Source organism: Martes martes, assembly GCF_963455335.1.
Source record: "Martes martes genome assembly, chromosome: 4".
NCBI classification, from domain to species: domain Eukaryota; kingdom Metazoa; phylum Chordata; class Mammalia; order Carnivora; family Mustelidae; genus Martes; species Martes martes.
Window position 1 is genome coordinate 92,704,807 of NC_137891.1, and position 144,179 is coordinate 92,848,985.

The following is a 144,179-nucleotide window of genomic DNA, read 5'->3' on the forward strand; positions in this document are numbered from 1 at the left end:
TATTTGTTCAAGACAAAGAAAATGAAAGAAAGGAAGGAAGGAAGAGAGAAAGAGAGAGAGGAAGAGACAGGGGGAGTGGGGGAGGAAAAGGAAGGAAGAGTAACCAAATAAGGCAGCATGTGTTGAATCCCCAATTTATGGCTCAAACAAGGAATATCCTAAGAGTTAATAGGCTGGAGGGGCTGCTGTAGGCAGGGAGCAGCCATAGGTCATTCAGAAAACACTGGTTTTAAGTAGGTCCTTGGGGATCTGGTATGAATCAAATAGGCAGAGGAAGGAGGGGAGGAAATTCCAGTAGGGAGAAATGAAATGTACAAAGATACAGAAGCACGAGGTGTAGGTTATATTCAGGGAACAAGTAAAGGGTAGTTTACCTTGAATGGGCATTTCACACTACCTCTACAGGCTGCTGACTATAGTATCAGTGGGACCTAAGGTATGGTAATTGGTCCATCGTTTCAGTTGAAGAAATCATGGGTCATCCCCAGGCACCGAAATTTTAGGCAAATACACTGAATCATTTAGTTATTGCTGTAACAATACACATTATTTTTGTTCTTGAGCCTGTGGGTCACCTGTCCTGGACCAGCCTTGGCTGGCATCCCTCTTCCATCCCTCCAATACGCTAGCCTGAGCAGGTTTTCACAGTGATGTCAGGGGTCCAAAAGGACTCGTGGAAATACAACAGCACTTTTTAAAGCTTCTCCTTTTATCATGGCTGCTAACACCTCATAGATCAAAGAGAGTCACCTGGCCAAGTCCAAATGCAAAAGTCGGGTTAACAGCTGCATCTTTTTAGTGAGGGGAACAGCAAAGCGACAGGACAAAAGGAGAGATAGAGAACTAGAACGAAGAACGCAGTCAGTGCGCTACATGCACCGAAAAGAGAATTCTTCTAGAAGTGAGCATTGACCACAGAGATGGTCATTGTCAATAATACGTCGTATCAGTATTCCTGAAATACATGCAACCAAATAAATGCTAGACAACTTCTCATTTCTAGCTTTGCCCCCCCACAAAAAGAAATTTTTTTTTCCTCTTTCCATTTTAAATGACTCCATTTCTGCCAAAATTAACATTGACAGAGTGATGTCGCTTCTTTTCTGGGAAAACAAACAAACAAACAAAAAAAAACCCCAAGCAGTTTTCTATTGTCAAAGGGGAAAAAAGAAGAAAGAAAAAATAAAGCCAGAGAGAGAGTGTTATTCTATTACCTTGGCAATCACTGCATTGTAATTGTATCAGCTGAAAAGAATGTAAAAACGCACTTCCTGAGTCAGAGGGAGGGAGAAAGCCAGGAATGGACAAAACAACACAGGAATGTACTAAAGTAAAAAATTCTGTCCCAGTTCCTGGAAGATTAAGAAAAAAGAAATGTATTTTCTTTTCCTTCAGATTTGACATGCACAAGTATTCCACAGAAATCCCAGGTATTTTAGCCTCCTCTCTGAAGCATGCAGGCCCAAAACTTATTTTGACAGGGAGCTTTTCACATAGGCAATTTTATAGAAGAGCTCACATCACCATGTGATGGGTATTACAAATCCCATTTTACAGATGAAGAAACTGAGGCTCAGAGGAATCAACTGGCCAGGACTGTAAGGATAGGAAATGGCTGCCTTCTGGCTCTTGGCTCAGTGCTTTCATTTTTTTTTAAATTAATTCCAATATAATAAATATACAGTGTTATATTAGTTTCAGGTGTAGAAATAAAGTGATTCAACAATTTCACACATCACCCAGTGCTTACCATTTTAAGTATACTTCTTAATCCCCATCCCGTTTCACCCATCCCCCGCCCACCATCCCTCCGGTGACCATCAGTGTGTTCTCTAGAGTTCAGAGTCTGTGTTTCAGTTTGTCTCTTTTTTCCTTTTTTCTTAAATTCCACATGAGCGAGATCTTATGGTATTTGTTTTTCTCCGACTTATTTCACTTAGCATTATACCCTCTAGAACTATCCATGCTGTTGTAAATGGCAAGATTTCTTTCTTTTTTATGGCTGAGTGATATTCCATGGTGCATACATACCACGTCTTCTTTATCCATTCATCTACCGATGGATGCTTGGGCTACTTCCATAATTTGGCTATTGTAAGTAACGCAATAAAGATAGGAAGGTATAAATCTTTTTCAATTCGTGTTTTCATATTCTTTGGGTTAACACCCAGTAGTGGAAATTACTAGATCACAAGGCAATTCTATTTTTAACTTTTGAAGAACGTCTATACTGTTTTTGGTAGTGGCAGCACCAGTTTGCGTTCCCGCCAACACTGCAAGAGGGTTCCCCTTTCTCCACATCCTCGGCAACACTTGTTTCTTGTGTTGTTGATTTTAACCATTCTGACAGGTGAAGTGATAGCGCTCTTCCCATTGTACCTTCTAGCTTGCCATTCATGATTTCAGAAGGCAGACTGTGTGGGATACAATGTGACTGGAGGTTGGCAAAGAAAACCCCCAAGGGGTCAGCAGGAAGCTGGGCATGATTCCCCCTGCTTGAGCTCTTACAATTCAGGGTAAATTGAGAGTCACTCCACAAGTGCTGAACTTGCCAAGGGACTGAGTCCACATTCATGGAACATCAAGCAGTGACCCCACAGGAAGGGATCCCGGTGACCTCAGTCAACGCCCTTGTGGAACAGAGGAAGAAACAGGCCTTCAGCGGGCCCAGCTGTGAGCTGGCCCTGGGCTGTGATCTTGCCCCGGAGCTGTGACCTTGCCTCCATAATGGGAGAATGACACCTAGGTCTCTTCCCACTTGCCCAGCTCCACCAAGAGTTAACAACTAGTTAACCTAGACTGAAGAGGTTTTCGAGGTGTGTGGCAAGCCCTCCTATCTGTGGGGGAAAAGCCTGAACTGGACTTCTGTGGGCAGAAGCAAAAGCCAGGGTGATGGGTGGGGGTGGAGTTTGGGGGTATAAGACGGGGAATAGGGGAACTTAGCAGAAGAGAAAGAGCAACAGATGGGATTCCTCGGCCATTGGCTGTTTCCAGATATTCCCTTGGTAAGGGCTATTCCTTCAATTTCCTACCAGGATTTAAGTGACAGCCAACCCTGATTTTTGAAAAAGAGAGTGCGGGTGGGGGGCACCTGGTTGACTCAGTTGGTAGAACATGCGACTCTTGATCTCAGGGTTGTGAGCTCCAGCCCCATGCTGGGGGTAGAGTTTACTTTAGAAAAACACAGAGTGAGGCTCACAATAGGTCCCAAAGAGAGGAGAAAGGGAGAGGAGACAGGAAGCTGGCTTTGCCTGGGCTCTGGGTCCCTCCTACACCCTCAGATACAGATGCCCATAAAGTAGCTCAGGTGTCTCCTACCCTATTCAATAGCCACATTCTCTCCCTAGCTTCGTACTACCTCGTCTTTCCCCTCCTCTTCAAACTTCTGACGGTTTCCCAGTGTCCTGTTCTCTGTTTGATTTCCTAACTCACCGCCACTTCGGCCCACTGCAATCCAGGGCGGTTCACACAAACATCCACGGTCACAACAGTGGACACGGCTCGGTTCTCCCCTACGCTCCGTCTTTGGGGGCACCAGGTATGTGCCCCCACTGGCAAACCTGCTTGCAATTCTTTCCATCCTCCTCTGATGGCACTCTCTCCAGGATCCTTCCTCAGCCCCGTTGGGCCCCTTCTCACTGGATCCCCCTCCCAGCCCACCCCAACACTGTGGTCTTCTCCTGGGCTCTCAGCAGCCCTTTGCTCTGCACGCTGCTCTCATTCCCCATCTGTCTGCTGACAACCACAGATACACATCCAACCCTGTCTTCTCCCTTCAGTGCCGGACCAGCCACCTAACTGGTGTGGAACATCTCCATTCGAAGGTCCCCCAGGAATCTCAAACTGGAGTCTGACCCTGAAAGCCTTGTCTTCTCTCATTGGTGGTGTCCATCATGGTTGGATGAACCAATATCCTCCCAGATCCACGCTTGGCCTCCACACTCCACATCCACTTCTTCCTCAAATCTTTTATGAACTCATCCTACCTGTTGCTGTCACAACCAAGGGTCTCAATTTTTCTGCTGGATTAACACAGTTCAATTCATCTTTTGGCCTTGCTTGCACACTCTAGCCCCTACTACCAGAACAATCAAACATGTCAACATTGCCACGCATTCTCCTGATTAAGGTGTTCCAGTGGCTCCCCAGATACTTCTAGAAGATTGAGTCCAAACTCCTTGACTTGACCTTTACAAGCTGGCCCTTACAAACTCTCCCACCACCTTGCCCTTCAGACACAGAACCACTTGCACTCCTCCCAACCTGTGCAAAAGCTATCCCCACTGCTTCGAACCTTGCCCCCTTCTTACCTGAGAAATGCCTGTTCTTTCAAGAAACTTAAAAATCTAGGTTTTGTAGATTGTATAATTGTTATATGATAATAACATAATTATTTCGTGCCTCCTTCTCCTACAAGACCATCAATTTCATAATGACAGGGTCCAGTGCTTACTCATCTTTCTATCTGTTCAACAAATACTTGCTGAGAGCTTAAAATACTCAGGCACTGCCACTGGTGTACTGATTTAGAATACGTACAGTCATCCCCCCTGCCTTGTCCACAGCTTCACTTAGTGCAGTCAACCGCGGCCTTCTGGAAGCAGATGATCCTCCTTCTGTCATGTCATCAAGAGGTCAGGAACAGCCTAACGCTACGCCCCAATGTTTACATCATTCACCTCACTTCACGTCATCACACAGGCCTGGTACCATCTCACGTCATCACAAGAAGGGTGAGTACAGGACAATAAGACATTGTGAGAGACAGAAAAACCACGTTTGCTAGTTCTATTATTGTATATTGTTGTAACTGTTCTATTTTATTAGTAGTTATTATTGTTAACTTCTTACCCTGCCTAATTTATAAGTTAAACTGTATCTAGGTACTTACAGGAGAAAAACATAGTAAATAGTAAATACAGGGTTTGGTCCTATCTGGGTTTTCGGGCATCCACTGGGGGTCCTGGAATGTGTCCTCTGCAAGTAAGGGGGGGGCACTAGTGTGCAGACTTTGGAGTCAGAAAGGTCCGCGTTCAAATCTTACTTCATTTGAGCAAATTAATGTCTGTCTTAATCTCCTTATCTCTGAGAATGGGAACTGTAACAGTAGGAACTCCATTATCTGAGGTAATTAGAGCTGTTAATCAATTAACAGAAAATGTCAGGTGAAGCTGAGAACTGTAGGAAGATTCCTGTGTATCTGACACAGGTATTCTCACCTCAACCAACACACTCATTCACCAATCTCTGGGCATAGGCCTAGGTCTTTCCTTTGGGTAGGGGTCTGCTGTCCCATCCCTGCGTAAACCAAACCTATCGTGTCTTGTCCAAAATGTTCCGCTTTGGGCACCTGGGTGGCTCAGTCTTTAAGTGTGTGCCTTCAGCTCAGGTCATGGTCCCAAGGCCCTGGGATAGAGTCCCTCATCAGGCTCCCTACTCAGCGGGGAGCCTGCTTCTCCCTTCTCCCTCTCCCCCTCTGCTACCCCCCCCCAACTTGTGCTGTCAAATAAATAAAAGCTTAAAAAAAAAAAAAAAAGAAAAGGCAATTTGCCTCTGTTGAGTCTTTCCAGAGAATTCTTCTCACATTTACCAACACCTGGTTAGGAAGTGGAGCTGGTGTGCTGAATCAAGAATACGTAGGGTGTGACCTGCTGCAAGAGGGGGCACAAGCCACGCACACGGGGTCAGCAGGGAGCTTCCTCAGCACCTATGCTCCCTAGGGCCGTTCTGATGGAAGGCGTAGTTTCAGTGCGCTCACACAGAGGAAGTCAAGTCACAGGATTTGTTGCTTACACATCCCAGCAACAGGGCCAGGGGCAACAAGCTGGGGTAAGGGTAGCCTCCCATGCCAGGTCATGAGGGAGCAGGAGACAGAGAGCAGGGTGGCAAGCACCTATTATTTTTAAGGAGCGTGGGGGAGAGGTCACTGACTTCTCGAGGGCCTGAACCTAAGTGGTTATTTTATTTTTATTTTTATTTTTTAAAGACTTTATTTATTTATTTGAGAGAGAGAGAGTGAGAGAGAGAATGAGCATGAGAAGTGGGAGGGTCAGAGGGAGAAGCAGACTCCCTGCCGAGCAGGGAGCCTGATATGGGACTCGATTCCGGGACTCCAGGATCATGACCCGAGCCAAAGGCAGTCGCTTAACCAACTGAGCCACCCAGGCGTCCCTAAGTGGTTATTTTAAAAGGCACCTGGGGAAAAGCAAAGTGGGAACTCATAGCAGGATCCCTAAGCAAGTCCTTAGCTAAATGTCCAGATTCTGGGCATGGGTGGCGGTGTCCCCCGTAAAATGCCCAGGCATCTCCTCACAACACCTGTTTGGCACTCACATCCCACTGGAGCACGTGCTACGGAGTGGGTCTGTGTAAATCACAGTCAGCAGGGCCTCTGGCGAATCCACAGAACAGAGAGGACTCAGGCGAACACCAGCTCCACGGGTGGAGCTCAGGTGTGCCCGAGCAGCCGACAAGCCTCGGGGTGGTGAGTGCATCAATCATGTCATTCTGTACTGTTTTTTGAGGCTTTGATATCGTTGATCCTGGGGACTGCCTGTCACGGAGCTAACCAGTTCCTAGAGAGAGAAACTGACTCACCGTGAGCACACCTTTCACGCCACTGATCCAGAGCCCACAGTTCTGCTACCTTCTCCATCAGGGCTCCCACTCAGGACCACTGTCCCCCGCCCTGCTCACCTCAGGACCAGGTTACCAGAAAACTAAGGACAACCCCTGCACCCCAGAACCCACTGAAATGATCCAGATGGATCATCCCTAAGCCTGAGGACCCTGACTCACCTGTCCTTCCCGTGAAAAGCACAATAAAGGCTGCTGCCCATCCCTACCCCCCCTCTGCCTCCTTATGGCCGCTGGCCCTTCCTGTGTGGTCTCCCGGACTGTGGCACGGTATGCTCCCACCTCTTGGGATCTATGAGGAGAACACACTATCTTTGTTCTGCTATCCCTGAGTTACCTAATAAGAACAAAACCTGTATTTTAAAAAACAGGGTGCCACACGCCGTGGGCTGTGGGTCCGAGGAACGGAGCAGCTTCTCTCTGAAGATCCAGCTGCACGGAGAGCGGCGCATGGATAGGCCGTGTGTACCTTCTACGTGTCCGGAACTGCCAATCTCTCAGCCAGGTTAGAAACCAGGACACAGCCCCAGCCCCTGCAGACCTCACCATGAGAGATGCTCCCTGCCCAGGACACATACGGGGCCCACAGGGGAGGGGGGCAGCCAGGAGGGAATCGGGGTTCTCAGTGTTCTCTCTTGTCTGGGCTCTGGAAGCTGGTGGCCCGGGAATGAACACTGTCCTTACATCACAGGGGCTGGCACCTTCTGGACCAGTCTGGCTCCAGACTGGGTCATGAGTCAGAAGAGCCGTTGTGCTCCAGTCATGATACGGTCACAGAACCTTGGGTGTCTGTTTCCTCAGCCACAGACAGGAACAACATCTAACTTCCCGCTTTCATGATGAAAGACCCGTAAGGTCATGAGAATTCACCGAAGAACGAGGAAACTGTGCTAGGTAACAGGACCCTGGCCCACAGCTTTCTCCTCGGCAGGGATCCAGCGCGGCTCCTGTTAAATCCACTCAGGGAGAACCTCCAGCGTGATGCCTGCATTCAGAGAGCCTGGAAGGTGCTGGAGATGTCCCCTGGAATTCAGCCATGGTCCCTCACGCAGAGGAGAAGAAAGGGCAAGGAGACCAAGATCAAGTTCCTCACACAACTTCAATTTAAATTAAACTTCCTTTAATGAAATAAAAAACAGATGGTGCATTGCATAATATTTGTGGTCACAGTATAAAACAATACAATTAGTTCATATAACATCGGATATGGACAAAAATACACAAGACCCTTTCTTTGTCTACACGAAATCCGGCAGATCCTTATGTGCCACGCTAAGAAAGACAGAAAGTCACCCTTTTTTTATTTTTATCTTAGTGATCTGCACACAATATTTATCACTGAGAATTTGCTCCAACAGCAGAGGAGAACTTACCCAAATCCTAGTTCCCTTCTTCCTCTGTTGTCCTCGGTGAAGCTAAAAAAAGAAAAAGTTTTCTGAAAGTAGCAAGTTGTGTAGTATTGCTTATTATTCCTGCCAAAAAGGCTCAGTCTTTGGCTCACAGATGTCAGTGACAAAATCATGGCTGCAGACGGTCTGCAAAGCAAGAAGCAAGAGCCACGGGGGAAAACAGACAAGGGTCTGGGTGGCAGGGGCGTCCTTTGCCAGGATCTTAGGGGAAAAGCCACGTGGGTGGGGAGGGGAAAAAATACACAAATAAATAAATTTCTAAATTAAGATTTAAATCCAGTTGGTGAGTCAGAGTTCCACCGTCCCATGAAAAAAATCTGAAAAGTTGTTAAAAAGTCAGAGTTTGCTTTTTTTGCTTTTTTTTTTTTTAAAGCGAAAAGTGTATGTAAACATTACAAAGTAAACAATTTAAAGTAATTTCAAGGCTTCTATCTGAACATAGCTTAGGCTCTTTCTGGGGGTATTTTTGTGATTAGAAAAAAAAACACCAAACTTTTTAAAAAGTTTCTTTTTGTTAAGAAGTGCAATCTCATCCACGTGAATTGTGGCTAGGTTCTTCTTCCATTCCTATGAGTGCTTCTGGCAGGAACAACTTCCAGAAGAGCACTTTGTGGGGAGCCCTATTTGGTACAGTGACAGAGTGTATCTAACACTTTTAAAAGGACACACATTCCAGGCCCTGGGATCTCTTCCTCCTCTGGACCAGCCCCTCTAAGTGACTTGCTGTTGGGCCCGATGATCAGAGGACAGGGTTGGGGTCCATGCCTGAACAATCCCAGCCTTGAGCTACAAGGGCAGTTTGAAAGGAGAAGGTACAGTGCATGAGCACAGGTTACTTCTCCTCCTGCCAAGTGTCTGCTGTGACCCATCAATGGTCTCACATCGACCTGGGGCCACCTGGTCACATGCAGGGCTAGGTACCCTTTCCTCTACCAACGAGGACTTGCACTACAATAATCCTGAATCTTCTTATAGGACTGATAACTGTGTGGGCTCAAAGGGCACTGGTGTCACTAACATAGCACCTGTGAATAAGTGTTCTCTCTTTAATTCCCATATATACAATCACCTGTGACCCACCTCCCCTGACATCGCATAAGCAAGAAACGACAGGTGGAAAAGACCCGAACCTAGCGCTGTCACGGCCTCCCCCTCTTCCTCTGGTTGTCTGTGCTCTGGTGGGGCAGATGCTGGGCCTGGAGTGCATCTGTGCCATTACTCTTAGCACAGTGTCCACCATGAGGGGTCCCCTAGGTGGGCAGAACCAAAAGGGGAAGCTGGGTGGTGATCTGCACCTCCCCCCTTCCTGGGGTGAGGGGAGGGGAGACTTGGTGACAAGGGCAGAATGGATTGTGGGCAGCACAGTGAGGGAAGTGGAGGGGACGATGGTGAGCTGGGGTGGGGGGAGTGTGGCTCGTCCGGCCCATTGTGACAAAGAGCCACACATGAATGGCCATCATTTTGTATGACTTTATTGCTCAAAACAAACGAATCTTTTTTCCCTTGGGAAGACAGAGCAGTGTTAGACCCGTCAGAGCCGGGATAAAAGCAGAGAGGATTGCAATGTGGGCCATGAGTCACCAGTGGGCCTCAGAAAACCCCACTGGGATGCTTCTGAGAGGCCAGTGCTGTGCAGGGGCAGATGCCTTGGGGAGCGGAGGATCTCTTTTGGTCTGTGTCCTACTCCTGGTACGAGCAATCGGGCAAAACGGATTGCTCTCAGATCTACTTTGTAGGCTGTTCACACAGCAGTAAATTGCTGGTTTCCTCCGTGCTCCTAACAGGAAAGCAAACCTATCACAAAGCATACCCTTCCTCACTAACCCCCTGCAGGGGATCTTACAAAGACTTGAAGGACTGAAAAGGTCATGGAAAATGCATGGTTTTCTTCCAGGTAATTTCTGATTCTGTGAAGGCAGACAGTCTTGCAAACAGCAACACGCCTTCACGTGAAGGAGCCCAAGCAGCCCGTGAAGGACATGGGGCATCTGTGGGGGCCACAGGCGGTCCCTGGGTGGCCAAGGCCTCTGCCGCCCACAAAGGGCAGGAAGGGGGGACGGGGACGGCTCCCTCTCTCCGGACATAGCCCCGGCACCACCACCCCGTCCGGCACGAGCTGCGGACATCTAACTCCCAGGACCCTCTTCCGCTCTCCCTGGGGCCCCCTGAGGCACAGTGGCCTCGGAACCACTGCAGTGAGTGCCTCCTTCCCTTGTCCCCAACCTCCCCCTCCTTGAGGACCTCCTTACTGCCCTGGACAGAGGTGGCTGTGTATTTTTCTTCATATTCATACTCATTCTTAAGGCTAAGGTGGCAAGATAAGGTGCTTGGTGGAGAGCCAAATTCTAGATTCCAGGGCCATGTCAGGGCCATGTCAGCACGCTCGCATAAAAGCAAATACCAAAGAAATGGAAAGGGGGCAGAGAAGCATTAAAAATTTTAAAAAATTAAAAAAGAAAGAAACAAAGGAAAGCATTTGGGCTCAGTAAGAAGTTACATACTGCAAGTTTAGATTTCAAATGTCGTCTAAACCCCTGAAAATCCGGGGTGGGTAGGGTGGTAAAAGCCACCAGTTAGCCTTCGGCACAGGCCTGTGTGGGGCAGAGGGCGGCGTTGGCAGCGCTCCTAACACAGGGCCCCCATGTGGAAGCAGGCTCCGGGCAGGCGACTCAGTCCTCCCCCCCGCCCCAAGACCAAGAACTCTGAGAGCCATCATCCTTCCTCCCCGCAACCCCTCGAAACCAAACAGACGAACACACACAGGTCAGAGATCTATAAACCGGCAGGAGAAAAAAATTAGACAAAAGGGGTAACCATTAAAAAGCCGCAGCTGGGAAAACACACACGCGATTGTTCTACCAGAAAGTGCCGTGGGGAGAAGAGCCGTGTGCTGGTAAACGTGTCCGCGCTCAGGACTGGACATGCAGAGAAGAGAGCGCGCCAGGTCCCACCTGAGATTAGAGAGGACTGGGTTTGAGTGTCACACACTGCACGTGAAAAGCTTGCTGTCCTCTTCCTGCCCCGAGGGCTCCGATGCCGGGCCGGTGGCCGCTCCCTGGCCGGGCCCTAGTCCATCTCCATGGACATGAGCCGGCGGCGCTCACGCCTCGTCTCCTGGACCTCCTTCTTGCAGCACCAGTGCGAGCTGCAGTACCCGATGAGGCAGGACAGGAGCCCGATGACGGTGGACAGGCCCACGCCGATCAGCAGCGGGTACTTGAAGGCATTCAGCACTGGGAGGGACAGAGCAAGGGGATGCAGGGTCAGTGGTGCTGGATACAGACACCAGAAGCCCACTGCCTGCCCCCCTCCCTCCCCACAGGTCAGGTAACCACCCCCCAAATACCCACCCCCCAGGGGACTCGAGCTCTATCCAGCACCTAGCACTGTGCTCTTGGAGACAGGATCACCCTTATCTATGCACAAAGTGAACAGATCACACCCCACCCAGCTCTGGGAGGGAGAAACAAAAAAACAGAAAAAAGAATTCATTTGATGTCTTTGAATGTCAACTTGCTTTTTAGGGTTTTGGCAGGAGATGGATTTTTAAAAGTCAGGATAAGGGCATCGCACATACAGCAGCAGATGAAGCCTTAAAAAAACGTTCATAAATCAATTCTCTGCATCAAATAACTGAAGTGTACTCGGGGAGCTATTTTAAGTAACACTATAGTAAATTATCTAGCAAAGTGAATAATCGCTCCCTTGTTTGGGAATCTGGGTTTTCATATGGAGCTACTCCATGTGAGGAATTTCTAAGATGCAAATAGGGTCTAAGTGATGAAGTTTCAGGAAGGCACAAACACCATACAGATCGCATGCACTCAAATCCCAAGTCTCTTCTCCCAGACGCACCAGCCCTCCTTGGGCGGATGCTGGCACACCGAGGGCTGCCTGACATTTCACGCGGCTCACCTTTCGGAACAGCCCGACGCAAGATAGTTACCCCATTGTACGAGAGAGGAAACAAAGGACCACAAAAGTGAAGTCATCTGTGGACAAGCTGGGGTTTCGATTTCAGTCTCCCCCAAACTGACAGCCCATCAGGGAAACACACTCCAAGGCCCCTCCCAACCCTCAGAGGCGCTGGTGCTTTAACGCTCTCCATGGAATTTCCCCATTAACATTTGACTCTGAAGCTTTTCGCAGAGAAGACCGGTTTCTCACTAGCCAAGGAACAACGGGCCTCACTCTGGGATGTTTGGGGAACAGAGGGGTGGGAAGGGGGCCCTCTGACAACCGAGTTAGAATGAGTGTGGTGGCAAAGCCCCCTTCCCATCTCAGGGTTCTGGAGAGAACCCTACCTATGCTAATGACAATAGGCAAAGCCTCCCTTATCCAAGAAGCAAAACCAGGAGGAGGACAGGAGGGGCAGGAAACCTTCACTGCCTCCGCTGTGGACCTGAACCCACTCTCTCGATGACGTTCTCTGCCTCTGCCGGCAGAATCCAGGCCAACCCTCTGACAAGGAAAGTGGGTTTGCACAGAATTTAGAGAAAGCATCAGAAATCTCTCCGGGAAGTCTTAAAATCATTTCCCAGTAGTGCCTCCTGTGGGCAATACCACAGCTGGGGAAACAGCACAGCCTGTGTGTGCTCCCTTGGGGTCCAGGCCCAGGCCGGGTCTGGAGCAAGCAGGCCGTGTGGTGGCACGGTCTCAGACGGTGGCCACCTGATCCCATCAGCTGCGGCCCAGCCCAGAGACTTCGCTGCTGCGTATCATTCTTACCATCCATCTTCACAGTTACAAAGATGGGCTTGGAGTAGATCTCAGCCTCCTTCTGCCAGGAACCCGTCGGGGACTTGACCCACGGAGTCACAGAGCAGTAGTAGTTGCCAAAGTCCTGGTCCTCAGAGCCATGAACTTGCAGCAAGAATTCCAGCACGCTCACACGCTCTAGGCTGAGCTCGCTCTTCCCGTCTCTCTCTGCCATGGTCACGATCCCCTTCCGATCGAGAGAAGACAGGAGGACGGGAGCCTTGTCCAGACCGAAGGAGTGCACCGCAAACCAGGACACATCAAAGGCCATGTCGTCTGTGGATGACAGACCGAGCCGGAACCCTGGGTCAGTGCAACCGGCAGAAATCGCGCGTGTGGCTAACACACACGTCATATCACCGGGGGCCAGCATGGCTCAGCATGCCTTAGGCCAGGCCAGCCCCACGATGAAGGTACTGTCACACTCCCCACCATGGTGGGGCCCAACACCTCGTTCCAGGTCACAGAGCCAGGAGCAGCACAACATGCAGCTTCACCCAGGGACTGGAGCTCCAGAGTCCTCCCTCTTAACCACGCCGCCACCACCACCCAACCTAAGACGCACCCAAAACCATCTCCTGCAAGGAACACAGGACATAAAGGGGCTAGGTGGTGGCTATCCCAAAGCAGGGTCCTCTGACATGTCAGGCAGAAGAGCCCAAGACTGGAGGACACTAATGTAGTCAAGAATGAAAGGTACATAAAGTGAACCAGACAAAATTTAGAGTCATAGCAGTTTAGGGGTTTCTTATTTGTTTTGGGGTCTTGGGCTTTTTTTTTGTTTTTTAGATTTTATTTATCTACTTATCGGAGAGAGAGAGAGAATGAGTGTGCACAAGCAGGGGGAGCAGCAGAGGGAGAGGGAGAAGCAGGCTTCCCGCTGAGCAGGGAGCCCGATACGGGGTTTGATCCCAGGAACCCTGGGATCACGACCTGAGCCAAAGGCAGATGCTTAACTGACTGAGCCACAGGTGCCCCAACAGTTTAGGTTTTATTGTTCACTGTGTTTTTTTCCCCTGCAGATGTGCTTAAGTTCAAAGCAAGAGGAAAACACGTCCAGCTGAGAAAGTGGAACACCAGTAACAGTCCCAGGAAGGAGGCTGCTGAATCTCAAAGGACTCTGCAAAGTTAAGGTTCTAGCAGCTTCAAACAAATGAACACGGGCACAGGAGAAGGAAGACTCTGGCATGTGAAGACGGAGGACACACCGTAAGCCCCTGACCTCTTCTCTTAGCCATTCCCTAATGACATCTGCCATGTTGGGCCTGGGGCGCGTTCAGCAGGCAAGGAAGGACTACAAGGCCACACACACTTTCTATCTTAAATTCACCTGATAAGGCTTTTTATATAAATGTTAAATGACACCATTTTTGTACACAAAAAGTAATATTTATTCAGTTTGTGAAAATACACTAACAACCTCAAAATCACTATATGCCCTCACACCCTCAGGGTGTGCTGCCTTCACCGGCAGGGGCTGCGTGGATCCAGAAGGCAAGAAGTCACAACTGTGTCGCCGATACTCAGGCGCAGAGTCTAGCCCCAGTCCCGCCAGGTGTCATGGAGCTGTGGCCAGCTTGCAGGGCCAGGCTAGCGCGCTAGACTCCTGGCACCAGCCCCTGCTGGCCATGTGGCCTGGACGAGTTACTTAATGCTCTGTGACGTAGTTTCCTCAGCTGGAAGAGGAATACTAACACCTTCGCCCATGGTGAAGTGAGTCATCTCTGCAAAATGCTTAGAACCACACATGCCTGGCACACAGCGCTCACTGCTTGCCCACCATGAGCATCCTTATCTCCACACTACAACATACCCAGTCCACAACGCTGCTGACAGGGAGGGCCTTCCCGCCAGCAGCAGAGGCTCTTGGTGCCTCGAACATTCTCACACCCCTACCCTCTTCCAGAGGACTGGCTTCCACGGATGGGAGCCACTTCCTGGAGATGAAGAAACACCCCTGCTCCCCAACCATCTGGACTGTGTGCAGCGACTGGGGAATGGTGGGGACCTAAAACCCCAGTACCTTACCTCACAAAGGCTGTCCTCTGTGGTACCACCGACGCTCCAGAGCTCCCCGGGGGAGTCAGGCTTGCTCTGAATTCACATCTTTGCCTGGCTTCTTTCCCTGCTCTGTCTCGACTCCCTCGCTCCCTGGGAGCACATCATCAATTAACCACCTGCACGCTTGTTTCAGGCTTTGCTTCTGGAGAACCTGACCTAAGACACGGCCTCTAAAGGGCAGTGATCTGCCCTGTCCGTCCCCTCTCAGCACAGGAGTGCCCTTGTGCTCGGCCCACTTGCACAGTATACCCTTTCCAAAAGAGAATTCCTTCACAGCTCAGCAGGTGCGTGAGGAAAAACTAAATTACAGCGTGTGCTTCATTATTCAGAATCTTCTACCCACATAGTCCAAGAGGGCAAAGTTCTGGAGAACTGTGACCTGCATGATAGCAGCCACCTATAGCTTCTGTAATCACCCGGGAGGAAGACTTTTATATTAAGGCCAAAACCGAGAAAGAACATTTAAATGATTTATTTTTGTATATATCATCCATGAGCTTCGAGGGTAAACATGGTTCCAATTTCTGAATGCGATCCCCTCCCCCATTTCCTGGCAGCCTCTTCTACTCTCACTTTCGTTTTCTCTTCCTAACCCCACTCTGTGTCCCCGATCCTCCACACCCCAGCATCCTCAAGACCTGAGCTGCCCACCCTTTGCCCTTGAGAACACAGCTCACCAACGGGTGGCTTGGGTGGATGGATTCCTTCTCCTTTCCTTCCACCTTCTTTTCCCTACTGCTGCAGCTCAGCCTGTTTGGGTTCCCTGAGAGAGCCAGTCTGGGACCCACGAGCTCGTGCAGGGCTCAGCAGCCTACAGCCCGCAGGCCGAATCCAGCCCACCAGCTGTGTGTGTCAATAAATCTTCATGGGAACACAGTCAAGCCCATTTGCTTACATCCCGTCTATGGCTGCTTTCACACCAACAGCCACAAAGCCAAGTAGTTGCTGCGGAGACCATCTGGCCCATGAGGCCAAGACTTCCTACTGGAGTAGCTGCTGACCCAGAACTAGTTACCACCTGCACCTCTGACCCGAGGTCCTGAAGAAGCTGGATCTTGGCTGGTGGCCACCCGGACCTTTGTTCCTTGACGCCAGCTCTGCCCAGTCCCCTGCTCATGCTGTCCACTCTGGTTTCACTGCGGGCCGTCCTCACTTTGCTTACAACCTGCCCTTGCTACAGAATGAACACCAGCTTCTGCTTTCCACCCCAGGGCCACAGGCCCAGTGGTCTCTGCACAGAACGCTGAGAGCCTCGTACACTTTGGCCTTTGCAAGGTGCCAATCGGTGAGAGGCTCGGGCTCTGCCTGTGCTGGGGTGGGCAGTACGAAGACACCCAAGGACAAAGCGTACGGGAGAGAGTGCAGGTCCCACGCAGCGGATCAGGTTCTCCACCGTCTCATTAGGAGAAGGCAGCAGTGGGTACTGTCCTGCTCGGCAACAGACACCTTATGTGCCTTTAATGTTCTTTCAAACCCCAAGGGTCTACAAGCAAGGTGGGGACACCAACTGGTCACTGAAGAAAAGGTGTAAGATTGACAGCTGAGAGCTCTTAGGCATCCCATGGGCAATGCTAACATTTTTTGCAAAGAAAAGGTCTATGAAGATTTCCCAAGAATTTAAACTACCAAAGTACCATCTGGTCACTTGCTGCTCGTTTACTCTGCTCCATCCTTCACCAGAGAGTCAACACCATCTGATAGTATATCATATGAGGATTGCTTTCTTGTTTACCTCCTTAACCAGGCTGCAAGCTCCACGATATGGGGCGTCTGGCCCCTCCTCTAGAACAGTGCCTGTTACCAGAGCAGCTCAATAAATATCTGAATGAATCAAGGCTTAAAAGACAAACTAACGGAGCTGGACCCTGCTGACAGGTTTCAAACCAGCCTGAACTTGAACCTGCCCTGGAAGAGGCCTTGGACAACTCTGATTCCAACATCTGGATGGGTTTCTAAATCATCTAACAGACAGAGGCATCCATCAGCAAGGATTTACTCAACACCTACTGGGTACCAGGTACGGAGCGGGGCAGTTCGGGGATTCGCACAGTCTAATCCGTGACCTCGGCGTCCAGGTCACACAGTGGGGATGACACGACAGGCATTTACAGAAAGTGACATGGGCAAGGGGAGAAGACAGAGCGAAATACCTGGATCCAGGGCCGCTCCTTCAACAGTGATGATACAAAAGAGTTTGATCAGATCTCCCCGGATGACCGACGGTGTGTCTGAGTGCACGGAGGCATTAAATACAGGCCCTGGAAGAGAGTGAGAGCCCCTCATTATTTCCGCTCACGCTTCTGTTTCAATTCCACTCCTGGCGCTCTCATGAGCATCTGTGGGCGGCCCCCCTTCCTTGGACCTGGGCGAGATGGTGTTCTCAGGCTGCTTTTCTTCAGAGAGACAAGTGTGTCAAGCACAGCCAAATGAGCAATCACCTGAATTACACCCACAACAGAACTCTTTGTTTCTGGCTTTTCCTTTACCCCTTCTCTGATGACAACCACGGACCCCTTGGAAGGCCACCCCTACCTGCTGCCTGGGTGCCGCTTCTGGTTCTGTGTGGTTCACTTCCAGACCGAGGTGGCAGGAGAGCAAAAGGCACGGGACTGAACCAGTGACACTTCTGGCCCCGACGGAGTGAGAGGCCTCACTGTGCTGGGGACATGGGCTCTGCCATTGGGAGGCTGAAATGCAGTCAGGTGACAGACGTGCCAACCATGACAACATTCTGTAGGGGACAGTGGGAGCACCAGAGGCCCAGCTCCAATCTGTCAGGGGAAATTGAGGCAGCACGGGTTTTGCTTCAAAACACTACCCAGACTCTCACACCTGCCCGAGAACATCCCCTTGATATTCAGTTGGCTTTAAAAAAGACTCTTTTGGGGCACCTGGGTGGCTCAGTGGGTTAAGCCTCTGCCTTCGGCTCAGGTCATGATCTCAGGGTCCTGGGACTAAGCCCCGCATCGGGCTCTCTGCTCAGTGGGGAGCCTGCTTCCCCCCGCTCTCTGCCTGCCTCTGCCTACTTGTGATCTCTGTCTGTCAAATAAATAAATAAATGAGATTTTTTAAAAAATAAAAATAAAAAATAAAAAAAGGCTCTTTCCTTCTTCCAGAGGCCAAAAGATGTGTCTACCCAAACTAAGCTAACTGTGCAAGGCAGAGATGCTCCCACTGTTTTGAATTGTGGGCACAAAAATGAGCAACAAAATAGGAAGTATAAAGATTGAACACATAGAGAGAATTTAGTGCCAGAATTTAATAATATTTACCATAGAGTCTGCTGGATGCATTTGACTGTGGGTACAATTATTGTTATGCTATTTGATGACGAGGCATAAGTAAGTGAATTTATTAAATTAAAAAAAAAGTATGCCTTGGATGGAAGGAATCTGGCTCCTATCCCCTTCTTAGAGAGAGGGGCTACGTACTACCTTCCCTTTTTTTTCTTAAAAAACCTTTTACTCCTCAGTTTCAGGCAACAGCATTGCATAGCTTTAAGTCAACCTGATCCTAAGAGCCCGAAATTTACCTTATCCTAACAAGAACAGGCAAACCTGTAGAAGGTTCCAGAATACCAGTGCCGTGGGATGCTCCTTGGGTTCCCTGGGAAGCAAAAAGAGATGGCCCTGGACACTGATTCTGAAAATCATTAGATGCTAACAACACAAGTATTACTACCTTTTAAATCAGATCACCAAAAAGGAAAAATAAGTGGACTTTAACATACACAAAAATGACTGGGAAAGTGTGTAAAAGGTCATGCAAACCAATGAGGCAAAGAGCTAGAAAGGCTGTGTTTTTACTTCACTGTGAGCAGTAAGATGAACTCATCGGACTCTTTCCTCAAACCAAGAGTGGGAGCAGTTGGTGTTCTGCTGGGAGAAAGGCGAAGGGTGGGTGGAGGAGATGGCAACCTAGGGAGGTGGGGCAGCCCTGAGCAGGTTGTGGTGAGAGTTCAGACTAACCAGAGAGCAGCAGAAGGGCATCAACTCCGGGCGCAGGGGAGAACATAACAGGACGGTGGTCACGGAGCAAGGGGAAAGGAAGGAAAACAGAGGAGACAAGGAAACCTGACCTACTTGTGGGTAGCCTGCCCTTCAATAGACCCCTCTCCCAGCCACAGTTCCCACAGGTCCTGACCACCCTGGATTTGCTCTGCTTATTGGAGTGAGGTGGGACAGGATTAAGCCAATGGCTCTGACTTGGCCCAGTGTTCATGACTGCGGAGCACTTCATACCACATCGGGCCATCTGGGAGCACAGGCCAGTAGCGACCCAGGTGAGCAACAAGGACCGTTTTTTTTTCTCTGACTAGAAATTTTGCAGTCATAAACAGAGCTACACCAACGGGTTTCTTCCAAGTGGTCGAGGTCCCTTCTAAGACCCCACAAAATGATAAAACATAAGGACCCTTATAATGGATTTAGGTTCCTAAATTTGAAACAGCACACAAAGACTTACCAATTTGGACACATTTCACTTTCTTTTCTTTATATTTCCAAAGAAAACCCCAAATGCCTTCTACGTCACAAGTTATGGTTCTCATTTCCCCTAGTAGCTGTGGCTGTAGGAACAAGAGAGCATCTATGCTGTGGCTTGCCATGCGGACACGGGTCTGGGAAAAGGCCTTCGCTGTAAAATATTCACAGCAGTGGATTTCCTTCTAATGAAATCAACAACTCACTGTTAATGTGGGTCATTATCCCAGGCTTGGAAATATTTTTAATATGGTCAGTTTCTGTGGTAATGCTGTTTTTGCGAGGGAATCTGTCCGCTTAACTTCACGGATGACAGACTATGGCACGGAGAATTTAAGTGAACCAGAGTCACTAGATGTCCCCCGATTCCTAGCCTCCGGAGAGTAGGTGGACCACACTCAGCTTTCTAAATACAAACGTTGACAGAACATATTCTAACTCCAACCCCTAAAAAGGGCTGTAAATAGCAGTCCTCTTGTGAGAGCCGAAATTGCAGACCATCTGCATGACCATCAATAGGGTTAAATGACTGACTAAATTCTGGGGGGTGGAGTCATTAAAATTATTTACGTAGAATTCGTTTTAACATGAAAACTACTGATCTTAGAAGGTCAAAGGGGGGGAAAGCAGATCACAAAATTGTATAGACAGCCTGATCTCACAGCCATGAAGAAAACATGCAAGGGAAGATTTCTAGGAACACAATCAACACAAATGAACAGTGTCCAGTAGGTTATGGCTGATTCTTTTCCTTCTTTCTGCTCTACCCTATTTTCAAGCTTTTTTCTATTAAGGAGAAAAACTTTGTTCTCATTCTTCTTTAAAGGCCAACACCCTGAACACCATAACATTTTATTTGTATTTTCCCCCTGACACTTTGGGTCAGTGAAATTCGTAACTCAGCTGCGCCCCTTTGGAAACACGGTCTGCATACCAAGAGGCAAGCACCCCAATACTGGGGGAAAGAGAGGCAGACACCAGGAAGGACCTCTCTGTTATGGGTATCTTATGGTGTTGTTGCTGATTTTTAGGACATGAAGACTTTTCAGTATCAAGTCAGTATTTGCTGGGAGCCATTCAGGGCGAGGGCGCAGTGCTGGGTGGATCGGACAGCCACTGCTCCTAATGAAACTGTGAACTGGCCATGACAACCCCGTGGACTAAAGAAAATTTAAAAACTCAGCCAGTCTGTTCAACCTGGAAGCTCCAGTCATTTTATCTGTTATGCAGAGATGTAAAGAATTGAGAAATAGACTCAATGCCCATTCCTCACCCAGAAATACAAAAGATTTTATGTCTCCCCTGTTTCCCGTAACAGTTCTAGCGAAACATCAAATAACAAATGTAAAACAAGATGGAATAAACTCCTACAGAGAATAAAACAGCGACACAAATAAAAGACAAAAATCCCATAATCATCTGACTCTCAAAAGACACAGACAAAGCATTTAACAACATCCAACATCTCTTCATGGTGAAAACACTCAACAAACCAGTAAGGAAGGGAAACTTCCCCAGCTCAATAAAGGGCATCTATGGAAAAAACCAAAAAACCAAAAAAACAGTTACAATGATTTTTAATGGGAAAAGGTGGAAAACCCTCCCCGTAAGATCAGGAACAAGACAAGGATGTCCACTTATGCCACCACTATTCTACATTCTACTAGAGGCTCCAGCCAGGGCAATTAGGTGAGAAAAAGAATTAGAAGGTATTCACTCTAGAAAGGAAAAAGTAAAATTGTCTTTATTCACAGATGCCATTTTATTATATTTAAAACACCCTAAGGAATCAACCAAAAAACAATTAAAACTAATAGTAAGTCCAGCAAGGTTGCAGAATCCAACACCAATATATAAAAATCAGCTGTGCTTCTATATATTTGCAAAGAACAAACGGAATAGGAGATTGAGAACAATTCCATTTACAGCAGCAACAAAAAATAAAATACTCAGGAGAAATTTAATGAAAGAAGTTCAAGATTTGTGCACGGACAACTACCAAATACCACTCACAGAAATTAAAGAAGACCCAACTGAACAGAAAGATGTTCCATGTTGACACATTAGAAGGCAATACTGTGAAACGGCAATACTCTCCGAACTGATCTACAGATTCACACAATTCCTAGCAAAGCTCCAGCAGTCATCTTTGCAGAAATTAATGGGTGATCCTAAAATTCATATAGAAATGCAAGGGACCCAGCATAGCCAAGACATCTCGAAAAAGAACAAAGTTGGAACGCTCATACTTCCTGATTTCAAAATTTACTACAAAGCTACAGTAATCAATCAAATGTGGTCCTGGTATAGGAAAAGACATACAGAGCAACGTAACAGAACTGTGAGTCTATAAAACTCCTTACATTCATGGTTAAAGGATTCTTGACAAGTGTGCCAAGACAAGTCAAGGGGGAAGGAAGAGGCTGGTCCACAAATGGTTGACTAGAAGAACCAATGGGTGCTCACATGCAAAAGAACAAAGCTGAATTCCCATCCTCTGCTACACACAAAAATCAGGGCACCTGGGTTGCTCAGTGGGTTAAGCGTCTGCCTTCAGTTCAGGTCATGATCCCAGAGTCCTGGAATAGAGCCTCATGTCAGGCTCCCTGCTCAGCGGGGAGATCTCCCTCGGCCCTTCCCCACCCTCTCCCCGTGTTCACGCACTCTTCTCTCTCTATCTCAAATACATAAAATCTTAAAAAAAAAAAATTAACTAGAATGGGTCATAGCACTAAAAGTAAGAGCTGAAAACTGTAAAGTTCCTTAGAAGAAAACAGAGGCATAAATCTTCACAACCTGTGATCAGGCAATGGTTTCTTTAGCTAAGACACCAAAAACACAAGCAACAAAAAGAAAAATAAACTGGACTTCATCAAAATTACAAGCTTGAGTGTGCTTCACGGGACACCATGAGCAAAGTGAAAAAACTACCCACAGAGTGGGAGAAGATATTTTTAAACCATGTGTCTGTTAATGGGCTTGTATCCAGACTCTCTGAAAAACTTGACTACTCAACAATGAAAAAGATGAATAACACAATTTAAAAATGGGCCAACAATCTGTATAGACATTTCTCCACAGAAGATACACATACGACCAACAGCTACATGAAAAGATGCTCAACATCAATAGTCATTAGGAAAATGCATATTAAAACCACAATAAAACACAGCTTCACACCCACCAGGTCGCCTACGATAAAAAAGATGGAGAATAACAGGGTTAGTGAGGATGTGGCACACTTAGAAGCCTCACACATTGCTGGTGGGAATATAAAAGGGGTAGCTGCTTTCGAACACAGTTTGGCAGTTCCTCAGAGTTAAACAGAGCTCATATGACCCAGTGTCACTCCTGGGTGAGAAATGAACTCTGATGTCCACCCACAAGACTTGTACGCTAATGTTTACGTCAGCATTATTCGCCATAGCCACGAGGGTGCAAACAACCTCATGTCTGTCAGCAGATGAATGGATAAACAAAATGTGGTCCATCCACACCACAGATATTGCTCAGCCATAAAAAAGCAGAGTACTGACGCGTGCCATCACGTGGATGGACCTAGAAAATGGTACATCAGATAGAAGAAGCCAGTCAGAAAGTCCACATATATGGTTCAATTTATGTGAAACATCCAGAAGAGACAAATCTCCAGCGACAGAAAGATTAGTGGTTGCCAGGGGCTGGGGATGGGAAGGGAGTACTAATGGGTACAGAGTTTCTTTCTGGAGTGGTTAAAAACTCTGGGATAAGATCGTGGCAATGGCTACACAACTGTGTGAATATACTAAAAAATACTCAACTGTACACTTGATATGGGTGAATTTTATATGTTAACTATAATTCAATGAAGCCGTTATTAAAAAACAAATAAGCGGATACACAATAAAAGAAACCTGTGCTTTCTCTGCTCTTTCCAAATCTAAGGGTTTGTTGTTTTTTTTTTTTAAGATTTTATTTATTTATTTGACAGACAGAGGTCACAAGTAGGCAGAGAGGCAGGCAGAGAGAGGGGGGGAAGCAGGCTCCCCTCTGAGCAGAGAGCCCAATGCGGGGTTTGATCTCTGGACCCTGGGATCATGACCTGAGCCAAAAGCAGAGGCTTAACCCACTGAGCCACCCAGGCACCCCAAATCTAAGGGTTCAAATCAGTATTTTCTCCTTATTCAGCTAAATGTTAACAGACTTAGAGCATGGTAGAAGATATTGAAGTTTATATTAATACAAAATAATACTAATAAAAACTTTAATGGAAAAAATACACTTTAAGGTCTAGCTTACCTGCACTCTAAAAAGTAACCATGTAATTCAACAAATATCTTGTATTCATTATGCCGATTCAATTAATACCTGAATTTTTACAGGTGAGTATAAATTTACAGTCAGAAACTTCTAATTGGAATCCATGGCAGATTTAGTGAAACCATTCAATATTAAACTCATAAATGATGATCCTTCACCTTGATATCCTAAATAAAATTGGGGGATCAAAAACTTTTAAATATCTACCTGCTGAAACACACACACACACAGATTATTTCAGAGGAGTTTAATGAATTACACGGACAAATAAGAAATATTTCTATTTAAGAATATGTATCCATACCATTAAAAAAAGTTGACCTTTCTGTCTTATGGCATAAAAATGTTTTACTTAGCCAAAAACAAAATCAATTAAGAATAGACATAAAAATACCCATTTTAATTAACCTTGCCATACATGACCACTGCCAGGAACTAGTCTTAACAAGCTGGTTGACAGATATATTCAACCATACCAGCACAGCTCTGGCAACTCAACTAATTGACGGGAAATCTTTTTCCAGTCCTAAAGCAAGATGAGGCACAAGGGTGGGATACTCATCCCCTGTGTGGAAATACCGCTCTATAAGTCGGGCCAAAAGTAGTGCCCATCACCTTCAGTCCTAGGGACCCCTGATGAACTTGGCTCTGAACCTTGCACATGCAGCAAGTCACGTAACCCCTGTGGAGGTGCAGTGCCCTTTTCTCTTTATTTATACTCCACGGTGTTCTCTAAAGAAGCTAAAATTGCTGAGTTTTGGTTCATCTATTAAAAAAAGGTAATGAGGGTAGTATGTGCACACAAAACTTTGTACAGAAGTGCTCCTAATGGTCCAAGAAGTGGAAACACCCAAATGGCCACTGGCCGATAAACGGATAAACAAAATGTAGTGTCCCCACACTGTGGAGCACTATTCTGTCATAGAAAGGAATGAAGTACTGATACATGCTATAACACAGACGATCCTCGAAAACACTGTACAACAATTAAGAATAAAGACCAAGAAAGAAAGAAAGAAAGAAAATGCTACGTTACAGTGATAGAAGACAGACGTGAGGACCACGTATTATATTCCATGAATGCAACGTAAAACATCCAGCACAGGCACGCTGACAGAGACAGAGAGTAGATGAGTGGTTGCTGGAGGGCTGGGAATTGAAGGGTGTCAGCTAAAGGAGACAGGATTTCTTTGGGGAATAACGAAAATGTTCTACAAATCAAATGTGATGATGGCTGCACAACTCTGTGAAGCCACTGAATGACACCCTTTAAATGAGTAAGCTGTATGGCTTGTGAATTACATCTCACAAAGAAAGCTGTTTAAGAGAAATGAAGCCACTGGCTCAAAATCCTAGGGTCACGTTCTAGTTCAGTCTGTGTTCAACAGGGTCCCCGCTCACCTGCGGTTTGGAAGTCAATCTCAATAGGATTGGAGAGACTGGTGGCTGCTTCCCGCCACAGGCTGCCCCTGACAGGAGACCAGGCTGTCACCATGCAGCGGTACAGCCCTGCATCGGAGACCTGCGTCTGGTACATTCGGTAGCGAAATTCATCTTCCTGCACTTTCTCCAACACAACGCCATCCACCCGCGACGCATCTGTCCAATTCTCCAGCTTCACCACAGAATCCTGGTCCAGGGAGATGATGTACTTGGTTTCGTTGGGACTGGAGAGGTCCCCCACAGGCTTCTCCGCGGTGATGAGAACAGAGTAGCGTGGTGATTTAATATTCTTGGAAGACACTTTGCAAGTCATCTCAAATGTATTTCCTGCGGCAAAGAAAGGCTTCGGCTGCCTTGCCTTCACCACGAGCACAGAATCTGGAAGGAAGTACCAGAAAGAGGTGATTCCCAACAGGACTAGCGAAAATGGATATGCATCTGAAAGCACAATGACACGGAAATTGGAATTTATTTGCAAATTGCTGCACAATAGCACTTAAGAAAATCTGGAGACTCGGAAAGAAAATCACGTGTATCTGTAAGCAGGCTACAAACCACCCCGCTGGATGAAGCAGAACAGTCTGAAATGATTTAATGGGTGTGAGAGAATCTGGCAGACCGCTGGGATCCTTAAGGATGCGAGGCAGGGCTCACGGTTCATGAACAGGAGGAGATGCGCTGGAACCTAACTCCTAAGTCCGGCCCTAGACCATGCCAAGACCTCTCCCTGAGGTTCTGCTGGGGAAAGTGCAGGTAAAGTCTGCTTGGAAGATCAGGGCAAGGGCGATATGGGTTCTTTCCGTTAAATCTATATGACAGTCACAATACACAACAGATTGTGGGTCGGGAATGGAACACACACCTGTCCGTCAAGTGATTTCCACAGAGAGGACATTTTAACATTTTGAGCAAGTGTCCATGGCTACGTTAACTTTAGGTTTAAGTATGTTACTCCCTGCTTCTCTGTGAAAAAAGAAATCCCTAAGCATATACACATTAGAAGCCATCTATATTCTAATGGCTCACTGTCAGGCACCTGGAAGGTACTTAAATATTTGTTGAATGGATGAATAAATGAATTAAACACAGGCTTTTTATCCTTTAATAAGATTATTAATTCTATAATCTGTCTCGTTATAAAACGAAATTTTAACGTTGGGTTTGGTGGGAATAGCTGTTCCGTCAAACCTATTAAGCAGAACATGTATGTCAGAGAGTCTCTCCACGCTCACGGATGCCTGAGGTTCCACTGAGCCCCCTGCATTCTTTCCTGATTCTCCTGTGAGTTTGGTAATCCATCCATTCATGGAACAAGTACTTAGTGAGAGTCTCCCGTATTCCAGGCACTGGGAATGCCACAGTAAACAAAGCACACAGAAGTCCCTCCCTTTATACGCTAGTGAAGGAAGATGAACACAATAAAGAACATAAATGGCATGGTTAGATGGTGATATGTTTGAGAGAATAAAGCAGGGGAAGGGGAGAAAAAGAATGTGTGTGTGTGGGCAGGGAGAGACAACATAATTTTACACAGAGTGGCCAGGGATGGCATCCCTCGTGAGGCATCCAGGAGCTGCGAAGGTGAAGGAACGAGCCGTGTACCCGTGTGGGGAACAACAATCCAGGCAGAGGGAAGAACGGGCAGAAAGCCGAAAGGCAGAGGTATGCCCAGCCTGCTGGAGGCACCATGGGAAAGGCGGAGGGGCCGAAGAGGAGTGAGCACTGGGGAGAGTTACACGTGAGGTCAGAAGATAAGGGGAGCTAGATGCCATAGGGCATGCAAGGCTACCAAGAAGACCCTGGGTTCTGCTTTGAGGGAGATGCGAAGTCTTTGAAAGTTAGGGCAGAGGAGTTTCATAATCTGACATTTTAAGAGGCTGCCCCAGCTGCCATGGGCATGGGCGGGAGCAAGGAGAACAGTCAGGAGGGCAGTGATGTAATCCAGGCAGCAGGTGGTGGTGGCTGGCTACCAGGGAAGCGTGGCAGGGGCAAGACTGAGTCCCCGGGAAGAATGAGGAATTGAGGATGAAGGTTTTGGACTGAACAAGTACAATGAAGGTGCCAGAGAAGGCCAAAAGGAGACCAGAAGCGCCATTCTGAACAGGAGTTGGAGATGTCAACACGGCAACAGAGTGTTGAATCTGGCATTCTGGGAAGGAGTCTGGGTTAGAAATATACATTTAGGAGTTCCTGGTGTGTAAGCAGTGTTTCAATTCACGAGGTTACAAGACATCACCAAGAGAGGGAAGTCAACTAGAGAAGAAGTCCAACAACTATGTCTTGAGGCAGTCTCATGTCTCAGGCTCAGGAAATGAAAGATCCAGCAAAGAACGTGGAGAAGGAGTTGCTGTGAGGTGGGAGGAAAGCCCGGGCAAGGGGCACCCCACAGCTAAGGTATTCCTGGGAGGAGGGAACGACCACCTGCATTAAATCCCGCTAAGTAAGATAATGAATGGGATTTTGCAGGATGTCAGTCACTGCTGATCTTAACACGGGGACCAGGGGCAGAAGTCTGATCAGAAGCAGGTGCCAGAGAGAAAAGGAAGAGAGAAAGTGGAGACGCTAAGTATAGACAAATCAAACTCTTTGGCTATAAAAGGAAAGAAAGAGCAATGGCTGGGGGCAAAGGGCTCTGGGGAAGGGGAAGACAGAGGGAGAAGTAAAGTCAAAATTACTTTACAAAATACCAAAACAGGAACAGGTGTTTAGAGGCCAACAGGAAAGATCCAGAGAAGACAGGAATATTGATGACATAAGAGAGACAGGCCTCGTGCCCGACCAGTGAGAGGGCCTGGCCTTTGCTAGGACACAGGCTGTGGGCAACCCTGTAGAAATTCTCTTTGGGAGAGAGAACCCAGGACCAACAGCTGAGGGTAAGGCTGGGAGAGAAGGTTTTCAGTCAGGGAAGGTGGTATCCAATAATCGTTTTGGAGAGCAGGGAAGGAAACAGATTATGGAAATGCAGAATGACTGCCAGGAAGCGACGAGAACCCATTGACAGAAACAATCACAGACTTAAAGTGAAGCCAGTCAACACGTTTAAATGTATTCATCCAACTACAAATGTAGGTAGGGAGGTAACAGAAGGTTGGCTTTGGACCGCCTTGTGGTCTGGCCAGAGCATAATGCAAAATTAAGTGGGGCAAGGGAGATTGGGGTGCAGGGGTTGTTATGGCCAGGAAGCTAAGTGGCATGACTGCCTGTCTTACCCTCTCTTCCACCCCTGGACATAATCTAAGAATGGAAGAGGGTGCTATTAGAAATGACACGGAGAAGGGCACCTGGGTGGCTCAGTCATTAACCGTCTGCCTTCGGCTGAGGTCATGATTCCAGGGTCCAGAGATTGAGCCCTGCATCAGGATCCCTGCTTGGTGGGAAGCCTGCTTCTCTCTCTCCCACTCCCCCTGCTTGTGTTCCCTCTCTCACTGTGTCTCCCTCTGTCAAATAAATAAATAAAATAAATCTTTAAGAAAGAAAAGAAATGACACGGGGCAGCAGGCGCAGACTGGACTGCCCTGGACAGCTGGTCCAGCTACATGAGAGAGAAACGGAGGTCAACACAAGGCGGTAGGGTTCATGGGGGGTCAATCTGGTGGGCTGCAGGGGTGATGCTGGAGGCGTACAGGGAGTGATCTAGAAAAACAGAAGGTATGTTTAGAGAACAGGATGCATGGAATTGAGAGCATGGAGGGCTTTCAGTTGTTACAACTGAAATAGTCTACTGCAGGGTGTGAGTACAGGAGAAAATGACCAAACCAGAGAGAAGACAAGATGACTCAAGAGGAGGATGGGGGACCGAGGAGGAAACGTTGATCTTCACCACGGTTCCCAACCCTGGCTGCTCAGGAGAACTGGCTTAAAAATTCCAAAGCCCAGGGGCGTCTGGATGGCTCAGTCAGGTAAGCATCCAACTTTTAGTTTCTGCTCAGGTCATGATCTCAGGATCATGGGATAGAGCCCCGCACAGAGATCCGCACTTGGCTGGAGTCTGCTGGAGATTCTCTCTCTCCCCCTCTGTCCCTCTCCCCATTTGTGTGTACACGCTCACTCATTCACAGACATACACACATACGTATATACATAAAATGTTAAAAAGAAAAAATCCCAATGCCCAAGGTTGTATACACCCTCAGACCAACTAAGATAGGCCCTCTGGTGGGACTCAAGCTTCAGTGTTTTTTTTAAAGCTCCTCAGATAATCATGAGGTGAGGTCCAAATGTGGGCCAGCATTGTGTGTGGAGAGAAGATACGAGTCAGTGAGAGTACCAGAGAGCATGGCTGTGACACAGAAGTTAACCACTTCCCCGAGGGAATGAGGAGAACCCAGGAGTCCAGTGAGTGGAGAGGGGCACGAGCTGACCAACAGGTCCTGCTGTATGAGGAGAGTGGGAAGGAAACACCTCTGCTCAGGAGACCCCAGGGCCAACAGTGGCCTCAGCGGGGGAGAGAGGTTGGTCATGTTCATTGTGGGAAAGAGCAAGGAAGGTTCCAAGCTGAGTGTCAGGCAACAGGAGATTCTGCTGAGTCCCAGAGAGCCCTATTTGGGGTTGGGGACAAGGAGAGGGTGGCAATCAGTCAACTGAGGCATGTCGAGGGGCATGCGGTACTTCACATCCAGGGGCACAAGGGGGACCTAGGAGGCCTGGGCTTCCTGTCGTGCTGGACTTAACAAGTCTGATGTCCCAACACAGTGCTCCGAGGATCAAGAGGAGATATAGCAAAGAAACCATTTCCCTTGAGTTATCACCCCTCCCCAGAAACAATTTTTCTGAAGGGGTGACCGGCACCTCAGGGGTATGTGCAATAGTCTGGGCCCCCCAACCTTACCCTCTACCCCCTGTTTGTGGCATAGCAGCCAGCAGGAACTCCCAGACATGAACACATCCCCAAGGCCCAAGAGCAGCCGGCAGAGCAACAGTGACAAGGGTTGTGGGCACCGTCGAGACGATCGTCTACCAGCCACCAAGCACCAGCTCTCTCCCTGGGACTGAGCCTTCACTGGCGTCAGCATCTCAAAGGGGTTCATGCTGTTTTTAGAGCAGTAGTCACCTGAGCTCGCATTTTCTTGGATTCCTAGCAGGGAGACCCAGCATATAAAACCACGCGGTGGGACGACGTGAGCCACAACAAAAACCCCAAACCTCAGTGAACAAGAATAAAAGCGCCCACCTTCGGATGCCCAAAATATGGTGACGGGTTTGGAGAAGACATCCTTGCTCTTCACCCAACTGTCGTTACGCTGTCTGGTCCATGCGGACACAACACAGTAATAATTGCCTCTGTCTTCCTCTGTAGTCCTTTGGATTCGGAAACTGAACGTGTCCGTGTGCTCCTTAGAAAAAATGAAGTCTCCGTCCTGGGCGCGCTGCTTGCTCCGGTCCCCATACTTGAGTGTCCAGTCCCCGTTCATGACCGCCAGGAGCTCGCTGGCCACCACGTCGTCGCTGCGCCGGTTCACCCTGTAGTACCAGGACACGGTGAAGCGGACGCTGGCCTCCGAGCTCTTCACGTCCACTATCCGGCACTCCAGCTCCGTGAGGTCGTCTGAAAACTCAGGGACTTTCGAAGCATTCAGGTACACTTGGTAGTCTGGTTCTGAACGAGAGAGGTGCCACGATGAAAACAAAACAAAAAAACAAAAAATCAGACAGCAGCACACTAAGAATGAGCAGAACAAGGCAAGCACTACTCTTGTCCAGACAATCCAATGCCTGTCCTACTAACTACAGTGATGGAAACGGAAGTCTTCGCCCTGGATAGGAAGGATCCAGGAAGAGTCTGTTACGGAAAAACTCGTGCAACACCGTGCCACCGTGGTCCCCAGGACACCTTCCAAGGCCAAAGCCAAATATCTGCAATCCGAGTCTGGTCCTTTCCATAGGGTTGGGAGCTGCCGTCAGTGACCCTGGGGGTCAGTCCTCGGAGAAGGATCTAAGATGCTCAGTGTTCATACTCCACCAAGGTTTTGCGTGGAATGCCAAGCAGAGCCCACAGACCTTCAAAGCCCCCTGCTCGGGCAGCATAGGAAAACCCCATCCCAGAGTACATGCCAGCACTTGAGGCCAGTCCCCACCTGGGCCTGGGCTCCCGCCATCCCTGGCCAGGCTCCAAAGGCAAGGCCCTCGGGTCATCATTCCCCCAGCCGATTCTCATTCTCACCTTCCTGGTCCTCTGACTTTTTCGGCTCAATCAACTTTTTCGGCTCAGTGGTCAATAAACAGCCATCCTCACACTCCTGAGATACCATTCTCTTCGCGGCCACATGTAACCCTCTCACACAATTCTACCAACCCTGAAGCTGGCTCCCGTGGATGCCAGCTCCAATAAAGCCTGCTCCCTTAGGACCACCGACTCCCCTGTCCAGGACAAATTCTGGCAGGGGTGCAAGGAAAGCCAGCCCTCTCCTGGCGTGCCCTGCCACCGTCGCAGTCCTCTTCTCTTCACTTGTGTGGAAACCCCTTCTTCCTCTGACATTCCCTGACCCGTTTCATCCGGTTTGGGGACTCTACATTTCTGTCTTCGCTGACCCCTAGGCCTTCCTCCACGCTTGCCAAGAACTGGTATTGGAACCTCTCTGTCGCCTTCCTCCCTCTGTCCCCACCCCCTCCCCAGGTCATTCCCAGTGACCTGAAGAACTCCAACCCCCATACCGTGTCACACCACTGTGGTCGCCTACCAGCAGTGACCTTCTCCTCTTGACCACCCTGCAAACTTCCACTCGCTCGTCAATGTAACCTCCTCTGGGGTCCCCTCCTGGGTCACCAGAGCATGGCCCCCTTTCTCCATGCTCCCACAAGCCGTGGAGGAACACTTGGTCAGCAGCAGCCCCTCCCTGTTATTGCGCCTTGCTAAAGGTCGGGTCCCCAAGCTCCAAATACACAGCCTTGTATGCAGTAAGCACTCAGTCAATGTGTGCTGCCTGGCTTTTAGGGAAAGCTACATTTTTCTTTTGCGGCACATGGCCTACTAGAACATGATTTCTCCCTGAACAGAACTTTCCATCTGCCGCCACTATCTTTATTCCCAACACCTCAAACAGTTTTGTTTTATTTAACATTGCTTTTATTTATGACTCATTTGGATTATAAACTGCTGAGGTCAAGGAACGGTTCTTTTGTGATTTACGCTTCTAATAAAATGTGTAACATCATGACTTCTCTAAGAATGATTCAGTGGCCGGGATATGGAGAGAACTCAAAATCCCAACTCCTTCAAATGTCATCCTCACGAGCATTTAAGTGCCCCAAGGGTGGTCTCCGTGGCATATGTAATAGTTAAACCAGCAGGCCCTGGCCGCCACCAGGAGCCCGCAGTGTCATGAGGTGGACACTATGCAGGGACACCACACACTGCTCGAATGTCACCCTGCCTTCTCCCCCAGCAGGCGAGCCTGCCAAGGTTGTACAGCTCGGGGGTGTCCTGCCTCCTGGCCAGAGGGCTAGCACCCCACGCTGCTTCTGAGGTGACACCGTCTACAGGATAAATACCACCGAAATGCCTTGACGCCATCACGTGTAGAAGACAAGGTGCTCCCCATGACCCTGCGTCTCAGGCTTTAGACCCTTCTCTCCCGGAGAGCAACCCAGGGGCAGGCAGGACACACAGGTTCCTCCCACATGGCAGGGACAGCCCCGCAGGCTGTCTGTGTGCGGGGCACAATGGCACCCCTCCATCAGGGCTGGCCGGGGACGCCGCGCCATCACAGATGTTCAGGACACAGCAGTGGCTGCCGCTGTCACTCACGGAGCCCGCCTCCCGTGCGGAGCATCATACGGAGACCCTTCCCGTGCTCCCCTGTTACCCTGAATGACAACCGGAGGCCGTGAAGAGCAACGGTGAAGAGCCAGGGACCTGGAGCCAGACTGTTGGGATCTGGCTCAGCCAACCACTTGCTGTGTACTCAGGCACATTCCCTCACCTCTCTGGTGCGTCACTTGTAAAAACAGAGGGAGTAACAGTAACCAGCTCACAATGCAACTGTGAGGATTAGGAGTCAAAACACACAGGGGTGCCCAGCCGGCTCAGTCAGGAGACGATGTGTTTCTTAATCTCCGGGTTGTAAGTTTGAGCCCCATGCTGGGAGTAGAGATTACTCAAAAAGAAAGTACTTCTACATGAAAGTGCTTACACTAGTGCCTGGTACCTGTCTGTATGTATATATTCACACACGTATATACACACATACGTACTATCTGTGAACTGCTGTTCACCATCCGAAGCTTCGGAGAGTCAGTCACATGCCCATACAGCTCAAAAGTGGCAAATCTGAACCTGGTGCCATGTGCCTCCTATCACCTTTCAAGCATAGCTGCACCTCACAGATGGGCCAAGCTCCCTGTCTTCTGAATTCCTTATTTTCTCCTCACCACTGACTGGCCCACAACCTGGAGCAACACAGAATGCCATGACTGGCAATGACAGGGCTGTGGTCTGCCACCAGGGATTGGACCCAGGAAGACCACACCCCAGAGGCCATCCTCTCGGCCTGGATGACCAGTACCATCCAAACGGTCAGGAGGCAACCTATGAGATTTCCCTTCTGTCTCATCAGTCACCAGCTCTTAGGAAGAAACCCCTCGGTCCTTCAGGGTTTACTTCCTTCCCCTGAGCATAGTCCTCTAAAGTGGCACTTTGAAAATAAAGGCTGTCCAAGTTAGCACAAAAGATGGTAGAGAAGCGGTGACCTCAGTGGTCAGACCATGGGACACACTGAAGAGGCGGGCAAACTAGCTCCCGTACCATCCACCTGAGCAGCCCTCTCCCTCTCCTCCTATACCCTGGCCTGGAAACACCCAGGGTGCACTCCCTGGACCAGAACCCAGATGCTCCCCTGGGTTCTTCCTTAGGCTCAGACCCTACCACGGGCACAGAATGGGCTTCTAGGCATCTCGGTTTCATGCTTCCTTGGCATCACCAGCATAGCACAACTGTACCCTAATCCCCTCACTCCCCACCTGCCTCTGCTAATGCACATGTGCATGCGCACATGTGTGCAAGTATACAAATATATGCACACATTCACACACTCACACATGCATGCACACACGTGTGCAGGTATACACACGAGCATTCACACATGCATGCGTGCACGCACGCACGTGTGCATATGCACACGTGCACACACTCACACTCGTACATGCATGCATGCGTGCACATGTGTGCAAGTACACGTGCGCACACATCCACTCACACTCATAATGCATGCACAGGTGTGTGCAAGTATAAACATGAGTGTGCATTCACTCGTGCATGCACGCACACACATGTGCAAGTATACATACATGAGCACACATTCACATACTCATACATGCATGTATGCACACACAAGCACACATTCCTACACAGGCACACTGGTTCATACACGCACACACATAAGCACACATCCATACATGTGCACACAGCTGACTCCCACTCCAAACAGACATGGCCTACTCCTCCTCCTAACTCCTCAACTACACCCACCATTCACTCTGGCGGTCACTTCTGCTAGAAATGTGTGCCATCCCCGACTCTCCACTCTGAGGGTCCCTAGCTCTCACATGGCTCCCATTCCGGGACTTGTGCACAGTAGATGATTTATAAATAATCAGTGAACAGAAGTGGGAACTTCATGAACACCATCCTCATCTGGGCTCTTTGCCTCCAGTCAAGACGATGATAACCGCCCAACACAAATCGAGGCAGACACAGTTATCAGGTCACCTGCACAATAAACCTCCCATGGCTTTTCTTCCCAACTCCTGAGTAAGAATACACTCCCCAGTCTGGCCCACAAAGTGCTCATCAGTGTGAGTCTAACCCATTTGCCCAGCCTCACTGCCTTCTGATACATATTCTATTCCCCACTGAGACCACAGCTCTCACCATTCCCTAACCACTCCCTATGGATCCCCGTTTTCTGCCTCCTTTTCCGCTGTTCCCTCTGCCTCAGCACCTGGGACACCTGCCTAGTTCGTTGCTCAACAGAAGACTGAACAGACTCTCCCATTCTACTTCAGTCTCCACCTCCAAGTGAGTCCGTTTAAACCCTACGGTTCCAAATACAGAGAAAGGTGAGCGCAGCGGGATCATGGTGTATGCGCATCTAGTGATAGGAACCACAGCTTGGCAGGAGAGGAGAAGCCCTTCGCTGATTGATGGTCTTATTTTCTGTTCAGTCAGTACAGAATAAATCCCAGGCCCCCCAAAGGGAGGACCTTAATGCAAAGGCAAACAAAAATCAGTGGGTTCTTGGCTTTGGAACTCATAACGCACAGGTTCCAGGGATTTAAAGGATGTTCAAAGGTCATCCGGACCACCCACCAGCCTTCCAGGTCGACTTTAGACTTGTTCTCCTGGAGAAGCTGTGGCTCCACTATGTCCCAATGGCAGGAGTACAGGTGGGTTCTTCTTTGGTTTTTGTTTTAGTGCACGTGTAGACATTTTCCCTTATTGTTGTTTTACAATTTTAAACATTCTGTGTGGAAACTGCCTATTCCTTGAAATTCATCAAGCACGGACGTCTCTATAGGGTATAGTGTTTCCTACTTAACGGAGAATGCCTACTTCGAATTTACCTGTCATACCTCTACTTTGTGCTCAACAAATCTTCACCCTACCACCCACCAGGCTTCCTGCTCTCTAAGGATTTTATCTGAACGCTACCTTGAACTTTGATGATTATTGTATGTATGTCTTATGGACCTTCTATAGGACTCTGCCTGGGGTTAGGGACCCCCTACTTAAGTCATCTGTATGTGCTATGCCTGCAGTGCCTTGTACGTAAAAGACATTAACACGCTTGCTGAATTGGAGTAAATTTAATATTTTGCATAAAAATGCTCATTTTTGGCATAAGCATTTCATCACTACTGATTACCGCTATATCCTGCTTGATCTCATCAAGAAATCAGCTAAGAAAGCAATGGTGGTTAGATTCAAAAAATGCTTATCAGTTAAGGATGCATACTAAAGCACTTAATGTCAAAATGACATGTGTCTGGGATACACTTTAAATTCTTCCAGAAGAAGAAAAAAAGAAAATGTGTTGTGTGTGTGTGTGTGTGTGTCTGCAGGAGGGAGGAGAGATGAAATAAGATTCACAGAACGCTGGTAATTATTGAAGCTGGTGCTTCTTTCTACTTCTGTGTTAGTTTTTTTTTTTTTTAATTTATATTCCAAAAAGTAAAAAACAAAACAAAACAAAAACAAAAACAAAAACTCAAACAACCCACTCACATTGTAAGCCCTTTCACAGAATACTGAGACCAGTCTAACCATGACATCATCATTTCTACTCTTAGAAATAAGGATCTACTCCCTAATCTGGCTCCGGGATGCTGTCTGCTCATCTACATACCACCTCCTGAAGCTACGACCTCCAACACTACAACCCTCTCCCCACCCCCTGCCCAAAGAAAGACTTGGTTTTTCTAATATGGGTCATTAAATTCCCTTGTTACAACTTTCAAAAACCGTGAAAAGCTGTCAGAATCCTTGGCTAATTTAGTAAAGCAGATACTTTGTGCCTACTGTGTGCAGGGACCTGCACTGAAGGTTTTCACATAGATTGCTTCCTTTTTCTCTCACAATAATTCCGCAAGGATGGTATTAGCATCATCCCTGTCTGACAATGACAATCACAGCAGCTGGCATTGACTTGGGGGCTTCCTACATGCCAGGGGCCGTGCTGTACACTTCCCTTGCTTCTCGCTTAACCACCATTTGACAGGAGCACCTGGGTGGCTCAGTCAGTTAAGCGTCTGGATTTGGCTCAGGTCACGATCCCAGTTTCCTGGGATCGAGTCCCACATCCGGCTCCTTGCTCAGCAGGGAGCCTGCTTCTCCCTTTGCCTGCTGCTCCCCCTGCTTGTGCTCATTCTCTCTCTGACAAATAAATAAAATCTTAAAAACAAACAAAACAACAACAACAACAAAAAAACCAACCTTATGACATGGGTACGATTTTCATGTACATTTCTTAAAGGGGGGGGAAAAAAAACAAAGCAAAACAAAACCCAAAGCCCAGAGGAGTCAGGTCAGAAGCCTAGCATCTTGTACAGCGCATGTGAGCAGAATGATGGCCTCGGTCCCACCAGCACCAAACTGCACAACCCCCTTACACACCCAGTTATTAATGCTTTCTCGAAGCCGACTCCATCCCAGAAGGCGAGAGTGGTAATCATAGCCGAGGCACTAATCCTGAACTATGTACAACAGGACCCTGTTCTAAAACCCGCTTTGAAGCTTCGTTAACTTGGGAGAGCTCATCAGAGGAGCAGGCTGCGTGCCCAATTTAGAGGAAACCAGGAGAAGGCGGGCCCTTGTCTCTCTCTGCTGATCCCGGTTCTATTTTCTTGAACCGGGCAGGTACGCTGGGGGCAGCCGAGCAAGTGGATTCGCTGTCAGAGTTGCTACTCTCCTCATTTGTAGAAAAATCAAGTGTTCTCTCCAGCTTAAGCAGACAAGGCGATAAAAGCCTGTTGTTTGGGGGAGACACTTTACCCCACCTGAGTTGAGCCTTTCTTATGAGGTTGTTTTCAGCATTCACCATTTTGGAGGAAACAGCAGTATCATTTGGACAACCCTAGTGCAGTTCTTCTCTCTGCATCCTCACTCAGTGCTCCCAAAGGAGGAGGAGTGAATTCCGAGGTCTGGGAGCAGGGGCAAGAAGGGGGCTGGGTGTGGTCAGCCCAGCCCCTTCTCCTTGGGAGCAGCTGGTTCCAGAACACACATCCCTAGTCCCTCCATGCCTTGAGACAGACCTGCATGTCTTAGGTAGTAAGAACTTGGTGCAGAAGGATATGCTACATACTGACCCTGCCTTCCCCCAAACGCCAATGTCATTATCACCATCCTGCGAAAATACAGAGACCTCAGGTGCCAGACACTGTGCTAAGCACTTCATATGCATTCTCCCACGGAACCAAGGAAACCAAAGCAACACACCCAAGCTAACATGCCCAGAAAGTGGTAGGCCAGGACCCCAGGACTTGCGCACTGCTACTCTGCCTTCCGAGATAACTGTGGACAGAGTTGAAAAAAGCTGCCCATAAGAGCTGCCCGTAAGGTTCTGCAGATCTGAACCTTATCTCCTGTGCATGGCACAGGACTCTGAAGTCCCTACCAAGTACCGAGCAGATTAGCAGCTCCTTTTAAAGAAAAATAATTACCTTCCTCACTGGCACACTGCTGGAAGAGGGGACAGTCCTCTAGTGGGGAAGAATGCAAATCAGGTTCTTAAGACTAAAAAGCCCAACTCAGCTCTGCCTCCTCCTGCTCCTGTAGCTGAAACCCCGGAACGCCCTCCAATTAACACCACAGAAGCCTGGTACTTTGGGCAGAGAGCTCAACCATAAACTGATTAGTATCCAACTCGTGCCAAAGACTCATTTGAGACATCTGATTGCAGAGAGAGATGGCCTACTATGCAGATTAGGTAGCCCTGCTTCCTTATATTCTCTAGTTTTAGCCCTAGACTAAATTGGATCGACACAATGCAACGTTTGTCCTCCATGGTAACTCAGCTTCTTACAGAAACTCCTTCACACACTCAAGATTTACGCCCTCAGCTTTTATAGAGAGTGGATATGAGAAACATCCATTTAAACAATCACTCAGAGCCTTTCATAAAAGAACAGTTGAAAGCACTGTCCATTATGTTACCCAATGCCCTTACATTAAAAAAGCGCATGATAAATTCGGTGCCAACACAAAGTTTGGCTCTCCCGGTTTCCTTCATCAGAGGTGAACCGTGCAACCATGTTTCTCTTTGCCCCGACTCTCCAGAACTTCAGAGGCAAATTCAGCGCTCCAGTGTGGCTAACTAAACGCACCCCAACCACCTTGCAATATCTCCTCTTTGATTTGGTTTTACCACCTTTGATCTTGATTTTATTTTTATGTCTGTTACTTTAAATTGGGCTTCGTTTTGCAAGCCAACTGAATTTTTTTTTCCTCCTACAAAAGTAGGGCATAAATCCTAGTAAAAGAAGCTTTTTCTTACCCTCTACAAAACCGACACCATCATCCCAGCTGCTGCAAGTGCTCCTGGACTCGCTGGAACCGTGCGTATCGCTGCCCTGATCTCTGTCTGGTTAACACGATGGAACGTATGAGAAGACCCCAATTAGCTTCAGCTCCCTCGTCTGTTCTCTGCACCAAACCCAAGCAAATAAGGACAAGAAAGCCGCCTCTGGGGCTTTGAGGACTCTACGCTCTAGCGTTTCAGGAATAAAGCTGATTCCCAAAGCCAAAATGTTTCCACAAAAGAGGACAACACTTGGGACAGACTTGACTTTGGGGCATCATTTTCTAAGTCACTGTAAACATTTCTTAAGAAATAAAAGAAATAAGCATTCACTATTTGGTATATTCTATTTTCCAAAGACATCTGCAGTTGTTTCCAATCCCGCATGCCCTTTTGCAGTGTAACCTTGCCGCTCTCTCATTAAGAGATGGGATGGGGTCTCCCTCTGCCTCCCTGAACTTGGGCAGACACCATGATGGCTCTGACCTGTAGAAAACAGCCAAAGTAACACTGTGCCATACCCCGGGACAGCTTTCAGCTGGCTGGGCACTTCCACTTCCTGCCTCTTGGAAGCCAGTCACCACCTAAGAAGTGTGACTGTTCCGAGTATAGCATGCTGGGAGAAGCCCAAACCATGTGGAAAGGGCCCAAATGACATGCCGCGTGGAGGTGGAGAGGGCTGGGGACATGGCGTCATGCGCATGAGAAACCCATCCGGAAGAGGATCCCCAGCCGTTCCTGTGTGCCTGAGAGAGGAACCCTGTTGAGTCCTTCCCTAAATCCTGACTGTCAAAATCATAAGCAAAATAAAAATCAGTGGTTTTCAGATGGGAATAGTGGTTTTCAGATGGGAGTACCTCACTCACAAGGTTATGCTGGGGATCAGATATTTAACGCATGTGCAGCCCTTAGTCCAGGGCCCAGTGTACAGCAAGTGTTTGATAAGCAGTAATTATGATTTCTAATCTATCAAGCAGCAAGACTGAAAGTTCTGGATAACACCTACACAGGAAACCAACTTTCTCCAGAACTCTTTTGTGCCAACATCCCATAATCACACCAGGTAAGATGACCAAATAAGTAGAGTCCTTGGTCGGTCACCTGTCTTCCTGTCTCTTTTGGAAACTTCTCAGTCACCTCCAACAGGCCCCAAGACGCAGGTGGTAAGGTACCCACATGCATGTGTATCTGGAGACAATCGTGTGGCATCAGGCCAGGCCCACCCATCTCGGCACAGAATCCAGACCGGAGGTCCTGGAGAAAGGTCAGCTGCTGGACTCACGCCCAACTTGCCTCCTGAACAAGTGTCCGAGCAGCTGTAACGGTGTGAGGCACAGGAACGGAGGAGGAGATTTAAGAGGAAGAAAGAAGAACGCGGGCGGTTTCTCTACCACGCCCAGGAGGCTTACCCAGGTGCAAACATCTCTGCACAGTCTGTAAGTTGAATGTGACTGCTTTCTTTGCAGTTCTCATCTTCCTATGCGCACACTTGCACACTATCCAGGTTTATCTACCATTCAGCCAACGTTTACCGAGGGCTCATCACATGCAAAACAGCCGTGCAAGGTGCGGGTTCTGTGCCCCTTCCAGCGGTCAAGGTAAAGCCCGCTGCGGACTTTCGCGACAGGGGTGCTGGCACTCCGCAGGAAAACGAGCAACTGGGTCCTTAGGATCATAATGGAGCCTTTCCCCACAATTTAGTCCCTTTATGTCTTCTCACTCTCTGAAGAACAGAGCCACCAACAAATTCTTTCCGGTGAAAAGAGCCCCACTCCCTCCCGGAACAACCCTCTCGCTTTCTGACAGTCCCCGCGTCTCCCCGAGGCGACGCCGGGATCAGTGCACCAGCACTTCAAAGAGGCCCTCACCCTGGAGTGCAGGCAGCGCTTTCTAAAAAAAAAAAAAAATCCACTGGAGCTGTGATTCTACGTTGGGGGCTGGGGGGCGGGGAGTGGGTACCGGGAGTCGGCGCTGGGATTTGACGGCACCGCACAATGCACCGAGCATCAGAGCCAAGAGACAAATTCAGCTCCAGAGATGAAAAATCTTCTTTCGGTGCTGACAACATCTGTTTTATTTTGAAGGTTGCTAAGGAGAGTTCTAGCTGGGCCAGCATTGTTCCAGTTCAGTACTCCATAGCGAGACTCTCGCACAGGGTTCAGACGGCGGGAATAAAAGCTCGCCAGATAAATCCTGCTCCCTTTACTGTGCAGAGAGCAAAAAATCATTTTGCTACCAGGGATGATTAACACCCTGCCTGGGCTCACTCGGAATTGGCCATACCTTCTGCTCACTCTTATTCCTCCTCTTCTCCCTGCCCCCTCTGTCCCCACACTTGCCAACTCCCCCTCTCTGCCAAATAAAGGCTCATTAGGAAGAAAGAGACAGCGAAAGGGCCACTAACCTGGAAGTTTGTGAGGCAGGGATGAGGAAGAGTGACCTGGGAGATGGGGCGGTGGAGGGGGGGTCACGGTGGGAGGACACTCAGCACCAGATGATGGAGGAAATGATTTCCTGGCCTTTAAAGGTCTGGGTTACCTACTAACGTCAGAGCTCTGCCAAATACCCACATCAGGGCTCAGAACAGCCACAGGACAGCAGAGAGATCGAGCTCAAAACAGAGGAGTCTGGAAGGCTCATCTCCACCTTTGTAATGGCAGATGTGGGAGGTGAAGCACCCCATCCTCCACTCACCCCATCCTGCCTATTAAGTTTACCAGCAAGTCATTGTAAGACAGTAACAGAAATTATGGGTGCCTGGGTGGCTCAGTGGGTTAAGCCTCTGCCTTCGGCTCAGGTCATGATCTCAGGGTCCTGGGATCAAGTCCCGCATCGGGCTCTCTGCTCAGCAGGGAGCCTGCTTCCTCCTCTCTCTCTCTCTCTCTGCCTGCCTCTCTGCCTACTTGTGATCTCTCTCAGTCAAATAAATAAATAAAATCTTAAAAAAAAAAAAAAAGACAGTAACAGAAATTATTATAAAGTCGGGTCTGAAGGGCAAGCACTTAGGAAAACAAGGGCCAGGGAAGATGAGAATGAAAGAAAGGCATGATAGTTTCACATATAGGCCAAGTTGTTCTAAAGTGAGGGCCACAGTAGCCAACAGCTGAGAGTCGCTCTGCTCCCCCACTGGGGACTCGCAGATGACTGAAGGAGCCCACCAGGACAGCCTGGGGTGGCAGGAAGGCCCTTCCATTTAACTGGTATCTGCCAATAAAATCATTTTGGGATTCCAGGGCCCTCAGGGAAAAAAAGGAAAAAAACAACAAACCACCAAAAACACCACAGTCTGTTAACTGAAGGAATTCTCTTTTCTGTTCTGGGCTTTAGGAAAGCACCAGCTCCTGCCAGAGAGCACCTCAGAGTCTAGGAAAAGGAAAGGAAGAATGGAAGTGTTCTCACTCCAACAAAGATCCATTTCAAAGAACCATTCAGCAGGGCCCACCCCACAAATCTTGACAACAAAAGGAAACTATATCCTCTCAAATGAGGGCATAGAGACAACTGAGTCCACATTATCTAAACATTTCCCTTGCCTGCCAGATTCTATTTCAGCCTGCTTTGCTTTCTGCCCCCCACCCCCCCAAGCTTGGGATCTCTCCAGGCTAAAGCATGCTTGTCCTGATGTAAAGAAGGCCAAGATGATGCAAAAAGGCACAGTGCCCAGAGGAGGGAGGAAAGCCCCAGAGGCTAAGGGCCATCTTCCCAGCCACTCACCTAGCCAGGTCACATCCACACTGGCCGGGGCAGACCTGGCCTCTGCCACCTTGTGCCAGCTCCTGTTGTGTCCAGGTGCCCAGAGCGCCACGTGGCAGAAATAGTAGCCGGAGTTTTCTTTGCTAACATCTCGGACCAGTAAATGGTAGGAGCGTGTATCCGCATGGCTCAAAGCAACGTGGGGAGAGCTGTGCACCAGGGAATCCCGGTCCAGCCGCGCCAACACGGGTGAGCCAGGCAAGATGCTGTCAGGGGACCTGCTGAAGTACCACGTGACCTCGGGTCGGACATCATCTGCTCGGTCCGTTGTGATGTTGCAGGTCAGATCCAGCTCCTTCCCCTCGGCCACAGACACACTCCTGGCCACGGTCGCTCGCAGAACTTGAAGAAAAAAAATATACATCTAGAGCATCTGGGTTACGTTTGCCCCTCCCCTCCTTTAGATCATCTCCTTCTATGTTCTTATTTATGGCATTAGAGTTAGAAGGCTTTGTGCAATTCTAAGTGCTTGAGAAATATTTACTGAATAAATTAAGGAAATTATAACATTTCTTTTCATTCCATGGAAATACTAACAGCAGCAAATGCTTACATACACTTACTAAATGCCAGGCACTGCTCTAGAGTGCCTTGGAAATGTTAACCTTCAAAACAACCCTAGGAGTTAAGTACGATTATTATTTTCATGTTACTGATAAGGAAACTGAAGCACAGAGAAGTTAAGTAACTTGCCAAGGTCACACAGTAACTTGCCCAAGGTCACACAGGTAATACATGGCAGAGTGGGGATTCAAACATAGGCTCTCTGCCTCCAGGGACTCAGCTCAGAACTGTTAACATTTGTTTGAAAAGAAGTTGGAACATCACAAATTAGCATTATATTTTCTCCATGTCCACAGTTAAGACTCGGGTGATTTTATGGAGAAAGGACAGCTCAGTGCTGACTAGCATGTAATACTGGCTGGGGACCGGGGGCTGGGGGTTGGAGGCTGAACTGCAGGAGGTGAGGGTGAAACCATCTTCTGGGTAAAGAGGAGAAAATTCTAAACAGAAGGACCAGGAGGATGAAACCAGACAATATGCTTTATGAGTCAAGCCTTCAAAATGCAATGTAATGGCATAAATGCGAAGCATCATTTATTCCATTAGACATACCCACCTTAAAGCCAAACATCAAGCCGATATTCTAAAACCAAACCACAATGACTTTCGGGTTATCCACGCCCCCGCCTTCTCGCAGGAGTGTGGATAATTAAAAGTAGACTATATTTAGAGGAAGCATTGAAGTATTTGGTGTCACGGTCTCAAGGCAGATCTGGTTTCAGCATTCCCCTGTCAAAGCTTTTTACATGGAAACATTTTACTTTATTCGAGTGTTTTTTTTGTTTGTTTTTTTTTTTCTTAAAAGAAGTTGAACATCTGTAATCAGAGTAGAAAAACATTCAATTCGTGGTAATGCTCTGGGAACCACTGCTTAGATGAGGAATAGCTAACACCTCCCAGGGGATTCGAGTGGAAGCACAGCCCTGGTCTTCCAAGACTGGCTCAGCAACAAGGCTGGTGCCTGGCTCAGAAAAGGCCCAACCCCAAAGCCCATGCCCTTTGGAGCAGGTTGCTTTCATAGGAGTATTTCCAACAAGCATTTCAGGCCAAGGTCAAGATGCACCTTGACGAAGACAGAAAATGAGGTGGGTACAGTAATATAAAAGGGAATTTAAAAGTCTGATTTCTCACCTATACCCACCCTCCAAATTCTTCCTCCTCCTTCACCCCTTAAAAGGGCCCAAAAGGAACTTGAGGGCCTCTTGCAAGAGTAGTCAGTATGGAAACTGGTGCTCTGAGCCTGCCCTGGGTTTCGAACTGCCCCACGAGCATTGCTTGTGATCAGAGACTCTGGAATCCTGCTGGAGTCTCTCTGTGCCGGCTAGAGGTAAAAGAAGGCTCAGGAGGGAAGCAGGTTGAGTGAAGAAGGGGTAAAGACACAGCTGTGGACTGCACATACGGAGAAAATGAATTCTTAGCTTGAGGAGTATCGGCAGAAATGTCTCTGCAACTGAACAGTTCACTTTGTAATCGTCTCTCTGCAAGTTGCTAAAAAGCTTGCCACAGCACTAACCATTGCTCCCATATGTTCTGGATTGGGGGGCAATTCACAGCTGGGAGAGAGGATAGAGCAGGTAGAAGGGGGATAAAAAGAATAATTTCTAAGGACTCGTAATACAAGGGGAGACCGTGGACAAAGCCTGTGGTGGGGAAGCTTTCTCTGGTTGGGTAGAACTGAAGCCATAAATTAGACACCAAGATCTGCATGAAACAGACCACTCCTAACATGAGGGGAGAGGGTTACTGCTACGTCCACCACACAGCCCCACTGTTTAAGTAGCTTTGGGCTGTTCATCATAACAAGACAGTAAGAGTATTTAAGAAGCTAGCTATGGATAGTGCAGGTGTTGACAAAAAAAGAGAGACCAGCAATCCAGTGTGGTGGTTCTTAACCTGGGGTCCAAGAAGATAATTTAGTAAGTCTTTGACTTGGGTGAGAAAAAAAAAGAAATCTAATCTTTGTTTTTACTAATCTCTACCTGAAACACAGCATCTCCTCTCATGATGAAACTAAGCAACAAATCACTATAGTATTATCTGTCCCTGGGACTTTGGCCCAATAGAAGTCAGGGATATTTTCAAATTTCATTGCAAGTAATTGCAGTTATCTTCAAATATCATTTGCACTCATTGCTACTTGGAAATTACAGTGGTTTGTTAAGCCTGCCAGCCTATATTATTTAATGCATTAATAAAGCACAATATTACTATGTAACAAATTTGTCTTAAAATACTTCAGTAACTATTTTGATAGAATCGTTTTCCTTTGTCATCTTATGTACATTTTTAATGAATTAAAACACGTTAATTCCGAGAAGGGTTCTGCGGGCTTCAAAGCTGTCAAAGAGGTCCATGGCAACAAAATGGTTATGAAGCCCAGGCTCAGGAGAGAGCCAGATGTTATTACATGCCTAACAGGTTCAGTTTCCGACTCTTACACTTGGTATTACGGGTTTTGTGGCTTGTCTGAAATAAAAAATACCTTTACAATTAAAACTCTGCATAAAAAGATAACTTGTTGCAAATTTGAACCTCTTAATCATTCTGTCCCCAGGGAACAGTTGTATGATGCAAACTGAATACCCCGGTTTCTTAGGACAGATTGCAGGCAGATACATCCTTAAAGGAAGGTGACCTGAGTCCACTTAGAAAGTGATTTCTGGGGCTTCTGGGTGGCTCAGTGGGTTAAGCCTCTGCCTTCAGCTCAGGTCATGATCTCAGGGTCCTGGGATTGAGCCCCGCATTGGGCTCTCTGCTCAGCGGGGAGCCTGCATCCCCCCCCCCCGCCACTGCCCCCACTTGCCTCTCTGCCTGCTTGTGATTTCTCTCTCTGTCAAATAAATAAAATCTTAAAAAAAAAAAAAAAACAAGAAAAGAAAAGAAGGAAAGTGATTTCTGCAGCCACTGGAAGACTGACCAAGATGGGAAGCTCCTTTCCTGGGCAAGAGCACCTCCCACCTCACTGATGGCCACAGTGGCTCAGGAACCTTAGTCATGCTTTTTACCAAACCCAACTCCTGTGCGTGATATAAATGCAGCATAAAGTGCCTGGGACCACGCAGCCTACAAGGGAAAAATACTCCCTGTGAGGACTGTCTCCTGCTTTCCTTCCCATCCAACCAGCAGAGCAGCCACACATTCACATTTACACTCAGGAAATGAGTCTGCCCAAGGTCCTCCCAGTTTACAAAGCAGGAGGTGGCAGCGACAGATCTGAAGATGTTAGCCTCCCAGAAAACCCAGGACAGCCATCCATCTACAGCAATGACCTCATCCTGAGATAGTCTCTTTACACTGTTTCTGCCAAAGCCCAAGGCTCTATGGGGCCCGGGATTGTTCCTCAAGCACCTCTGACCCCAGGGCCCAGACGGAGCTGATTATCCAGCAGGTTCTTTACCAATGCTTGTTGGACACTGAATCAGTAATAGCTTACTTTTGATGGGTTTTTTAAAATGTATCTTGTATTTTCTTACTTTCTAGGAGGAGTAGGAAAAAGTACATTATGTGTTTTTTTTTTTCAAAAACAAAGGCGGGTTCCAGGTGAGAGGACAGAGAACTTCTCACAGGGAGATCCCAGGGCTGGAGGCACACTCCTGGGGAATGTGTCATACGCAGCGCGAGAAGAGGCCGGGGACCTAGAGAAGTCTCACCTAGCTGGGACCGCACAGCTAGAGGATCTACGGTAGACCAGATGTCGGGTGGTGAGCCAGATGAACTTCAACAGTTGTGCAAAGAGCCAAGCCAGAAATTCAGGAAACACCCAAATAAGATAAAACCAAAACAAAATAAAGGGAGCAGAGTGGGGGCAGCTCAGCCCCAAAGTCCCCCAAACACCAGACCAGACCTCATTCTGGCACTTGAAGGGACTTAATCTTGCTGTCAACAACTGTCTTAGTATTCTATGCAACCTGCAGCGTCCCAGGAGTACGAATCCAGAGAAGCCGCTGTAAAGCAATGTAGGCACCCGGCACGAAACACATACACCTTTCTCAACTCACCACTCCCCCACTCCCCTGGGCCCTCAACGGGAGGCCTCAGGTGGCCAGCACCAACAACCCTGTCAGCAGAGGACCGGGCTCCCACCTGGTTCTTAACCCCGTCCCGGCTGGAAGCGAGCTCAGAATATAAGCCAGACACGTTCCAGAAGCTCACCTGTGGGCTGGATCAGCACGGTGGCCACTTCCACGGCTTTCTCTTGAATCTCTTGCCAGCTGCCCTGCTCTCCGATCCACTCGCTGACCACGCACCGGTAGGAGCCCTGGTCCGAGGCCAGGGCGCGGGCCACCGACAAGCGGTAGCCGTCGCCGCCCACGGTGTCCAGGCGCACGTCGCCGGCGCGGTAGCGCTGCTCGTAGCCGGGCCCCGGGCGGAAGCGGCCCTCGTGGGTCAGGGCCAGCACGCTCCGCCGGGCCGCACCGCGCTGCAGCTCCCACAGCAGCGCCAGGTGCGTGTGCAGCGGCGACGCGGTGGAGGCCGCGCAGCGCAGCTCGAATGGCTCCCCCAGGCGCAGGCTCAGCCCAGAGGCGGGCGGCGGGGCGGCGGCCACGTGCAGGGCATCTGCCAGCACTGCGGGAGGAAGCACAGCCGTCAGCGCGCTGCGCCACGCCCCCGCACCCGCCAGCCCCCGCCCCTTCTGGGGGGCTCTCTGCGGGGTTGTGTGGGGTGGTGCCCTTGCCCTGTTCTAATGCCCACGCGGGAACGCTCTCCGTTTTAATTCATGTGTAATCCCAACTGACTTTCTGACCCGGAAAAGAAAAGAAAAGAAAAGGGAAAAAAGAAAGGGGGGGGGCAAGAAAAAGAAAAAAAAGAAAAAAGAAGAGGCGCTAAAGACCACCCTCCCATCCCCAGCCCCAACCCCCAGTCTAGAACTGAGTGGAGAACACTCCCTAACTCTCTTTCGGGAGCTGTGCCTTGGGGATGGGTTTCTGCCCCCCCCACCCCTCCCGAGCAAGTTACTTCACTCCTCTGAGCCTCAGTTTCCTCATCTCTAAAAAGGGATGACAACTGGACCCATCTCAGGGAGCGGACAGAGTTGAAGGAATGATAAGCCAAGGTGATTGGTGCTCAGCAATAGGGGTAAAATTCCTGTTAAGGCACCAGGCTCCAGAATCTAATAATACCAGTTAAAGCAGCATGATCCAAGGAGGGCAGAAGCTGGTATGAGCTGCCTGTGCCCCGAGACCTGGGAAATGCTTACAAACAACAAGGGAGAGTAGAATGTACAGGCAGAAAAGAAACTGGTCAAGGAAAACTGAACCCTCAGCTATGTACCCTATTAGGGCCACTTGGGAAAAGGTGGGCTCTTTACAAAGTCCAGAATGGGGGGGCCAGGAAGCCAGAAAGTATCCGTGAGTGCTAATTGGGAAGGGAAGTGATAAACAAAATAATCAGAGAAAAGGCCTTTACGAAGTGGCATGGACAATCTCTGAGGCTTGTCTACAAAGCTGGATAAAAGAACCCTCCAACGCTACTATTCATGACGTCTTTCGTTTTTCTCGAAATGCTACACTTGGAAACGAATTCAGTGTCCTTGAGAAAAAAAAAATGCTCAGTCCTCAGAAAGACCTAACCCAAAGACCCATCTCTACAGCAAAATGAATATAATGACCTTCTAGTATATCCATCAGTCTGGGAGTCCAGTTAACAGGACTCGGTTCTCGTGGCCAGATACCTGTCAGCACATGGCTGAACAGTTTCAAGACCTACAAAGCTGAAGGCCAGACAGACCCCAGACCCCACCAGATGCCCCACCTGGGCAGCCAGCCAGTCTCATTCATGGCCATCTATCTGCTTTTCTCACCCAAGAAAAGCCTCTCCTTGCTCCTTCCTTCCAAAGACTGGAGAAGAAACAGGAGGACACTGGGGGACAGGGTGGGCAGAATTCTCCAGCTGCCCCCTAGCCCTCAAGATGAGAATTACAGGGGAGGTAAGTGTAAACCTAACCTAATGGAGGTACAGCATGGGTGTGATAACTAAAAGCAACACATTATGTCTTGCGGGACTTTTTTCTAAAAGACATCTTTAGGGGGCACCTGGGTGGCTTGGTGGTTAAGTGTCTGCCTTCGGCTCAGGTCATGGTCCCAGAATCCTGGGATGGAGCCCAGCATTGGGCTCCCTGCTCGGCGGGAAGCCTGCTTCTCCCTCTCCCGCTTCCCCTGCTTGTGTTCCCTCTCTCTGTGTCTCACACTGTCGAATAAATATATAAAATCTTTAAAAAAAAAAAAAAAGACATCTTTAGGATTTCCTACAAAGAAGAGGTAGATTTGATGTTTTGATACCTCCTGAGTTGAATGGAGGGAACAGCCCCTAAGACATACCGGGGTTCTGTACAACATTACAGAGGGGGATAAACACCAGGATCATCCCCTTCTTTTTATTTTTCCTTTTTTTTTTTTCGTAATATATAATGTATTATTTGTGTCAGGGGTACAGGTCTGTGAATCATCAGTCTTACAAAATCCAGTGTTCACCATAGCACATATCTCCTCAATGTCCACCACCCAGCCACCTTATCCTCCCCACCCCCCTCCACTCCAGCAACCTCAGTTTGTTTCCCGAGATTAAGAGTCTCTTATGGTTTGTCTCCCTCTCTGGTTTCATCTTGTTTCATTTTTCCCTCCCTTCCCCTATAATCCTCTGTCTTATTTCTCAAATTCTTCCTGTCACTGAGATCATATGATAATTGTCTTTCACTTACCATAATACCCTCTAGTTCCAGTCACATGGCTGCAAATAGCACGATTTCATTTTTTGATGGCTGCATAGTATTCCATTGTATATCTATACCACCTTTTCTTTACCCATTCATCTGTTGATGGACATCTGGGCTCTTCCCATAGTTTGGCTACTGTGCACATTGCTGCTATAAACATTCGGGTGCACATGCCCCTTCGGATCACGACATTTGTATCTTTGGGTAAATATCCAGTAGTGCGATTGCTGAGTCATAGGGTAGCTCTATTTTCAAATTTTTGAGTAGCCTCCCTACTGTTTTCCAGAGTGGCTGCACCAGCTTGCATTCCCACCAACAGTGTAGGAGCGTCCCTTACCAACATCTGTCATTTCCTGACTTGTTAATTTTAGCCATTCTGACTGGTGTGAGGTGGTATCCCATTGAGGTTTTAATTTGTATTTCCCTGATGCTGAGTGATGTTGAGCACTTCTTCATGTGTCTGGTGATCAGCCCCTTCTTTTTAGATCATCATGTACATCTTCTACTATCCCGATCTTTACCTACACTCCCTATTCTGATATAAATGCTTTTTGGAATAAGGCAGGATACAAAGAAATGCATAATTAAGTAATAATAACAACAATCAGCCTTCTATTTTACTGACTCCAAATTACTTTGTTCTTGCTCATTTACCAATTAGCTATATGATTTTTGGCCAAGTAATTAAACCTATGCTCTTTCATTTTCTCATTTGTAAATCAGGGAAATAGTCTGCCTGATCTTCTTCATTGGGTTAGAGAACTGAATGTGGGAATAAATGTAATAGGACTTAGAAAATGGGAAAAAAACAAAAAACAAAAACCAAAAAACCCCACAAAACCCCAAACCTTCTATATATATAAGGCGTGATTCTCTGCAGAATCAGGCCAATAGGCTAGTAGGGTTCCATCATAAGCTAGCAGTGACCACATCGTTCTTTCTCTATATATAACCCCCCACCAATTCCAGAATAAACCGCCCTTTGGGAAGGGCACAAAGACAGACATGCGCTTCGAAGCATCTGATATCCCCATAAAAGCAAACATTGTCATGACCATCACCTTCTGAGTGCAAAATACGAATGCTTACCATGGAACTGCTCTGAGGCCTGACACACGCTAACTCACCTTGTCCTCATAACCTTTAAGGGAAGCCCTGTTTCACAGAGGAGGAAGCTGAGGCACGTAACATGCCCGCGGCCACTTGGGGACAAGCGGTAGAGCCAGCAATCAGACTGAGTGCAGGCAACCTGGCTAGAGCTGGGCTCCGCCACCCACGCCAGCCACGGTTGGTTCAGAATCACAGGCAAGAGAAAGGGCCCTCAGAGGGGACCTGGCCTATCCTCTCCTTTCAATCAAGTAAGACACTTCTGTCCACTGGACAGAGGAGGGGGGCAGAGACCCAGAGGATTAGTAAGTTTCTTGACAAAGCAGAGTGGCCGAGAAAAGTCTGGCCCCTATGCGATGACCCCTCCATGAGGATGTACCTTTGACCTGCACTGTATCCTCATAGTTGCCCTGCACGGTGGCATCTGTGCTGGGGGTCGAACATTTGTAGTGGCCCTCGTCTGAGGTCTGGACGTTCTTGATGTGGAGCTCCACAGCATCGTTGGCAGTCCTCCTCAGGACGATCTCGCCCCGCTGCAGGCGTTCACGGTACAGCTGGGCTGCAAAGCCCGCCTCCCAGGTGCTGGCAAGCTCCACGAAGTTGCTCCCCGAAGACGAGAAGCTCCAGTCAAAGTTCTGCTCGCTGGGGCCGTCATAATCACTGACGTTGCAGGGGATGACCAGCTCAGTGCCCACCACCCGCACCAGGCTCCCTGTGGGGACTCTCACCACGCGTCCTCGGCAAAGAGCTGCAATGACAAGAGATAAGAGGTGGGACCTGAGTCATGGAAGGTCATCCTGTTACCAATGTGTCAAACCTGCGGGTGTTCCTGCTCACAGGCTCGTAGCAAAAAAAAAAAAAAAAAAAAAGGGACATCTGGCCAGCTGGGGACAAAAGGGTGTGCTGTCTGGGGCTCAGCAGAAAGAGGGTAAGCCCCTCCCTAGAACCGTGAGCCAGGAATACAACCCTGAAATGAGTGCCTCTCGCGCAACAGTTTCCTAGGATTGGCAGGGAAGAAGACAAGTATTAAAAGTAGGCTAACCATGAACCTGAATAGCTTCTTCCCTCCCGTTACTATTTAACATACCATTGTCACTCAGTGTGATACAGAAGTATTTTAGGGTTGGTGTGAAAGAAAAGGACACAGCTAATCAAGTATTTACATTTTTGCCCACCCTAGATCAACCCTCATCCCTAGAGACCATTCCCCAGGGCTCCTGAGACCTGATTTACAATGATGGATGCCAATTTTTAAACCCTAGAGCAGCCCGCTGATAAAAAGATTTAACTCTGGTTATCTGACATTGCCTATAAATTAATATTAAAATATGACGACTCCACCAAGTATTAATTTTCTATTTTCTGGCTCATTTCCTTCTCTCTACTCTTCACCCTGATCTAAATTCAGAACGAGGATAGGGAAGCACAAAGGGAGACAGTGCCTTGTCTGGCTGGTTGCTGGGCGTTGTTAGGAATGCGGCAGCTTGTGGGGATGATGAGTTCAGGGGACAAAGCCAGTTTACTGGCACTCCCTGCCCCAAGAGCACATACCTCCCAGGCCTCTGATAGGGCCCTAGGGACCCTCACCTGTGCGTCCTTTAAGGGGTCATCTTTGCCATGAACTTCAGTGAGATTTTGTAGTACATTTATTACCTGTGCATAGCATTTCAATTTGGACCAAATGAGCTTGTCTGGCTCCTGCGTGATGTTCTATGAAGAGGTACCGCACGAAGGCAAACAAGGGAAAGCATGGGTTCTGAAATCCAGGAGACTCAAGTTGGTTTTACTTTCTTAAGTCAAAAAGTTCTTTTATTTTGTATTTGAGTAACATAACACAAAATGGAATACCCACATTCCACACATATTCCTTGTACTGGGATGAGGGTCCATTCACTAAGTTTCTCTAAATTAATGTCTTCAATATTAACATCAGGCATAAGCTATGTCAAAAGAAGTATCACTCAGGGAGCCTGAGTGGCTCAGTTGGTTGAGCATCTGACTCTGGAGTTCAGCTCAGATTCTGGTCTCAGGGTTGTGAGATCCAGCTGACATCAGGCTCTGCACTCAGCGCAGAGTCAGCTTGAGTTTTCTCTCTTCCTCTTCCCGTGCCCCTCTCCTGCGCCTGTGTGCTCTCTCTCCCTCTCTCTCAAGATAAATAAATTTAAAAAAAAATTTTTTTTAAGATTTTAAAAAAATTTATCCAAAAGATGGGGCGCCTGGGTGGCTCAGTGGGTTAAAGCCTCTGCCTTCGGCTCAGGTCATGATCTGGGGGTCCTGGGATCGAGCCCCACGTTGGGCTCTCTGCTCAGCAGGGAGCCTGCTTCCCCCACTCTCTCTGCCCGCCTCTCTGCCTACTTGTGATCTCTCTCTCTCTCTGTCAAATAAATAAATATAATCTTTAAAAAAATTTTTTTTTTATCTGAAAGAGACAGAGAGGGAGCACAAGCAGGAGGGAGGGGCAGAGGGAGAAGCAGACTCCACACTGACCAGGAAGCCCAACATGGGGCTCAATCCCAGGACTCTGGGATCGTGACTTGAGCTAAAGGCAGATGTTTAACCGACTGAGCCACCCAGGCACCCCTAAAAGTAAATAAATAAATCTTTAAAAAAATTTTCAAGGGGCATCTGGGTGGCTCAGTTGGTTGAGCATCTGACTCTTGGTTTTAGCTCAGGTCACGATCTCAGAGTCCTAAGATGGAGCCCTGCCTTGACTCTACACACAGCACAGAGTCTGCTTGAGATTCTCTCTCTGCCCCTCCCATTGCCCGAGCACACCCATGCTCTCTCTCTCGAATAAAATCTTAAAAAAAAAAAAAAATCACTCAAAAATTATAGGAATTTTGAAAAATACTCACTGTTTACAAAAACTGAACAAAATCAACACTATGCTAACAATTATAACGGAAGGAAAAGAAAGCATGAAGTCATTAGAAGGACTGGGAAGCGCTCACTCCTGATATGAAGAGGTTATATTTTTATAAGGGAATCAGTTAAGTTTTATACAGGAATCACACACAAAATCGAGTCATTTGCCCAAAAAGTTTAGTTGCAAGAGCAACTATCATGTCAGATTTACCCTCAAGGATACCCTCTGAAGGAGACCAAAGTTTAAATCGGGGAGACTGACCTCTCTCAGCTTTGGCTTCCTCAACTATCCTATGGGGCAAGGAAGATTTACTGAGTTCATGAAAGAAAATGCCTGGCTGAGAGTCTGCCATGTCGTAAGAGCTCAATAAGTTGGGAACTTCTATTATGTCTTTTCAATTTTGTATTTTTATCATTTGTTATGGGTTGAGTTCTGCTCCCCCCGCCAAAACAAAACTCATATGGAGAACTCCTAGCCCCTAGTACCTCAACATGTGACCTGACTGGGGAACGGGGTCCCTGCAGATGTTATCAGTGGTTATTAGACACCATTGGGTCAGGTTATACGAGAAGAGGGTGGGACCCTAATCCAATGACTGGTATCCTTAAAAGGGGGGAAGCCTGCACACAGACAAGCATGCAGGGAGAACACCATGTGAAGATGAAGGCAGGAATGGGGGTGAAGTCTCTACAAGCTAAGGAACATCAAAGACGGCTCACAAACGACCAGGAGCTAGCAGGGAGGCCTGCAATGGATTCCACCCCCCCCCCCGGCCAAGGAAGCCACCCCGCCGACAAGTGGACTGCTCGTCCTTGGAGCTCTGAGAGAGCGCATTTCTGCTGCTGAGGACACCCAGTCAGTGGGTCTTTGTTACAGCAGCCCGAGCAAACGAATATACCATTGTTGCTTGTTTTTCAATGATTTAATTCATTTCTTTTTCAAAGTCTGAGCTGCCATTTGGTGGTTGTGAAATGAATTTATAGCCGTTGTGACCAGCATGTGTGTGTGTGTTAATACAATGAAACAGAAGAGGAAATATTAGAGCCCACCGCATTTAGTAAGGAGTAAATACTCTTTCATTAAATCTTAAGTACATAAAGGTGTGTGTGTACCAGAATATGATGAAAACATTTATCATAATTTGGGTTGGCATAGAAAAGAAAAAGGAAGGTGAACACTTTTTAAAAGCCATCTCTTGTTTCCTCCACCTGTTATCACTTCCCTTGAAAAGGGAAAGCATCCACAGGAGAGAAAGGGTAATAAGCCCAGCATGTGCTCTGAGCATGGGGCTATGGGCCAGCCTGGCCAGGGGCAGTACGAAGAAAAGATGCTGCACCTGGGGTGCCTGGATGGCTCAGTGGGTTAAGCCTCTGCCTTCAGTGCAGGTCATGAACTCGTGTCATGGGATGGAGCCCCGCCTCGGTCTCTCTGCTCAGCGGGGAGCCTGCTTCCCCCTTTCTCTCTCTGCCTGCCTCTCTGCCTACTTGTGATCTCTGTCTGTCAAATAAGTAAATAAAAAATCTTTAAAACAAAACAAAAGATGCTGCACCTGAAAGCACTCTCCTTAAAAACAGAGTGACAACTCAGGCCTGGGGTCATATCTCTTCCTGCAGACAACAGAACCAACCCCAAATACTCTTGCAGAGTAGGGCTGAAACATGCTGCTTCTTTCTTCCTAAGGCAGCTCGGTGCCAACAGGAAAATGCCCATGACCTCACACCTACTACTTCTGACAAACATGCGGCATATGCGTTCCTCAACCGCTCCTCAGCTGGGGCTGACCCTGAATGCCCCAGCCCCAGGGATGGACATGGTCACTCAGGGTCCTCTGGGCTCATTTTTGCTGAAGCTACTGAGAAATTTTCAATTCCTCCCAAATCAGGGTACTATAAAGGTGATTTGCAAAAAAAGAGTCCAAGATGGTTATGTAGGAAAGTACTGAACTCCCCTCCTGCCAAGGACACATGAAATCAACAGCTACATACAGATCATTTCCCTCTGGAAAAAAGATTTGAAAACTAGATGAACTGCTCCCCACAACAAAAGATAAAAAGGACTGCACTGAGATGGATGGGAGAGGCAGGGACAAGGTCCTGCCAACCCCCCCCCCACCCCCAACTGCAGTGACCCACCAGAAGGAAGGATCTCACTGGACAGACACTTCTCCTGGAGGAGTGAGGGGTCACAGTGCCCCATATCAGGCCCTCCAGCCCTTGGGATCTGCATCAGAGAGACGAGCTCCCAAAAACATGTGGCTTAGAAACCCAACAGAGTTGACATCCAAGGAACCCAAGTGCCATAGGAAACTGAGATCCTCCTTTTAAAGGGATCACCTGCAGTCTCACTTTCTGCAGAACCTAGCAAAAAAGCACCAATTTCAAAAGCACCTGGACTGTACGTAAAGGAGATTCATCTGCCGGTCTGGGGGCATTTGCTGGAGGGGTAGGGGACAGTCTGTGCTCTCTCCAGAGCTGGAGGCGCTGGGGGACACCATCTGTAGCTCTCCACCTACCCTGCTAGTGCAGACCAGGTGCTTGGGCACAAGCACCCTCCCACTGCCTCACCAGGTCCAGCAGGGGTGAATGGTTATGGCACCATCCTGCCGCCTTGCTGAGGCTGCATATCTTGGGAGGCTGCAGCAATTCCTGGCTTCCTGGCAGGGGCAAGCGAGCATGAACAATCACAGCATGCTCTCCCTAGCCTTATTACTCCAGTCCGAGAGTGTAGGTGGCAGTTATGACACCCCCTCACCCTCTGGCTGGGGCTGGTGAGCACTCATGGTCATGGCATTCCCCCATCCCCAACTTGGGCCAAAGCAGGCATGCAGACAGGGCCCACTCCTGCTGCACTGCTAAACCCCAGGCACAGTGAGGGCATTTTCCCACTGCCTTTCTGGGGTTGGTGAGTGTGCCCCACCCCTACAAGTCCAGTTGCCCTGCTAAAGTCAGCAGACACGCAGAAACCACACAGCCCCTGGCCCTGGTGGCCAAGGGGGCTGGCGTTCCTGAGCTCCAAGGGACTGTAAGAATCAGAAAAACAGTTCTTAGCAGGCCAACACCTGCAGGGCACTGTACAGACAGCAGACTGAAACACAAGTACCATCTTCCTATGAAAAAGGCCTATTTACTTATCCAGAAGCTTCAGCCTGAAGGACAACCCTCTGGTTTCCAACACATCTAGAGGCTATGAAGGTACTCCCTGGGAATTACCTGTGTATCTCCCAAAGAGATACCATCCCTGTGTACCCCACTGGCCTCACTACAGCCTGATGTGATTATAAGCTACTTTAGAGTCCCAATTTTTGCAACTGTTGCCCAGAGAACACCTGCAAATCTCCTGGTCTGGAGGCCAGCAGGGTCTACAACTGCAGTCCCACAGGACTGTATATATTTACATACTTTAAAAACTGCTGCCTACGGGTCTGGCTTCTAATCAACCTAAAACTAGGTGATAAATGAGATTCGTCCCCTTGGAACACTGACAGGTCTTGGCACACCCTCAACAACAGGGACATATCAAGAATAAATCAGGCTACTCAGACAATCACAAAGGTTCCAGAGACAACCAAGAGCTGGGACAAGGTTGAACAAGAAGGATCATTATCTACAAAGCCACTCCTTCAAGACTGAGAGAGGTAGCCATTTCACCTAATACACAGAAACAGAAAATCAAGCAAAATAAAGAAACAGAGAAATATGTTCCAAACACACACACACACACACACACACACACACACACACACACACATATCCCCAAAAAACCTTGGAAAGAGACCTTAATGATATGGAGACAGTCATCTACCTGATAAAGTATTCAAAGTAATGGTCATAAAGCTGCTTGCCAAACTTGGGAGAAGAATGTATGAACCCAGTGAGAAGTTCAACAAAGATAAGAGTTAAGAAAGTACCAAGCAAGTTGCCTGGGTAAGTTGGTTAAGTATGGAACTCTTGATCTCAGCTCAGGTCTTGATCTCAGGGTCATGAGTTCAAGCCCCATGTTGGCCCAGTGTGGAACCTACTTAAAAAATAAGAAAAAGAAAAGAAAAGAAAACAAGCAAAAGTCACAGAGCTGAAGAATACATTAACTGAACTGAAATATACACTATATGGGCTTAAGAGCAGACTGGATGACACAGAAGAATCAATCAATGAACTGGAAGACAAAGCACTGGAAATCACCCAGACAGAGTGGCAAAAAGAAAAAAATAAAACTAAAAAAATTTTTTAAATGAAGATAAGAGATCTATAGGACACTATCAAGTGGAATAACAATCACATCTTAGGGGTTCCAGAAGGAGGAGAGGCAGAAAAGGGGGCAGAAAACTTACTTTAAGAAATAATGGCTGAAAACTTCCCTAACCTGGAGACAGAAACAGACATTCAGGTCCAGAAAGTCCAGAGAATTTCAAATAAAATAAACCCAAAGAGAGCCACTCCAAGACATATTATAATTAAGATGTCAAAAGTTAAAGATAAAGAGAGAACCTTAAAAGCAGTAAGAGAAAAGCAACTTATCACGTAAAAGGGAAACCTCATAAAGCTATCAGAAGATTTTTCAGCAGAAATTTTGCAGGCCAGAAGAGAGTAGGGGGACATATTCAAAATGCTGAAAAAACTTCCAACCAAGAATATTCTCCTTGGCATGGTTATTGTTCAGAACTGAAGGAGAAGTAGAGTTTCCCAGATAAGCAAAAGCTAAAGGAGTTTATCACATAAACGAGCTTCACACAAAATGTTAAAGGGACTTCTTTAAACTGAAAAGATATGTCACTAATTAACAACAAGAAAACATACAAAAGTAAAAAATCTCACTAGAAAAGGTAAATGTATAATAAAAGTAGTGGATTAACCACTTATAAAGCTACCACAAAAGTTGAAAGACAGAAGTAGTAAAATTAAAATTATGATAATTAGTTAATTAATGCATAAAATAAAAAGAGGTAAAATGTGACATCAAAACCAAAATGTGGGGGGCACCTGGGTAGCTCAGTGGGTTAAGCCTCTGCCTTCGGCTCAGGTCGTGATCCCAGGGTCCTGGGATCGAGCCCCACATCGGGCTCTCTGCTCAGCGGGGAGCCTGCTTCTCCCTCTCTCTCTTTGCCTACCTCTCTGCCTACTTGTGTTCTCTGTCTGTCAAATAAATAAATAAATAATCTTAAAAAAAAAAATGTGGGCCCTGGGGGTAGTAAAAGTGTAGAGTTTTGGAATGTGTTCATATTTAAGTTGCTGTCAATCCAAATAGACTGTTATATACATAGGACAGGAAATATGTACCTCACAGTAACTACAAAGCAGAAACTTATAGTAAACACACAAAAGAAAATGAGAAAGGAATGTAACACTAAAGAAAAAAAATCATACCACAAGGGAAGAGAAAAACAGAAGAGAGGAACTACAAAAACAGCCAGAAAACAATGAACAAAATGGGAAGAAGTACTTGCCTCTCTATAAATGTAAATGTAAATGGACTAAATTCTCCAATCAAAAGGCACAGAGTGGTTGAGTGAATTTTAAGAAACAGGTCTCATCTATACACTGCCTACAAGAGACCCACTTTAGGGCACGCACAGACTAAAGGTAAAGGGATGGGAAAAGATATTCTGTGCAAATGGAAATGAAAAGAAAGCTGGTATAGCTATACTCACATCACACAAAATAAACTTTAAAACAATGACTGTAATAAACAAAAGGGCCACCACATAATGATAAATGGTTCAAGCAAACAAGAAGATGTAACATTTATATATTTTTATGCAATGAACATAGGAGCACCAAAATATTTAAAGCAAATATTAGCAGATGTAAAGAGGGAAACTGACAGCAATACAATCAGAGGAGAGGACTCTAACACCCCACTTACATCAGTAGATAGATCACCTAGACTGATAATCGATAAGGAACATCAGCTTTAAACAACACATTATTGGGCCAGTTGGACTTAACAGATATATAGAACATTCCACCCAAAAGCAGTAAAATACACATTCTTCTCTTGTGCAAATGGAATATTCTCCAGGACAGCTCACATGTTAGGCCATGCAATAAGTCTCAATAAATTCAGAAAGACTGAAATAAATCATATCGAGCACCTTTCCCAACCACAATGCTATGAAACTAGAAATTAATTACAAAAAGAAATCTAAAAAAAAAACAACCACAAATACATGGAGATTAAACAACATGCTACTGAACATCACTGGATCAACAAAGATATCAAAAGAAGAAAAAAATACCTAGAAAAAAACGAACAGAAATGGTATACCAAAATCAATGGGATACAACAAAGTGGTTCTAAGAGGTAAATTCATAGCAATGCAGGCCTACCTCAAGAAATAGGAGAAATATCAAATAAGCAATCTAACTTTATGCCTAAAGTAACTAGAAAAAGGAGAACAAAAGAAGCCCAAAGTTAGTAGATGAAAGGAAATAATAAAGATCATAAGTGGAAATAAATGGAATAAAGACTAAAAAGAGAAAAAAAATCAATGAAGCTAAGAACTTTGAGAAGATAAACAAAATTCTTTAATAAACAAAGCTGACAAGTCTTCAGCTGGACTCACCAAGAAAAAAAGAGGAATCAAATAAATAGAAATGAAAGAGAAGTTACAACTGATACCACAGAACAAAGGATAATGAGGCTATTGTGAGCAAATATATGCCAACAAATTGGACAACCTAGAAGAAATGGATCAAGTCCTAGAAACATTCAATCTTCTAAGACTGAATCAGGAGGAAATAGAAAATCTGAAAGGACTGATTACTAGTAAGGAGATTGAATCAGTAATCAAAAACTTCCTAACAAATTAAAGTCCATGACCAGATGGCTTCTCTGGTCAAAGAAGCTTTAATACCTATCCTTCACAAACTCTTCCAAAAAACTGAAGAGGAGGGAATCCTTCTAAATTCATTTTATGAGGCCAACATTCCCCCGATACCAAAACCAGACACCACCGCAATAAAAAACAATGAAAACTACAGGCAAATATCCTGATGAACACAGATGCTAAAATCCTCAATAAAACATTAGCCAACTGAATTCAACAATATATTAAATGGATCGCACAGCATTCACACACACACACACACCATTATATACTACCAACAGTACATTAAATGGATCACCACCGTCAAGTGGAATTTATTCCAGGGAGCAAGGCTAGTTCAATACCCACAAATCAATCAATATGATACACTGTATTAATAAAATGAAACATAAAAATCATATGATCATCCCAATATATGTAGATAAAGCATTTGACAAAATTCAACATCCATTTATGTAAGCATTAAACCACCAAGCTCCTAGAAGAAAACACAGGTGGTAAGCTTCTTGACATTGGTCTTAATGATGTTTTTTGGAGGATCTGACTTCAAAGGCATGGGCAACAGAAGCAAAAATACACAAATGGGACTACATCAAAATAAAATTCTCCTGCACAACAAAAATAACCACCAACAACATGGAAAGGCAACATACTGAACAGAAGATATTTGCAAATCATATATCCAATAAGGAGTTAATATCCAAAACATATAAAAGACTCATACAATAACAAAAAAAGCCCAAACAATCTGATTTAAAAAGGGGTACAAAATCTGCATAGACATTTTTCTAAAGAAAATCATATAGATAGATGCTCAAGATCCATGATGATCAGGGAAATGCAAATCAAAACAACAATCAGATAATCACCTTAAATATGAAAGAATGGGTATTATCAAAAAGAGAAGAAATAAGTGTTGGCAAGGATGTGCAGAAAAGGACCCTTCGTGCACTGTTGGTGGGAATGTAAATTGTTGCAGCCACTGTGGGAAACAGTACTGAGGTCCCTCAAAAAAATTAAGCAGTTTCACTTCTGGGTATCTACCTGACCTTGAGGGATAGTATCCTGCTAAATGAAAGAAATCAGACAGAAAAAGACAAATACCATATGATTTCACTTATACGTGGAATCTAAAAAACAAAGCAATCAAACAAAACCCAGACTCCAAGACACAGAGAACAGACTGGTGGTTGACTGGTGGGGAGTTGGGGGAGGTGAAAAGGCTGAAGGGGATCAAGAAGCACAAACTTCCAGTTATAAAATAAAAATGTCATGGGGATATACATGTGGGGAATACAGTCAATAGTATTGTATTAACTCTGTGTGTTAACAGATGGTAACTAGACTTATTGAGGTGATCATTTTACGATATATACAAAGGTTGAATCACCACTCCGGACGCACCCGAAACAAATCTGATACTTTCTGTCAATTACACTTCAATTTAAAAAAAGAGAGAGAGATGATTTGCTCTGAAGCTGCACTTGGGCAGCCCTCCTGACTTGGGTGAGGAGGCCATCTAGAGCGAAGAGAGCCAGGCCAGCACCTGGACCAGAGAGGTGGAATGAACGTGACCTAGTGACCCAACAGCGTCACACGAGCCACGGGATCCAGCCACACCATTTTATCATTCCACTCACACATACACAGGGGCACACGTTTCAGTTTCTTGCTATTCCTCTCCTGCCCACTTACATTCCTTTGGTGAATTTCTGTCACTGGCAACCCAGGGCCTGAAATAACACGGCTATCCAGCCCTGAAGCCGACCTCACCAGAGTTCACAAAGGAAATACATAATCTCTTTTTTCCGTTTAATTTTAGCCATGAGCAGACAATTCTGCATCTCCCTGAGAGACCTTTCAGAAGGAACTGTCACGGGGGGAGACCCTTCAGAGAGTGTGGCCTGCTGCTTAACCTCCATGGGGCCCATGTTCCTCATCTGTGAAGCGGAGACAGCAGTAACCCCCACCCCCAGACTGTGCACCCTCACCACAGAACCCTGCGCAGGAACGAGCTGTAGCTAGCTATCTGCTTTGCAGACTGTACCAGAATAACCTGATCACAAGCCCTGCACTCTGCTTTCTTGGCAAGGTTGACAAAGGAATTCCCTAATGTGTAAATCTTGTCGATTCCTGTCCCCTTGTCAGGAAGTCGACCAGGGTTAACAAGCTGCTCACAGCGCCCTAGGCGGGAGCCCATGGCCTTTATAAGGTCTCTCTCTCTCTCCTTAGTGATCCGAGCTTTGGAACCTGACCCAGCCCCTAGTCTCAGCCCTGTAATCCTTTCTCCAAATGGCTGCCAAAATCATCTTTTTAACACACAAATCATATGTCAGTTCCCTGGTCAAGGTCTGTAATGGCTCCTCATCACCTCCAGGATACAATTAATCTTCCCAGCAGCCCCCACGCGATCACCCCAGTTCGAGCCAACAACCCTCTCACCTGAATGATTACAGCCTCCCAAACCGGCCTCTGGCTCCCCGCTCGCGCCCTCCACTCCCAACATGGCAGCCAGTGCGCTATTTTAAACACTTAAGCTCCATTATGTCATCACCCTGCTGCACACTCACCAATAGCTCCTCACCTCAGGAAAAAACCCAAGCCCACAGAGGCCTCACAGGACCCGGCCCTCTGTTTCCAGAACCTCCTGCTCCTCTCTCACCTAGTCAGCCATGCTTTCCCCCTATTTCTGGAACAAGCCAGATCCACTCCCCCCTCGGGGCCCTTACACATTCCCTGAGTCGGAACACACTCCCCCTGCAGGATCCCTCCCGATCTTTATTCCTGGGTCAGCCTCCTACATGCATGCACGTGCGCGCGCGCGCGCACACACACACACGCACGCGTGCACGCATGCACGTTCTTGCACGGCCAAGTTTTCTTATCCCATATCACTAATACACTTATGGGTATTTGTGTACGTTTACTATTATTGTCCATCTCTCCTTACTAGACTGTGAGTTCTACAAGAGCAGTGCTTTTGATTTGCTTTGTTCACAGCTGAATTCCAGTGCCTAGAACGGGGCCTGGTACATAGCAGTTGTTCGGTAAATATTTGCTTAATGATGGAATTAAAGACCTACAAGATCATTCACAGTCTGGTCCACAGCGACCCCCTCATCTCCTCCCATTCTCCCACCCTCTAAAGTTTACCCTCCAACAAAACAAATGGCCCTTCACATTCTGGAAATGCCCTGCTTTCTTTCCCACGGCCCCTGCTGCTGTGTCTCCTTCACCTGAGGAGCCCCTCATGCCCCCGCAAGAAACTGCTCCAGCACCACCTCCTCTATGAAGCCTTCCACATCTCTCCTGGGATCACTTGGGTGCTCCTGCCTCCATGTTCCAACTCAACCTGCAAAAATCCCTCTAAAACTGACTATGTTATCGTGCCACTGGGAAAAGTAAAGCAGGTAGGAACAGATGCTTGAAAGATCAAATTCTAATCTAAAAAGATATAAACCCAAGCAGTGTCTTGCATGCAGAACAGAGATGTCTCCTCATCCGTACAAATCAAGATTTAAAATTTTGGTAACAGAATTTCAACTTGCTATGAGCAGTCTGGTATTCAGCACAGATTTCCCTTAATATTGTTAAATAACAGCTAATAATATTTTTAAGTAAATAGAACTTGTAAAATATTAAAAGCATATGGCTCTTTTCAAATCAAAAAGAGTATCTGCATAGCCACCCATTGCCAATTTTTGTCAAAACCTCTTGTAACAGTTGATAACTGAGGGGAACAAGAACGAAATTTTCCTCTGGTTTTCCAAATCATACCAGTATTTCAAATTAGGAGCCCCAGACCCTTAAAAGTAACCAAACTGTATTAATTTAGCTCTCCAAAAGTATGTCTTTTCTAAGTAACAATTTTAAATTGTGGTTTCATTTGTTTTTAGGGGTCAATATAAGAAAGTTTCATATGAAAAGCATTTTTTTTTAAGATTTCACTTATTTATTTGACAGCAAGAGAGGCAACACAAGCAGGGGGAGTGGGAGAGGGAGAAGGAGGCTTCCCACTGAGCAGGGAGCCTGATGCGGGGCTTGATCCCAGGACCCTGGGATCATGACCTGAGCTGAAGGCAGACACTTAACAACTGAGCCTTCCGGGCACTCCATGAAAAAGCATTTCTCTATCAGCCTTAAAAGTACTATTGGGGACACAAGAATCCATATGATAAAATGCCCTCAAAATTTCAGTACCAGGAAAAAAATACCTATTGAAGGACCACTGTACATCCTTTCCCCAGAAAACAAGAAGTACGTGGGTATCTCCTACATTCATGCCAGTTAGCATAGCCCCAGAGTACCTCTGAAACTCAAGACAAAATAAGGACACTCTAATATCACATCTGGGCAGTGGTACGAAGGCTTCTAGGCCAAATGCATTAGCACTCCCAATTCCTAAGTGGCCCAGCACCACATCCCAATGCCCTGATTAGACCCTTATAGATAAGTCTCAGCATCTTCTACTGTCTCCTAACTCCTGTTTTAAAAAAAAAAAAATTTCCCTAAGCCTACCAAAAAAGCCCAAAAACAAAACTAAACTAAACAAAAAAACCCTATGTAATCATTACTGCTAACTTTATCTCCTTTTTCTATCCCAACTTCCAAGTCCTGTTCCCCAACTTAATAAAATTCATGAGTCATTTGTACCTTAGCTTCAAGACTAGTACTAAAGATGATGGTCAACCAAGGAAACCATACATAGTCTAAATCTCTAATAATTTCCTTTCTCTATTTCTATATTATACCTTCCTCTATCTTCCCTGCTACCCTTGCACTTTTGTTTTTTTACCATTATTTTAAGGTTTTTCTTACATGTGTATTTCATTGCAAATTGCCTCAAATATTTTTTTGGAAGGAGGAGAGGTAAGTAGGGTATAAATTTCAAGAGATCAATAATTCAGCTTTCCTCTTCCAGGAGACTTTTGCCTTCTGCTATGATGGAGTGGCTTGCATCAGATCAACTCCAGCCCTGAAAACAACTACAAAAGATGGACAAAATACAAGAAACAGCTAACTGAATGCACTGTGAGTAATTAAGGTATGCAGGCTCAAGGGGCCAAGATCACAGAAAAACATCAAGGTGGGCCCCACTGCTTTTTCTCTTGAAACATTTGCCAATTTTTAAGTGATGGAGGCCAGAGAAGTTAGTGTAGCTCCAGAACCTTCCAACACCTCATGGGGTCCAGAAGACAAGTAAAGTTAAGGACCCTTTAGAAAGTCATAGTTTGAGAAGCCAGGACCCCAGAGAAAAAGGCAACAGCAGAGAAGCAAGCCTGACATGCTGCACTGCTTTCTCCTGAAGGCAAACTGATATTATGAAAGCTACACTGGAAGGGAACGGACTGGGACTGGGTAAGTGGTCGACAAGCTAAGAAGAAAGTAAATAGTGAAAGGTTAAAAGGTTAAGCAATGTTTTAAACCATCTCCCAGTACCGGGGAGACAAAAATTGGAATTCTGACTTTACAAAGGAAGGTAGATGATAGTAAACACCCCAGGCTTTTGGTTACAACCCTGGAAGGGCCATGCCCTTGGAATGAGAGCAAAGCTGAAAACACTAGCTCTCATCAACACTGAAATCCAGGCTCAAAACATCTTAATTCCTTGTTGGACCATGGTGAGCATCTCTTATTCTATTGGACCATCAAAAAATGAGCAAATCTTTTTAGGAAAAAGAGAACATCATGCCAAGTCTCCACAGTTTTTCAGTATCCAACCAAAACTCACCAACATTGCAGATGACAGGACCAAATGACTGAATACAAAAGAGAAAAAAAAAAAAAAACAGACAATAGATGTTGGTGATATCACTATGGACTTTAAAATAACTATAATTAATTTACTAAAGAAACAGATAACAGGATTTCATGCCTTAATTAAAATCTCTTGAAATAATCAAACTGAAACATACATATATTGAGTCTCTGAAATTAAGAGCTCAAATTGGTTTGAGAGCAGATTAGATGTAGTAGAAAAAAAAGTCAGTACAAGTTATTCAAACTGAAGCCCAGGGTGTAAAAAAAAAAGGACGAAAAGTACAGAAAATAGTATACAAGACACATGGAAACAGTAAAAAGGTTAAACACACATTTAAGAGAGTTCTCCAGGAGAAAGAAAGAATGTGGTAGAATTAGGCAAAATTAACTTCTGAAGAAATAATGACCAAGATGTTAAACTGACTAAAGGCATCGTGCCACAGATCCCAGAAGTCCTATGTACCCTACGCAGGATACATACAGAGAAAACCACACCTAGGAACATCATGGTAAAACTCTATAAGGACAGAGAAGGGAGAAACAACACAACTGACAACTGATATTTTTTAACAGACACTGCTCGTAAGACAATGGAATGACATCTTTAAAGTAACGAAAGAACAGAGCTGCCAACCCACAACTCTACACAGAAAAAAAAATTCCTTAAAAGGCAAGCAAAATAAATATGCGTTCAACCAACTCTGAACAAGGGAAATAGAATTAATTTTAAAAGTACTAAAGAAATACCAAAAAGGAATACTAAAGGGAGCTATTCAAATGGAAGAAAAATGATCCCAGATGGGATCATGGAAATGTAAGGAGGCATAAAGAGCAACAGAAAGGATAATGGTGTCTGTGTGGGGAGGGGGAGATAAAGGATAACTGTGGTAAGTCTACTGGACACTGACTGCATAGTTCAATATTACTAATGCCTTCTGGAATTTAAAATAGAGGCATAATTAAAATATATGACATCAACGGCACAAAAAAGTGAGAGAAGGAGTGGAATAAATGGAGTTTCAATGTTCTAAGTTCTTGCAAGATCCTGGAAGTGATAAAAGGACCACCAGTAGACACATTAGTAAGCCAGCAATGTAAACTCAAATCTCTAAAATAACCACAAAAATGAAAGAATGTGTAATGAACTAATGGAGGGAGGGGAATAATACAAAATACCTAATTAATCAAAGAACCCATAAAGGCAGCTAAAATCATGTAAGCATTTCTCATTTATTTTGTGACCTGTTCACTTTGATTCATCAGCAACTATCTCTCAACAATAACGTTGGGGCAGAGTATAAGCAGGAATAATATGCCGCGTGCCGCATGTCTCTTATACCATGCACTGAGCTAGGTGCTGTTCATTACTCACTTGAGAGCAGAACCCTAAGGTAGATACTACCTCCCCTATCACAGACCTGACAAGACTAAGAACTGAAACAGAAAACTGAGATTCAGAGAAGTTATAAGAGCTAGCAAATGAGGGACCAGACCCCAGATGCCTCTGGTCTCTATGTTGCCGTGTCAAGGCAAAGGTGGGCTGGGCTGGTCTGCTTTCAATTGCACTGTTGATATTACCACCTTCTATTGGTTTTGCCCCTGCTCTTAGTAGGAAGAAGAAACAGCTTGAAATTCCCTAACTAGAGGGTATAGATGCTACGGGAAATAAGTCAATCAGAGAAAGACAATTATCATATGATCTCACTGGTAGGAGGAATTTGAGAAACAAGACAGAGGATCACAGGGGAAAGGAGGGGAAAATGAAACCAGATGAAACCAGAGAGGGAGACAAACCATAAGAGACTCTTAATCTGGGCACCTGGGTGGCTCAGTGGGCTAAGCCTCTGACTTCGGCTCAGGTCATGATCTCAGGGTCCTGGGATCGAGTCCCACATCGGGATCCTTGCTCAGCGGGAGCCTGCTTCTCTGTCTGCCTCTGCCCGCCACTCTGTCTGCCTGTGCTCACTCTGACAAATAAATAAATAAAATCTTTAAAAAAAAAAAAAAAAGAGAGACTCTTAATCTCAGGAACCAAACTGAGGGTTGCTGGAGGGGAGGGAGGTGGGCGGGATGGGGTGGCTGGGTGATGGACATTAGGGAGGGTATGTGCTATGGTGAGCGCCATGAATTGTGTAAGACTGATGATTCACAGACCTGTACCCCTGAAACAAATAACACATTATATGTCAATGAAAAAATAAATAAATAAGTAAATAGCCAAAAAAATTTTTTTCAAATTCTCCAAGGGCAACATGAACCAGACAGGAAGCAAAGTAACAACAATGAGAGCCTAACAGAGGAAATATTACACATCCTCAATATGAAGCAGATAGGCAAGAGAAACAGAATTGTTGAAGATAATTTCCAGTAAAGGCGATAGGTCAGAAAAGGTTTTGAAGAAACTGGAAATTATCTTCAACAATTCTGTTTCTCTTGCCTATCTGTGAGACCAACTCTAACATCTCACACATTCGTATTCAAAAAAGGTGAAAGGAACTTTATCCCCAAATCCTAAGAGGAAGTGCTTTTGGAATCCTACTGCTGTGACTTTTCAGCAGCAGGAATAACTACGAAAGCAAGAGGTAATCATTTCCAGATTCCCATTTCCCTCCCTTTGAAGTACTCAATAAAATAAGTGAATACCTTCAACTTTCTTCTATCACGTAGAGTGGATGGGGATAGGAAAGAAAGGCAGGCAAGTTTTTCAAGGTAAGCTATTCCTGCAAAGCTTATTTCAATAAGTGCTTACTGGCAACCATGAGGAATCATTAAGAGAGACAAGCTAATGAAGACTAAACTGTATTTATCTACCCTCTTCCAGCCCTTCATGATATCCATGGGAAATATGTAGATTTTATTTCTTGGGTTATCATCAACATTATTCTAAATCAAGACCCACAGAGTACAGCCTATCTGAGAAGGATTTTTCGCAACTGTTTCTATTATGGCTCAAATTTTATCATCTCACTGAGCTGCCTAGAAGCAAACAATCCGACTCTCCAACCTGAGCCATTTGTAAGATAAATATTGGCAGTTCCTGAATCCATCGGTACAGGTAGAAATACTGCAACACAGAGCTTATGGTATTTCAGCTTGCCTTGTCAAAAGGACACCAAAACCCTCTTTGTGAGTCCTTGCGAGGCCATTAAAAGAGACTGGGGGGGCTGTGGATTTCCACATGTGGTCCTGTCCACAGGCAAGCTAGAGATGAGCGCACGAAGGTCAAACTTGTAAGCTCTCACAGAGCCTTAACTGGAGTATTGGACGCAACAAATGAAAAACCTTGTCTCTTCACGTCTGCCATTGAGAGGTCTGGCAGGAAGAGATGGTGCCAGCTTTCCCTAAGTGAGGAAAATGCAGCAATGTACACATTAAACAAGTCCCAGCCAGCAGAGAATGTGTAATGAAGTCACATATGGCCGTGCTTCAAAATCCCATCTGAACGCAAATAAGGTTCTACTAGAGCAGGCCGTATAATCATTACAAAGAAAAAAAGAAGGCTCAGCTAAGACCTCACAGAGGTACACTGGACGAATATAAGATGGTATTACTCATTCAACAAAGAGCTATCGAGCAGGAAGCCGATGCGCTGGAGGATGGGGGAGAGAAAGGTTAATCAGCCTCCAGATCTTCTTTTACGAGATTTAGAGTACATTAAGGGCCACGTGGTCCACGTGAGAACGGCAACATAAGGAAGCACAGAAGAAACCAAAGAGAGGTACCGAGAAGTGCCATGGGGTTCGAGAGTGATGTGTCCGTCCAAAGGGATTGGTGGAATGCTTCATGCGGTGTCAACATTTGAATGAGGGCTTTGAGAAATGGGTGAGGGGGAGCATTGGACAGGGGACACTGAGGACAAAGGTGACTAGAGCTGAAGGGAGGAGCACGAGCAAAGACCTGGAGTGTGGGGGGAGGGGGGCCTGTGGGGAGCACGGGGGGGTGAGGGCAGTGTACCAAAGGCAGACTGGAACAGACACCTAGGAGGCCCATTGGGAGCCCTCTACAAGAGGACTGGGGACACGTAATAAGAACCCAAACTGGGGCAACGTGGAAATGGAAAGACAGCAGCTCTGAGGGCCATGCTAGATGCAGCCCCAGTTGACAGACCCAAGGCATGAGAGAGACAGCGAAGGGAAGCTAATAGCTGGGGGGAAAAGAGCCAGTGACATTTAGGCAAGTTGAAAGGTCCACTAGGCCATGGGGATGGAGACCCCCAAAAGGTATCTGAGCCCAAAGTGAATGTGGAGTCACACGCATGGAGGGAGGTGGGTAAAGAGGAGATCTGCCTAAAGGCAAAGATGTGGGATCATGGTGGTCACTGAGGGACAGGGTTCAGAGAAGAGCGGGAGGGACGAGCCATCGTCAGCTCCTGTATTTAAGACACAAACAGAAGGAAAAGACTTAGCAAAGAAAAAAAAATCTCAGGCAGTTAGGAAGAAAACCAGAAAAGGTTTATATCTTAGAAGCCATGGGATGCAAGGAAGGGCTGAGCATACATCTGCCATTCGCTCCTGGACATACCCACTTACTTGCTCCTGGTAGCCCGCAAGCTCGTCAGGCAAGACCCGCTTCCTACCCCCATGGCATCTAGAGTGGACTCCTGTGTTCAGGTTGGAGGAAGGGAGGGAGGGAGGAAAGAAGGAAGGAAGGAAAACGAACAGCAATGTCAAACCTGGAGAAAAGTCAAGGGAGAGAACTGCTGAGAAAAGACGACGGAATTGATGACCACTGATGATCGGTAACCACAGCGGGAGTGCATTTGCCGTGACGAGGCCATGCGGGATTCGCAGGGAAAGAGCCAGGGGAAAGGCACCGATCAAGGAGGCAATGAAGACAGGGCACAAGCGTGAAAAAGATCCAAAGCAGGCAAGAGGAGATGAAGGGCACAAGTGGGAAGTTTATTCTGTAAAGTCAGCCTGCCGGTTCCCTAAGCACATTCCAGGCCCTGCAGACATGCAGCTCAGGGTCCTTGCTTATCAGAAGCTGGGGTTCTAAGGAGGAAGCGAGGAAAGGACCCAGAGAACTGATAAACGCTATCAAGATAAATAACCTGATGTGATAGTGAATGGGGGGGAGGGGGAGTAGGCTGCTTTCGCCAGCATGGTCTGCAAAGGGGACCCTCTCACAAGGTCACCTTGAACTTGAGTTCATACCAGAATGAGGAGGCTGGGGGGGGGGGCGCGGATCTCTGGGGCAAGAGTGCTCCAGGCACAGAGAACAGCTAATACAAAGGCACTAAGATGGTGCAAGCTTGGTGTGTTCACGGGATAGGAAAAAAAGATCAGCATGACGGGATTATAATGAGTGAGGGGCAGAGGCCTTGGACCCTGGCTGAAATGGGAAGCATATAAGCTAGGGAATGACAGACCCTGCTTTTTTGTATAAAGTTAGCCCCAGCTGCTGTGTGAAAGATGGATTATGGTGGGGCCAATTTAGAAGCAAGGATACCAGTATGCAGGAAGTTACCGTAGACCAAGTACGAGACGCCTGGCCTCAGGTTGTAGTGGTGGTGATTGTCAGGAGTGGCTGGAGTCAGGATACAGCTTGTACAGTGGATCCTTAAACTACACGGGGATTAGAGGCACTGACCCGCCCACACACAGCCAAAAATGCACATATAATTTTGACCCTCCAAAAACTTCGCTACTAATTAGCCTACTCTTGACTGAAAACCTTACTAATAACATAAAGTTGATTAACACATATTTTGTGTGTTTTATGGATGATATATTATATTCTTACAATAAAGTAAGCTAGAGGAAAGGAAATATAAAGGAAATCGTAAGAAAGAGAAAATATGTTTGTAGTACCTTAAAAAAAATCCCCATGTGAGAGAATCCGCATATGTAGTTCAAACCCATGTTGTTCAAGGTCAACTGTGTGTGTCTGGAGCTGGGGGGATGCCCAAGCAGAGACCTTCATTAAAGAGTCATCAATACATAGACGGTGTTTAAAGCCACGGGTCACATGGGTTCACACAGGGAGAGAGTATGTACATAAAGAGGAAAAAGAAGCCAAAAATAGGCCCTTACTTTTGTTAGAATTTAGGAGAAAAGGATGGATAAAATTATAGAAAAGTTTTGAGGCAAAAGCTTGAGGCACATTAGGTTTGTCTCCAATGTCTCAGTAAAGTAGCAGAGAGGGGTCGTGACCCTTATCACAGAAAAGGTTCAGAACAAGCATTAGAAGGAAGGTAATCGGAAGCCATCACAGAACGAACACGAGGGAGGGCTGACATGCGGCAAACACACCCTGACTTTTGGGCAACTCATGTGGGCAGGGTTTGAGACTTTCCCCAGCAAGATGATACAGCTCAGGCTCACAGACAATGGTCAGTGGGGATCACTCAAATACAGTGTGACCACGGTGTGAGAACTGCCAAAGGAGCATGGGAGAGGGTCCTGGGATGCTACAAGCCCCCTGCTGAAATGCAAACCGAGAGTAGAGCCTGGGACCCTGAGTGGCCTGGTGAGCTGGACAAAGGAACGTTCAAGATCAAGGGATCCCAGGGGGGATGAAGAGTAGGTTTCACAGACACGGGGGAATTTGAAATGAGTAAAGGGAAAAGACTGGTCACAGAGGAAAATATCAGAGATGACAAAAAGGGGAAGGACTTCTGAGTGACAAAGTCCAGTTATGGCCATTAAATCTCACAAATCGTATTCTTTTCCCAGGGGCTAAGATTACCATAGTAGGCACTCACTGGGTCCTTGCTGGCCCAGGCTGACTGTGGAAGAACGAGGGAGGTCTGGTGTGCCTAAGAGACCACGGCGTGGAGAAGGGTGGTCCAAAGCTTGAACCCCAGTTCTCACCTAACCTCTACATGACAGCTTCTGCTCTAGTCTGCAGCCATTCACACCTGAAAACCTTGGGGCCTTCCTACAGGGTGAGGAGCAGTAAGCATCTGTATTTCCTGGGTTAAACAAGAACTCCGTAATAGAAAGGAAACTGATTCCACCAGAAGAGACAGGCTCTCCAGGACCTAGCCACCTTTACTTAGCTTTTGGTGCAGAGATAACCATTGCCTCCAGCACCATAGACAGGATGGCAAGGAAGACAGGAGAGGTGCAGAGCCACCAGCAACTGAGCAACACAACTGAAAGTCACCTCTGAAAAGACTGATCATTAACTGACCCTCTCACTGGTAAAATGCCGCATCATACAACCATGATATCGCGTCCAGTTCTGTGGGCTCTGAGAGATCCTGGGAGGCTGGAATCTTTAATTCTCTATTATGAAATTGTGAGCCTGGGTACCAGGTCAGCTTGGCCAAGTTGGAACTACATTTCCCACAATCCTCCTCCCTGTGCAGTTCTGGGTTGAGAGTCAGACGAAATAGAAGTGCACTTGAGATTTGGGAGGTGGAAGCAAGGAAGCCTGCAGCCATTGTGCTCTGCTGGTTGCCATGGTCAACAGTGGCGAGAGACGGAGGCACAGGGGCTGGTGGGCACTAGTTTGTCCTCATTCTTCTTTCTGCTGCATGTTTCTTCCCAAGTACTATCCTTACTGGCCAAGGATAGTGACCCCAAGATCACCAGATGCTTGGCTGGAGAGCTGGATAGTAGCTCTAAAGAACTCTGAAGAGGTGGTAGCTTTCCATGGACTCTTATGCCATCCCCCCTTCCCTGCCCCACTCTGCGTGGCTCCCAGCTCCTCTGCAAGCCCTAACCTGCCCACCAGTGCTTCCAGAGGGCTGACTAGTGGTTTTCCTCGGATCCTCCAGCTCACCTTCCCAAGCTATCACTTCCCCAACTCCTCCCGTAATTGTGTAAAAATTAATTCCTCTAACACATGCTTTATTCCATAATATTTATGGCAGCTCTGCTTCCCTGATGGAACCCTAACCGACACAGTAAGCCAAGTATTGAGCAGACGGCTTTGCTCTCAAGGACCCAGTAATTGACAGAAACCACCTTACATTTATAGCACTGCTTTACAGTTTGAAAATCCTGTTCACATGATTGAATACTTAACCTTCAGAGGATTAAATAAGGAAACTGAGGTTCAGAGAAGTCAGGTGACCAAAGGACAGATGTGAAAACCACTTGGCGGCAATCTGTGCTGATCAGTCACCAAAATAACTCAAAATGCATGGAATGACTTAAAACAATTCTCTGTCCGAGGATCAGAGATGGAAAAGGCTGAGACAAGATCTACCCACAAGGATTACTCTAGAGCGTTCTATGAAATTAACAGCTGCTAACGGACCAACCACTGCCCACCATCCCTCACTACTCAGCCATTTTTAATTCTCCCCATGTTCGAACTAGCCAACGTAGTCTGCCAAGTTCTGTGTGAACACCTGGTCCTCCTTTCAGCCTCTAGTTTAGAGAGAATGGGGGATTCATGCTGGGTTTAAACTTTCATGTGGGCCTGAAAGGCACCTGAGGTAGTAGTTGAAATTCTCCCTACTATGGGCAGCTTTGTCCTGTCTTCCTATTTTACTATTTCCTGTACCCTTTTCCTGTTCTTCCCTTGCCTTGTCCACCCTTCCTCCCTAACAAGGCCTTAAGTCCACCCTCCACATCTCCAGGCACGTTGCCAGATGCCACGGGTGGTGTGGAGGTCTCTGCCCAGCTTCCCCACTGAGGCCCAGTGAGGAATAGTGTGGTAATCTGGCTTGAACAGAAGACTTGGGTTTACATGACCTTCAGAGAGAAGACTTTGGCTCCATCAACCTGATATTTCATTCCTCCATTCAGCACTCCTTTACTGCACACCTAGCGTGTGCTGAACCACATCACCAGGTGAGCTCCTGAGCATACACCCAGCCCAGTGTCGAGTTGAGGAGGGAACAGTGTGGCAGCTATGCAGAATGACCAGGAGGAGATGAGTTCTCCAACAATGGGAATCTTAAAATATAACTAAATAAAGGACATGAGAGATTAGGGTCATTCTAGGGAAGACAGAACCAGAAAAACAAAACAAAACAAATTCACCTATGACATCAGGTTTAAAGTCCTCCAGGTGACATTCAAAGAGCTTCCCAATCTTACGACTTTCTCTCCAGCCCCAACTCTTTCCCTCTGAAGAACCTGCAACACAACACTCCACTCCAACCACAAAAAGTTTTCCTCATGCAAGACCAGCATGCTCTTATAAATAGGTCTATTTTTTTTACCCATGTTCTTCCTTCTGTCTGAAACAAACAACCCTACCCCTTCTCTGGCAGACAAAACCCCACTGATCGATAAGACTTAGAGAGCTCACGTGAGTCCACAGGAAGTCTTTCCTGTTCCTCCCCTCCCTCCGTCCCCGGCCAGAGCTCTGAATGTGTCTGCTGGGGATCAACTTGGCTTGGCCACTGCTAACAGCCTGAGCTTACTTACTTACCTGCCTCCCTCACGGGATTGTGAGCCCTTTGAAGGGGCAGATCACTCCCTGCTCATCATCACATTCCCAGCCCCGCAACATGCCTGGTGATAGAATGATGTGATCACTGCAATCTCAAGGAGCTTCTGCAAACTGGAATTTTAGAACCAAAACTGACCTTTGGATCATTGTCTAGGTGGGTTAACGGGCATGACTTCATCTCATTTATATGAGAAAGGACCACCAATCAGCCATTTTCAAAAAAGCTCTTTGCTGGGGTGCCTGGGTGGCTCAGTGGGTTGGGCCTCTGCCTTCGGCTCGGGTCGTGGTCTCAGGGTCCTGGGATCAAGCTCGCATCGGGCTCTCTGCTCGGCGGGGAGCCTGCTTCCCCCTCTCTCTCTGCCTGCCTCTCTGCCTGCTTGTGATCTCTCTCTCTGTCAAATAAATAAATAAAATCTTAAAAAAAAAAAAACCTCTTTGCTAATAAGGTCATCACAGAAAGAGAAGCACCCACAGCTAGAGCCATCATTAACACATAGCATCAGCCAAGAGACCCCAGGGTAGGGGACCTCAGCACCTTGGGATGGGACACAATCACAATATTCCAAATCCCAAAGTTTGACGCAGCAGTTTTATTATCACTCTTCACTGGGGCTAAAGAAGCCAACACATCTGGGTGCTTTGGAAACTTCTAGAAGGGACTCATTCCAGACATGGCACCAAAGCCTAAAAAAATGTATAGACAGGTACAGAGGAGACACAGGTAGTAATACAAACAAGTAGAGAGGATTATGTCAGTCATCTTACCTCTTCTGCAAGAGCACCTCTGTCTAAACTCGTCCCTAATACTCTCCCTTTACTCCAAATTTTCGACATTGTTCTGTCTCGAACCATCCTGGGCGCTTCTTCAATGCCACCTCTCCTCCTGTGCATGTGTCCTGCCTCCACCAATAGACTGGCAGCTACAGGAGTCTCGATCCCTACGTGCCCAGAGCTCTAGAACAATGTTTGGCATAGGGTGGATAATGAGGAGTTGCGAAGTCGGCAAACGGAGAGACAAGGCTTATGCTCCCTGCAGCAGCATGGCTGTCCCTTCACTCAGACGTGGCCAGAGCTGGCTGCTGGCCGGCCGGAGCAGGGATGACAAGCAGACAGTCTGTGGTCACAGCTAACACAGACTCAAGGCGTCTGCAGCCTGTCCTGCAAGGAAGGCCGGCTTCTCCACGCCAGGAATGACCAAGACGAAGCTGGGAAGCGAGGAGGATGCTGGTCTGGAATGGGAGAGGTTGTTTCAACTCCACCAAGGGAGGAGAGGGTGGAGGGAGCAGGGGGACAATAACGAGGACCTGTGAGTCCTGTGTCTCCCGTACCAGCAGCCACGGAAGTGACTGGGGAAACTCTCATGAGGGGGACTGGATACTTTCCCATCCCTTCGTTTCCGTGTGTGGACTCCCCTGCTCCACAAACCTCCGTCCTAGAAATGGAGTCACAAGCCATTCTCTCAGAAATCGTGTGGGAGTAACAAAAGAAAAAAAAAAGCGAGCAAGGACACATGGATAACCTCTGCCTCCTTTACAACGTACGGCCCCACAACATAGACTTTACATGTGCATTTCACGTGGGTGTCGTGGGTCACAGACCGCACAGATGCCGTATGTACCTGTATAGAGATCTACAGATGTTCTCTACGCACAAAAATGAACCTAATTATTCACAGACTCGAATTCCTAGGTACTGGGATAAACAAAAACAGACACTGTCGCATTTTCGTGGTGCTGACAGCTGGGATGAGACAAACAGTCCTCCTAATAAACAGATCACTATCAATGGAAGGGCTGTGCTCTCAAGGGACGCCACTCAATGAGAGCCCACGACAAAGGAATGGGCCACGGGCACCCTTGCTCCAGATCAGAATGTGCTGTCCTCTCGTCCTCTCAGGGCAGCAAGGCTCCACCTGGGCTCCAGAGACTCAAACAAATGGAAATAATTGACAGATAAACAAAAGAGGGGCACTGCATACGGAGACTAGATAGTCGTCTCTAAGGGCAAGGAGTGAGGGTTACTTGGGAAAACTTCAGGAGGCGTCCTCGCAGCTCGATCATGCATCCCGTTTTCACACTTCTCCGTTTGGAGGGCCAGATGCCTCAACGAACACACTGGGTGGAACAAAGAGCTTGCCTTAGCACTGCTGCTTTCTTAGGACCAAACTCACAGCCGGCGTCATGAGAATTCCCATTAGGCCCATGGTTCCCGAGGCTACAAATGGGCAGCTCGCACCGCCTTGCTACCTCTGTGAGAGTCCAGAGATGGGCCAGTTACTTACAAGCCAGGTATGACGCTAAGCTTTCTGGAAACTCATACTGTTGCTCTGAGCGCAGCTTATTTGTGGGATAAATTGTTATTAAAGTGGGACTCTGATGAACAGGCCACATGATTGCCTAGATCTTGTTTCCCCCAGAAAAGCATCTACAATTTCCCATCTTTCCTCTAAAACTTATCTGTGTCTCTTATCAGGTGTTAGTCCTTCGAAGAAATGCTCTGATCAGCTACCTGAGGGGAGTATTGGTAATTGTTTTGTGAGCCATTTTCCTTGGAAGAAACCACCCAAAATAGGATTATGGCCTGACTTATCACCTTAATTTAGCCCGCTAGCTTCCTGTAAGCCCCAGCAGACCTCACCAGCCTTACGCACGTGGGCTCTTAGCTGCTCTGTGGGCACTGACAAGGCTGCCAACACCTTTCAGGGTGACTTTGCTCACATTCTGCCTCTCCGCCAACCTCCCCACCTCAGAGTTTAATATCCACATCCGCTGAGGTCTCCCTTATGGTTCCAGTTTAAGTCAGCTAATTCCCAAATGGAATGCCAACCTGCACACACTGATTTACTCCTACCTCCGAGAAACTGCGCTAGTCATTTCCTCTCTGAAGTGGTCTGCCTGCTCCAGGCTCAAACGGCTTTCTAGTCCTACCTGCTCCATGGGGCCTTTCCCCATTAACAGCTCCTGGCCTCCCTATGATTCTGACAGCCCCATAGGCACAGCTATCTAATGATTCAATCACTTCAGCGTTTAAAAAGCACCAATGATCCATTCTGTTATAACTGGTACATTTCCTAATTCCTTTGTGATCTGCCAGTGGTAGAAACACGGTAAACAGTCCCTAAATGCTGCCGAAGTTCTAAAAATTAAGATCATGAGAAAGAGCAAAAATGTCATAGATTGGAAAGTAGGGTCGTAGTTGGGCACAAATTATTTATTCACAACCGTGTTCACTTTGCCCAACGGAAGCGCCCACTGTGTGCCAGGCTCCAGGCAAGACACTATGGCCTGAACTTGAAACTTAGCGGATAGATTTCTCAATCAAAGATGATGGACTATATATAATGTCTTCTAATAAATAAGAAAACATTTGGACATGCCAGCCTTCGGAAAATGGAAAAATGAATAGCTGTGCCAAAAGTGGTTTGTTTTATTTGTTGTTGTTGTTGTTTTTTAAGTCCTCACTGCAACCTAAGCAAAGCAGTGGCACACTGGACAGACACCAAATCGGCTACTATTCTGCTCTCAGGACATCCTAGGGGGACAGTGCATTTATAAAGGGCTCTCCACCCCTTCACCTCCAGAACAGCACAAGCCAGCAAGGCACTTCGAACATTTGCAAGAACTCACTCCTACAAGGCTTTTTCAGGCATCCAAGATGAGTGAGAGAGAACATGTGGGGTCAGCACTAAGGGTTACATCCCAAAGTAGCCAGGCCACAGTGAAGACCAAGGCCATAAACACGCTCCCTAGCGACAACATGGAGGTTCTCCAGGCTACACCCTTTTCACTGGTGTTGCATCCCACGTCATTCTTACCTCCCCTCTTCAGACGAAGAGAATGAAAAGGAAGAAAGTCCCCAAGCCCTGGGAACACATTTCTTAGCCAATTAAGGCTATTGATTAGAAATGTCTGAGTTTCGACTCTCCTATCCTTTAGGAAAGTGGAAAATCCAAACTCGTGTCAATATTTGGACACTTTTAAAGATGCCTTTGTCTCCTTTCATGGTAGCATGGAGAGTATTTGGGAAAGGAGAGCCTGTGCAGCATAATCACCTGCCAGGCAAAATGGGGAAGAACACACAAGTCACATTTCTGGGGGCTAAGACTCAATTATCTCAACCCCAACTTACTTATGGCTGATTTCCTCAAACATAAGTTTTTTTAAAAAAATAATAGTAATAAGAAGAACTCTGCCATCTAGAACCGCCTTTGGTTTTACTGTTTCTGCAACTTCTCCCACAAGTCGGTCTGAAGGTGTAGTTAGCCTGGGGGGGTGGTGGGGGGTACACACCTCCATACCCTGAAGAACCACAGGGAAAATGCCCTGTTTCCCAGCACGGGGAGCAGTCTGGAAGGAGGAAGTAATTGCCCATATGGAGACAAAACAACGAACTATTCCCAGATCCCTCTGAGGCACCAGCCAACCCTCTGTGGAGGGGTGTCAGGCAGGTGAGACGAGAGAGGGGCAGGCTGCGGACGACGGGCCAGCAGCCAGGGACTCCAGGGCTGGACCAAGCAGCCCATATGGCCACCAGCAGGGGTCAGCGTGGACTTAGTGAGTTCTGGAGATGGAAGGGAGCCTTCAGGAAGCAACTAGCCCAGACCCCACTTGACTGAAGCTAAGAGCTAGTCAGCAACTTGTCCAAGGTCACAAAGCTAGTGAGTGGAAGGTCAAAGGCCAGAATCCAAGCCTCCTGTTTTAAAAGACAAGGAAACAAATGTTACCACATTTTGGCTAATTGTATCAATTTCTCTCCCAGTTATTCAGACACATGTTTGCCTCTGAGTGTCTATACTGACACAGAGATGCAAAACAGCCTACTGTGGTAATGAGCCCAGACTCCGGAGCCAGGCCCTTTGGGTTTGAATGCCGGCAGCTCTGTCCATTACTGTAACCTTGAGCAAGTCACTTCATGTCTCTGCAACTCAGTGTTCTCATCTGTCAAATGGGAGTAACCACCACCCACCTCATGGGTTATGAGTTCTTATGTGCTAAATGCAGTGTCCAGCACAAAATAAGTGGTATGTAAAACGCAGGAAGGAATTTCTTAGGGAGGAAATAATCCCCATACTGGGTTCTCCCCAGCCTCTAGTGCATCTTAGTCACAGGTTACTGCCTTTTCCCTACAACACCTGGACATAATGCATCTAAAATCTCACACTGCTGTCTCTTCCCCCTTTCAGGCCCAACCCAGTCAGTTATTAGAAGTAAACTGGCCAAAATGCCCCGAGAGGTACAAACTCTAGCTAAGGGTCTACTTTGGCTACTGCCCGCCCAGGCTACTGCACCCTCAGATTTCCACTTCCAAGATCATGGACTCAAAAGTTACCTCTTTGGATCCTCGCCTCCTACCTTCTGAACCCACCCACTCCTGTGAGTCTTGGGGTCTGCTTTGTGACCCTCATGATACGCTCTAGTCCCTCAAACCTGCTGTAATCACAAGCCTTCCAACCTCACTTACTTGCCTGTCCTACCTTGGACTCCCTGGCCATCCTTCTCTGTGATGCTGTCACCGACTCCCTATAGATTCCTGCATCCCTCATCCCATGGAGAGATCACACCACATCCCTCCCAGGCTGCCAAACTGGGTGGAACAGTCCAGAAACCAGGCCAACCGCCTCCAGGACAGACTATGCTAACCTCACCCTTCATGGCTAACTGGAGCCCACCCTGGTCCACTCTCCTGTGACTCTGACCATGGCCTCTGCCTCAGAGTTCACCAAGGAAGCCAAGGCCACCAGAGAACTGAGATGACAGGCTCTCTCTTTCAGACTAGGGCTTCTCAGACATCAGCAGGCATTCGAATCCCTTGGGGATCTGGTTAAAATGCAGACTCTGATTCAGTGGACTGGACTGGGCCCTGAGCTTCTCCCTAGTGCTGCCAATGCTGCTGGTCCCCAGATCCCAATTTGAGTGGCGAAGTTCAAGGGATCACATAAAATTCAGTGGTTACGTTGTTGCAGATCTATTCTTTTTCATCTTCATGACAAACCTGCAAGAGAGATAGTCATCTCAGTTTACACATGCAGAAAACTGAGGTTCAGAGAGATTAAGAAACCTGTCCAAGGCCGGGGGGCTGCTGGAGAGAAGATTCCAAAACCTGACACCTACTTTTGCTCTACATAAGGGATTTCCACAAGCAGAAATCATTAAGAAAAGCACATGGAATGGTTTATTCGTAATATGAAATCTTCTTAGCTGATGAGGATGAGATAAAGATGGGTTATAAAACGGCCACAGCGTCACCATGCTGGAGAGTCCACCTAACAGCTGAAGGCCTAAAAGCAGCTCTCAGAAAGTAGGTTAATTCCACCAGTCAACATGGAAGAAGACATCCAGGGGAACAGAAGGAAAACTTTCCATTTGTGCAGGGAATGTAAGGGAACACACAGATAACCTCTAACTGGCATGTTGGGGACTTGGCGGCCACCCTTTGGGCTAAAAACGTTGAGAGCATGGTGGGGACAATGTTTCCCACACCACAGTGCTCCCTGCACATTTGACCTCCACCTCGCCCTTCCCTCCTCTCTGGGAGACCGCCTAGCACTCTAACCTCCAAGGCCAGGGGTGCCCGGGGAGCCCCCCGCCCCACACTGCTCCACCTTCCCCAGAAGGCAGACCCAGCAGTCATCCTCCCTGTGGACACGCTGGAGGCCCTGGGTACTGTCAGGTCCCTGACCCTGCCATGCTCTAAGTTACTCCCCTCCTGGTGGTCTCCCATGTGGGACCACCTGGAAAGGTGAGCTGAGGGGTCCGATGGCGACTCCACTCAGTTCACTCCTCCTCATCTCCATGTCGGTGATCCTCAGCCTCCTCCTTCTGACTGTTGAGTTGGTTTCTCCCCAGCCCCCAGTTCATCTTAGTCACGGGTCACAGCCTTTTCCCTAACACCTGGACATACTGATCTAAAATCTCACACCGCTGTCTCTTCCTCCTTTCAGCCCCAACCTGATCCTTAGCCTCCTCTTCTGACTGTTGAGTCCGACTCAGTCTCCCAGTCTGGGGCTTCTCATCATCTTGATCTTCCTTCATTTTAGCAGCATCTGCCCAATCCCTTTAACAGATCTCCTCAAAGCCCCTCTGTTTGCTTCTGACATAGTGCTCTCCTGGGTCTTCCTCTGTCCCTGACTACACCTTCTAGAATTCTCCTTTCCCGGCCCAGCCCCCTCACTGCCCTCATTCCTGAGAACGTGCCCTTGACCCTCACCTCGATCATCCAGGTGGTGCCACACTTTGTGCTGACACCACCCACCACATGTCCACCCACCACACATCCATGACATACCCTGTCCTACCCAGGATGGGAGCCCCAAGTCAGCTTGGGTCACCGAGGAATCACCACTCAGAACAATGCCAGGGCTGGAACAGTGTGCACTCTCTCAGGGCCACTAGCTAAATAAATGACCTCCTCGCCAGGTTACTGGGCTGCTCAACTTCCATCGTCCAACAGCTCATCCCAAGGCCAGGCCAGGGCCCATCCGGAGCAGGGTGTGGCTCACCGGGTAAAAGAAAAAACCAGCAATCTCCATCAAATCAGAGGATACAGGGGAAGTGATAATAACAGTACAACTGTCTTCAGCAAACAGAGTTTGTGGTTTTAGGGGCAGCTCTGACCTGTGGGCTCCAAGGACTGAGGGTCTCAGCGTCCTAACACACCTCCTATCCACTTGGGTCCCCTTACTGCGGTCCACAAGCTGTGAAGTTCCAGCCCTGTCCAGGTTGAAGTAAGGACAAAGAAGAGCCATTGTCAGGATGCTCTTGGCCTCACGTCCCTTTTGAGGTCTGAGGAGTAACCCAACTATCTGCACACCACTTGTAGTTCATTAGGATTCAAAGGTAGCACCCATTCTAAATGGTGCCCTGAACCTTAATCATAATTCTGTTCTTTGCAATGCTAAGTGAAACTCCTCCCAAACACAGCACACTGGCCAGTGTTTCTCAATTCCCCTGAAATATCCTTCGTGATGTAAATGCTCACGTCCCAGCTGCTTAAAAAGGTGCGAAGCAGGATGCAATTAAGGTCCCAGAACATCATACTTAAACTCGAATCATGCCGCTTAGCGACTCCATTATCTCGCACAAACACTTATGGAATACTGTGGAGGAATCAGCATTCGAAGAACGCAAACGTGGACACAGTGCCATTATCTCTAGCCTCCTGGAAATCACACCGCTGGTCTGCAACAGTGTTAACTACTGGGTCTAATTCAGTTGCTCTGCAAAGACTATCCAGTTGGTGTGGGGGAAAAATAGTCCGAGATCTAAAAACCACTGACTGTGCCAACTGCAGCACTTTGCCTTTTCCAGAAGATAAATTATGAAGAATTTTTTGCCAGTTCAAGTTATTTTTCCCAAAGCCGAGAGTCGAATGGCCTTGGTACCCTGCCTTGAAGACACAGATGCAATTACACCGAATAGCTATGAACTGCCCCGCCAGCTTCCCCCCAACTTCATTTGATAAAGTGAGACGCAGACACACACTGACACAAGCACACACCTTCTTTAACTGCCAGACACAGCACCAACAGGAAAATGTACATCCAATCTACGGGGTGAAAATCAGCTCTGCAGCTCATCACTGAAGCAAAATAGCCATATACACGCCGACCAGCCCGACTGCCTTGTAAGGAACGATCGCTGACAACTAGGGTTCCTATTCAGCAGGCTAATAAGAATAATTATAGCCAGGGCAGGCATTAATCAGCTTGGCAGATACAGGAATTCTGTTAACAAGGCTAAAATGAGTGCCAAGGAATCTCTGAAGGCCATAGCACTTCAAAGACTGTTAAGCTGGGGGGATTCACTAAGGTTCCTCCTGCCAGCCTTCCCCCACCTTCTGCCTTTGGGTCCCACCCCTCAGAGCAGGTGCAGGCGTGGGGACCTGCTAGGAGTCAGGGGTCACATGTGGGAATAGGGGTCCTTGGTCTGGCCCCTCCAGGAATTGTGCCTGGACTGCGCTCACCCCAGACTCTCTCATTTGCAACTGCACTCTGGCTGTCAAAACACGGCCGTCCTTTTTTCTGCCGAAACTAGTCTCGGGCAACACACAGCGTGAGGTTACGGAAAGCATCAGTCAACTCTTTCCTGAGTACAGGCACGATGGAGCCCCGTGATCACATCCTGGCTCGGCCTCGGAACAGCTGTAGGACTCCGGACACGTGATTTAACTTTTCTGGGGGTCGCTCTCCTCTCGTGCAATGGGGAGGAAAGAACAGCACCTTTCTCAAAGGGTTGTGAGGATTAAATAAGAGAAGGCACATAAAACCTGGTGCTTGATATGTACTCTCTAAACAGCAGCTATCATTTCCGTTCCATACAGAGCCCTTTATAGAAACTGAGAGAAAAGAAGAAACAAAATGTTTGGTATCACGGACACGTGCACGTGATAGGAGCGGCTTCGCCTGGGCTAAGCTTTTTACCTGACCTCCTTCAGAGCTGACAAAGAGACTGCTTAGCTCTCCCCCCAAGTCCACTGTTTTCGCCCATGGATGTTGGTGCTCAGCAGCCGCCAGGCTACTTGGCATTCCTCGACCTCCCTTGCAGCTAGTGTGACGAGGCTAAGTTCTCTTGAATGGAATGTGTGCAGAAATGATGCATGCCCCTTCCAATCCTGGTCTATGAAACCTCCATGTGTTCTCCTCCAGGCTCTTTCCCCTTTTATGGGGCAGGAGAGGGGATGAGGACAACCAAAGTGATCTTAGATGGGCTGAAGACAGGGGAGCTGCTATCAGCCTGGGCACCAGGATGGCTGCAAGGACCAGGCATACCACGCACCCTAGTCATGTGAAGCCTCCCCTTGGCACTGTTGTGAGAGACCTTTCTATTGTTTGAACCCTGATGCTTCTAAACTGTGAAGCTTTGAGTCTCTTCCTTTGTTAATGCAGTTTGGCCTACCTAATTAATATAAAAGTCTTCTATCTAATTTGAATTTGAAAATACAGATATAATGCTTCCGTCACTTAAAAACCATTTCAATGGATTTGAAAGTTGTTGTGTTTTTTTTTAAAGACACAAATGAAGAAAATTCCTCCCCCCTTCCTACCTTTCACTCTAATTCATGCTGCACAATAGTGAGGACTGACTTCCTCCTGCACATTGCTATGTTGTGTTAATTTCACCCTGAGAGCTTTTAATGGCTGCCCAATACCCACAGAGAGAGGGATATATGCAGGTACTCAGTTGGCCAACATTTACCAAATACCTACTACGTGCGGCCCACCAGGAACCCTATTAGTTACAGGACTACTACAGTGAACAGGATGAACGTGATCCCTGCCCCCTAGGGATATAATCAGTGTGGGGATTCAGACCAGAAACAGACCAATATTATATACAGTGAGATAAGTGACATGACAGGAAAAGTACGGGCTGCCTGGCAGCACCCCCAAAACCAATGAACCCACCCCTCACAGCCCAGACTGCTCAGCCCAGCACAAAAAGCCTTTAGGAGCTACCCAAACCCATCCTTCCGGCTGGCTCTCCCATTAGAACTTCCCTGTCCCACCTCCAGCTCCATGGATCTCACATGTCCTTCCTGAAAGAGCCTGGCACTCTCACACGGCCCCACGCGATGCCCTTCCACAAACGTGCTTTTCCTGGAACGCTCTTCCACTCCTTCTTTCAAAATTCTAATCATCCTCAAGGCTCAGCTCAAATGTCACCTCTTCAGCAAAACCAACCCCAACCCCAAGTCAAAATTAATCATCCTCTTCCCTGCTTCCTACCAGCACTTGCTGTCTCTGTCAGGTATTCCATTTGGTCTTGTAGTTAACTGTTTTATTTATTATCTGCCCATCAACCTGCACTGACCACTCAGGGAGGTATTTGTCTGCGATGTTCTGTGGACTCTGATGGATATTAAAGAAATGCTGTAGTGAACAGGTGGACAAGGCAGGTCAGACACAGGGACCTGCTCCGTGAAGCTGAGTGGGTTCTGATGTGATTGTGATCTTTGAGAGGGAGACTTAGGAAAATGTTGTGGAAGAAGCGAGTTTGGGGGGAAACGGGAATACGTAGGTGAGAGAAGAGAAGCAGGAGGGACATTCCCAGGCCATGGAAAGGGGAAAGGCCAGAAGGTTCACGCAATTCTCTGTAAAGGACAGCAAACAGATTCCTTAGAATGAAGTGTTTGATTCAGAGGGAAGCGAACACAAGGGGCAGAATATCCTTGGAAGAAAAACCACAAAGAACCAATGAGCAAAGGTGAGACACTCCCCAAAACTGATCCTTCTGGAAAATGATGAACTAAGAAGGGAGGATGGAGGAAAAGATCAGCCAGGAAGATGCCCAGAGTTAATCTGTGCAGGGAATTATCAGAACCTGGGCTAGGATAGTGGCTGTAGAAACAGGAAGAATGGGAAGAAGCCTGAGTCTGTGCTAGGGGAAAAGCCACAGAACTGAGGGACTGTGTGAACGTGGAGGTCACAGAGGGCAGTGATGGCAAGATTATGCCCAGGATGCAATACAAGAGGAAAGATGAGCTTGTTTATTGACATATTAAGTTTCAGGAGCCAGTAGAACATGGAGGGCTTCCCAGAGGTCACAAAGAAGCCACACTGGGTGAGTGCTGGAGGGCAGAACTGTCATCTAGAACACCAAGTTCAGGAGCTGTAAGGTGGAAAGGCTTTGGCTGGTGACTCCTCAGATATTTATGTGTAGTTAACATGAAATGCCCTGTCAACATACACCCAGACTTCTCCAAGCTGTGCTTTTCCCACTTCAGTTTTTTTCCTTTTGTCCATCTCTCTTTGCCCCCATCCCTTTTTCTCCCTCATCATAATTACTCAAGGGCATTCTTTTCAGACTTCTTCATGAGCCCACCATCTGAGCTGGTACAAGGGTTGTCAAGAGCACAACTCTAGGGGGTCATTCATCTTGGCTCCAAAGTGAAGAGCAGCTCCTAGAGTAGTGCAGTGCACAATCTGTGTGACTACAGGGCATGGCCTGGTGTGACCCAGACACATTAGCCAATTAATGTGTATAGACTATCACAACAAACGGAGAACTTCAAGGGTCCCAGTATGAAAGGGAAAGCTCTAGGACCTGAGACCATACAAAACATGCTACTAAACCAAGTGAAAGATCTGGAAGCTTTCTGCACGTGGTAGCAGCTAAAGCAGCGTGGCTGGATGAGCTCTCTTGGGGAGTGAATTCCAGAAAACCCTTCAAAGAAAGAAAACACAGTATCGGCTAGAAAGGGCAGCGGCAGTCATGGGGGTGGGGGCAGTGTGGGCCCTGGTGTGGGCAGGATGGCAATGGCTGTGGAAGGCTTCCACTGGGACCCTCTGACTGTAAATGCAGAGTAGTCATTTGCCCTGTGTGCAGCTGGGTCCTGGCTGGGACAAACGCCACACACCATGCATTCTGCAAAAGACCTGCCTTCTCTAGGGGCTTGGAAGAGAACCCTGGGTCAGGTCACAGGACTCCTTCTGTTCTGGCTGACACAGACCAAAGGGATCCAAGAATATGAAAGAATATCAAAGCACTGGGGTCAGTCCTCCAGCACCTCCGCAGGCACTTAACAAACATATGTATTTCTATGGCTGATAACTGCATAGTTATGTTAAATAACCATATTACCATAATCATGTGTATCTACATGAAAATGGTGTCTGTGTGTATGGGGTAAAAGGAAAATGGAGAGAAGGGGAAAAAAAAAAAAAAACCCACCAAAGATTCCTTGGGTAGGGGGGATCCCGCTGGGTCAAATGATCAAGAGGCACCCAGGTTTGGGGAGGGTGGAAGACGGGGGCTGTAAAGGGAAGAAAAGTAACAGGTAGGAAAAGTTGGAGAAGCCAAGGCGCCCGGGTCTTTGTGTGCAAATGTGCAGCTAGGCAGCTTCAAGAAGAGCTCAAGGAAAAGACTGAGGCAGAATATCGAGCCACCGCCAACATGACGAAGGACGCGCACACCGATTTTTCCTTTAGCGCTCTGGGCCACCCCGTGACCTTCGTAGAAGGAAGTTGGCGGATTGTCTCCCTTCCCTGGAAAGGCAGCTCGGTGTGGGCTGGCATGTGCCAGGGACGATTCGGCCGATCTCGGCTGCTGCGGGGCACATCAAAGGCGCATATTTCCGCCCCCCTGCTGGGGACGCCGCCGGGGACCGCCGGCACCTTCCGGGCCCGGAGTTCAAGGTGAGCCGGGCTCCCGGCGGCCAACAGGTAGGGAGGGCTGGGGGAAGCCGGCCACCGGCCACTCCCCCCCGCACAGGTGGGGCGAGGCGCGGCCTGGCGAGGCGGCCCGGCCGGATTCGCGCCCGGCTCCCCGATCCCGCGCCGTTCCCCGCCGGCCCGCGCCGCCCGCGGACCCCGCCGCCTCTCCCGGGAGCCGCCCGGCACCTCGGCGCCCCAGGCCGCGCGCCGCAGCTGCGCCCCGCCGAGCCTCCCCCGGCCCCCGCGCCCGGCCGAGCCCGGCGCGCACTCACCCAGCCCCAGGAGCGCCAGCAGCAGCGGCCTCGGCGCCAGGCGCCCCATGCTCGCCGGGCGGGAGCGACTCTCCCCCGCCTCCTGCGTCCCCGCCGCCTCTCCTCCTCCTCCTCCTCCAGCTCCGGCTGCTCCAGAGTCCGCGCTCCCCCGCCTGGGCCGCGCGCCTGCTCCGCTCTCCTCGCGAGCCGAGAAATCCCAGCGCTGGGCCGAACGTGCGCCCCTCGCTCCGCGCCGCCCGCCCGCCTGCCCCCGCCCGCCGCCCGCCTCCCGCCGGCCGGGCACCGGGAGCCGGGCGCCGGAGCCGCCCCGCCGAGCCGAGCGCGCAGTCCCGACCGCTTCCCGAAAGCAAAAGGGAAGAGCCGCAGCTCCCGCCCGCCCGCGCCTCCCATCCGGCGCTCAGCCAGCTACAAACACAAACTTTCCCAAGCCCCTCCCCGCTCCAGGTAACGGCGGCAGCGCCCCGCCACCCGCTTAAAGGGGAGGAGGCGTCGGAGCCCACCCCGCTCTCCCCTTGGGCCCCCGCCCCACGACAAACTTTCCTCCGACCTTTAAAAGTTGGCCTGGGAAGGACTCGTCTGGAAACCCCATCGCCCGTACTCCATTCCGGGACACCCCGCGTTCCCGTCCCTCTGGAGTCACCCACGCGTGTCTGCTCTTCCCTCGGCTACCTCCCCGCCGTTCACCCCACTCGCCTCAGGCTCCGCACCCCACCCACCAGCCGCTGGGCTCTTGCTAAAAATTGCTCAGGTAGGACTTTCCCCGGAGGTGAAAGGACTTTAAAGGTCATGAGTTCCAGCCTCTTCGTGGCGCAAGGCCAGAAGTGACCTACCCAAGGGCTCACGGCGAAGTGGCAAGAGCAGAACGTCGATCTCACAGGCTCTGCTCCCTGCCCTACGGCTGGTGGGCCTCCCTTCCTTCTCCAGGGTGCCTATGGCATTGATTAGAACGCGTCCCACAAGTACACCCACGGGGAAACAAACCAACCAACCAACCAAGTGTATTAATAGCTACAGTTCTTCATATGGAATGTACTCTGAAGTCTAAATATGTGTTGCTCTGAGTGGACACAACTAGTTGCCAATAAAGACCCCTTTTTCCCCCACAATAGGGTTTTGTGCTTCTAATTTGAATACAAAAGGCCCAGTATTGAAAAAAATTAGTGTTCATTGTTTAAAACTTCACAAGGGTGGTTCACAAGGTGCTCCCATAGGGAGCGACCCTGATGCCCAGAGCCTGCCCACCCACACTCCCTGGGACCACAGCCTTTCAGTAATACATGCAAAACACATTGCAGATGTGAATGGCCAAACTGCCCAGACTGGGGAGAGGAGAACTGCTTGAACTCTGATGTATCATTGATTCCACGAACAAGCATTTCTTATTTCTGCTAAAAAACGTGTGATTAGGGGCGTCTGCCTTCCGCCCTGGTCATAGTGCCCAGGGTCCTGGGATCCAGCCGGAATCCAACTCCCTGCTCAGCGGGAAGCCTGCTTCTCCCTATCCCGCTCCCACTGCTTGTGTTCCCTCTCTTGGTGCATCTCTATCATATAAATAAAATCTTTAAACAAACAAACAAACAAACAAACGAACAAACAAACAGGGGCACCTAGGTGGCTCAGTGGATTAAGCCTCTACCTTCCGCTCAGGTCATGATCTCAGGGTCCTGGGATCGAGGCCCGCATCAGGCTCTCTGCTCAGCGGGGAGCCTGCTTCCTCCTCTCTCTCTCTCTCTTTCTCTCTCTCTGCCTGCCTCTCTGCCCACTTGTGACCTCTGTCTGTCAAATAAATAAATAAAATCTTAAAAACAAAAACAAAAATGTGCGATTAGCCAGAAATGGACCCTTCCGAAAGGGACTCGAAAACTCTTTCTTGGTGGCACAACAATGGGAATGTCTTAATGCTACTGAACCATACACATAAAAATAGTTAAAATGGTAAATTCTGTTTTAACACAATAAAGAAACAATTTTTTTTAGAAACAATTTTTATTTCATTTTTGCCATGAGCCTTTCTTCATACTGTTCACCCACCCTGAAATCCCTTTCTGCTTCCCATCTCATGGAACCCTCTAGAATTTCTCTGGAAAGTGTTTTAATTTAATTCAATTGACCTCAAATGCCAGGCCTAACGTTAGGCCTTGGGAGACGCTGGAACTACAGAGAAGGGTAGGGCCTGGCCCCTCTGGAAACTCAGAGCTTTTTGTTTCTTAACCACCCACAGCCCTTAATGTCTGGACCACACAATTTGGCTCTTCAAGGTTAGCTCATGCTTGGACTGAATGTTTGATTGCCCCCCCAATTCATATATTAAAACCCTAATCCCTAATGGCATTTGGAGGTGGGGCCTTTGGGGGGGGGTAATTAGGTCCTGAGCATGATATGGAACCCTCATGAATGGGATCAGTGCCTTTATAAGGAGAGGTACCGAATAGATGATCTCTCCACCGTGTAAGAATACAGCTAGACAGTATCTGTCCGCAAACCAGGAGGAAGGCCCTCACCAGGAACTAAATCTTGGGCTTTGCTTAAAGAACTATGATAAATAGTTGTGTTTTTTGTTTTTTTGTTTTTTGTTGTTGTTGTTTTTTGCTCCCGAACTATGATAAATAAATGTTTCTTGTTTAAGCTACCTAGTCTATGGCATTCGCCATGGCAACTTGAGCCGAAACAGCACAACATACATACCACTCCCATTTTTGTCTAATACAAAAATGAGTCAATGCTAAAAGCTCTTTTATTTAACAGATAAGTATAAGTCTGGAGGTGTGCCTGGCACATGATAGGTCTTCAATAAATATTTATAGGCTGAATGCATGCCAGGTGCTGGGCTAGACCCTGGGAATACAGAGATGGGTAAGACAGTTCCTGCCCTTAAGGCGCTCACAATCTGTGCTTCATGACTTGGTAGGTGTGACAGCATATGCAAGGTACAGGTGTGACACAGGGAGTGGTCAGTCCTGGGAAGGTTGCCCAGAAAAGCTGCTCAGAGAGGATGTCCATGAAATGAGTTTGGAATGACTGGGAGGTCTTTAGCTGTGAGGTGGAGGGATGTGCTCACTGTCGTTGTATATTTAATATGATAGGGATTTTTCTCCCCTCCCCTCCCCTCCCCCAGGTGTTATTAAATTAATGGGGCATTTTCAATCATGGAAGTAACAGTGGATAGTAGTTGAAATGGAAATAATAAATAAGACTGTCCAGGCAGGGCAAGCAGAATGAGGACTAAAGTGGATAGCCCATTGGCGGTAGGCAGTCAGCTGTGTCATGAGAGTCAGCCCAAGACAGCCGTTTTGTAGCAGAAAATGAGTGTAAATTAATAATTCAACTCTAGACAGTTGCTCATAACCACCACCTTTTGCATAGCCCTGACTACCAAAGGATAAAATCCTAAAGAAACGTAATACCCACAGCAGACCAGCACACTTTGTTAATACACGACTCTGGAATCTGATGATGCTTTTATTATGAAAGATATTTATTTGTCAGAGTGAGTAACCTCCTACACAGGTAAGGCTTTTGCCCCAACCAATTGTTCTCAGTTTGGTTAGTTTTCGGGCTTGCCTGGGGCAGAAGGGCTCATTTCTCTAGCAACTCTGACCCACGCCCATTCCTAGGGAGGTGAGCCCTACCCTGGGTTTCCTTTGCCAGATCACAGTGACCCTGGGAGGCACTGGTCACAACAGCCAAGACTTGTCTCTTGATGACACATAACTGCCTACACACACACACTGCTCCTGAAAACCCCAGGAAGGTCCTCACACTCTCACTCCCCACAGATTTTCCTGCTGAGATCAGGAAAGTCTCACCTATTATTTAAAGTCGAGAATGGAAATATTAGAAGGTCCCAATGAATGAATTTGCTGATTGGTCTAAGATTCACCAGGGCCTGGTATGTTAGTTCTCCCATCCCACCAACCCATGCACACACATACACACACACACATACAGTCTTCAGATGACCCTGACCCTATTTCAGCAGAGTGGGGAGGAGTGTATTCAACCTTTCATTCCATTAATCATTTTCATTAAACTAAGTCCTTGTTTTTTTTCCAGGTGTCTTTCCCCTACGGAAATTAAGGGGATTACTAATTAAAAAGAAATGTAAGATTTAATCATAGAATTAGAAGTTGGAATTAAGAGTTAAAAGTGGGGGAGGAGGGACACCTGGGTGGCTCAGTGAAGCAACCGACTCTTGATTTCAGCTCAGGTCATGGTCTCAGGAGATGGAGCCCCAGGTCCTCGGGCTCTGTGCTCAGAGTTTTGTCTGCTGGAGAATCTCTCCCTCTTCCTCTGTTCCTCTCCCGCTCTCTCTCTCTCTCTTGCTCTCTCTCAAATAAATAAATACAATCTTTTTGTAAAAAGAGTTACAAGGGAAGAGTGGGGAGAGGAGGCTTTCATTTTCTGATGAGTGACAGTCACTCACCGTTGCCGGGGGGCCCACAGGGGAAGTTACGAAATGCCCAACTGACCAGCTTAGAAGACAGTAAGGGCCTTATTTGTTTGCACTGTGTCAAACAGGGTCCTGCTGAGGGCTGTGCTCTGTGACCTCCGGCCTCAGGCTGGCACAGAAGCGAGAGGTGGCCTGTCCTGGGAGAGGCGGCAGGGTCCGAGGGTGGTGCGGCGTCTCTGGGAGCTGGGCTTCAGGATGTCAGCTGAGACTCTTTACCCAAGGCCAAAGGTGCCCCACCAGGCCTAACCTTGTGCCTGGCAGCCGGAGTGGTGGCCGGTGGGTGCGGAGAGGACTTCATGCCCTCCTGGGAAGGCACCACACCATAACACTCACGCATGCACTTGGAGGGGCAGGAGGTGAAGGGGGGATGTCCTCCTTTCTCCTCCGGGTTCCCCCCACCAGCCTTTCTCATCCCACTTGAGCTCTGCTTCAGGGTTCAACTGGAACATGAACACTACACATTTAAAATATTTGCACCCTAAAACGCATTCGGAATAGGGCTGCTAGCTAAAATACAGGAGGCCCCGTTAAATCAAATTTCGGATAAACAAGGAATACTTTTCAGGATAAGTATGTCCCAAGAGTGCGCAGAGCACCCTCCTACTTAAAAGTATTCCTCATTTATCCGAATCCAAGTCAACCAGGCATCCTGCATTTTTATTTGCTGAATCTGGCAACCCTTGACCAGAGAGGAGTTCCCATATATGGAAATAGGTTCTTTCTAGATGACAACGGGGAGCTCTAAGTAGTTATCTTCCAATTATTTTGGAGTTTTGCATTTCAAAGGAGGAATAGACTTGCTTCGGGGTGTTATGTTGAGTCACTGGGTAAAAATTGCCAAGAGACAGAATTGGCCTCATTTGTCATAACCAGAGTGAGCTCAATGATGAGGGGAGCTACAGGATTTGTTAGAATCCTCTCCTCTCTAAAAATTATTCGGCGAGACACTAAATGCCTACCTGTAAGCGCAGCCTCGGGAGAATTACTGCATTGGGTAGGGGGTTACAGAGAAGCTGATCTCAGAGGCAATGCTTTCCAACCTCAAGATCCTGTGAATTATCCAAGGCCAGCCAACTGTTTCCTAGTCCCTCTTCCAAAGCGAAATCTTTGTCTGTGCTGCTCCTCCCTTTTCTGGAACGTCTTCCCCTTGGGGCTAGGCTGGCTGTCTGTCCTGCAGCTTAGAGAACATTGCAAATTCATGCAGATGCCACAGCTTTATTGTGAGAAACTAGGATTACTACCCCTGTACCTACCTTCTCTCTACTGGAGAGTACTCAGGTGAGTTCTTCTAAAACCCAGCCACCATTTTTGGGAGACATCTTCCATTTTTATCCACTCCTTAGCCCATGTTCCCCCTCGGCAAGTCACTTAGCAGAGGGATCCATCTGGCAATTTTGTCTATCTTGGAAGGTGCGTGGGGGAATAGCATTTTGCCAGCCGGCGACTTCATGGAACTTTACTGTATGACTTTTGTCCCCTATAGCCGAGCAGCTTTGTAGCACCTGCTTCAGTATTTTATTCTGGCCTGAAACTGTATCCACGCTTTGTGACATAAAGCTTGTGGGGGTCTTAATCAACAGTTTGCCTCCGAGGTAGGAAGAAGGCAAAGTTACCTTCTGAGGAGATCCTTGGGCACCTTGCCCATGAAAACACTGGAGGGCCACTTCTGAACCACAGCGGGCTGTCCTGGCGTGGCCCCAGCATCTTCACGAGGGGATGTCAGACCTGCCTTGAGAGGGCTGATGGATGTGTAGGGTAAGTGTGTCTGGGCTTAACCAGCCACCCGGAACAGCCACCATCCAGGTAATGATTGCAAACTTACTGCTCCTCGATATTTTTAAAAGCCCAACTGAGAGCAACAATATTTATGGAAGATTACCTGAAGTAAATGCAGCCTGTACATTCTTCTAGATACCCTATGATCCCCCTGAATTATGAATTAAGGAGCCCATCAGTAAGCTTGATACCTAGCTATATCATATTGGCACCCGCATAAAGTTGCTTTTACTGAATTCCATTTTGTCATGATGCCATCAGTTTCTATTGAGGGATGACCTAACAAACAGTCCTGTGCACTTTGTCACTGTCTTCCCTGGAAGGACAGGTTTACAGATGCTCTTCTTTACATCAGGCAGCAGCCTCTCTACTTAGGACCCGTGGAACGTTTTTACTCCATTCTCGGTACTACAAATGACTGAGCTTTTCCTTAGCAACTGATTTCTTTTTACCTTATGGACTCTGTAAATGTTATAAGTGGTGGTGTTTTCTTTTCATGTCAGTGATTAGAAAGCTTCTGGTCCGGGCGCCTGGGTGGCTCAGTGAGTTAAAGCCTCTGCCTTCGGCTCAGGTCATGATCCCAGAGTCCTGGGATAGAGCCCCGCATCAGGCTCTCTGCTCAGCGGGGAGCCTGCTTCCTCCTCTCTCTCTGCCTACTTGTGATCTCTGTCTGTCAAATAAATAAATAAATCTTAAAAAAAAAAAAAAAAAAGAAAGAAAGAAAGAAAGAAAGCTTCTGGTCAGATCTCTGACTCCGTCCCTCCCTACCCCCAGGAAATGAATAGGTCAAAAAGCCCAAATTTTCAATAACCTTACTTGCTGCTGTTATTTTCCCTTTTCCTCATTTGACTCTTGTCATTTTCCTTTCTTTTAGGCTCATGCATGTGCACAACATGGGAACCCGTTTCCCATCCTCCCTACTACTGTCATATTCTATTCCACACCTCCTGCCCGTCAAGAGACATGTTACATTCTCAGTCCTCATTTGCAGATTAAATGCGATAAGGTAATAATCACAATGAACTCTGCTTCCAGGGAAAGGCTGGAATGGGATGAGGCTGAGCCTGAGGCTGCCTGGAACTTGAGGAGACACAGGGTGTCCCATCAGGTGCTCCTGAGAAAGGACATCGTTTCTGAGAGCAGCAGACAGCTGCCTCTCCTCCCCTCACCCTAGCACGGGGGCACTGGGTCTCTGTCCACACTGGCTGGCAAATACTAGAATTCACTTGCTTTCTCTAAGCACACGATGGGTGCAGGGTTGAGGGGGTCTGAGCAAGTCCTGAGCGGATGGATGGTAACTCACCACAAGTTCTACATAGGCAACGGCTCAACCATGAAGGTCCTGCCAGCCCTGAACTCTCGGGATTCCCCACACTCTGCGGCTTCTCACTTCCATTTGCTGCCACCTGGCCCAACCTCTGAAACACTCTTCCTACTCCTCCATTCCTCTGGTCTGCACCTGTCCTCGCCTAGAGCCTTAATGCAGGCAGGTTGAAGGACACGGGTGTGCGTGAGGTGGATCACTGATGGCATGGGCTGGACAGTCCCCCACAGCTTGTGGAAACCCCGGGAGAGGCCAAGGGATGTGACTCGGGGCGTCACTCCTCTCTCTAGGCTTGTGTCCCCCTTCCCGAGGTGCCCTGCGGATAGCTCCCGCTCTTCATTTAATATGTGTCTTAGGGTTATACAACAGTTCTGCACGTGTCTGTCTCCCCACTAATGAGAGCAGAGGCTGCCTTCTACCCAGCTTTGGACCCCAGAGCCCAGCACAGAGCCTGACACAGAGTAGGTTGACTCCATAAATGTATCATTTCTGACTAGTATGGTTTGTGTCTCTTTCAAATGTTGGAGTGTCAGTAATAGTTTATTTGGGAAAAAATAATCCAAAACCACTTATTTCGTCCAACCCCCTTGTTTTACAGATGAGACAGCGGAAGCCCAGAGAGCCTGAGTAACTTGTCTGAGATTACACAGTATATTAAAGTGATTATGGAATATTAAAATGATTCCACAAAGTATGCCAAATGCAGACAAGGGAGACGGCGGGAGTTACAATGTAAATTATTAGCACTTCAAATGGAGGGTATGACCACTCTGTGCTAGATTTCTAACAGGAAATTGCTTAAAATAAATTAACTTAGAAAGTTCCTGAGCTCTGATTAAAGAGGTGAATGGCTTGAATGGGGCTCTCTCTTGGAGAAGAAATTCACCCTCTGAAAACACATTTTCAAGTACTGTACCCAGGACTTTGAATCAGAATGAATTTACTTAGCATTCTCTTCCTCCAACCCATTCATCCGACAGTGGCAGCTATAGGGAGAGGCGTTTTCGTTTTTAATAAAAAAATGGGATGTGGATAGTGCTACTTAATAAATGAAAAACCCTCTGAAGGCCCCCTCTTCACCTGTGCTCCCTCCTGCCCCTAGAAAACCTTCTGCTGCAGTCTTCAGCACATGTGTGAGGTACAGAATGCCAGGGATGGTCAAAGATTATGATGAAGGGGCGCCTGGGTGGCTCAGTGGGTTAAAGCCTCTGCCTTCGGCTCAGGTCATGATCCCAGGGTCCTGGGATTGAGCCCCGCATCAGGCTCTCTGTTCAGCAGGGAGCCTGCTTCCTCCTCTCTCTCTGCCTGCCTCTCTGCCTACTTGTGATCTGTCTGTCAAATAAATAAATAAAATCTTAAAAAAAAAAAGATTATTATGAAAACCAAGAAAAATAACAGTTTAACACTCCTCACTGCATGCTAAAAAAAAAAAACCAAACAAACAACAAACAACAACAACAACAAAAACCCCAACAAAACAGTGAAAAACTTTAACTTGAGCGGGCAGGGGGAGATTGTGAGTCACGGGAACTAGTCGTCCTGCCAAATGAGAGAGTGAGGACTCATTTGAACAGACATACTTGTATTAAACTTCTCATTTGCCCAGACATGGGCCAACATTAGTCTAGAAAAGAGGGGCTCGTTTAGTGTTTTCAGAGTCCGTAATACCGTGACAAAACCCCCAAAAAAAGCAAACAAAAAAACTCAATTTGATGAGTGTAAAGCAGATTCCTGCTTCTTATCTGCATGGCCCATTTCTAAAGTCTTCCTTCTGACACTCACCTGGCTCAGAAGCTCCAAAAGTCAAGTGATAAAGGAGTAGTGACACTTTCCTTCAGACAGTGTAGAAATGAAGGTTAACAGGACTGAAGTCACACAGTGTAGGTGAACATTCGGCCTCTGCCACTTACAAAAGCCCTCCGACCTGGCACCAGTTATTTAACCTCTCTAGCTCTCAGTCTCCTGATCCGTAAAATGGGGACAATAATAATATTTATGGCAAAGTGTTATTTTGGGAACTGAGAAAGGGTTCATTACATATTCATGAAGTAGAAGCTATAGGTTTGTCACTCAAGAGTGTGTGTCCCCGCCTCCACCATGACTGCCTACCAAAATGTGTGCCCCATTCCCCATTGTGGAACCATCACTGGAAATTCATCCTCCCGTGGAGGACTGCATTTCCAGCTTCCTTTCTGCCTAGATGACATGACAGAAATGACACATATAACTGGAGGGGAATAGGTTAAAAAGTAGTTATGTGGCTTTTCCATACTCTCTTCCCATCTGCTAGTTGGAAGCAGAGGCTTAAGATGGTAGAGGCTCAAGATGGGAAAGAAACAAGAGTCCGAAAACCGCTACATGGAGGAAAGCTGTCCCCAGCCAGGAGCACCGGCATTGTCCTGTTGGGGGGGGGAGAAATAAGCTTTGATGGTGTTAAGTCACTGGAATGTGGGGCGTACTTGTTCCAGCTGCTACAGTTACCCCAAGTAGTATATCTCCCTTTTTTTTTCCAAGAAGCTTCACTGTTGTTGAGTCTGGCCACCTCTGTTGAACCATATGCCCCAAGGGAGGCTGGCTCCTTCCCTAGGGGAATTCTTGATTACTCTACAACTCCAGGTCTTTAAAGCTCTACACTCCAAGATTTCTAAGTTTAATTCCCTGGTCAGTGATTGATTTAAGCATGACCAGGTGGGAAAACTCTGGCCATCGAGACGTAAGGTGAGGTCTTCTGGAGGAGTCTTGGAAAGATCTCTTCCTTACATCAGTGTTACTCCAGCTTTTTTATGATTACCGCTTCTTCTTGTTTCTGTTTTCCTCTTATCATTTTTAATATTTATTGAGATATAATAACATTCACCAGTTTGAGGAATTTTTACAAAGTCATGCAACCACCATCACAATCATGATAAAGAGTATTTCCAGAGCACCTGTCTAGCTCATTGGAAATAACATGTGACTCTTGATCTCAGGATTATAAGTTCAAGCCCCATGTTGGGTGTAAAGTTTACTTAAGGAAATAAATTCTTTAAAAGGGGGAAAAAAAAAAAAAAGAACATTCCCATCTCCCACTAAAGATTCCTGTGCTCCTTTGTAGTCAATCCCCTCCCTTCACAAACCCAGGCCCTGGCAGCCACTGATCAATTTTCTACCACTATAGTTTTACCCTTCTAAAATTTTATATAAGTCAAATCATACAGGTATAGTCTTATATGTCTGGCTTCTTTCACGTCACGTAATGCTTTTAAGATTCACCCGTGTTGTTGTACAGATCACAGTTGTATGGATAAGTTCACTTCCTACTATTTATTGCTGAGGAGTATACCATTATGCAGATATAACCCAATTTGCTTATCCATTTACCAGTTGATGTGCATTTGGGTTCTTTCCAGTTTTTGTTTATTATGAATAAAGGTACTATAAACACTTGCAGGAAAGTGTATGGATATTCATTCCTTTTTGTTTCTCTTGAGAAAATACCTGGAAATGGTATTATTGGATTCCATGATAAATTTTATGTTTAAATTTATAAGACACTGCCAAACTGTTTCCAGAGTAGCATTTTGGAATATATTCCAAATTTGGGCATTTCTACCCAAAACATATGAGAGTTTCAGTTCCTCTGTGCCCTCGCCAACACTTGATATTGTCAGACGCGTTTAACTTAAGCTATCCCAGTGGATCTGTAGTAGAATCTCATTGTGTTTTTGTTTTTTGTTTTTAATTCTTAAGATTTAAAAAATTTATTTATTTGAGAGAGAGAACATGAGCGCTGAGAAGGTCAGAGGGAGAAGCAGACTCCCCATGGAGCTGGGAGCCCAATGCGGGACTCCATCCTGAGACTCCAAGATCATGACCTCAGCCGAAAGCAGTCACCCAACCAACTGAGCCACCCAGGCGCCCCTCATTGTGGTTTTAATTTGCATTTCCTTGGTGACTAAAAATGTGGAGTATCTTTCCATGCGCTTATCTTCCAACTGTATATCTTCTTTGGTAAAATACCTATTGAGATACTTCACCCATTTTTAATTGGGATGTTTGTCTTCTTACTCATGAGTTATAAGAGTTCATTATATATTTTGAACACAAGTTCTTCATCCAATACATGTTACATAGATTTATTTTACAGAGTCATGTTTTCATGGTTTATCTTTTTTCATCCTTTTACCTTTACCTGTTGGTGACTTTGTATTTACAGTACAATTTTATTAGATAGCATATTAGTTGGGTTTTCCTTTCTTATCCATTCTGACAATCCCTGCCTTATAATCAGGATATCTGAAACATTTACATTTAATGCAGTTTCAATGCAATTGAGGTTAAGCTGTAATCTTTTTTTTTTTTTTTTAAGATTTTATTTATTTTTTTGAGAGAGATCTAGAGACAGAGAGCCTGAGCAGGGGGAAGGGACAGGGAGAGGGAGAAGCAGACCCCCTGCTGAGCAGGGAGCCCAATGTGACACTTGATCCCAGGACCCCAGGCTCATGATCTGAACCAAAGGCAGATACTTAATTAACTGAGTGACCCAGGAACCCTGCTATTTGTTTTCTATTTGCCTCATCCATTCTGTTCTGTTCTTTTTCTGCCTTTATTTGGTCTGAGTTCCATTTTGTTTTTTAGTATTCTTTTTTATGCCTTCTTTTGGCTTTTAGCTATACCTCTTTGCTACTCTTTTTTAAAGTGGTTTCTGAGTTTCCAATATGGGTCTTCAACTTGTCATGATCTACCTCATGTAAATATAAAAGTCTTACAACACTGCACTTCCGTTTCCTTTTCTCCTCCTTTGTACTATTTTTCCCCATTAATTTTGTGTGTTATATGTTATAAATCTCAGACTACCTCACTGTTATTTTTGCTTCAGACAATGACCTTTAAAAAATTTTTAAATAAGAAAAATATCTCATATTTGTTCACATCCTTACATTTCCAGAGCTCTTCATTTCTTTGTGTGGCTCCCAGTTTCCATCTGGTCTTGCTTTCATTCCACTTCAAAAACTTTCTTAACATTTCTTGTAGTGTAAGTCTTCTGGTGATAAATCCTCTCAGCTTTTGTTTACCTAAAAATGTTGTCTTCATTTTTGAAGGATATTATTTCTCTTGCATAAAGAATTCTAGGTTGTAAGCTTTCTTTTTCTCTCAGAACTTTAGAGATGTTATTTCGTTGTCTCTGGCTTACAGGATTTTTGACAAGAAGTCAGCCGTTACTCTTATCTTTGTTTGCTTATTTACAACGTATCTCTTTCTCTTTAGGTTTTCCTCTTTAGCACTGATTTTCAGCAATTTTATTATGATGTGTTCTGCTGTGATTTTCCTTGTGTTTGTCCTGTCGGGAGTTTATAAAAATTTTAAGATCTGTGCTTTTATAGTTTATAGTAAATTTTGAAAAATTTTGGCTACTATTTCTTCAAATACATTTTTGGCCCTCATTGTCCTTTTTTTTTCTATTTCTGAACTCCATTTATGTGTATATTAGTCACCTGATATTATTCCATGGGTCACTGTGGCTCTGCCCATTGTTTGAAGAGATTTTCCTGCCTGTGCTTCAGTTTTGATAGCTTTTATTGCTATGTCTTCAAGTTCATTCATCTTTTCTTCTGCAATGTTGATTATTCTGGTAAGCCCATCCAGTGAATTTTTTATATCAGATATTGTATTTTCAGTTCCAAAAGTTCTATTTCATTATTTTTATAGAAGTTTCCATTTCCATCTTTATTATTTTCATGTTTTGGTCTTGAATTCTTGGACATGTTTATAGTAGCCATTTAAATTCCTTTTTTTTGAAAATTCCACCATGACTATCACCTTTAAGTCTGATTTTTCTTCTGGTTTAGAGTCACATTTCTTGGGTACCTGGGTGGATCAGAGGGTTAAACCTCTGCCTTCAGCTCAGGTCATGGTCTCAGGGTCCTGGGATTTAGACCCATATTGGGCTCTCTGCTCAGCAGGGAGCCTGTTCTGCCCCCCCCTCCCTGCCTGCCTCTCTTCCTACTTGTGATTTTTCTCTCTCTCTGTGTCAAATAAATAAATAAAATCTTAAAAAAAAAAAAAGAGTCACAATTCTTGGGGGTGCCTGAGTGGCTCAATCAGTTAAGCGTCTAACTTCAGCTCAGGTCATGATCCCAGTGTCATGTGATCGAGTCCCCCGTTGGGCTCCCTGCTTAGTGGGAAGTCTGCTTCTCCCTCTCCCTCTGCCTGCTGCTTTGCCTGCTTGTGCTCTTTCTCTCTCTCTCTCTGTCTGTCAAATAAATACATAAAATCTTAAAAAGAAAAAAAGAGTCACTTTTCTCTGCATCTTTGCATGTTTAATAACTATTGGATGCTAGGTATTGTGAGTGTTATGTTAAGTATCTGGATTTTGCTCTCTTCCTTGAAAGAGTGATAGGCTTTGCATGAGGAAGCAATTAGGTTACCTGAAGATCAGCTCAGTTCTTTTTAACTACTTTAAATGTTTTTATTATTAGAAGTAATGTTTCCTTTTTACACAAGAGTTGGAAATCTGGAAAGTATAAAAAAATCAAATAAAGCAGTCCAGAATATAATTATCCAGCAATAACCACTGTTAATATTTATATATTTCTTTTCAATGTTTTTTCCCCTAAGGATACATTTTATTTTAAAAAATACATAGATATTATCACAATGAATATACAGCTCTGTTTCTTGCTCCTTTTCATGTAAGAACATTTTCTCATATCATTAAAAATCTTTTATGAACTTGGGGTTCCTGGGTGGCTCAGTCAGTTAAGCATCTGACTTTGGCTCAGGTCATGATATCAGGGTCCTGGGATCGAGGCCCAAGTCCTGCTCCCCACATGGCATAGAGTCTGCTTCTCTCCCACTCCCTCTGCCTCTCCCTTGGCTCATGCTCTCTCTAATAAATAAATAAAATCTTCAAAAAAATCTTTTATAAACTTAATTGTTTAGCCTTTTATTTTGAGGTAATGTTAGTTTTACAGAAGAATTATGAAGGTAGCACAGAGTTCCTGTGTTTCTTTCCTGCAGCTTCCCTTGATGTTAACATCTCTATAACTATAATACACTCATCCAGTGTTGCCAGATTTAGCAACTAAAAACACAGAATGCCCAGTTAATCTTGAACTTCAATGAGCAATTTTTTAGTACAAGTATATCCTGAGTATTGCATGAGACAAAACAAAAACAAAAACAATCCCCCCAAACAAAAAAATTTGATTCTTTTGAGCATTTAAAAACTATTATTAAGCAAGTTGCTTTTAATCTGGGGTTAGTTTAGCCTTACTATTAAGGCATGACCCTTCCGGAGTCCTTAGCCAATGCCCAGGTAGCCAAAGAAGATTCCACTCCAGCCGGCTAGAATACAAACAACTGTCATTCCTGTGTGAACACAGAATTAGGAAGCTTCAAGAGTTGTTTTATTGCCCAGCCCCTGCAGTTTTACTCTGAATTTATGCAACTTAGTTTCAACCAAAGACTCAAATTTCCCCCTCAAGCAGATTGCTGTGCGTTCTTTCTGTGTGGCTTTCATCTCTCCAGGGCTCTGACTCCCCCATCCTAAACTCCATGGCCCCAAATTCTGATCTCTGTCTCCCATACTTGGAGAGGTTGTCATGTTCCATGTGGGTCCCCCTCCTGCTCTGGGATCCAGAAATGTCTGCAGGAAGAAAACCAGGGAGATTGTAGTGCTCATCTAATTTTTCCACTTCTCTTGAGAATCATCCTGGACTGCCTGTGTATAATGATGGAAAACAGTTTTTTTAATATATATTTTGTCCAGTTTTGTAATTCTTTATGGCAAAAGGTAATTCCATTATGGCCAGAAATGGAAAAGTCTCTTTTTTAACAAAACAGCATTGTGTAAGACTGATGAATCACAGACCTGTACCCCTGAAACAAATAATACACTATATGTTCATAAAAAATAAATAAAATAAAATAAATTTGGGACACATTAAAATAAAAACCTCACATACACATATGATCTTCTCTTGAGTGGATGCTGCTGTGCCCGGCTATGAGGTTGGCTACATGTAAGCCAATTTAGAGACATGATGAGAGCTGGCCTACACACAAAGCCAACATGACAAGAATGGCAGGAACAGAAGTAGAAATTACCTGGGTCCCTGGTGACATTGTTGATCCGCTGATCCAATTAACCCCGGAGACCCCGCCCCCCCCCCCCCACTTTGGAGACTTACCCCTATGTGAACAAATTTTTTTTTTCTTAATTTTTAAGCCAGTTGGGTTGGGATTTTTGTGACTTGACATTAAAAGTACCCTCATTAATACAAGTTAGTGTACTAATAAAATCGTGATTGCTTAATAATTGCCAGGAGGTAATTTTTAAAATAGGATTGTCTAGCACTGTGTGCCAACTCGGTGGCATGCTAAGAGTCTCGTACATGTTATCTCACCTACTATCATACCAAACCTAGGAGGTAGTTAGGGGTAACCCCATTTTACACGTGCAGAATCTGAGGCTAAGAGAGCAGTACATTTTTCAAGCTTACAATGTTTAGTCTACAGCATGGCCAGGATCCAATCACGGCCTCTCTGCTTTCAAAGTTACATTATTTAGTCTTCCAACATTGGTTTTTGGGTCCTTGAACTTAATCTAGACCACAGTTCTTTTCACTAAAAAGGAGAAAGCTGATCAATGAAAAAAACAAAACAAAACAAAACAAAACAAAACAAACAAACAAAAAAAAACCCCTTTGAGACAGGGATCCAGGACAATGAGTGTTAGTCCAGACTCAGTGGATGGAAAGTTCCAGACTGAGTCCTGTGTCCTAACTTCCCCTGCCTGCCCATTTCTGAGATATTGGTTTGCACATCTTCTGCTAAGCCATGACAGGTACGGGAATCATAATACAAAATACCCCAAGAGAAACCCTAAGCAAGCCAACACCCAGGAAATAGCTAGGTCCCCTGAAACAAGAGGCCCGGATGTGCGGCGAGGTTGGATGGAGCAGCCGGGGAGCATCACTGGGGGTCTCAGAACTGAAGGAAGAACTGGGAGTGAGCGACACAGGAAGTGGGAGACAGAAGTTGTGGGGGTGGGGAGGGGCAGGAAGCCCCCAAGGCCTGTGTCATGGTCCTGTTATGGGCAGGAACCTGAATGGTGTTAGTTTAGAGGTACTGCAAAGAGCCACAATCCTTAATCATACCCAGTGCCTGCTAGGAATACCAAAGTCATAGTTTTAAGACTTTGAGAAATGTAAAAGATGGGCTGCATTATGATGGTGTACAAACACTATAAATCCTTTCAAAAACCCTTCCCATAGTCACTTAATGTAAGCACAGGCTCTGAGAGCTGTTATCAGTGGAGAGAGAGAGAAGTCTGGAGCAGGAGCCTGAATGGGAGCAGGGAGTGGGGAGGAGCGATCTTGGCCCAGGGCCACGTGCCCAGGCTGGGTTCCAGGAGGTCAACCGTACTGACATATCCTTCTGCAATGACACGCTTTGGGCAGGCTCACAACCAGACGGGGCAGGAGGCTGAAAGAGCTCATTTCTGTTCCTAACAAGTGCCTTTCCCAAAGAAGGTGGGCAAAGTCCTGGAGTCAGCTAGTCATTGGAGACACATCCCCAACAGAAAGGAGGCACCTGGAGGGAAGGAGCGCGAGTGTGTGTGTGTGTGTGTGTGTGTGTGTGTTGGGAGAGTGAGCCAAGAGACACAGAGAAGGAAGGAGAGCCATTGCTCTTTCCCCCTCTGATCCCAGAAACGTGCAAATGACAACATTTTGGGTAGAACTGCCTTCAGAGGTGGGGAGGAGACAAGAGAAATCCAGGCATGACTGATGGAGTAAAAAGAGCAATAAAAATTGCATTAGCTCAGGAGGAGAATATGGAAAAATGAAAACAGTGAATTTGCTGGGGGGGTGGGGTGGGACTATGCACGATTTTCTTTTTAAGTCTGTTATTTCAAAAAAAGAACTTTTTAAAAATGGTATCCTGTGTTTGAGTCAGGTTTCTATCTGGAGAGCCCTGAGTCCCTATTCCTGGAATTGAAGTCCCTGCCCAAGAGGCTGGTAGCACTTTAAATTGATCCTGAGAACAAAGAAGGGAGCCTTTGCCACATTTTAATGGCCTCCAGCTGTTGGACCAGGCCTTCCCTGGGGCCTTAGCCACACCCTCAGTGCGCTCTCTTTTTGGGCCGGCTGTGCTTCCCGAGGTTTGGCTGTCTCTGAGTTAGACTGGCTCCCTGGAAAATGTTACTGCTAGAGTCACCAGTTGCAGAAACCATCCTGCCTTTGGCATAAGGAACCTTGCTGGCTTTGCCTTCCTTAGGCTCGCCCGTGGGAGGAAAGCCACGCAGCACTGACACGGGGCCATCCCTCTTCTCTGCACTGGTGGGTGGGCAGAGAGACTTCCCGAAAGGCATGGGCTGGTCGGTCAAGAAATGCAAAGGCCTGACAGTCCCCTTGCTAAATGGTCCGGGCTGGGTGAGCTGATGTGACCTCCAGCCCTCCTTCCAGCTTCACCTTCAGGGTATCTTATAGGGGAGGTGAAGCAAAGCTAAGCCATTTTATAAATCACCAGATTTGAAGGTCATTCCTCCTTTCTCCCAACCAGGAGAACCTAGATGTTTAAATTGCTATCTCCTGTACTACTTAATTAAGGTTTTAAATTTTAAAATGAAATGAAATGGGATGGAGCCTCCTCAGAAAAGTTAACCAGAGAAAAACCATATGACCCAGGAATTCCACTTCTGAGTCTGTATTTACCCTGAGGAATTGAAAGCAGGGGCTCATACAGATATCTGCACACCCACGCTCAGAGCAGCACCATTCACTTAGCCAAAAAGGTGGAAACAACCCAAATGTCCATCGACAGGTGGGCAGACAAGCAAAATGTAGTATAAATACACAGTAGAATATTATTCAGCCTTCAAAAGGAAGGAAATTTGGTATGACACGCTATGACATGGATGGACTATGCTCAGGAAATAAGCCAAACACAAAGTCCACAAATGTCTTATGACTTCACTTTCCTGAGGTACCTAGAGTAGTCAAACTGAGAGGGACAGACAATAGAGTGGTGGTTGCGGGAGAGAAGGGGAGAATGGGGAGTTATCGGTAATGAGTATAGTGTGTCATCTTGGGACGAGGAGAAGCTTCCACGGATACTGGTGTTGGTTGCACAACAGAGGTGGGTATACTTAATGCCACTTGAATTGTTCACCTAAATATGGTTAAAATGGCACGTTTATGTTTTGTATATTTGACCCAATTAAAAAAAAGAAATGAGGTGGAATGAGTAACTGAGTCATTCATTCATTCAGTCAGCGTTTATGAAGACCTCAGACACCAGTGCTGTACTAAACAGAATATGAAAGTGAGTACAAAATACTACCATCCCTTTCCAAGGTGCCAAATACAGCTATGCCCAACTGGCCTGCTCTCCTTCCTCGACCCAGTCCGGAGAATCCGTGGATAGAAATCCATCTAATTCTGCCTGACCTTTTCTTTTTTTGTTTCCAAGTCTCTGTGCCCTTCTACTCTGTTCCTTTCTCCCCTCTACTTGCATGCACATACATGACCCTTTGTTAACACTCCTTACATTATAAAGTAAACAATGGCTTGTGTATTTACCGCCTGCTCTAGGCTCTCATTTCCCTGACTTGCCCCTGTCCCTAGATCCTCCTGCCATGAATGCTGTGTTCTTGTGTCAGAGGAGAACCTCCCTCCTCAAAGTGTGGTCTGAAGACCAGCAGCCCCAGCATCCCTAGGCAATTTATCGACAATGCAGACTCTCACACCCGGCCCTCCCAGACTGATTTTATCGGATTCTGCCTTTTCTAGAATCCCCAGGCGATCTGTATGCATATTCCAGTTTGAAAAGCCCTGGTTTGGAGGCTGATGGAGGTGAATGGTTAGCCTGTGTTTATGAATTCACAGGCACCTTTTACGGGTCTGACTACCCCCAAAGGAGGCTTTGATTGGCAGCCTCTAGAAGCATCTCCTCTGATCACTCAAGCTGGCACTTGCCCACAACTTTCCTTGTATAAGAAGTAGCGAAAAATGAGCTGCCATGGAGAGGAATCCAGCCGGCCTGGGTGGGGCTCCGTTTGGCACAATGAAACAGTCACTCCTTCCTCAGATCAAATCTTACTACTGCAGCAAAACTGGCGTGGCAGAATCCCTAGGACTGGCATGATTTCTCCATTCCAGCTGACTGTCGACTTCTCCAGAGGAAGAACTTCAAAGATCCATGTGTTTTTTATTTTTCTAAGTATTTTATTTATTTATTTGAGAGAGAGAGAGAGAGCACAAGCTGGTGGGGAGAGGCAGAGGAAGAGAGAAGCAGACTCCCTATCAAGGAGGGAGCCCATTTCAGGGCTCAATCCCAGGACCGCAGGATCATGACCCCGGCTGAAGGCAGCCGCTCAACCAAGTGAGCCAGCCAGGCACCCGATTCCTATGATTTTTTTTTTAAGATTTTATTTTATTTATCAGATAGAGATCACAAGTAGGCAGAGAGGCAGACCGAGAGAGAGAGGAGGAAGCAGGCTCCCCACTGAGCAGAGAGCCCGACGTGGGGCGCGATCCCAGGACCCTGAGATCACGACCTGAGCCGAAGGCAGAGGCTTAATCCGCTGAGCCACCCAAGCGCCCCTGGATTCCTATGGTTTTTAAAGGTACTCAATTAACCAATATTTGTTAGGCTTCGACTTTAATTCCTTGCTTTCACAGGACAGCAAACCAGAGGCCAACCAAGGCTGGAGAGGCCTGAGCTGATTTGCCCCGCAGGATCAGTGCGCGATCAAAATTGTCAGCACCTGGCAGGCTAATGAGCTGTTTTGAAATATTTGTTCAACATTTATTTAGTGACTCGAGGAATAAACTGATCCTTCTATTAATAAAAATTGCATCTAGAAACAGATTCTCTTGTTCATTTACACCCACTGGCCAAAACAGACTTGATGTTTTTGCAAAAAAAATAAAAAAAAAAAAAAGAACTTGGCAAAATATTTTCCTCTCTTCTGATGTTCTTGTTCTCGATTCAGTTTTCTTTCACAATTTTCTAAACGAGGCAGCTTCATGATAGGAATACGAAAGGGTTTGAAATTGAAACAAAAAAGAATTCAATCCTTCAGTCTCAGTAAGTAGCGCTATGTTGCCCCATTCCGGTTCAGAATTTGTTTAGTGGTGACTTTTGGCTTCAGATTTGGTTGCACCAAGCATGTGGAGGTGGCTTATCTGAGTGTAGTCCACAGAGACAGGTCAATCTGGCAGGGTTTTTAAATTTATCACTCAAGCATGCTGTGTGTTTTCAGCAAAGAGACCAACGTTCGCATGACTTCGGTGGGGGGGATATCTGAATTAAGTGGCAATCATTCCCATCTATAACAGTGGTGTTCTGCTACCCTGGGTAGTTGCTTGGCTGGATCATCTTAATCTATCTCCGATTGAAATTCAGATGTGTCTGGGCATATCTGGAGGATTAAAAGCACAAGCTGTCAGCAGATGATTTGCATGAAGGGGCCGGAAGTGTTTAGACTATTAGAAAAAAGAGTCATCCCAAAGAGCGAGATCTACAATCTTGTGTCAAGACCTCCCATTCTCTAGCAGTGCCCCTCTGCCCCAGGAGAAGACTAGGGGCTCTTGGGTTGTTCCCTGGCTTCCTCCCCTTCCTCTTTCCACTCCAGAATGGTAGACTTGACCCAGAATGGCAGTTCTGGCTCTGGCACTGAGGACTAGCTCCAGGGCTCCTCACCGCCTGCACCAGCAGCCGAGCACCACGGGACCGATGGAAGAGCAGAGAAGAGGAGACTGGAGGATGTCATGTGACAGCTGAAAGGGCTTGTGCAGGAGCACACACAAGTCTTCCAGGCGCTCCCAAAAATAAGGACAAGAGACTTCGAGGTTGACTAGAGAGCCAGCTAGCACTTATGAGGATAATTCTGTTTGCATCCTAAAGCTCCTTTGTCTGATGGGATAAACAATAAATGAGGAGTCAAGAACTCGCTTTTCCTGGGTTGGGTGACCTTTAGCAAGTCAATGACCTCTGAGACTGTTTTCAGTAACTGCCTGACCCCTTCAAAAGACTATTGAGTTTCTAGTGATACGAAGTACTTGAAAGTGTTTTCTTAACTATAAGTGAAAGTAAGCAAGCTATACTTCTAAGCAGAAGAAATGTCAACATCCAAGGTCACAGCCTAGGGGAAGGGACTGTAAGACAAGAGAGACACCTAGGAATCCAATGTTAGAGGTATTACATTTGTACCAAGCGAACTAAGAAATGACATAGGAGAGCCAGCTCCAGGTTGTTGGCAGAATAATGTGCGAGCAGCACCCCCTGGAGTTGTACAACCCAGCCGCTCAGGTTCTTTGGATCCCCACATTTTTTCGTATTTTACTAAAATTGATGTGTGTTTGAATCACCTATCCTAGACTTCATGGGGCAGGACTGTCAGGACGGTACCTTTGGATGGGGGGGGGGTGGCGGTGGCAACCTGAGGAAGGTTTAGAAATGATGGACCCAGTGTGAGTGGATATACCAACCTCCATATTTCCCCCGGATGGTGGCAGAAAAATTTAACCCGAGATCTCCCAGACCAATATGTCCTATGCTGTCTGGAAGAGGGCTTTCCCAGGCAAGGAGGAGACTCATTCAGCATTCTGTGGAGTACTGCCATTATGTCATAGTCTTGGGCTTTCTGATAAGAGGCAACAGACTGATGAGCACAGGTCAGGGCATGGAGTGCTCCAACAGGTTCTGGCCCCGCAAACCAAGGTGGAATCTTAGCTGGGTGGTAGAAATCTTTCCGTGGGAGATTTCAATGGCCTGAGTTATGCCCATAATTGAAGTTAACCTCACCCTGGTGGATCCCATCACAATGGAAATTTGGGGTGTTTTCCCAGCCTAAGTAGGGTGTGCTTTCCTTGGGAAGGAGCATTACAGAATGCTGTGTTAATCACATTTGGACAAAAAGTATTGCAGAGATTTCCTCATTCCATATAGAAAGCTGTAGCAGTTCAACCAGAAAATGCAGTCTTGGCAGGGACCGCTGGGGTTCCTGGAAAGCTCCCCAATGCAGAGACACCTGAGGCCAGATCTCAGAGCAACAGAGGTGTTCCCTTCTTCTCCTGGCCAGTGACGGCTGCTCTGTGGTCCACTCCCCAGGCTTCTAATCGGTTCAATTTTCAATCAGACAATCTTCCGTCAGCCATCAAGGTCCCTTTCAGCTTTAAATGTCTACAAGTCCATCATCAAATATTGATTGTACAACTAAGTGTTCAGTGCTCCGTCCCCGGCACTGTGGAAATTATGTGCTTTTTTTTCTTCCCACCCCCCGCCCCGCCCTGCCACCCTCCCAAGAGCTTCGCCATCTGAGAAGCCAATGAAAAAACTAGAGAACACTCGCGTTTACTTAACATCTTCCGTTAAAACGTTGTGAGCAAATTATTTTTCCAGATAACTGAAGCTTACTCCATTAAGTGCCAAGATCTGATCTGAATCTGTTTTGATGGAAATCGTTTGAAAATGTATTACACAGGCCTCTGTTTTCTTAAAGTGATGGTGCTGAATATTATGTAGCTATTTGGGGTTTTATATTTTTGGGTTCCTATTCGTTTGCAATCATTTGTTCAATAAATGTTTATTAAGTAACTATTACTCCATGTAGAATGACCTGGTGAACAGGACCCAAATCCTGCCCTCCCAGAGCTTTCGGGTGCTCGAGACAGAGAAATCAGCAAGCAATTGCCATATGGTGAGCTCCTGTCACAACAGGGGAAGCAGAGTGAGGACTTTATCTAATCTTGAGGTCAGCAAAGGCTTCTGAAGAGGTGCCCTCAAGGCTGAGAACGGAAGTCCGGTAAAAATTAGTTGAAAGGGGAATGAGGAGCTGAAGGGCATCCCTCAGGAAAAGTGAACTGTGAAAGCCAATGCCAAGAGCCAACATGGAGTTTGAGGGAAGACACCGAGAACCGTGGGGGAGGGGCGCAGCAGTGGAATGCTGTGTAGGTGGGGTGCTCCGCCAGAGGCTTGAGCCTGGAGGCATTACCAGAGCTAGGACACAAAGAGCCTCCAGTGCCTTTGGATACAAATTGGATCTTTATCTTCTTTTCAGTCAGTGGATAGCACAATTTGATTAATTAGTGCACAAATGTTAGTTGGCCACTTACCAAATGGCAGGTGGTGATCGTAAGGATTGCTAACCATGAATGCTTACTATATGCCAGACATTACACTAAGCAGTCGCGTGGATTGCCGTACTTCATCCTCATGGAGCAGGCATTAGTATCATCCCCATTCTACTGATGGGGAAATGAAGGTTCCCAGAATTTAGGCAACTTGCCCACAGTCACACAGCTTGACTGGCGCACACCATGGGAGGTGCCACAGACGATGAAATGTCTGGGGAGATCTTCGTAGAAGTGCATGGCATGTTTGTGACCTAGCTTCAGAGGTCACATGTCCTTTCCGCCATCCTCTGTTGATCGAAGCAATTGCAAAGATCTACCCATGTTTTTTTGTTTTATTTTTAAGATTTTGTTTTATTTATTTGATAGACAGAGATCACAAGTAGGCAGAGAGGCAGGCAGAGAGAGAGGAAGGGAAGCAGGCTCCCTCCAGAGCAGAGAGAGAGCCCGACTTGGGGTTCGATCCCAGGGCCCCAGGACTATGACCTGAGCCGAAGGCAGAGGCTTTAACCCACTGAGCCACCCGGGAGCCCCAGATCTACCCATGTTTAAAAGGAGTGGATTTCAGCCTCACCACTAGATGGAAGGAGTGTCCAGATCACGTTGTCAGAAGAACAAGACAGATAGGAGATACTGAGGCTGCCGTGTTTGGAAAATGCAGTCTGCCAGTGGGGACCTTGGCAAAAGGTAGCAGACTGAAGACTGGATCTACCCCCCCACTGAGCACCGTTGTGCCATGTACCTGTTGTAGAAACATACATGACACCCTTGGCCTCAGGGAAGACCCCTGACTGTGTGAATTGAAGGAGATAAAAAGTTTTCCGGATCTCCATACTGTACCTCCTGGAATTATTTTTACTTCATGATGCCAAGATCTCATCATCAAGGCTGGTGTGGCTAGGTACGCGGCTGGTAATCGTTCCCGTGATGCTGATGCTCGGCAGTCTACCAAGCACTGGGGGCAGCTGTGAGTGGGGGAGGCAGTAACTCTAGCATTTGTCCACGAGAGTTGATTATATCTGAGTCACCGCCTCCCTGGACAACGGTGGGCTCTGTTTTGTTCATCTCTGAGCATCTTAGCTACCCTTGGTGAGCTTATTTAGGATGGGCTATCCTAGAAAGGACTGGAGTCTCTGCTGGTAAAGCGATCGGAGGGTCATTGGATCCAAGTGAACACAATCTCATTTGAGAGTGTTTGAGCAGCCAAGACACAAGAGCAAGAAAGTGTTAAAAACGAACGCAGACAAAAAACTCGGGTATCTCTGGTTGATCAGATCCACTTTACTGTAGTGAGTGTGCTGAGAAGTGAAATAGCGGGACAGGAGGTAGAACAGAGCATTGCGGGGGACCATGAACGGCAGACTAAGGTGGTTTATCTTGCTTAGACCAGTCCCTTCCAAACCTTTTTGCTCACGCAACCTGTTAATATGACACCTTTTGCACAGCCCTTGTTGAAATGAAGAGTCATCACAGCTGTACTAATATACAACCTATTTAAGACTAGACATCGAGGCAGAAGCCAAATAATTATTAAAGATAATCTTTTTTTTTTAAGATTTTATTTATTTATTTGACAGACAGAGATCACAAGTAGGGAGAGAGGCAGGCAGAGAAAGAAGAGGAAGCAGGCTCCCCGCGGAGCAGAGAGCCCGATGTGGGGCTCGATCCCAGGACCCCGAGATCATGACCCAAGCCGAAGGCAGAGACCCAACGTTTTCCACACCCCAATTGATCAGTACACACACATGCCACGTTGGAAGACCCTGGCTCAGACACCGGGAAAGCTTTGAAGTTTCTTGCTCCAGGGACAGGCATGGTCAAGGTAGCGTGTAGGGAAATCTAAGCTAGTTGAGACTCAAGAAGAGGGGCTTATTATCCCTGGACCTGGGCTGGCAGCCTTCTCTGTGATTGGGTTACCAAGAGAACCTCTTATTCAAGCATGAACTCACCCGGCTTCCTCCATGCCCTTCACTTCTCTCCTTTCTCAGCTGTTCAGGTGGGAAGACTCATCGCATTGTTCCATACACGGAACAAATTGCACCGAGTTCTCTAGACCCGCAACATTTCAAATAAAGGCAAATCATATCTCATCCTGTCAAAGCTTTTTCTTGATCCGTCCTGAAAAGCTATCTGGTCTACCTTCCTGTTACCACGTGCTCCAATTTCTCTCATCACCACAATCTTGATAGGTCTCTTTCCCTGGCGGCTGGTGTTGGAACCTCGTGAATCACCCAGTGGGCCAATAATGCTGCTCTGCGTAGGAGAATGTCTGATAATATTGTGTAATATGCATTTAGCAGTGTGAATATGCACAGCTGTTGAATGTTAATTCTCTCAGCAGGCTTAAAACCATGAGTACCAGTCCGCCAGAAGTCATGCTTTGGGTTGTCTGTACCTCTTGTTTGTCTAAAAATCCTGGCCGGCAGTCAGTTGGAGAACACAGGCTTATACTTGCAAATGGGTCATGGAAAGACTGTCAGCCTATCCCCTTCCATTATTGTTATTGTTACCTTTTAGCGGAAGTGAATTTTTTTTTTAAATCATGTCATGTTTAATTGGAGTCTAATGAGGAGGTAGACTTCCAGAGGGTGGCAATGATCAAGCCAGAGCCTTGCTGTGATTTTAGAGCAGGGCCAGGACTAGGGTGAGGCCAGTAAGGTGCCTTTCAAGAAATGGGGAGATGCAGGGGCACCTGGGTCTTTCAGTCGGCTGGGTGTCCGACTCTTGATTTTGGCTCAGGTCATGATCTCAGGATCAGGAGATCGAGCCCCACATTGGGCTCTGCGCTCAGCGGGGAGTCTGCTTGTGATTCTCTCCCTCTCTTTCTGTCCCTCCCTGCCCACCCCGTTCACATACATGCGCACGTGCGCTCTCACTCTCAAATAAATAAATCTTAAAAAAAAAAAGATATGGGAAAATGGATTATTTTTACCAGGGTTTAAGCTGAATTCCATCTGGTATAAACATACACTAGATCCTGAGAGGTTTTCCTATCAGTCCAGAGGAGTTGAGCCCAGATGGAGTTGGGAATGCAGTTGGTGGTGATTCATTATTTTAAAAGCCTCTACCTGAGGCTAGGAAAATGAAATAGCAGAGATCAGGGAGGTTAGAGGAGCAGAAATAATTCACATCTCCTGCATATTCACACACGGCATTGTGGCCCTTGGCAAGTGGACAGTGGCAGCTCCTCAGCTTGCAAAGAGCGTTTGAATCATATGCCCGCGTCCCGTTGGTTTAAGGAGCCCCGACCTTTTGAGCTCTGGCCAGTGCGCCATCTGTTACCAAGTTAAAAATGACACTTCTGCGAGGCTGCAGCTCAACCTGCTCTACTGGTCTCTGCTATCTACAACCACTTCTGACACCTCGGTGGCAACATTCCATTCCAGAATGGACAGCATTCCGGCCACTCTTCCGTATCTTCCGAATCCTTCCGTAAAGAAGAGCACCTGTGAAATCCTTCCAGCTCACACACCTCTAACCTTCGAGTAAACCTTGGGTGCAGGCCAAAGGTGATCAGAATGGCTCCAACTGCATGGATTCCTCGGCTCTCCTCTGTCTCCTCTGTCTCAACACAGCTGATGCAGTCAATAAAAGGGATAAATCGGAGCCGAGATGGTTTTGTTTTGTTTTTTCCTTTTGAAATGGTGACATCCTGGAGACAATCTAAATGTCCAAACGAAGGGACTGGCTAAGTGAATTATGGTACATCAACCCGAAGGAATGCTGCGCAGCATTTCAAATCAGTAAGAAAATAACCTCATGAAAATATCCTCATAATGTCACCTGAAAAAGCCCACAGAATACAGAATTAGATGTTCACTCTGTGAAACCTGTGAGTTCCTGGACTGTGGAAACAGGCATGTGTGGAATCAAAGGAGTAATTTTAGCAGCCACTGCTTTTCCCCCGCCATCCGAGCACGTTCTTAATGATGTTATTTCTATAAACGTATTGGGGTTTAAAAAATTCCCAAGCACTCTGAAAAAAAATGAAGATAATCTGATGAAGACTAGTGGTTTGCGTCTCTCAGGGAAGGTGCAAGTCCCACTCGGAGAGGCTGGAGACACTTGGCCACTCTCTAGCTCGGCGACCTTGAGCATATTCTTATCTCACCTGTCAGACAGAGATAAGAATGATTCTATTTCACAGGCAAACGTAAGCCTAAGTTAGTATATGTATAGTGCTTGGAAAGATTCTGGGCCCAGAGCGCACACTCAGTAAATATTAGTTCTCTTGATTATATCGTGGATAAGCCATAAGCCTGAAGCCACATCAGCCTGGGAGAAAAACTAAAAGCACAATTTAAAAAAAATTTATATATATATATATATCACAGCCTAAAAGCACAGAAATTTCTTCTCTGGCTTGACCACAACCTGGTCTTGCAGATCTTTCCTGATTTTCTCCAGGAGGCTTCGGGGTGGTGGTGGGGGTTTACTGACCATTCAGGGGGTCCTGGCTGCCTTAGTGAGCTGGCAAGAGGGAAGCCCTCTTGTGCTTGCTGCAGGCCAGCAGGGAGAGGCTGGTTACCTCCTCCAAGGACAGGGAGGGGCCTGCTGCTGATGTCGCGGGGCGGACAGATAAGGCAGAGGCCACTGCGGATGCCACAGCAGGTGCTGTGTCCTGCGGATGGCCAGTCTGCCGCCAGCTGCCTCACACCCATCTACCTGGGTCCTGCCACCCCGTCCTTGTGAAAACATGGCTTTCGCTCTCCCCATGCACACAGCCCTCACACACTCAGCCCATCAGGGTGGAGACAAGTCTGGGTGACAAATCCTTTATTTTTCTTCACGTTGCCCCTCCTCTGCGCCCTTGAGTAGTGCAGGGGTGGAAGTGTGCGTGTGACTGACTCTCTTTTCCTGGAGGCCCCACAGGTGGTCCTGCCTCCCAGCGCGACAAGCCCAGACTTGACCAGGTCCTCCCAGGAGGACAATTCTGCTCCTCCTAGGACCCCATGCGGCTCAACGCCGACTGACATCCAACCTGGAGAAAACACTGGGAAGCAGAAAGGAGGCGCAGATGCCTAGACAGCAAGGTCAGCGATGGCCAGAGTGGAGGGAGAGGGGCGCCTGAGGCTGCTGACTGGACACTAAAGATGTGGGGAGGAGGGAGGCAGCTGCTGGAAAGGAAGAAGGGAGGTCCCCAGCAGATGCTAAAAAACCAAACCAAAACAAAACAAAACAAAAACAAACAAAAAAAAACCCTGAGGCTGGTTTGCACAAATCTGCTTCAACCTCCCCAGAGTGTCAGGAAGACCCCAAACCACTCCACTCCCCCATTCTTTTCTGACTTCTAATCTATACAAAAAAGGGGTTTTTTTGGGGGGGGGGTTATTCATAAATGTGATGGTCTCACACACCTCATTCTAGAGACAGACCTCTTCTCTCCAGTGATGTTTTCTTTCCCCCTCGTGTGAGTGGGATTGGAAATGGGGACAGTGTTCCTTAATAAAGGGGGAGGGGGTGTCTGAGGAAAATTGGATGTTGCGTAAAGGGAAGAAGATACACGTAAAAAAGCCCTGGTGGAAATAAAGTGTTCAACCAGTCCTGTATCCATTAAAGTAATAACATCGTAGCCTGGCAGGTTTATCACTCCCTTGCAGCCCCTCGGCGTGGGAGCTGTGGCTCTTTTTAAACATGAGAACAGAGTTGTGTGTTGCTGCTCCAATGTGGAAGGACAGGTCTCCCTGTCCCTCTCCCCAGCCATCTTCCTCTAACCGCCCCCCCACCCCCCGCCAACCTTGGACTTCTCCCAGTCTCCAGAACCATCACTAAAATTCATTTCACTCTTTAATTAGATTTCATGGAGTAAGGGATTGGGAGGGGTTTTGGAAAAGGCGTTCATATGACCTCTTTCTGTAGAAAGGGGTAATGCTGTTGATAGGGGAGGTGGGACAATGGTTGCTATGGAAACATATTCCCAGACATACAGACACACACTCATTTTAATGCCTTTTTTTTTTTTTTCCAGCAGGGGAAGGATCCGGTGCCCTATTTTTAGTGTCAGATTTCAGCAAAACAATTCACTTTCATTTCATCACACACACACTGCTGGGTTTTAAAGTAGGTCACATTTTCTCACCATATCAGGAGCTCAGATCTGTCTTGCTTGAGTAGTGCAAGGTTCCACAGAAGATTTTACTGATTGAGACGAAGATCTTAGACTTGCCTTGGTACAGCTTTCTTTCATCTCTGTTTGACAGGCTTTAGAATAGGCAGAATGAATAGCTGCAGGTAAATTTACATTTTAAAGACGAATGCAAAATGTCTAGGCAGTGATAATAGTAAGGGGAGGTATAGAAATTAAAAATGACAAACTGATCTGTTATTCTATTATCAGATTCTCACTGATTATTATAAAAATAGTCCTTGGGTGCCAATTTCTACACAGTCCATTGGGGAAGAAATAAGTCCTGACTGGTAGCTGTCCAATTTAAATTTTTGATCTTTGTTTCAGTTCGCCTGGGTATGTCAGAATATGTAAATCCGGAGTTAGGGGTTTTCTTTCTGCCCTGTGCCAAGTTGCAATTTTTAAGTGTTTCTTTCTGCATTTCTTGCTTTGTGCTCTCTGCCAAATCTCACAACCCCTCTGAGACTAGAATACCCTATTGACTGGGATGAGTACTAGACGTTCCTCAGCAGAACTAGCCTGAGGCACTCACCCACGCCCCCGGGATCATCCCAGAGCCTCCTAATTTAGGAAAGGCTACTCTCTAGTCCCTTGCAACATGGTAGATATTAACAAAGCCTTTTTGTTTCTAATGGGGGAGTTACTTTCACACTGATAGACTTCTGGCTTCCCTTCCGTAACACAGAGTGAGGAACTGCCTGCGTGTAATAGAATCAAAGGGTACGGCGTGGTCCACCGTCTTAAAAATAATAGCCTGATAGAAAGAGGAAGACTATAATGAAGTCATCGAGATATAATACTGACAGTGTCATCCCCGGCAGTAGGAGTTCAGCTGAGTTTTATTCTCTCCTTCCTAACTATGTCTTTTCCAAACTTGGTCGAGCACACATTGTCTTCTTAATAAAAAATAAAAACAAAAGTGATAACTTCATCTTGACTGTTACGTGCTAATTGCTGTGCTATATGCTCCTTGTTCTTTTGCATATAATCCCTATGACCACGCTCTGAGCTGGGCATTATGATCCCCATTTAATGGAAGAGGAAACTGACAAGGAAAGAGTTGGCCCCCAGTGACACCAATTGCAAAGGACAGTATGAGGATCCAAACACAAATTGTCCAAATTAAGACCCAAGCTCTAACATCATAATCACAAGCTTCTAAATAAGTGTAGCTACCATTTATAGACACTTACTAAATCCCAAACACCATTTTATGTATATGTAAAAGTGTATACACACACACACACACATACATATACACACATACACACATAAAATTCTCTTCAATTCTATGTCTAAATCTCTGCAAACAGGTAGTTTTGTTTTTTCATCTCTATTCCACAGTTAAGAAAACTGAGATTCAGAAAGGTTAAGTAATTTGTCCAAGTCACAGAGGTAGTAAATAATGAAAGTAGGGATTATTTGAACCCAGGTTTGTGTAAAGCTCATAGGAGTTCCCCGGGGCTGTGGGTTCAGATTGGGGAATCAGGGGAAGCCAATCTCTCAATTAGGGAATAAGCCATTCTCTTATATGGATGTTCTATTGTCACACACATGAAACTCTATTAGTGGAAAACTTTTGAGTTTTGCCTACAGAGCAGTCTAGGTTCCCTCAAGACCTTTTCTGGGGCCAGCGTCTAGAATAAGAGGCTCTTAGTCATCCTGTTCACTAATATTAGTATAGCTGCTTTGTTTATGAAGATGGCCCCAGTGACCTGGGACCCTACATCCCTGGAGCACTCATCCCCTACAGATATGTCAAAGGGAAATTCATTTCTCTTGTCTTAGATTAGATTATTAGGTCTACTTTAGGTAGTCATTTTGCCTATCTTAGCTAAAACTTGAACTGGTATCGGGATTTGGGGTTTGTGGAGTATTGTCATTACAGAATCTTAAAATCTTTGAACAGCAGCAAGAGTAGAAAACTAAAGCTAAATCTATCCAATTTGTAAGATGTTAGGAAAGTGACAAGAGATATGCTTCCTGCCTTTGACCTACCATCGAAATTGACTAGCAGTCCAGGCATTTGGGAACTTAAAAGTGAAAAAGATAGATGTTCTGAATCCTCCTCCCCCCCCAAAAAAAAAAACTTGCTCACAAGCAGTGGCTCTAAATTTGTGTTAAGTTCCATTCTGGTAAGTACCATTAAAAGCTCTGTGCTAGACAATTGGTGACAGCTTAGCAGTTAATATCCAATTAAAGGTGTTGCTTTCCTTCCCAAATTTATGGTTTCAGGTAGCCTCAATGAACTACCCATAAACTTGGGGGAGGGAGGGACAGAGGGCAAATGTCTGTAAGTAAAAACCTGAGTCTTCACATTCAAACAGCATTTTTTGGACAAGATCTTTGGCTGTTGTTCCTTGTGCACAGAACCGATGGAAGGCAAAAGGAAGAGATGCTTACCGTGTTTTTGAAGGAACTGCATTCCCAAAGAAACCACAGACCTAACCCTCAAAAGCCTATGACTATTCAGTGCCAAAAAAAAAAAAAAAAACCCTTGTGCCTCCACATCCGCATCTGTAGGAAACAGTTGCGAAAGCTGTGCGTAGGGCACAGTCACTGCTCCATGCCTCAGCTAGTGCCATGGAGGGTAATGGACACAGGGGAACCTCCCAGAGGATGGTTGGCTGACCTCTTCTGTTTAAGAAGTTGACCTCCTCTATTCTTGCTTGGCACGATTTGGTAATTGCTATGGACGGCGACTTCTTGGGTTTTCCCATTTTCTGAATGGTAGTTTTAATTGTGGCTTTCCTGTTCTTTGTCACTGCGGACAGAGTGTGGTAGGGGGCAGATAGCTAGTTTTTCATTAGTGGGTTGCAAGATCATGGGAGATCACCTCTGGATTCATGCGAAGAGACTACATACCATCCACTGTTCTCGATTTTGAGCTGGAGGCAGTCCCTTCATAAAATTTTGGTGGCTCTCCTTTTTGGGGAGGTAATAGGTCTTGCACATATATTTTGGGGACATCAAAGGGGTAAACTATGGCAGAGACTGCTTAATTGTCTGAAAACATTTGTTTTCCTTGATTCTATAGTATTGAACACTTCATATTTAGGCGGGCATATGCTGCTGTAAAGACTCCTTCCCAGTCTTCCTGACTGCCTTCAAGTTAGGTAAGTCCATGTAGTTAAGCTTTCATCAACTGGGTATAAGTAGTAGTGTGAACAATTTCTAGCCAGTGTTTTGTTTTTTTTTTTAAGATTTTATTTATATATTTGACAGAGTGAGTACAAGTAGGGAGAGCAGCAGGCAGACAGAGAGGGAGAAGCAGGCCTCCTGCTGAGTGGGGAACTGGATATTGGGCTTGATCCCAGGACCCTGGGATCATGACCTGAGCAAAGGCAGCCACTCAACAATTGAGCCACCCAGGCTCCTTTCTAGCAAGTGTTCTTAAAGGAAGGGAGAGTTTCCTTCTCTTTATTTTTTTCTTCTATCTCCTGACTGGAATGAGATGTAAGGGCTGGAGCTAAAGCAGCTGTTTTGGACCATGCAGTGATTTGGGAATTCAAGGTCATGCAAATTAAGAAAAAGGAATCTGAATCCCTGATACTGTGAAGCACTTTACAATCTGTGAACTATTTACCTGGCTTCTTTGAAAGAGAAATAAACTTTCGTGTTCTTTAAGTCACTGTGTTGTTTTTGTTTTTGTTTTTGTATTGTAGAGGAGAAGGGTAAGAAGAGTTCAACTTCTTGCAGCCAAACCTAATCGTAACTAATACATATGAAATTACTTCCTTGAGTTATCCCAACTTCCCTAAAATGAACATATTTTGGAGGCTAAAGACCAAAAATGGCTTAGAGAGGCCACAAATTGAGGTAAACAAGATGTCACCTTGTCCTATGACACATGAGTTCGAGGAGAATCCCACACTCAGGGAACTCACATTCTGTTATACCACAATTTACATTATTGTCAATCTCTCTAGGAAACACAAATACCTATCCCTCTGTATTGAGACACTGGGGCTTCAGAAACCCAAATTCATTTACTTCTCTGGGTTTTAGCCAGGAAGCTTGTCTGCAAAGCTCCCTTATTAGACAATTGTCTGCCAGGTTGGTTTAGGAAAAATTTCCCAACTGGCACAGAATATCTGTGGCTCTGGAAAATGTCTAAACTATTCCAAACTGTTTTAAAAGCAAATCCATTCTTAATATCCCAACAACTGCTTAAATTTTGTTCCATCTAGTTTGGTATAAATCTATTTTTATTTCTTAATTCCTTAGATCTCCATTGGCTTCAGGTTTTACACGGAAATTTTCATATTCCATTTCTTCCAAATTCCATTTTATTAATTTGATGCAGTTGAAGCCTGCCTCTGATTCCACATCATTATCTAATCACCTCAGTATAACACTGATTCCATGATTTTGCTATTGGTTACCTAAATGTTACTAGCTCCCTTCCGTTTCCTCTCTCGTACAATGATAGTGCTTGTTTCTAAAACTGCTTTGAAATTACCAAGGGGAAAAGCTACATCAAGATGAAGTGCTGTGTTGTTCTTCCCTTGGAAATATGCCTTGGCTCAAATTGGAACATGGGGTATAAATCGTTAAAGATTCTGCCAAGAGCACTCCAGTTCTGATATGCAGTGTTGGATGAATTTCTGCTTCCAAGTCAGGTCATTGTGCAACTTGAGGGAGATGGGAAAGGAGAGGCAGGCAGGAGAAGGGTTTCATTCCATGGCTATCATGTACAACCATCACACTCAGAAATGAAAGTAGAGCTCCGTTTTCCCCTCTCTGCCCCCTTTATGCCTCCCTCCCTCCCTCATTTCTTCCTTTCTAAAGTTTCCATTCCCTTCTTCCTACCACCTCCCCTTCCTTCCTCCCTTCCTTTCCCCCACAGATACTTCTTGAATGCTGTGGTAGATGTCACTCCCAATGAACTAGGAGAGGTCATGTCATGTGTAGGCGCTCGAGACCACAGTCCCAGCTGAACTCTTAGCTACAGCGAGCACTGGGTGCCAGACGTATCTTTCAGGTGACTCAAGCTAAGATACTGTCGACCCCAACCACGCGAAAGATTCCCAGTGAAGAACCACCCAGCCAAGCCCAGTCAACCCATGGGATTGTGAGATTAAATGAACTGTTGTTTTCAGTCACTATATTTTAGGTTGTTTATGATGTAGCAATAATTGTAATGAGCCAGGCACCGTTCTAGAACTTGGAGAGTGAACAAAATAAATGAAAATCTCTTCTCTCATGAACCCATAGGATAGCAGGAAAGAGAGTCAATTAAAAAAAAATCACAAATAGTAATAAAAGCCATGGGGGGGGAAAATAAAGTAGAAAGGGGAGTCCGAATTGTGGAGGAGTGGGGGGTGGGGTTAGACTTGGTGAAGGTAGCTGGGGGGGATCATTGAGGAGGGATCTGACTTTGAGTCAGAAACTCAGAGCAGTGGGAGGTAGCCATGCAGCTGTCTGGAGTGTGTCCTGGGGAGCCAACAGTTACTGCCAAGGCCCCGAAGTGGGAGCATATCTGGGAGAATTAAGAACAGCAGAAGCAATTAAAGCTGGGACAGAGAGAAGGAGGGCGAAGTAGCCGGTGGTAGAGGTTGAAGAGGGTTGGGAGGGGGGTGCTGCTGCAGAGCAGCAGGGCCTTGTGGGTCTGAAGGACATTGGCCTTCATTCTGGATGAGATGGGAACCACTGGGAGACTTCAAGCTGGTGGGTGATATCATTGAACCCATGACTGAATGAGATCACTCCGGTTGCTGTGTTGAAAACAGAGAAGGTAAAATGCAGAAACACAGTCCCCTTAGGAGATTTTACAACCATGCAAGAGAAACATGATGATGGCTTGTGTGGGCGGTGGCAGTGGTAAATGGTGTGAAGAGAGGCTGAATTCCAGGTGTATTTTGAAAGTGTAGGGGATGATGGTTTGAACTTGGGTAGGGAGAGAAGAGAGGCATCAAGGATGATACCAAGATCTGACCCACCAGAAAATGAAAATAACATTAACTGAGATGGAGGATTCTGTGGAAGAAGTAGTCTGAGGAAGAGTATCTGGTGCTCTTCCCTAATTTCCTAATTTCTGTCCTTTGTTCCTTCCTGTTGAAGTGGGCTGTCTCTCTACCCATTTGGAGATGCAAATAATGTGTCCAACTGGTTCCCAGAACATGTCATTCAGGACCCCATAAGCTGGTAACATACAGAAAGTTCAAAGGGAGAAGCCAAACTTTCCCCCTCCATATCTGTAACCACCATATTATGTCTAGGGATCCCAGAAGGCACAAGAGCAGAAATTTGGGCTGGGGAGCCATGTGGCCACAAGGTAACTGAGAAACTTAGTAGAAGAAAAGTTGGATCAGAAACATCATAGTGGTTGAGTGTTCCTGGTAGAAGGTAACAATTTCAGGAAGCTGAAGCGATTCCAGAATCTTTCAAGCCTGGAGAATAGAGGTAGGACCTGAGCCCGCTGTTCTAGATCCTTCAGCGTCCTTCAGTTAGTGTGCTAGGTCAGGAGGACCCATACCCTAGCTGGTCTCAGCCCGTAAAGGCTGAGAGAATGAGTACGTCTCAAGGGTTAGTCAGGGGTGTGCTGCTTAATGTTTGACAACTGGCTAGGGGGAGGGGAGGGAGTGCTAATTACCAGTTTGCCAATTCCCATGGTGTAAGTACCCTCCACCATGGCTGCTTTCAAGCTACCAGCACTAAAGGCAGAGTTGGGGGTGCATAGTAACCCACATTAGGTGTAAAATTTCCATTCACCATGCCGCAGCTATGATCAATATATATTATCTCAAGAGTGTAAATAATAGTAACATGTGGTCAAATAATTAGTAGGTGATGACATTTGAGTATTTATTACCCTTGTTTTTAATATAATGATTTAGTTGAAAGTTTACATCATTTAATATTGAATAATGGCTATATTGAACAAGTGGCTGGCAAAACTCCTGACAAGTTAACAACGAGTTCTTGCAAGCCGGTTTCCAGAACACCACTGGTTTACAGCTCTTACCAGTCAACTGTTTTGTCCGCACACACACACAGTCACCTCCCTGATACCACGCTGGCTGAAAGTAGTGAGTTCAGGACTGGTGCTGATGGAGGAAGGACGTTAGGGTTCGAAGCCGATGGGCAAGAAAGAATTCTTGAGACATCTTTGGTGCAAAAAGGTGATTTTATGAAAGCCTGGGGGACAGTACCTATGGGCAGAAAGAGGTGCACCAGGGTCAGGAGGAGTGGCCCATTATACACTTTCAAGTTGAGAAGTGGTTAGGGATAGTGTAAGTCTCTAAGGAATTTTGGAAGCAAGGTTTCCAGGACCTTGAGGGGGCCTAGCTATTGTTGGAAAAAGGTCATTCATTACCGTCTAATAAAACCTTAGTCATGAGACCCTTCAGATGTGTATCAGTGGGCCATGTCCTTGGGGGATGATTGCCAGCACTAGCTTGGGGGGTTTAGAGATAAAAGAAGTTTCCAAAGGAGTCTTTATTTGTTAAAGTAGACACTTGGGGAGGAGGAGGGAGTCAGGCTAGGATTGCCTTTTGCCTTTAGCAAAGTGTTAACATGGAGGCAGTGGAGCCCCTAGAGGAATGTCACTCTGCCAGTTTCAAGGACTTGTCAATGGGCTGTAGGCAGTAAGGAAATTTAGTTATTTTCTTCTGCCTTTGTTTCCCACATCAGTGCCAGCCTTTACCCCTGATGGACTCATATGACTGGAGGGTCCCACTCTCTGCTGAGGCTTGCTACCAAGGGCTAGATAGCGATGCCAGGTGCACTGTAGCCTCATGGGAACTCTACTGCCTCGCCCCTGAGTCACCATGCTAGAGACACTTGACTTTGAACCTCAGGGAGCAGGGTCTTGAATTTTAATCCTTTCCCTCCCAGGAGGCATTGGGCTCTCAGGAAAACAGGTCCTCCAGTTCCAGAATATCTCCATCTACAGATGAAAGACTGGAGACTGGTTTCAGAGGTGGGGAGTGGGGAGGGAGGAAAAAAATTCCTATTACAAATTCTCTCAGGACAAAGGGCCTGCTTGTCCGAAGTTTCTAGACTAAAAGAAATTGTGGTGACTTTCACTGAGCCAGGGATATCTGCCTTAGGATAATTTAGCCCTCTACAGGACAATGGTCCAACCCTTCCACATTTGTAAAAACAGCAGCAGGAAACCACTTAAGAGAGTTTCACAGAAGAAGGAAGATACACTTCAATGTGATTTTCGATCCTTGACTATAGAAGGAGGCAACTTCTACCACAGACAGAAAAGAAAACCACAAGTTTCTCTGTGGTGTATCCCTCTGGGCAAACCTCTGGCCCCCCTCTCTTCTTCTTTTTGTCTTCTCTCCCACCCTTCCTTCCTTCTCCAAACATTTATATAGTGCCTCTCTGAAAGCATGCTACCGAGTGCTAGGAATGCCAAGATGAGTCAGCGGCGAATCTATTCTTGTTTACTTTCAAGTCTTTCTCCACAAATCTTCCAAAGTGCTTTTTCAAAAATGCAAATTGAAAGATGACCCACCTCTCTTCTTTTCCGTTCCCTTCCCTTCTCTTCCTTTTACTTCCTGTCTTGGAAAAAATATTTATTGGCTTCTTTGCTTTCTTTTTTTTTTTTTTTAAAGATTTTATTTATTTATTTGTCAGAGAGAGACACAGTGAGAGAGAGGGAACAGAAGCAGAGGGAGTGAGAGAGGGAGAAGCAGGCCTCCTGCTGAGCAGAGAGCCTGATGTGGGGCTTGATCCCAGCACCCCGGGATCATGACCTGAGTTGAAGGCAGACGCTTAACAATTATGCCACCCAGGTGCCCCTTCGCTTTCTTCTTTCATCCAAAAGCATGAACAAGGGAGCTGCAAGCTCAAGGAGGAATGGGGCGGGGGGAGGCACGAGACAGCAACCTTGGGACATGGGCCATGGAGAGGTAGGTTGAGCTAACACAGATATGTGTTTTCTAGCTCTGCCCAGTGAAAGAACCTAGAAGGATTGACATCCCAAGCAGCAATAAGAATTCTTCGTGCTCAGATGTTGGTTTCCAGCACTACTCTCCACCATAAGGGACATTGGCGTCCTTGAACAAATGGATGATTCCAGGGGTGAGGCAGGGAAAGAACAAGATGGTATAAGGACAACATTTTTGCACCAGAATGTAAGGAATTTCTCCAAGAATGATGAGGATGTGTCAAAAGGACACAGAAACTGTCTGGAAGGGGCTTTTGTTGACCAAATCTGGGATAATTGGATGATCAAAATAATGATAACCCATTAAACCAAATGGAAGCCTTTAAGTCCATGCAGAGAGAGTTATATAAAAAAAGTGAAGAAAATTATTTCTTATAGGAGAAAGCCACTAATAAATGCAGAAGAAATAATGGTATAAGGAAGTCACCATTTGACAATCATCAGCGTAATAATTTCGGCAGGAAACATCAATGGATGGTGGTGAATATGGGTAACATGGGTGTGAGGAAAGAGCCCAGCCTCTCCACCCCCTATGTTCTGGCCATTCCTGGATCAGAGTGGGTGACAGTGCTCAGGCAAGAGTCACTCCAACTTACACCTGCAGGGGCACCTGGGTGGCTCAGTCACTAAGTGCCCAACTCTTGGTTTCAACCCAGGCTGTGACCTCAGGGTCATAAAATCAAACCTCCCATCAGATTCTCTCTCTCTCTCCCTCTGCCCCTCCCACAGGCACTCACACTCTCTCTTTCTCTAAATAAATAAATAAATAAAATTATACTTGTAATGCTGACCAGGATGCATACCTCTGTCTGTCTGCTGGGTTCCTTCTCTTTCTTTATTGCCCACAATCTAATTCACAAGCTTGAATTTTATGAAAGATTTAAAAAAATTGTTCCTTGGAATTAAGCACTGTGTATCTCATATCTTCTAATAGAATAATGACAAAGGGACAAAGGGGGAAGAGCAAAATAGGGGAAGGGGAGTGGGAGACCCAGGCTTCCAGCCATGGAGCGAATAAGTCACGGGAATAAAAGGCACAGCACAGGAAATACAGTCAATGGTAACAGTAATAGCATTGTATGGTGACAAATGGTAGCTACATTTGTAGTGAGCACAGCTTAATGTATAGACTATGTTGGACACCTGAAACTAATTTATCGTTATGTGTCTACTGTACTTAAATTCAAAGAACTCACACTGGGGTGCCTGGGTGGCTCAGTGGGTTAAGCCTCTGCCTTCGGCTCAGGTCCTGATCTCAGGGTCCTGGGATAGAGCCCGCATCGCATCAGACTGCTCAGCGGGGATGCTGCTTCCCCCCCTCTCTCTGCCTGCCTCTCTGCCTGCTTGTGATCTCTCTCTCTCTCTGTCAAATAAATAAATAAAATCTTTAAAAAAATAAAAATAAAAAAACAAAAGAACTCACACTGATTTAAAAAATAATAGCAACAAAGAGCCGACAATTTAACCATACAGTATGCTTCCCATTTAATTAGTTACCGTTGTTTACAAATATAAAGTGAAATCTGTGCTTTTCAAAAAAAAGAAGGAATTAATAATAATAATAGCAGGTAACATTTTTTGAGTGCTTACATATATTCTCCTGTTTAATCCTTACAACAATCCTTCCAGGAAGGACCGTTCTTTCCTTCGTTCTTTTTTTTTTTTTTTTTTTTTAATTTAAGAAGGATGGTTCTTAGCCACACTCTACACCTGAAAATACTTGAGCCCAAAGACATGGGATAATAACTTAACGAGAAAAGAAGCTGGCTCATACGTGCCAGTAATGTGACTCTGGGGGTGAGGTGAGGGAGTGCTTCAGGCCCCACAAAGATCAAGTCTCATGCGCTAACACTGGCATTAACCCACCAGAGGAGCTCATGCCCAGTCAGCTAGGGGTCCCTGTCTTCCGGTAACATTTATGTCTTCAGATGCAATTTTTTTTCCCCCTCAGCACCTACTCAGAGTACTTGTGGTTGCAAGCAGAAGGCTATGGCGAAGGGGCTGGTGGGAGAAGTCAGCCCAGGTGCAGGCAATAAGGGGTGTATTAGTCTGTAGAGAGCTTAAAAATAATAAAATCGACTAAAAGCCATCTGGTTTGTATTATCACCATGTACCATGGCAATTCTAAACAATGTCAGTGACATACGCTCCTCCCATCCCAAGGCTGACTCCACCACCCTCCACCACCCTGGAATGCCAGGGGTGGGATGAGATCCAGCTTCCTAGATTGCAAGCTTTATCTTGTTTTGAATTCCCGGAACTTGCAGAGCCCCAGTGTAATAGATGCTCAATAAACATGAAACTGACTGACCGTAAACTTCAACTAAGATAGGCGGGTGGCCCTTTAAAACGGGCCGGCCATCCCCCAAAGGCACTGCCTTGGGTGTCACCTATCACAAAGGAAACTTGCAGCAAAACAGGCCCACTCTGTTAAAGCACAGAGGAAAATGGAGGCAAGCACCCAAGATATGTAGGCGAAGTTGGGGCTTTGCCGGGAAGATATAAACAGCTGCCTTCATTTCTCGCTCTGTGTTGGCAGTGGTTATCAGGCACGCCAGCGGGTGGTTTTATTTATATATTTTATTTCCTTTTTTTGAAAACCTGGTGAAAAGCACCTCATAATTCAGAATATTAAAGGATCCATTAGTTCTAGCTGGGCTTGGGATCCTAGTGCTTAAGAGAACTCTCCTCCTACTGCACAGACACCCTCCACACTCTTAAATTACCCCAACCAGCTCTTAATTGGGACCAGCTGGCAGGAGGAGAAAAGAGGCCCCTGCACCGAGCCAGGAATCATGTTACAAATTTCATCCCTAGAAAGAAACTTGACTTGCTCCTTTAAGGGTTAAGATGTGGGGAGGTCAAAGGCACAGTGCTGAGTGGCTGAAATTTAAATGGGCTACAGGAAGAACCTGCAAACAAAGGGTGTTGGCATTAGGAAGCCTGGCTCCTTGCTTTGTCTAGAAAACAGTATGTATGGAATAATATGGCGATGGTGTCAGGCTACAGCATCAGCCGAAGTTCAGCTCACAGTCTGTCTTTCCAGAACGGGCATGACTGATTTGTGTACTGCCCCAGAGCTTTTCTTTTCCCAAAGTCCTCCCCACAAAGCAGAAGTGCAGACCTCCAATCTGGGCACCAGAACGAGGGTGGGTTGGAAGCGAGTTGTGTCTGTGACCCTGGGAGTTTCCGACCCGCTAGTGTTTCTGGAGATCTGCTTCCCCCAGCTTTCTCGTTCGAATTCTCAGCCCCCGTTTCGTGTTGAGCCAGAACTACAGCTCTGCTTTTGGAGAGCAACACATGAGGCCTGGCCTTCTTCCCTGCCTTGGCATCGGGCTCTCTGGCCTGGACGGGGAGTCTGGAGGGTTTGGAGTGAGTGCACACTCATTCCTTACGGTCAAGTGGCAGCGGTGGCCGGTGGCTCTTAGTGGCCAGGGGCTGTGGCTCCGGTGGCACTGTCCCAGCTGAGTGGTTTTCAGTGGTGTGACCTTGGCTATCTTCTCTAGTGCCAGTCTCCTTTGGTTCTTGCCTCTTGGCCAAGCCAGATTCTGTGGGCTTCCTGTTGATTCTGTGAACTACTTGATCACTCTCCAATTTTTTTTTTTTCTGCTTAACAGAGTCAATTTCAAGTGTCAGAAACCAAGACCCCTGACTGGTACAGCATCTGTCCCTGCAAGACTTAGGAAACCGACTCCCGTGCTTAAGAGGGGGAAGGAGAGATGAAAGATGGGAGAAGCAGAATAAAGAAGAGGAATTAGCAGAACAGGGGGAGGCATTGTAGAAGTGCAGGGAGAAGGAAAGAGTCACAGTAAGGGGGAGGAATGGTGGGTGTGGGGGGGTGGGGGGTGGGGGGATTTGGAATCCAGGGATTGGCAGGTGAAGCAGAACAGCCTAGAGGAGGTCGCTCACCTTGTTAATGCTTGTAATAGGAGCCCTGAAGGAAATTGCCAAAGTGGCCTCCCTGAGGTATTTCTACATTTCTATTTTTGGCAGACAATGTGGTTTAAATGGTTTTATGTGACTGTTTCAGGAACAACAGCTCCTTGATTTGGATTTGCTTCTGGAGAGAAATGAAGGTGTGAGCTTTTAGTTCATACATTTATCAAATGTGCTGCATGCTTGGAAGCACACAGATATATGGGTATGCATATGCTTACTGTGATACGATAAATATATGCATGAGGAACACGAGTCTTGGGCTAGTTATATAGGTGGGGAAATTTTATGTAACAAGCCTATTTAATATCTCAAAGGAAAAACATTACTTACTATGCCATATTAGCATATCGTTCATCTTACCAGGAAGACAGAATGAAGAATATTTAACAATTAATAGAAATCATAGGAAGAATTATGATTAAGTGCCATCTGCTGGCTTCTGTGGGTTTTACTTTTATGCAGCTTCAAGCGTGTCCTCATAATTATTGAATGTTTCTCTTGTGCTGAGGGTGAACTTGGTCGGTCCATATTTGGCTTATTAATGGATGCCTCGTTTTGTGGATGTTTATGTGTATGTGTGTGAGTGTGTGGGCGCACGCGCACACACGGGTGTGGATGTGTGTGTGAGAATGAAATTAATTTGGGAAAACAAATTCACCTTACAAAAATCCATCTTCCTCTAAATTCTGATTTGAGAGAGCAGACTTGGGTTTATTTTAAAATTCTGTTTTCGTAGCAGATTGCAAAAGCTCTGTGTGCTTAGCATGTGTATAGAGGGGGAAGGCAGGGGGATGGTTCTTTGAAAGTGACTTCTCTCTTCCCTTTCACTCCTCTCCTCTGAGAACGTATGTAGTTTGCATCTCAAAAGCTCTGTCTAGCTCATGGCAGGTGAAGAATTTCCATGTCTCATTTTGATGACATCGCAACAAGCAAGCATCTAATCGCTTAGAAGTTAGTGGAAAGGGAAACAGGTTCCATGTGAGCATATTTGACCTCTTCCCCTGTGAGTAGTTCTGGAGCTGGGGCTGGGAAGTGCTCAGCAGGAAATAGTTCTTGCTGTTAGTAAATTACTCTGGCTTGTGTTTACATGGTGAGTCAACAGGCATAGGTCAGCTGTCTTCTCCAACTAGACCCTTGAGCTGATTGCGTATCTGGGTAACTCACATTCCAGATCCATTGTTTGCCTGGGATTAATGAGACTGATGGTCACTAGTTCCCAAGTAATAGTAGTAGGCATTTACTGAGTGCTAGCTGTGTACTCCAAAATTGTGATGCACTGTTTAGAAATAAATATAAATACTTATATTCAAATACTTATATATTTGAAATTAGTCTTAGAATTTCAACAATACATAATGTCAAGTGAGTGTCTTTCTTATGTTCGCCTTACAGTGACACATAAAAACATGGGTGTATTGGAAAAGACAGTAATAAAACAACATGAAGCTATCACGTGACCCCAGATTAGAACCAGAAAGTCACCAGTACTGTTACAGTGTGGCAGATTCTTCATGTGCCTTAGTTCTGTTTTTCACACTCAGATGACATGGGCCTTACTCTCCCCACTTTACGAATCAGTAAACTGAGGCTCAGAAAGATAAAGGGACTTCTCAATCCCTCCCAGCTGGTAGGGGGAAGGGTGGTATAGTAGACGATATTAAGGCATAGCAATGTCCACTTCTCTTTCCCTCCCTGAGGTCAAGGCTGACTCCTCCCAGCCCCACACAAGTGGCCCAGATGACTAGTTCTCCCACTTCCGGGCTGAGGCCAACTGTCCCCTCCCTGGTGTGGCCGACCCTGTGAGTGCTCACGGTTACTGTTCCCACCAAAGGCTTCTTTCCACAATCACCTGAGCTTCTGCTCCGGTGGGCCATGGAGGTTGGAACGGCCATGGAAGGGTGGCCTCTGGGAGTGGCCGGGAGTCAGGATGCCAAGGATTTGGTGATTAAATACCACCCCTCCTTCGGCCCTGGAGTGGGACAACCGCAGGCCTGTTTTATTCGGTCTCGTAGACTCGCCAGCAGTGCCCTCATCATAAAAGCACTCCATATTGGTTTCCTTTCCTTCCCCAGCTCACTCCCATGTTCCTAAGTAAGCTGTAAGCTACGCACACTCCCATCCCAGGCGGGGCACGGCGGAAGGGGAGGGGCCTCCAGGAGAAAACCCAAGCCCAGATGGCCTGGTATGGATTCCAGAGGTTCACCAGCTACTAGATGACATGGACTTTCTGTGGGCTCGGCCCTGCCTGGTTCGCAGCCCCTTCCGTGGAAGAGTTGTGGCCCCCTCGGGGCTGAGAGTGCTGTCCGTCCCTGCGGGGATCACCTCAGCGGCCCAGAAGCCACCTCACCTGTGGTCCACCCCTGCCTGACATGGAAGTATAAGGACCCAGCTCTCTACTTTTTTGTGTTTCCGGCTCTGGACAGCTCTGGGGGGCTATTCAAGCTGCAGGCATCCCCAGGGGTTAGGCCAAGGTTGCTGCAGGCCTGCACTGACACTCATCTCCCCTGGCACAATCCAGGCTCCCTCTGGTCTTTTTCACAGGTGTTGATCCCAAGGGTACTTCCCAACACCCCGCCCCCATGTTCATTTCCTTTCAGTGTCCGCTTTGCCCTGGGACTGCCCCACTCCGTCAGCCAGCGTGGGTTCCCTTCATGGACGCCTACTGGGAGTGAAACTAGCCTGTGCTGTGCTAAGTCGGCGATATTTGGGAATTAATTTGTTAGTACAGGACAACACTGTGATTTTGCCTTTTTGGACTCCTAACACCTGCGTTCTGTCCAGGCAACCTTTTGCCTCCTAAAAATGATCATTCTTCTCCTGACTTTGGCTAGCAAATCTAACATCTACTTACATCTGGGCTGTATTTCAGCTTCTCACACATTATGTCCTTTGACCTCAGTAGGCTGAGAAACTGCTGAGGCCAACATCCGGGTCTAAACGCAAGGTTTCCAAGGCTTGGGGTGACTCAGCTAGCGTCATGCCTCGGGGCAGGGACCTGGAATCTGGACCTGGGCCTCTAGCCTGCAATGAGTTTTCATGACACTTCCTGACCTTTATTGGATTTCTCCAGAGCTCTAGAAGAAGGCGGGGAGGGGGTCAGTTCTTCTTTACACACAGAACATGTTCACTCCATACACATTTTTAAAGGAACTCCTGTGTGCCACATGCTGAGAATATAACGATGGGTAAGAAACAGCTCTTATTCTCAGCCTTGTCCCAGAGACAGGCAGGTAGTCAAATCATTGCAATGCAGGGTTGTAAGTAAATAAAAGGTGCAGAGGGGCGCCTGGGAGGCTCAGTGGGTTGAGCCTCTGCCTTCGGCTTGGGTCATGGTCTCGGAGTCCTGGGATCAAGCCCTGCATTGGGCTCTCTGCTCAGCGGGTAGCCTGCTTCCCCCTACTTCTCTCTGCCTGCCTCTCTGATTACTTGCAATCTCTCTCTCAGTGTCAAATAAATAAATAAAATCTTAAAAAAAAATGGTGCAGAGAAGGGGCCCAGGAACCTGGCTGGAGAACTTCAGAGCTGGCGTCATGGGGAAGGTGTTGTTTGAGCTAGATCTTACAGATGCAAGTGTGCTTACTAGCAGTGTGAGTGGTGGGAAGGGAATTCCAAGCAGAAGGAATAGTCTGTGCAAAGGCACAGAGACAGGACAAGTGAGGAATTTAACTGAGTAGGGCAGAAGCAGGGGTCAGTAGGTCAGGTCCTTATTTGGTCTTTAGACTTTATTATGCAGCCAGAAGAAGGATTTATATGACCAGATTTGCCTTTTAGGAGGGAGGTAGGAGTCCTAATATGTATTGAGGAATTAGCATGAGCTATATATTTTACATAGATTATTTTACTTATTCCTTGTAAGAGCCTTATAAGATAAAGAGCATTATCACCATTTATGGATTATTATGCTTACTAGAGAAGCTACTTCTGGCAGGAGACTGGGGGATAAGCTAGAATGTGCAGATCCTGATGGCAGAGAGAATAGGAAGTGTGTGACATTCTGGGCAAGAAATGACAAGGCCCCGAGCGAAGGGGCAGCAGAGGAAAGGAGAGAGAAGTTTAGAAGTCTGTGCTGTTTCTCCACAATCTGGTGATAGACTGGCTGAGGCTGGGAGGCCAGAAGACCCCCCATGAACCATGGAAGGGATCACTAGAGGGGCAGCTTCATAGGGAAGTCTGTTGCCTTTGACGTCCAGGAAGGGATTTCTACAGAGGAATTGGGTGTATGGGTTTGGAGACCATGGGAGAGCCTGGAGTGCTAATCAGTTTTGGGATTCTCTCTCCGTAGATGGTGCATGAGGAGAGAGCAAGGTGAGTGACAGAGAGGAATAGCTCTGACATCAAATCCCACACCATCATTTACTGACGGTCTGACCTTAAGCAAGTGCATCTGTGACTTCAGTTTCCTCATTTGGAAGTTGGGGGCTGATAATGCTAACCTCAGAGCATTATAATAAGCATTACAAATCCAACATAATAAGTGGAGGAGATGAAATCACAGGGGGCGAGTGTGTACAGCGGAAAGCAAGCAAGATGAGGCTGGCATCATGGAGAACGGCAATATTCCAGAGGTAAGAAAAAGAAGCAGGCAAAGGACAAGAAACAGGTACCAAAGACTCAAAAGATGACAGTGTCCTGGAGGCAAAGGGAAAAGATCTTTTCTAGGAGAGGTTTTTTTGCTCGTATCAGTACTGAGATGAAGTTTGCAGGGGGAAAAAAAATCAATGGCAAATAAATACATGAAAAGATGCTTAATCATACTCATCACTACAGAAGCGCAGATTAAAATAATAATGAGTTACCGCTTCTCATTGTGAGATTGATAAAGACGACAACGGTTAGTAACACTCAGTCTTGGCCGTGGTGTGGGAAACAGATGGTCCCAGACACTACAGGAGCGTACATTCATGGACAGTCACGTCATTTTTTAAACAGCAGTTTGTCAAAATATACCCAAATTGTGAATGCAGATGTCCTTGACTCAGACACTGCACTTCTAAAAGTTTACAACAAACTCACAAGTTTACAAGGCGTGTCTTCCGTGGTATTAATGATGACTTTGTTTACTGGGGCAAGAGAAAACTGGAACCATCTACAAGTCTATCACAAACGGACTGGTTAAATAAAATGTGTTGCAACCTTATATTTTAACTGGGGTGGGTTGGGAGAAGGTATGGGGTTAGGGTTGGGGTGCAGAGGCCTTGCAATAGGTATGGCAGAATTACTGAGATTGCGTACCTGTGTGCGTGCGCGTGCATGCGTGCGTATGTGTCTGCGTGTATGTGTGTTGGCAGGTTGCAGCGAACAGGGGCTAAGAGGAGTATGCCCAGTAGGGGCTGGCCGCACTATGGAGGACATACATATTGAACACAGTTATATTTTATTTGAGTGAGAAATGCAGATGCCAGACAACGAGACCCTTCTTCCCAACCCCATCGATCTTTAATACTACTTTAAACGTCAGAATATATTTGGTATGATTCGGTATGATTGGATTTCTTGTAAATGCTGGTCAAGGGGCTGAGTTCTGCGTCAAGCATGGCATGAGACCAAAAGAGACTCAGTCATGCCGATGAGGTAGCTGGCCAACATCTGGACCACACATGTGCTATGCACATGTGAAATATTCTAGAAGCATTTGCCAAAATGTTATCAGGGTGACCTCCAAGACGGGAACCTGGGGATGTTGTGTGATAAGGACTTACTCTTCAGTTGTTATTCTTTCAAGACCCTGGCATTGTTACTTTAAAAATTATTTTACAGGGACGCCTGGGTGGCTCAGTCAGTGAAGCATCTGCCTTGGGCTCAGGTCATGATCCCGGAGTTCTGGGATCAAGCCCCTCATCGGGCTCCCTGCTCAGCAGGGAGCCTGCTTCTTCCTCTACCTGTGCCTGGCACTGCCCCTGCTTGTGTGTGTGTGCTCTCTCTCTCTCTCTGTCCAATAAATAAATAAAATCTTTTAAAAAATAATTTTATGAATGGTATCACTCAGACAATGCAAGAATGGAGCATAATGACAACTCCTCACCAGCTGAGCTTAGATTCTCAACTTTGCTTCTAACTTAATTCTTGGATGGCTGTAAAGAGAACAGTGATTTTCTTTTCTTTTTTTTAAAAATATTTTATTTATTTATTTGACAGAGAGAGCTCACAAGTAGACAGAGGGGCAGGCAGAGAGAGAGAGGGGGAAGCAGGCTCCCCACTGAGCAGAGAGCCTGATGCGGGGCTCGATCCGAGGACCCTGGGATCGTGACCTGAGCCAAGGGCAGAAGCCTTAACCCACTGAGCCACCCAACCGCCCTGAGAATAGTGATTTTCACAGGGAAGTGGAGGTGGAAAGATTATGCTTGCAAAGGTTGGAATAAAACATGTTCCTGGAATTACATAATCACACCTTATAGAGAAAGGAGTGTTTGCTCTACCCCCTTATACTGATATGGTATGAGTAGGGGTACGACAGGTTTTATTGGCTTCAGTAATATTTAAAATATTTAAGCATTTGTCCAGAGTTAAGATATACATGTATACTCTCATTTCACAAAATGCTAAGGGAATGTTCCTCAGTTCGTTGTGAACTGCGACTATGATAATAACCAACCCCCTGCTCTGGGTTTCACATAAATACGGCGCCATTCTTCTGACTGATACCCTGTGCGATCCCTCAGACCGAAACATGACATCAGAGTTCCGACGAATCACCTGCAGCACACTTAGAGGTGGTGCCCACACTCTTTTCATTTTCAGGACGTCTGAGGCACCCTTTTATGAGCAGTTCTGAAATTTCACCATTTCATTCTCGACGAGCAGGGTGCCTCTCACCAGCTCCTGAAGTTTCTGTTGAAATCCTGGGGCTGAAATTTTCCATCTTGAAGCAGAGGAATTGTTTGTAACGCGGCTCCCCCAGGCAGGCTGGAAGCAGAACTGGAAATGATCACGGCCCCGCTGGTGGGAGAAATCCCGCGCAGATGTTCCAAGTGACACAAACTTTCCTGGTTGCACCAGCAAGACCCTCTGGTTTCAGCCCCGTGTCCACAGGCAGGAAAGAGCTGCTTCCTCCGCCTCCCCAGTACACCCCAACCTTTTTTTTTTTTTTTTTAAATATTTTATTGATTTATTTGATAGAGAGAGACATAGAGAGAGAGGGAACACTGGGGGAGTGGAAGAAGCAGATTCCCTGCAGAGCAGGGAGCCCAATGCCGGGGTCCATCCCAGGACCCTGGGATCATGGCCTGAGCTGAAGGCAGGCGCTTAATGACTGAGTCACCCAGGTGCCCAGTACACCCTGACCTCCAGCTCTCCGTCCCCACTGCCCGTGGGCTGATGGACCTGACAGTTGAGAGCCCTGTACCTGGTCAAGGCTGCTCATAGCCATGAGAGCTCGGAGGGACCACTTGATAAGATTTTTAACTTTACCTCCTAACATTTTGTTATAATGATTTTCAAACAGTCAGAAAAGTTGGGGGGAAAACATGCAGTGAGCCACTGTATACTGAGCACTGAGATTCTAAAATTGACATCTTACACTGTTTGGTCACCCGTGCAGGTCTCCTGTTTTGAGCACCTCTGGTGTTCAGTCACTATAGCAGGTCTCCTTCTCCGAGCTCCTATGGCAACTGTACACCTAAATGCATAATTTAATAAGTACTTACATTCAAAGAGGCACTCACATTTAGTACCTGCCTTGTACCAGGCCCTGAGAAAGGCATAAGGTACTTTTACACATATGATATATACTTTTTTAAAGATATTTATTAGAGAGAGAGGGCACACGCAGGGGGTGCAGACTTTCCGGTGAGCAGAGAGCCCGTCGCAGGGTTCGATCCCAGGACCCTAGGATCATGAACTGAGGCGAAGGCAGACGCTCAACTGACTGAGCCACCCAGGTGCCCCTGCACATATGATCTTATTTAATTCTTAACCCATGAAATAAATATTATCATTGTTCCTAACTTATGCCTACAAAAATCGAGTCTGGAGACAATGGGACTTCCAGAGTTATTTATGGCAAAAATTATTACCATAAAATAGAAATAATTATAAGGGAAATAGCTTATTATAGATATTTAAAACAAAATAGTTATACTTAAGTACTCTTTTTAAAAATTATTATTTTATTTATTTATTTGACAGAGAGAGCGAGAGGAAACCTAAGCAGGGGGAGTGGGCGAGGGAGAAGCAGGCTTCCTGCTGAGTAGGGAGCCGGATCCCAGGACACAGAGATCATGACCTGAGCCGAAGGCAGACGCTTAACCACCGAGCCACCCACGCGCCCCTACGTGCTCTTGTTCGTATATGACTAATACACTGGCAGAAGTACATTGCACTCCTGGCGGGTGTGTTTCGGAGCATGACGTCTTAAGGGGTTGTTTGCAGGTGTCCAAGTTGATGGCAGTGTCTAGATGTCCACCCCAAGTTCCCAGCACGGTTTTGTTCTTGTTGGCTTCTGCAGTTGGTATGGTTGTTATCGTCAGCAGTTGGAACCGTACCACTCCACTCTTCTCCCCCACCTGGAGAATCCGGAGTGTCTCTTGCGTTTCAGGGTTGCTTGATAAAAATTCACGAGTACGGATGACTTAGCGTGGATAATCTAATAGACAATTCTGGACAACAGCAGAAAACACCGCACCGTTTTTCCTCGCCTAAAAACAAGCCATAAAACTTTCAGTTATAAACAGTTCTTGCCAAGCCTCTGCTCCCACAAGCTTTGTAACAACACAGTACACCAGGGACCATGGCAAGCGTTCAAACGTGCCACGAGGAAAACATCTTAGTCATTGCCAATGAATACTGATGGGAGGGATAGTGTTTCGAACGAGAGGTCTACAGAAAGGGGATGCAGAAGTTGCCAAGGGCAAGATTTGCATTGCTCAAGACCAGCCTCTGAAGCTCTCCCCTTTCTTCCATTGTTGCAGCGGCCCTGCCTGCTAGAAACCCCATCAGTATGTGACACATTTATAAGGCACCCTACGATTTACAAAGCCCTTGTCTAGAACTTACCAGACTCGAACCTCCCAGCAACTAAGAAGGCAGGTTCTAAGTGGTATTGTTCTCATTTTTCTAAGCCTGGGAAGTTAAATGACTTAACCAGGAACATCCAGGAACATCTCCTACCTCACCAGGGAGAGAGCATGGGTGTTAGGGAGGAAGGACTTGAACCTGAATTCCAGCTCTGCCTTCTGCTAGCTCCAGGCCTCTGAGCCGCGGTTACCTCTGAAATGGTTACCTGTGAAATGGGAGATAATAAAACCCATCTCGGAGGCCTAAGGTGAGGATTACAGTAAATTACGTACGGAAAGTGCTCTGTAAACTGCAATGTACGATATGAATTTGGCGATTCTTAATATGCAGGTAATATGCCACCTGTAGTAGCATACATTTGCTTTCATTAAACTTTTTATGATGACATTTTCAAATACAGACTGAAGTGTGTTTGGATATAATAAATATATTTATAATGAACCTCTGTGTACCTATTGCCAAACTTCACTGTTTACCAACATTACCAACATGAGATCATTTGCATTAGATAACCTCTACTATCTTACCCATGACTAGATTATTATTATTTTTTTATTAACATATAATGTATTATTTGCTTCAGGGGTACAGGTCTGTGAATCATCAGTCTTACACAATTCACAGCACTCACCATAGCACATACCCTCCCCAATGGCCATCACCCAGTCACCCTATCCCTCCCCGACCCTCCAGCAGTCCTCAGTTTGTTTCCTGAAATTAGAGTCTCTTACGGTTTGTCTTCCTCCCTAGTCCCATCTTGTTTCATTTTTTCCCTCCCTGCCCCCCACGACCCCCCACCCTGCCTCTCAAATTCCTCATATCAGAGAGATCATATGACAGTTATTTTTCTTTGATTGACTTATTTCACTTAGCATAATATCCCCTAGTTCCATCCACGTTGTTGCAAATGGCAGGATTTCATTTTTTTAAATCTCTATTTATTTTTTAAAGATTTTATTTATTTATTTATTTGACAGAGAGAGAGATCACAAGTAGGCAGAACAGCAGGCAGAGAGAGAGGGGGAAGCAGGCTCCCCACTGAGCAGAGAGCCCGATGCGGGGCTCGATCCCAGGACCCTGAGATCATGACCTGAGCTGAAGGTAGAGGCTTAACCCACTGAGCCACCCAGGTGCCCCAGGGTTTCATTTTTTGATGGCTGCATAGTATTCCATTGTATATCTATACCACCTATTCTTTATCCATTCATCTGCTGATGGACATCTAAGTTCTTTCCATGGTTGGGCTGTTGTGGACATGGCTGCTATAAACATTTGGGTGCATGTGCCTCTTCGGATCACTACATTTGTATCCTTAGGGTAAATACCCAGTAGTGTGATTGCTGGGTCATTGGGTAGCTCTATTTTCAGCTTTCTGAGGAAACTCCATACCGTTTTCCAGAGTGGCTGCATCAGCTTGCATTCCCACCAATTGTGTAGGATGGTTCCCCTTTCTCTGCAACCTTGCCAGCATCTGTCATTTCCTGACTGGTTAATTTTAGCCATTCTGACTGGTGTGAGGTGGTATCTCAGTGTGGTTTTGATTTGTATTTCCCTAATGCTGAGTGAGGTTGAGTACTTTTTCATGTGTCTGTTGGCCATTTGGATGTCTTCTTTGCAGAAATGTCTTTCATGTCTTCTGCCCATTTATTGATTGGATTATTTGTTCTTTGGTTGTTGAGTTTGATAAGTTCTTTATAGATTTTTGGATACTAGCCCTTTATCTGATATGACCTTTGCAAATATCTTCTCCAATTCTGTGGGTTGTCTTTTGGTTTTGTTGACTGTTTCCTTTGCTCTGCAAAACCTTTGATCCTGATGAAGTCCCATTAGTATATTTTTGCCCTTGCTTCCCTTGCCTTTGGCGATGTTTCTAGGAAGAAGTTGCTGCGGCTGAGGTTGAAGAGGTTGCTGCCTGTGTTCTCCTCAAGGATTTTGATGGGTTCCTATGTCACATTGAGGTCTTTCATCCATTTTGAGTCTATTTTTGTGTGTGGAAGGAAGTGGTCCAGTTTCATTCTTCTGCATGTGGTTGTCCAATTTTCCCAACACCATTTGTTGAAGAGACTGTCTTTTTTCCATTTGACATTCTTTCCTGCTTTGTCAAAGATTTGTTGACCATAGAGTTGAGGGTCCTTCTGGGCTCTCTATTCTGTTGCATTGATCTTTGTGTCTGTTTTTGTGCCAGTACCACACTGTCTTGATGACAGCTCTGTAATAGAGCTTGAAGTCTGGAATTGTGATGCCACCAACTTTGGTTTTCTCTTTCAACATTCCTCTGGCTATTTGTGGCTTTTCTGGTTCCATATAAATTTTAGGATTATTTGTTCCATTTCCTTCAGAAAAATTGATGGTGTTTTGATAGTGATTGCATTAAATGTGTAGTTTGCTTTAGGTAGCATAGACATTTTCACATTATTTGTTTTTCCAGTCCATGAGCATGGAATGTTCTTCCATTTCTTTGTGTCTTCCTCAATTTCTTTCATGAGTACTTTATAATTTTCTGAGTACAGATTCTTTTGCCTCTTTGGTTAGGTTTATTCCTAGGTGTCTTATGGTTTTGGGTGCAGTTGTAAATGTGATCAACTCCTTAATTTCTCCTTCTTCTGTCTTGCTGTTAGTGTATAGAAATGCAACAGATTTCTGTGCATTGATTTTATATCCTGACACTTTACTGAATTCCTGTATGAGTTCTAGCAGTTTTGGAGTAGAGTCTTTTAGGTTTTCCACATGAAGTATCATATCATCTGCAAAGAGTGAGAGTTTGACTTTTTCTTTGCCGATTTGGATGCCTTTTATTTCTTTTTGTTGTGTGACTGTGGATTGCTAGGACTTCTAGTACTATGTTGAATAGCTGTGGTGATAGTGGAGAGCCCTGCCATGTTCCTGACCTTAGCGAAAAAGCTCTCAGTTGTTCTCCGTTGAGAATGATATTCACTGTGGGTTTTTCATAGATTGCTTTGATTATATTGAGGTATGTACCCTCTATCCCTACACTTTGAAGGGTTTTGATCAAGAAAGGATGCTGTACTTTGTCAAATGCTTTTTTAGCATCTATTGAGAGTATCCTG

At 46.5% G+C, this 144,179-nt stretch overlaps 1 protein-coding gene across 2 annotated transcripts; it reads right to left on the reverse strand.

Moving 5' to 3' along the window:
- Nucleotides 1-7,737: 7,737 nt before the first annotated feature.
- Nucleotides 7,738-89,571, reverse strand: PTGFRN (prostaglandin F2 receptor inhibitor). 2 transcript variants are annotated; one of them, XM_080801160.1, is made up of 9 exons: nucleotides 89,458-89,571; nucleotides 51,612-51,980; nucleotides 47,566-47,979; nucleotides 42,811-43,191; nucleotides 30,258-30,683; nucleotides 25,046-25,465; nucleotides 17,015-17,122; nucleotides 12,774-13,079; nucleotides 7,738-11,278 (listed from the first exon to the last, which is right to left on the reverse strand). In XM_080801160.1, the coding sequence occupies exons 1-9, from the start codon at nucleotides 89,504-89,506 to the stop codon at nucleotides 11,112-11,114; spliced, it is 2,640 nt and encodes an 879-aa protein (XP_080657286.1). In that variant the 5' UTR covers nucleotides 89,507-89,571; the 3' UTR covers nucleotides 7,738-11,111. The 2 variants fall into 2 exon arrangements, with proteins under 2 accessions (XP_080657286.1, XP_080657287.1); XM_080801161.1 differs by lacking the exon at nucleotides 12,774-13,079 and having other exon boundaries at nucleotides 9,503-11,278; nucleotides 89,458-89,548.
- Between the last annotated feature and the right edge of the window lie 54,608 nt (nucleotides 89,572-144,179).

Bases quoted from the DNA above. Each gene is read 5' to 3' on its own strand.
- PTGFRN (XM_080801160.1), bottom strand. From the start codon at position 89,506: ATGGGGCGCCTGGCGCCGAGGCCGCTGCTGCTGGCGCTCCTGGGGCTG. The intron at 47,980-51,611 runs GTACATCCTCAT...TTCCTCCCGCAG, and splicing joins GGATACAGTGCAGGTCAAAG to TGCTGGCAGATGCCCTGCAC. The intron at 13,080-17,014 runs GTATTTCGCTCT...TGTCATCCACAG, and splicing joins AGGAGCGGCCCTGGATCCAG to ACGACATGGCCTTTGATGTG.